This window comes from Haliotis cracherodii, unplaced genomic scaffold (genome assembly GCF_022045235.1).
Source record: "Haliotis cracherodii isolate W230 unplaced genomic scaffold, xgHalCrac1.p SCAF_4, whole genome shotgun sequence".
In the NCBI taxonomy this organism is placed as follows: domain Eukaryota; kingdom Metazoa; phylum Mollusca; class Gastropoda; order Lepetellida; family Haliotidae; genus Haliotis; species Haliotis cracherodii.
In genome coordinates, this window is record NW_027266297.1 from 42,082,669 (window position 1) to 42,226,847 (window position 144,179).

At 39.6% G+C, this 144,179-nt stretch overlaps 5 protein-coding genes across 6 annotated transcripts; 4 read left to right on the plus strand and 1 right to left on the minus strand.

Moving 5' to 3' along the window:
- Positions 1-5,952: 5,952 nt before the first annotated feature.
- Positions 5,953-25,647, plus strand: LOC139478779 (serine-rich adhesin for platelets-like). The gene is made up of 3 exons (XM_071261399.1): positions 5,953-6,035; positions 16,941-19,556; positions 20,316-25,647. Exons 2-3 carry the CDS (start codon positions 16,968-16,970, stop codon positions 20,334-20,336), a joined length of 2,610 nt encoding a protein of 869 aa, XP_071117500.1. The 5' UTR covers positions 5,953-6,035; positions 16,941-16,967; the 3' UTR covers positions 20,337-25,647.
- Positions 25,648-32,587: 6,940 nt separating this feature from the next.
- LOC139478657 (uncharacterized) lies at positions 32,588-35,110 on the minus strand. The gene has a single exon (XM_071261219.1). It carries the CDS (start codon positions 35,108-35,110, stop codon positions 32,588-32,590), a length of 2,523 nt encoding a protein of 840 aa, XP_071117320.1.
- Positions 35,111-42,551: 7,441 nt separating this feature from the next.
- On the plus strand, positions 42,552-52,606 carry LOC139478481 (uncharacterized). The gene is made up of 3 exons (XM_071260966.1): positions 42,552-42,657; positions 46,550-46,652; positions 47,067-52,606. Exons 2-3 carry the CDS (start codon positions 46,559-46,561, stop codon positions 50,948-50,950), a joined length of 3,978 nt encoding a protein of 1,325 aa, XP_071117067.1. The 5' UTR covers positions 42,552-42,657; positions 46,550-46,558; the 3' UTR covers positions 50,951-52,606.
- On the plus strand, positions 45,732-46,256 carry LOC139479426 (uncharacterized). The gene has a single exon (XM_071262279.1). The coding sequence runs from the start codon at positions 45,732-45,734 to the stop codon at positions 46,254-46,256; it is 525 nt and encodes a 174-aa protein (XP_071118380.1).
- Positions 52,607-68,705: 16,099 nt separating the features above from the next.
- Positions 68,706-90,554, plus strand: LOC139479000 (arginine-binding periplasmic protein-like). 2 transcript variants are annotated; one of them, XM_071261724.1, is made up of 9 exons: positions 68,706-68,887; positions 78,317-78,377; positions 81,230-81,282; positions 82,691-82,740; positions 83,796-83,888; positions 84,844-85,011; positions 88,100-88,218; positions 89,120-89,318; positions 89,676-90,554. In XM_071261724.1, exons 1-9 carry the CDS (start codon positions 68,706-68,708, stop codon positions 89,852-89,854), a joined length of 1,104 nt encoding a protein of 367 aa, XP_071117825.1. In that variant the 3' UTR covers positions 89,855-90,554. The 2 variants fall into 2 exon arrangements, with proteins under 2 accessions (XP_071117825.1, XP_071117826.1); XM_071261725.1 differs by lacking the exon at positions 68,706-68,887 and adding an exon at positions 74,005-74,111.
- The last annotated feature ends 53,625 nt before the right edge of the window (positions 90,555-144,179 follow it).

A 144,179-nucleotide genomic window follows, 5' to 3' on the forward strand; every position in this document is an offset into this window, starting at 1 on the left:
TGGGTAGTAATAAGGGCCTATGGTCACATTGATCAACAAAATGAAATACAGTTTTCGAGATAATAAGGAAATGTAGGTATCTTTGTGGGTAGCATTGGTAATGGTGAGGAAGTTGATGGATTTCGATTACATCAAATAAGCGACATAAAACATCGAATAGAGAAGGATAGGGAGTTGAGACTTGGATTGTATAAAAAGTATCGCAGAGCCGTGAATGCTCTGGACGGAGTTGACACTGCGCTTGTAGCAGCTGGCATGGGACTCGGTGTAGCTGGTGTCGGTTTACTATCAACTATAATCGCCGCGCCTATCGTGCTCAGCATGGAAATAGCCGCTGGAGTCTCGGGACTGGCAGGAATAGCGATAAAATTCATTTCTCGTAGGTTGCAAAAGAAAGCATTAAAACACGATAGTATTCGGATACTCGCCGAAGCAAAGTTGAACAGCATCGAGGATCATATTTCGACAGCAATGGTCGATTGTAAGATATCCGAGGATATTCGTTTAGTGCTATCGGAACTCACCAAGTACAATGAAATGAAGCAGGAGATTCGATCAAAATCTCGTAAGACCAGTGGTATTAGCGAAGACGAGAAAAAAAAGTTCACAGAACAGGGGAGGCAACAAGCGCGTCAATTATTCCGTGCCAAAACCAAAGAACTGGTTGGAGATTAAAAATAGATTGCTTACTATCGTTTGATCACATTTAGACAAATGCTTACATAAATAAATTTAATAATGGAGATCGAAAAAGCTATTAAATGGAGAGAATTACCACAAGGTTTTTATTATATCAGTGATGTCAAACCAACCAAATACAGTTATCAATTGTTTTCGGGCTAAAAAATGCCCATTTCAGCAAACAATTTCAGGCACAAAAAGAAATGAATCGGCGTTACATATTAAAATACGTAGATGACATCATAATATTTTCTAAAACGTTTTCAGAACATTTGAATCACCTCAAGGCAGTATTCCAAAAGATGAAAGAAGCGGGACTCACTCTAAAACCAAGCAAGTGTAAATTCACGACACGACTGATTGGCAGGGATCAAAATGAAAGTCAAGTTCACCAAATCTTTATATAGGACTTGGACCACTCATAGCAAACTTGATCACTAGTGTGTGATTGAGAGGTGGTGAGAATTTCTATGCGCTCAAGGACGCGAGAGTTCTTCCAAGACAAAATCAGTTACTAACGAAGGATTACGAATTTTAAGACCTCATGTTGAAGGTCAGTCAACACAAACATGATTTAGGTCTGTGGGTATGCTGTAGCGACTTTTCATTTGTAAATACCAAACGTCAACACCAGATGACAACCAGTCTTGATGGAAGAAACAGAATCCATAGGGCGTAAATTGCAAATTAGTAGTGAAAATAATATGAATGGACCTTTGGAAATCTGTGATGGCACCATGTTTTCAGAAAATTGGTAATCATGTCCTGTCCTACAGGTATAGGAATGGCCACTATAACAACGCGTGTGGGTCTGGCGTTGATTAATGAACAATTTGCATACTCGTATATGCAAGGGACCGACGTATGGTTCTCAGTAGGAAGTGACAACTTGGAGACGATGGCTTGTGGTATATACAGTTATACTTTATACATGTTGATATATACATACAAAAGACACTATGTGCCTGGTCAGCACATAGTGGTAGTGGTTGTTGTCTAGGTGCCCCGGAGCACCCAGCCTAACCCTAGTTAGGCTGAGGGTAAGGCCTTTCTTTTTTTTTCTCTCCTCTGGACCAAGGCTTATATAGCCAAGGTCACCTGACATTTAGTAAGTAATAAATATAAATATAAACAGTAATTCATCAGCAGGATGGCAGACAGTCGATGTACACAAAGATAGGGATTAACAATTAGGATTAGCATCTTATAAATAACAGCAATTGAGTGTTTCAAGGCATATAGATGTCATGGCTCCAGGGTAATGAGCCTTTGCAATCAAATGTTCTTCAGACAATGGGTGTCCTAAATCAGTCACCATGACAACTATATGCTTGTAATTGGAAGTTCTGGTACCCTATGACTGAGATTGAAGGTCAAGATCATAAGACCGGAAGTGCATGCAAATGTCCTATACAAGAAGCTAGATGCAAGGGAATGTCTGTTTTAAAATTGTAGTGCTTCTTGGTTTGTCTTTTCCGCAAGTGATGTTTTGTTGTTTCGTTAGGCATTGGATTATATTAAACCCTACTGCCTCTTTTATTCACAAACCAGAAGAGACATCTCTTGTTCGAAAGAGCATAAAACCATTATAGCTGTGAAGTAGTACCGCATTAGTAAACATAATGGATTAAAGATGAACATAGACAAGTGCTGATGAGGTCAGCTGTCACCTGATTTAGTGAATGGTTCAGGATACTTGTTTCTGGGGTGATGTTTTGGGAAACTGCGGAAGAGGTGGGAATAGGACTGCTCCTGTTTTTCATGTAACGCAAACACCTATCTATTTGTGTTGTCAATTGACATTTTATAAACTGACCTGTGCAGCCATACCTGTTTATGAACTTGTGAATATGACTGCATACTAATGAGACATAACATATGGATTCCTCGCCAAACAAGTTATATTTTTTATGGTATAAATCCACTGCCACTTTTGCCTATAGCCTTAGAGGCATCTTGCTATCTCATTATAACCTTGTGAGAGGTATTACTTTCAAGTGAGACCTGCTGAGAAGTATTACATTTGAATTGAAATTCCTGCTTGGAGTTTTTTTTATGGAATTCTACTGAAAAATATATAATTATCCCAGAAAATGTTAGAAAAAATAATTATGCTTCAAACTTAGAAATAGAACTTGACTGCTACAAAATTTACAAGAAATATCTGTCTTGAACTCAGTAAATTGCTCCCAGTTGGCAAGCAATTGCCAGCATCCTCGATGGGTCAAGAATAACCATATTACATCTCCGCCTCAGCTACCAGGGTACTGGAGTAAGAAACGAGTGTGATAACTACTCCAGCAGTAAATTAAAACTCTTGTAGAGAGAGTTATCTCCCTTGTTCAGTTACTTGGTGGTCAACTGTATGGCACATCTTAAAACTGCCACATTACTAAAAAACTTAAATGCACAATTTGATCAATTCAACTCTCTTTTAATGGTGGCACAAACTCTACAATGAGGAACCATCTGAAACTGAAAAATTCAAAACTCCTGCACTGCCTGTATCCTCAAGTGTTGGCACCAAGACTCAAGTTGAAAATGTTTTAGTTTAAAAGGTTTCATCTTGTATCAGCTTTGAGGCATCAATATATTAAAGGGGCACTGATCTAACGCAATTTCCCGGGACTGGTTGTTGCCTTTGTTATTGTTTTTTCCCAGTGAGTACCTGGATGTATAGCAGAAATCTAGACTAGTTTGCGACCACTGCTGCGCCATTCGTAAGCGCATTAGTCACTTTTATGGGTAGTAATAAGGGCCTATGGTCACATTGATCAACAAAATGAAATACAGTTTTCGAGATAATAAGGAAATGTAGGTATCTTTGTGGGTAGCATTGGTAATGGTGAGGAAGTTTTCATAAGTCACTTGCTTGGTAATTTTGCGATTTTCGTTTACGCTATTTTGACTTGCAACACAAAGTAAATATTTCACCTGAGCATTGCTTTTTTTATAGTGTGTATATTTTTTTACTGTCAAAATGTGTAACATTTTCAAATTCATTAAACGTCTAAATATTCAGTTATTTTACAAAGTGACTGAAAAACATTTCCATCTGTATTATTATAATAAGGAACTCCAAACATTTTGATGTTTAATGTCATCACCAAGAGACTGAAAATGTTACGTTGAACAGTACATTTCTATGTTGTTTGGCTTCTAATCCTACATACTAATCTGTTGTGATGTTTGTAGGCCCTTTTGGTCGTCTTAATCAATCTGGACAGATTTTTTCAGTCAATATGACTGAAATATTTACACATTTTATAAATTGCCTGAGAGAATCACATTTTACAAATCACATTTTATAAATTGCCTGAGAGAATCACATTTTACAAATTGACGGTAATATATACACGCTTACAAAGGAAAAGACCTGTGAAAACAATCGCGCATTGAAGAATTTCCCAACCAAGACGTGGAGAAACAAGAACGAATCGGTTCAAACGAGGGAAAACAAAATGCAAATACCATAATTACAACCTACCAAATTTATGTGTATAAATTTTAGGCAGCTTCCTTGTTCGAGGAATGTATCCGTGAATATCCACACAAAGGAACAATATCCCACTCGTCTGCAGCTGTACAAAGAAACTTATTCGATGTCACGTGACTCTAACAATCAAATATTTTAAAAGATATATATCTTTTCGGGATATTATAACCTGTGTTCGTTTCTCAACTGATCACTTGGATTGTTTCAGGTGTTTCACATAGGTGTCAAGTCTCAAGGGTCGGCTGAGAAAGCCCATGTGACAACTATTTTCATAACGTCCACAGTTCCTAAAAAATGAGTGCATTCCCTTTGTTTTAGTAAACCTAGACATGTAAACACTCACTTTTGACATATCCACTGTGCAAGATAACAGTGATTAATCAATCAACGTATTTTCTGTTAATCCTTTGATGACTAGGAACGATCCGTTGATTTAGAAAAAAAAAAGTAAATCAACTGATCATTCACCTCTTGCTGGTCTGCCACGTGCATATTACATAACACACATTTCACCTCACTTCAAACCTGGATTTAGATTGAATAATTACCACAGACACAATAAATGCCAAATGGGAACCCTTGTCAGGTAATCTAAGTGGTGCTACCACTAATTGTACCAGTAATAAATTCATTAACTGAGCATCAAGTGAATGACGACAAATACACAAGTGTAGGGTTATACGAGAAAACGTGGATGACAACAAGTGAGTAGTAATCGTATTATCGATGCAATCCGAAATCCAAAAATGCTTTCACTGCATGGATACTTTTTTTAGTATTAAACTATAACCATCTTGGGTATTTCCAAATGACGACATTCCATGAGCTCCGCCGTTCTTTTTGTCTGTTTGTTTAAGCTGAAGAAATTAATTAACATGCGCCCTTTGTCGAAATCTTTATAGATCACAGTTACCCAATCAGTGTTTATGCAAAAATGCGTAAAACAAATATTGCCTCCAGTCTCCAAGTTTATTTAGCAGTCCTTGCAGACGGTAGCCCAGTCTCTGGTCACGCTCAGTTGCGTTGCGGATCACCCGGATACTCACAGGGAAAAAAACAATAACAAAGGCAACAACCAGTACGGGGAATTGCGTTAGATCAGTGCCCCTTTAAACACAAAATGAATACATGGTAATTTTCAAAGGACAAATATTATGGAAAATAGTTCTAAACAATGTGTATACTGTAAGAAACTAGTTTACTTTATACGCCAAAATTTTCAATACTCCACTTGAGGGCTCATTTGATCCTAAACATCGCTTGGTGATTTCAGTAACTGATTGAGCCCTAACCCTCATAACATCATGTCAAGAATTTGCGAAGTTGATCTGTGTACATCTTTGATCTATCTAATCAATTCAGAAGATAAACAAATTATATTTTTATATTTTTTTCATTTTGCAATTACAATTACTACATGCTAAACATAAACTGAAAACACTAAAACCGGCTGTGTCAGACAACTCTTGCCAAAGTCTTCACTGCTAGATCGAGACCATCAGGCAGGGCATCCGTCAAGGGAGATAACTCTGAATAGCCAAATATGAAAAAATATCACTGAATCAGTTGATTAGTATGTTCAACTGAGAAAATTATTCCAACAACAGAACTTATTCTGTATTTGAAAACCACTGATAGAAAAAACAAAAAAAACATTCGCGTTGGTTCATGGACCGCCATTATAAGTAAACATGAACCCGCCCTGTCCAGTCACATTCTCGGGCACACAGAAACGAATACATCCGTTGTTCAAGTTAGCTCCCTTTTTACAAACATGGCGAGGCAAGGACCGTATGATGAATTTTGTTCGCTGTTGTTGACTCGGTCAATCTATTGAACTTCATGTTGAAAATTCAAGGTGAGTAATATATATACGATTCCCCGATACGCTGGGAAAAACCTACCGTGGGCGAATGTTCAGGGCTCGTTTTTGAAATAAGATACAACTGCTATGGATCGTTATATTGTGATCGTGATCATGGTATTATCCGGAAGATCTATTTGCCTAGTGTAGCCTATATGTAAGCTTGACGTACGTCGATCTGGACCTATTAAAACAAGCAATAATTCGTGGTTCGTGCAGTTTCCGCTTATTACATGTCCTACACAGAATCGATTGGGTTCATGAAGCTGTATATAAATGGGTGATTTTGTCAACGGTCTGTGGAAATATTTACATCTGAAACACTGTCATAAGAAACCTGTTCCCATTCGATGATAATTTACAGTGTTGACATCGTACTTCGGGTTAGACTTGAACTGATTTCGTGTTGTCACTAGTCACCAAAGTGATCTGCAAAAGATTACATTTTATTTGTAAAAGTGATGGTCCTCAAAAAGCACTTGCTCAGGGAAATGTGTCATTTCAAAGACTGTACTTAGACGTTTGTCATCTATTCATAAAACCGTGCTTTTTATTTCAGTTAGAATAACTGTAATATTCATGGTTTTATTATTGTACTGATAAGATTTTGCATACAGATTTGATTAATGTTCAATTCTCATTAATGACCCTAGTTAATATGCCAATGTAATTTTCATTTGGGAAAGAAACCCATGAAGATCCGTGTTAGAATAGGTCTTCAGCAACCCATTCTTGCTGTAAATGGTCATTATGCCTGTCGTAGGAGGCAACTAACAGGATCGGGTGCTGACTTGGTTGATGCATGTCATAGTATTCCATTTGCGTGGATAGGTGGTCATGATATCAATCACTCGATTATTTATAGACCGCCGTCACATGGCTGGGATTTTGCTGAGTGTGGTGCTAAACAACAAACCAACATTTGTAGTCAAGATGTTGTATGATCTTTTTACCCATTGGTTAATTTAGAAGTAAACGACGAGTGGGAGTTGTTTATCATACAATGTATGATAGCTAAGCAATAAGTCGCAAAGAACAATGAAGAATGAATCATGGTTTTTGTTTCACAATAAAACATTGTTCTATCATGACATCATTTCTGGAGATACGAATATGCACTCGCAACCTGATGATGTCATTTATTGGACGATGTTAATTTTTAGAGGGAAGTGTCAAGTAAGTAGATGCAGCTGGGCTATATAGATAAACGCATCAAACAAGGGAAAGATATGACAATCTGTATTAGGGGAAAAGGTACATATGATTGACATGAGGATTTTGAGAATAGGCGGGAAATACCAAACTTAACCCACTGTTTGTAAAATGGACTTGTCCGATATTTCCAAGGTCGGATTCTATTCAGGGAGTCATCATTATATTAAATTTGGGTAAATATTTTTAAAGATTGTACATTTTATCAACATCCTTGACAAGGCTGTAGTTAATGTTCATATCTCATATAAAAAATAAATGACTTGTGGTCGTTGTGTTATTGTACGATAAAAAATAAACACAAGTCATTTATGTGTGTCATGTGTGTGTCATGTGTGTGTGTGTGTGTGTGTGTGTGTGAGAGAGAGAGAGAGAGAGAGAGAGAGAGAGAGAGAAGATTGGTACTTTCCAGATATTCTCTCAATTTTCATGTCGATTATCTGTACCTTCTCCCCAGTAACGATTGTCATATATGGGCAACACCTCACTAGACACTTCTGTCTCGAAAATAATGTCTTCCAGTTTTTGACATTAACAAGTTACAGGCACATGTTGGAATCCCCAGAATGACGTCATGATAGAACAATGTTTTATCGTGAAATAAACCATGCTTGATTCTTCATTGTTCTTTGTGCTTTATCGCATAGCTATCTTATATTATGGAATAAATTTTCACATTTTCAAATGTTTCCCCTAGATGCAAAGGTTGGTCATATATGTCCCCCCTCTTCAACCTCACTTTGAACAATTACGATTCTAATGATATAAGTTTTATTACAAAATTCAACACATGAAGTTTGCCGTTACCAGTTGAAATTACCCTACTGTTTTGCATGATTTTTTTTAGCATTTTCCCTTTTTAAGTCAAGGTTACTGTTAATTTTTTTCAAAATTACATTAATACAAACATAATGATGTATGTTACTATTTGTGTCTTTCTTCATGCAAGTTAATACTTTTTTTATAACAAAAAGGGGAAAAAATGTAAAAACAGGCCAAACTGAATTTCTACACAGAGTTATGGGAATTGAATTGGCGCGTAGGCAAGAGGCCACCCTGACTGATGAAGTTGAATGAAACTGGAAATACATCACATACACTTCAGTTTTGAGTATTGCAGGAAATGTTCTGTTCTCTGATATAACAGCAGATATAAATTGCGTACAAATATAGCAAACTGATTTCCGTGGCCCTTGGAGTTTGTTCCATCTTAAGTTTTACTGTATGAGGTTCGGGGTGGGTATTGTACTTTGATTGACTATAATGCCAATCTGTTGTTACCCCTGACCTTGTACATGCACTACTGTGTTTTCTGGATCAAAAAGGAAGGAAATATCAACAAGATATGAATTTCCTACTGCAGCATTCTCTAATATTGCATACAGCTGCATAGGACTATTATGTCTCACCACACACTGGAAACTTCCGATTCCTGTGAAATAAATTGACAATAACATTTCCTTCTTGAATACTATCAGTTGGCTTTGTGCAAAACCAATGCACCTCACATAACTTAAGGCCATAATGAAAACACTATGAAATTTGAAATAAAGTGGATTGTATAATCTTTTTGGGGGCAGATATGGTGTCAGAAGATTTTTGTGTGTTCATTTAGGTTTGTTTTTTTCTCAGCTCTCACAGGAATTATGATTAGCAAATTATTAAAGATAGGAATGTTCCACATACTCTTTGGGTTTAGCACAAAACCTCTGACTTGATTTACAGTTATGACATTACAATATTTAGGGAATGGCGCAATACAACTTATGTGTATTCAACATGTTCATAAACAAACGAAAAAAGGCCTAAATATTTAAAAAAAGAAACCGGATTTCAATAATTGTGATGAAGAAATTGAAATTGCGAACTAATGTAGTATCTGCAGTAGTAGAAACTAACAATTTTACTCCACTCATCCTTATAATAACATAAAGCAAAACCCTAAGAATGGCAAATTTCTACAAGTCTTAATGATTCCTTAACTACTGGGCGATATGGCAAGGACTATAGGACTAGTGTCATTTTCTACCACTGATCTGCAGCGTTAGAAACTAACAGTTTTCGTCCACTAGTTCTTATAATCAGAACATGTAGCAAAACCCTTAAAAAAGGCAATTTTCTACTAGTCCTTATGATACCTTTACCATTGGACAGCATGGCAAGGACTATAGGACTAGTGCCAATTTCTAACCCTGATCTGGGTACCCTCATTGATCACAAACATTTTACATTGAGTATCACTTTCAATTCCCACTGCTTGAATGGAAACCTACTAGTCCAAATTTACTACCCGGGTACCCAACCCCCTTATACCCTACCCTACCTGGGTACCTGCTATAGGTCTCAAAAATTAGGTGCAAAATTTCCGATTGGGAATTGTTTTACTAGAGCCTGGCAAAAACTATTTCGATACACATATAAAACAATCTTATTCTAACATCTTAAAGTCAGAAAGAAAGCTTGCATAGTCAGAAAGAAATGCGAACATAAGAGCATTTTAGTGTAACCATAGTGAATTTTTTGTCATTGTACAATATATCACGTGACTAACCATGGGTCATGTTAGTCGTGTGGGTACCCGGATCCAACTCAGTACTCACCCGACCTGAGTATGCGTGTTACCCATACCAGCCTTAAAACTTACGTAATCAAAACAAAGATAGAATATGTGTAGATATTGTTGTAACTAGTATTGGATCTAATCTCTGCAGCTATAATGAAAAAGTTCAAAAACAAAGGAAAAAAGATCATGTCAATACTTAACAAAAGTCAGATCTTAGTTTATCTTCTATCTTATCTTATCTTATCTTATCTTATACATCCATCTTATCAAAGCAACGTGTCTGCAATGTTCCCATGCCATATGTTTCTCAAGAATTATCTGTTCGGCAATGAAGTACAGCAAGATGATTTGTTTTGAATACAGCTTCAGGTTATTCTATATTTGAGAACAAGTATTTATGATGGGAGCTCACTGATAGGTTTTGTGTGAACAAGTGTCACAGCTGCAGGAACCCAAACGTGTGGGACACATGGATCAGAACACGATATCATGATGATCAGTGTTTTATCATGATGTCCTATAGCAGAGCAGTTTACAGTGTGTGAAATAGCTTCCCGGCTGTTAGAAATCTGTGTGTTGACAGTAACATTGCTTTGTTGTTGTTTTACACCAGTCAGTTATATTGCAGCCATAATGATGTAAAACCATGATCCTAAAGTTTATAATTACTTTGTAGTGTCTTTATGCACTACACAAAGAAGACTTTAAAGCGTAACACAAACCTCTAGGTCATACATGTTATAGTAATGTTTTGATTTTATTATTACTCATTTTAAAATATTACTATGAGCTGATAAGTCTAATTACTTTTTCCCTTTTTGTTTTCTTAGAAAGGTTGATGTTTATTGTAGTGTGTTAGCTCGATTTCATAACCACTCCAGCCTTTGTTCATAGTTGTACTACTGTAAATTGTGAAATTAATGCGAGTGTTCATGAATTATATGTAAAAAATGCAAGTGGTCTTTGTCTGTTTTAACTTCACATTTGTGTCTCCAATATGACTATCACCAATAAGATGGCCTCACTGCACACTTTGGATAGCGGAAATACCAACTTGAATATAAACACAAACCCAGTTTATTGAGCAGCAGTTGTAACAAGTATATTAATTGGATTAATTTAAGGTTTGATTAAGGTAAGGATATGTATCATTCCACTGGGGATGGGGTGGAGAGTCGCATTGATATTGAGTAACATTTTACGTTAGGGGTCATCAGTCGTATTAATTTGGTGATGCATTAATTTCTAGAGATTTACAGTATATCAATAGTAACACTGGTCCAAGGCTTTAAAGCCCTGCTACCTGAGAATATCCTGGTTTTGAATTGGTCTTCAGTAACCCATGATTGTCATAAGAGGTGACTAACAGGTTCAGGTGGTCAGACTCACTGACTTAGTGCATGTCATCGTATCCCAATTGCATAGATTGATGGTTATGATGTCAGTCTCTTGATTGTCTGGTCCGAAGTCAATTCCTTCCAGACCTCCATCTTAGCTGGAACACTAGTGCTGCATTAAATAAGAAACAAACAAACAATTCTGCATGTATAGTGACCTCTTCCTCTTAGGTAACTAACCTGAGGTCATGTAACACAGTTGCTGGGTTGTGTGCAGGGATGCGAATGCAATGTAAAAACAACAAACAAACGAATATAACCCAGCTGCATTCTCTGATTGGCATTGGACTTGTTGAATGTTTATCAGAATGGGTAGCATCAAACAGTGCAACTTTGGAATGAAAAATAACCAAATTTAGCATGCAAAATTATTTATGAGAACTTACATGTTAAAGTTAAACATTTTACCTAGCCTGCTATTAGGCCTGGCAGATAAATGTTTACTTTTCACACTGTGATATCTGATAATATCTTGGGACCACTGACAGATGTTCACAGGACAATCCCAGATGGACATAAGGCATGTTACTGGCCTAGACACTGGAGAATGTACATGATTAAAGATGCAAGCTCTGATTTCAGAAATATGTTAGTCAGGGTTTGAGCGTGCACATTTGTGTGTTCAGTATGCACAATTGTTGAGAAAAGACGCAGAAGAAGAATATACGCATAGGGACGCACAATAATATTCATTACACCTTTAGTGCATCGTGAGCACTTATGGGCGTCCACTGTCCATATGATCATGGATTCATTCCAGGCTCTAAAGTAATTATCTAAACATACAGTACACTACACCATTTCATACCTTTACATGACCCTCATATTGCTTCCAAGAACCCTTAAAATAAATTAATGGGGGAGTCATCTGGACCCTTTTGTAACCTAGGTAACACCCTGGTTAGTGTTTTTTAGCTCACCAAGAGTGAGCTTATGGCCTGCAGCATTCTCTTGTTTTCTTTGATGAAATGATAAGAGATGGTATTGAAACTATAGGTTTTCCTTTTTATTGGAAAAAAATCCTGAAATGTATGTTTCACGACCTTCAGAAACAAAAACATCCAAATGGCCGACATGTGGGATTTTCAGTAACAAATTCATTCGATGAAATCATAATAGGGTGTGTGAAACACAGTGTCTATTAACTATGTATTATTTTCAAAATAAAGCTTTAAATCAATTCTTAGCTCACCTGGACCTGACATCCCACTGATGTTACTGGTTGTTGAAATATGATTATCGTTTAACAAGTTTTGTAGCTCACCTGACTGAAAGTCAAATGAGCTTATGTTATGGCCTATTTGTCAGGCATCCATTGTGCGATGTATTTGTGATGTTGGCCATTACTCAGCCATTTCTTTTCAAAATTTAGTATAAGCTTAGACATAGCAAGGCTCCACACGTTCTGATTTCCTTATGTTTTATAAACTTTGATCTTTGATGACCTTTGTTCGTTACTCAAGAAAATACGGTACTCTCACTGAAAACATCATCTCCCCTGAGACCGTTGGACCAATGAAGCTGCAGCTTCCCATGCCTGTCCCCACCAATGATAACACCTAAATTTGTTCAAGTGGTTCCGATCCAATTTGTCATATCGCCAAAATGGTAGCCATAATGAAAACGTTTTTAAGACCATTATGCCGTCATCTTTATTAAACTTAAAGGAAATTTGATGCGCCTGTAGTTAGTAGTGGGAGTTCTTTTTGTCAGTTTTTAAAACTGAAATTGATTTGATGTTTGCACTTTGTCCATATTGAGAAATAAAACTTATTGGCCATTACTCAGCCCTCTCTTTTCAAAATAATTTTAATCTTTAATTGACCTTTTGCTCATGACCATGGTCTTAAATTCTCTCTCATTTTCCTCTCACTGTATACATCATCTGTTAAGGAACCACTGGATCAATGAAGCTGAAACTTCACATGCTTGTTCCCATCACTTGAATTCGTTGAAGAGGTTCGAATCCAATATTCAATATGGCCACCACTTGTGCCCCAGCCGTCTTAGGCGCTGCAATTGGCTATGCAGAGTTGCTATGCAGAGTTGCTTCCCTTTGTATTTTTACCACACTGAAAACTGAATATTCTTATAGACATTACTCAGCCAATTTTACTCAAAATGTAATAAACTTTGTTATGTGGACATTTAGTAGTGGGGCTCAACTCATTTTGTCTTCCATGATATTTCTTTTTGACTTTTATTTAACCTTTGCACTTCAACTCTGCTACTAAAGTCTCTCAAAATGCTTTTCCTCACAATTTAAACATCATCTCATCACAAACTGTTGAAACTTCACATGTCAGTTACCACCAGTGATGACTATTGAATTTGTTTGATTCCAATTTCCATTGTAGCCACAAAAGCAGACATATTGTAAAATATATTTAGAGCCATTAGTCTGACATTGTTGTTCAAAATTGAATTAGAATTGGTATTTGTTTAGTTAGTTGTGGGATTCCACATGTATGTTCCTTGTTTTTGCAAGACGAGCTTGTTTTGATGAAGCTCTTTCTTTCTCTCCAAAGGTATATTTGTCATCTTTTCCCCTGACTGACAGAGCTGAACTTTGGCATATATGTTACTCCTTATGATGATATACTATTTTTAGTTACATGTTTTGGTTTTTAGTCCTCAGTATTTGTGGAGAAAATATTTGAATATTTACTTTTGTCTGTCTCTGTATACATTTTAAATTGTTGACCACATATCAACGTGAGCTACAGTGCCATGGCACTATTTTTTAAAATGAATTGTCAATCTTGTGAAATTAAGAAATGAAATGAAAAAGTCTTTGTTTCCACTCATGGTATGACAAGTCAACTGGTTAATTCCATCTCATGAAAATCATTAGTTTTACTCTGATGAGTAGTTGTTTAAAGGGGGGCACAATGTCACAGAAATGTCAGCTCCTGGAACTGTTGCCATGTAGAACTTATGTTTCTATCAATAATGTCTTGAAACATAGAATTTTACATGGTTGTGTTGGGGTACGACCCCAAGTGACTTGGACTTGGCTCTAACCATGGAGGGGCGGACGGGTAGCCTAGTGGTTTAAGCGTTCGCTCGTCACGGCGAAGACCCGGGTTCGAATCCCGACATGGGAACAATGTGTGGAGCCCATTTCTGGTGTACCCCGCCATGATATTGCTGGAATATTGCTAAAAAGCGGCGTAAAACAATACTCACTCACTCACTCTAATAAAGGAAATACTACTACTATTAAAAATGGAAACAGATCTAGAAAAGTCTATATTTGCATCCTAGTAAATAACAAAATGACCTTTCATTTGTTTTGTCAACACTGCTCTCATGATGCATGTTGCATTATATGTGCATAGCCACACAACACAGTCTATAGTAAGAAATTTATAATTCTTTACACTTGAGAGAGACAGAGGGAAACCATTTATTAGTTTAGATTAATAAATTTTGTATAACCAAACTTCTCAAGCTCTGGGGCTTTTTTACCAACAAGTCTGGTATGAGAAATAAAACAAGAAGGTAGGGGTCATGTCAATACAAACCCAGGAAGCAAACAGATATTAGACAGCTTTAATACAGGGGTGATAAGGCATATAGTGTGCAAGCTTATAAGCAAAAGGTACCCCGGACTTGTAGTAGAATTCAGGAGGGAATTAAGACACAATTAATGTTTCCTGGACTACATTAATTATTGCTCTTCATGAGATGGGATTTTTATGCACAATGTGGCAATGACCTAGCAGTTTTCAGGTGAAAATATTCTATCCTGTCTATGAGGGTACATTATCTCCGCATCATGCATGACCATCACAGTCAGTACTTCAAGATCATTTAATAAGACTCCTTCTACTGAGTACACGTGTCTAATGTCAGATGGAAGAAAACACACCGATGGTACCATCAGGTAAAGGTAATCCTGTCATTGTTTTGTATGCCGGAGCCCATGATCTAGAGCTTGTTGATGGATGTGAGCTAGTATTCTAGACGGAAAAGATCATAAAGAAATAAATGGTGAGGTGTTCATAGACTGGTTGTAACATCAACTACTGCCCAATCTAATCAACCCCAGTGTTACTGTCATGGATAACGCCAGTTATCATAGCGTCCGGGAACCAGATAGTGTCATGCCAACCATCAGAAGTCTGAAAGCGACCCTATCTGACATCTTGCATATCTGTATCTATATCTATATCTAGATCTGACATGTCGACATCGGACCATCTGAAATGAAAGAATGAAGAAAATTCGCCAGAATAAGGAACCAGTAAAGTACAAGATATGTCCTGTGGCACAACACAGTCACATTGTCTGACGTACACCAGGCAGACATTGTCAACTCAAACCTATTTAGCTTATCGGGGCTTACTGTGAAGGGTTTGTGGCAAATCATAACAGAACATTCAAACTCAAACTAAAAAATGTCAAAGGATTATACCCAGCCATTTCTAGCATCCCACCAGATATATGGCAAAAAGCTGAAGATCACTTTCTTGAAATAGAACGTCAGTATCACCAATGTGATAGCATATATATCAGCCTTGTTATACCTTTGGGTGATAGTACAGATTCAGATATGTCATCAGCTGAGTCAGAATCTGGCTGAATCATTTGTAGAATAAACCCCCATCCTTCCAATACTCATCCTGGTTTATAGCTTTTAACTATTCCATGATATTTCCAAGCAAATATAATGCAGTTCATGTCTTAATCATTGCCCCCGTCAGCACATATCTCAATAAAGTAATATGACAGCAATATTTTGAGACCATCCCCTACTCAGGTGACATTTGCACCTGTGAGAATCCACGGTGAGGTCATCACCTTGGGACAAGTGTTAGGTAATTACCTCAGGCTATAGGTCATTTCAATAATGCATGACAACACATGAATATTAATATGAAGTTTTTCATCATTTTACCTGTAAAAGTACCTCTTTAACCAAACCATAGTGTCAGTTAGGATAGGCTAGATTAAGTGGATTTGCGTTATTTTGATATATGAATCCAGGTTGAATCCCGAAGCATATTTCATATCATATCTCAGTATAAACAGTGTTTAATGGTAAGATAACTGAGGAAGAGTTTCGGCTGATCCTTTTGGGGTTTGAAAAAGTTCAATTAAATGAAAGAGGGGATTAAAACAAAACAATTCTCAAACAAAACAAGGAAGTGAACCCATGCTCTTCCCAACACACACACACACACGGTCAGCGTGTGATGAATTTAGTCCCATTAGGGAGACTGGTTACAACCCAGGTTTATGCCGGACTAATCATTCTATGGTTTGGCCTAATTCTTTTTGTTCCTTTTGTTGCACCCCTTCATGGTACTACTTAACGGGGGAAATACAATGTGGAGGTCCCGAGGTGATTCGAGCAGGAAATATACGATGTGTATGAAGTGAATATACAACCCAGGTTGCGACAGTGTAGTTATCCGTGTATTACTTGTTTTTTATTACTTGTTTCATATTTGTTGACACTTCCGTCCTCCGTCATTATGCCGAAAATATTTGAAAAGCAATGCTGAAAGCAACTTTTTTTAAGTTTTAGATGTCTGTCTCTGTTGACATTTCAAATTGTTGACCACTTATCCACCTGACCTGCAGTGCCGTAGAACTATGTTGTAATACAGACATGATAAGCTTTTATAGACATTCAGTTGAATTATTTAAGGAGTTCATTACATAACTGTATTAATGTTTCTGTCCAAGTAATTATCAAACTTGTTTAATTATTTTCAGGATTTGTCCTCCCGAATTTCTGACATCATGGCGGACGAATTAGGAAAGATCGTTCGACCACAAAGTCCGACAAGGACATGCAGCATTAATCCGAGTGACAAGAGTCACATTGGACTCATTTTGAGCGAATCAAGAGTCACGGAAAAGTCATGTGAGAAACTCTTGAGTGTCAGAACAAATGAAATTGTGTGTGCACTGTCCTCCAAAACAATATACCTGTCGAACTCAGGACAGGTCATATCAAACATAGATCTGCCATACTACTGGTGTAACTTCTGTACCTTCAAGACGGAGGAAAAACACCAGCTGTTGACTCACCTGATGGATCATCGGTTCTCCTGCCAGTATTGTGTGTTTCAGACCTTCTCTCGTGTGGATGTTGTCCGACATACTGTGCAGGAGCACTCAGAGTTTGACGGCAGTGACCTCAAGGTCTGTGTTCTACTCCCCGATCTCTTGAAACATGGTCTCAACCAAAGCAATGACAACTCCAAAAAATCTCCTAAAGAAAAGTCAAAATTAAAGTCAGAATCTGAAGCTGAGGAGACTGAATCCCCAAATTCAAAAAGGAAGAGGACATTGTCTGTGAGTGAAGAAGACGCCAAAGTGTATAAAGGTGAAGGTCAAGCAAAGAGAGGTCGCACTAAAAGTAAACGTGGGAGACCGCGTAAAGCTGTTTCTGCACCAAAAAGTAAACTTGAATCTGAACGAACTGTTCGATCCAGCAGTGAAGATGAGAGCAAACCGACAGAGAGACTGACCAGGTCTTCACCAAAGTCGGTTAAAAAAGATCGAATGCCTGGTGTGTGTTTTGAATGTAGTGTTTGTAAATTTAGGACTTTTAAGAAGGCAATCTTAGGAAAACACACTGAACTTGACCATGATGCAGCACGACCAAAGTTTGCCTTAAAGATTGTTTCCCTGTCACAAGCTCAAGACATTGATGCAAGTGATGAGAAGAATAAATCTATTTTGAAGGACACAGTTCCTTCGTCCTCTAAAGAAAAGAAAAAAACTGAAAAGGAAAAGGAAAAAACTGCAAGTGTGCCAGACTCTGAATCTTGTAAAAAAGATACAGAGGATGAAGAAGAGGACGTTAATGACGCTGTAGTTGAAATGGATTATGCTGAGGAAGATGATGAAGATGAGGATGAGGATGCCGGTGTAGATGAAGAAACAAATAAAGGCCTTGTGCCTGACATGAAGTCTACAATTGAAACAAAACATCCTGTGCTTAGTGATCATATAAAGCCTGCAGTGATCGTCAATCCAAGCATCTATACATGTTTGTTGTGCTCAACAATTCATGACTCTACCTTCTCAGTTGTAAAGAACCATTACTTTGATAGTCATCCTGGAGGAACATTGGTGATGGGTGAGTCAACGTCTGTCAATAGTGTCGTACAGTGGATCTATTTCTGTGTCACCACAGATTGTTTTTTTCACACCACTAATCCAACATCATGGTTGGAACATTGTCTGATATGCCAGAAAGAAGCTTATGAAAATCCAAATCTATGTAACAGTCTAGATGCAAGTGTGAAAAACACAGTGAATGCTGTGAAGGAAAACATGCTGCTGATGAATCAAGCTCAGCCTGGTCCAGCGGATGCAGGGACATCTGTGAAAGGTTCTGCTCCTCTTGGTTATGTTCCTGCAGTGCATATTAAAACTGAACCACAGTTACCTCCTACTGTGTATGTTTACGAGTCAGAGGCTCCAACCTGTGGTAAGCAGAATGAAATGCTTCAAGACCAACAGCCACCCTCACAAACCCTTGTTCAAGGATCCTTAATTTCAGATTCTGTGTCCTCCTCATCTTCATCATCAGCTCAAGCTGTGTCATCGTCCGAAAAGATTGTGCCAGTTGTTCCTCCACTAAATATTAGTCAGTCCCAAAATGCATTAGTCAATATGATGATGATCAGGAAGATGAACAGTCATCTGGCTTCGTCTGCAGTTAGTTCAACCAGCACAGCCAACAGCAACAACAGCACCTCAGGAACCAAGGCCACCACCACAACCCCTGCCACGAGGAGCACCTTGGCAACCAGAACTAGTACTACTTCAGCAAACACAAATAGCAGCAACTCTGTGCCACACAACAACAGAAATCCAGCAACAAGTAACACCCTTGCTGCATCTCTGAGTAGATCTACACCACCAACTAATGCTGTGGCCACACCACCAACAACAAGGTCTCCCAATCCTTACAATCTTCCATCAGGCAAGACTTCATGGCCATCCTCCCCCCCAAATTCTCCAAATAAGTCTGTAGACTCTAATGTCCAGTTTGATGTTGAAAAGAAAGGAAATTACAAGTGTGCCCATTGTCGGTATCTGGCTGCAAAGGCTCTGGAGGTCCGGACACACATGATTGACAGACACAAAATGAACCCATTGTATGGTCTAGACATGCTGGCCGAGGAGTGCAAGGTGCCACGGTTTATGCTTTTCTGTCCTAAAGACAAATGCAAATTTTGTACAAAAGGGAAGGACTTGTTTCTGAAGCATTTGGATGAGTGTGCTAGTGTTGATAATGGCGGGAACTTCACTGAAGAGTACAAGAAGAGACTGGAGGTCACGCGAAATTTCGCTTTATCGACACTTAAGAAGGTTAATATATTTGTAATTCTTTTTTCATCCTAAAGTTTAGGTAATGCTGAGATTTTAGATAGTGTTTAATAAGTAATTAATTTTCTCTTAGTTTTTCTTTAACACGTTTAAAAGCGAATCCAATAACTTATTCAGATTCAGATTATTGTAGATTCGCTGCAGCTGAACAAAGATCTGAGGACATCCCATTATGGGTCACGTCAGAATGACTTTTCGCGATCTTTGACCAATCAATGAAATGACTTAACCAGAAGTGAAAAATATTTTGACTTAGTTCTCTATTCAAAATGTAGAAACTGAACAAAAGAAAATTCTGGAATGTCTAATAGATGCCCGAGATTGTATGGCAGTACTTCCCACAGGCTAGGGAAAGTCTCTTCTGTTTCAAATGTTTATCCAACTGAAGCGACAGAGAAACAATGATTTTGAGGGAATCAGTTGTACTGCCCATAACTGTCGTTTGGAATACCTTGTGTTAATGCTTTCGAGGTTGCTTGAGTAAAAAACACATTCTGACTGTCCCTTTCTCTGCTCTGATGATTGGTTGGATGATAGGTGGTTCTGATGTGACTTGAATGGGATTCCTCGGATCTTTGATTAGCGATAACAAAACCTAAGATCTGATTTTCATGAGAGTGAAATACTTAGAAAAAACATTGAGCAAATTCTAACAATCTTAAATTGTCAAATCAACTTTTTTGGTGTGTTGGTGTTTGATATGTTTGATATTGTTTTGACATTGTACCTTTTTCGTTTCAGCTCCAAATGCTGACTCAGTGATGGGCCAAGAGCATGTTGCAAATCTGTTCTGGTCTCGCTTATGTAAGTGGTCACCCATCGATGCCAATCAAGAAGGGACGTTGACCTGCAATACTGTTTGTAAAGTCAAAGCCTCAACTCAGGCTACTCTGTGCTGATGCATTCAGCCATTTTGACGGATCGAGATTTATATATATTTTTCATTGGTCACTATAAACATTGTTACCATGGTAACCGTTTCAATAATACATAATAAGGTCCACAAAACTCATAAACAAAATCAGCTGGAGAACTGTTAGTCTGTACCTGGAAATCCTCTTCTTCAAGCTTGTGGGATGGAGGTACTTCTGCATTACAGCCTCAATCTCAGAACATATCTTCTATGTGGATATCTTTCAGCATGTCTTGTTTGCACCTGACAAGATTTTATCCAGGCCTTTTTGTGGGGTCAGAAGGGAAAAGAATAGATTCTGACATGACCATCTTTGTACATTCGACAGTGTGTTTATCAGTAACTCACAAGCTCCTCTTATCATGAGGCCAGTATGTATGTGCTTTGTGTTCAATGCTGCACTGATTCTTTAAACATTTACCAGTTCTCTTTGTCATTATCATTGAATTTTTTCTGTGATGCTCATGTATCTATATTATAGTTTCAAAGTGGCAGCTGGACAAGAACAAATGTGAAGACAATACTCGAAACTGGGCTTAACTTTTGTTTCATCTCAAATACACCCAGAACATCTTGCAGCAAAAGAACTTCCTTCCCTGTTGTCAGCTAAACTTATTTGTGACAGTCTACTGATTTGTTTAAATAGGCTAAGGGGCTGCTTGGACAAGGCATTTTTGTTTTGGTTGATTTCATGGTTAGAATGGAGAGATATTCTGTGTTAAGTTACCTGAAAGAGAGCTGGAGATGGCAACAACACTTCCAAGACAAAGTTCTGCTGGTTCAGAATGATGATAGAACTGACATTTAGTTTTAATCGAAGATGAAGACACATCTTTTTCATTTTAGTCCAAGCTGTAAAACTGAAACAATGTAAGACCATTAAAATAAAAAGGAAGTGTTTGTTGTGGGAGCAGAAACAAAAAAATGAACATGTATCAATGAATTATGTTGGCCACTGTCTCAAAAGTAAAACCGATTAGTTGAGGAAGGTTGGCCAAAACAATGATTAATAGTCTAATAGGCTGCTCCCAATGTTTTTAGAAGTCTCTAAACTGATTGTGTGCTTAGAATGTTCATTTGTGGTACTCTCCAATGGGTCGTGGGTTGAATCACGCTTTGCCCACATTGTCAGCACCATACCCGTGCTCATGGGTTTCACCAAAGTGGTAAACATCTGAGACCTGCATCACTTCAGGCTTTTATCCCACAGTTAGCTGACACTCTGTGTTATTACTTAAATACTATTCAAAGCAGCCTTAAAACCAACTCGCTCACTCAGATCTTGAGAGGAAGTGAAATGAGTAAAAGATTTGATTTTAGTAAGATTAACAAATGAGAAATGTGAAGTGACTTGTTACTGGTCTGAAATGAACATAATGTCTGCCATACCTCCACCCTCAAGACAGACCCTGAATATGAGTTGCTTTTATCCCTAGTGCATTGATGCTGTCCCTATTATGATTCATTTTCAACTATTTGTAGTCAGTTATTACTGTGATAACAGTAGAATGTTATACTTAGTCATGTACAGTTACTTGATGTCCTGTATTATTTTCTATTTCAGTATATATTTTATTCACTTTATCTTTCAGGACCTCAGGCACTTAATACACTCCAAAGATGCTTTTCAGACCATTGTCATTTTTTGTGTTGAATAATTGAAAGGAATGTTTATTCTATACCACAATGACAGCCTGCATTCTGAATGGTCTGCAAACAGTACCAAATCTATGTTAGACCACAATTATGCTGATGACACCATCACCGTGAAAGAAAGTCCCTTCTTTCCTTTAGACAATTTCAATTACTGATTTTACATAATAAAAGACAGAGTTGTGGTACCTAGAATATTCTTAGCAAGTTTAGCCATCTGTTTAAACAGAACCTGATGAACAGTGACTAAAAAAGTGTTTTTTGAAATTCAGTAATATCAACACAGTTGGACATTTGGCACTTCTCTGTCACACACTGAGGTGTCATGTCTGCTGTAGGACAATGCTTGGACTTCCCTTCTGTAGAGTGAGTGAGTGAGTTTGGTTTTACGCCGATTTTAGCAATATTCCAGCAATATCACGGCAGGGGACACCAGAAATGGGCTTCACACATTGTACCCATGTCGGAATTCGAACCCGGATCTTCGGCGTGACGAGTGAACGCTTTAACCACTAGGCTACCTGACCACCTCCTCTTCTGTAGAACATACGTCACAATAGTTGTGTGTATGTCATATCAAGACCATTTGAATCAAACTTGCATGGCATCTCTACTGGGTGATTTTAGTGTCTCATCTTCAATTATCAATTAATTACCCTATTATCACAAAATTCTGGTTTGAGTATTAGAAAACAAAGATATCTTGTAAGAAGCGATCACTGCAGATCCCTGAATTTGATAATTCAACCTCTGTAAATATTTTAATCACCTTTTACTTGGCCATGTGTCATGTAAGAATGGAGATAAACCAACTGTGTTCAACCTTTCAGATCAATATCTTATCAGGGGTAGAATAGGTCTTCAGCAACCCATGCTTGCTGTAAAAGGCGCCTATGCTTGTCCTAAAATGCGACTAACAGGATCATGTGGTCAGACTTGCTCACTTGGTTGATGCATGTCATCGTTTCCCAATTGCGTGGTTCAATGCTCATGATGTCAATCATTGGATTGTCTGGTCCAGACTCGATTATTTAGAGACCGTCGTCATGTAGCTGGAATATTGCTGAGTGCAGCGTTAAACAACAAACAAATAAACAATATCTCATCATTCAGTGTACAATAATCTTGCATGTTATGTCTATATATCTACCATCTACACCTTCCTTAAAATGTGTATTGCAACTTCACCATAAGTTTAAAGTGAGATTTAGATCACTTAAGAATTGGCCATTTATTCATGCAACCAGGATTCATGTGAATAGAAAACAAAAACAGTGAAAAAGAAAGACGTATGCATGTTTATCATTAAATATATGAACTATTTCTTTGTAAGGCCAGACTTATGACTAGGAATACTTTATTTGATGAATGGTAGATCTTAATTTCTTTTAAAAATATATGATATTTTCTCCACAGAGTTTCGGATCATTTTTTTTAAAAATTTGGTACTCATAAGGGAGATTGTCCTATCACAAGTCAATAGAATCAAGAAAATGCCATTTGTATAAGATGTATAAATTTATGGAATTCATCCCTACTCCCTGCACAAATACTGTACAAACCTTTCCGTTGCAATGTGGACAAGAAATGTTGTAGGAACCAGGGTGCGACTGGATGTGTTTGCAAAGATAGTAAGTACACTGCAAAGCGGCTGTATGTATTCATGGTTGATGGACGAATGTAGTATGGACAGACTCAGGAATGCTTTCCTACTTGTTTAGATGTCATTAGTATGATAGTCTGTTGGATCAATGGTAGTGGACTATTCTGTTATAGATTTAGATACCTACTGGCTAGAGCTTGTGGAGATCTCTTGGTAATGTTTATGCTTTTAAACTGTAGTCTTATGCCAACATGAAATAATCTTCGACCCAAGAGCTAGAAGAAGGGCGCTTGTAAAATTGGCTCAGTATGCTTTGCAGTTGGGCACAGTTTTTGATGGCCTCTCGTGTCCTGTCTGATGTGACCAGGAGCAAAACTGAACAGCTTGTGACACCCCTTCATGCATTCTTAATTATCCAGGGTATTCTAATAAGATAATTAACATGAACTGATCGCTACCATAGTTTTGTTTAGCAGCTCTTACTTTAAACAGAATTTATCTTTCACACAAGTCTAATTTGGCTGGGTAGCTGTTATCAATATGACCCATAGCTATGGTAACAAATGGGTCAAAGATATTTATCATCAAAGAACAGATATGATACCCTGGATAATCCAATGGTGTCCTGTCTGATCATTCTGTGTCCAATTCAGGGACCCCCAGGCGAAAATAGGTCCCCAACACTCTGTCGCTTATTGTAAGAGGTGACTTAAGTTGAATCGGGTAGTCATGCTCAGTGACTCGGTTGATTTTGTGTCGTCGATCCATGACCACATGGTCAATGCTCACAACATCAGTCACTTCTTGGTCTGGTCCAGACACGTTTATTGTCTGGCCATCATGACGCAGCCGGAATATTGCCAGAGGTGACATAAAACATTAGACAAAACAATACAAAGGCTCTTTAAAAACATGTGCCACCAGAATATGATTGAAATACAACAAAATATATGTGTACTTGGACTTTCAGAGCATGTAAAAATTGTAGTATTATTTTGTCTAACTTTTTTGGCCAGATTAAGTCTGTGCATGGATCAGTGAGGATGACAGTCATGGGTGAATTATGGGGTTGTTCATTTATCAGTTGATTTGTCATAGGTAGAACTGAAATCAATGGAATTAAGTCAGTTCTCTCAAATCTGAGACAATTTTATTTCCAAAGATTAGTTACTTCTAGTTCATTCAGTTTTTGGGCCAGATCGCAAGCCACCTTTTATGAAGCTGATGTTGTCTTCCCCTAGGAATGACCTGGGCCGTGTTTCATCGCTAGGACTTTTGTAACTGCAACATTGAAGCATTGACTCTTGACAAAAAGGCTTTGTAAACCAAATCTTTGGTATTATAAAGAGTGAGGTGAAAGGAACTATCAGTTCCTGAAGAATCACCCTATGACCACCATGACCATCTCCATTGTGACACCAATTGTTACAAAAGCATATTCGTTTTACATGACCATAATTTTCTTCGTATCTTGAAATGTGACAATGTTTGTTTATGCATATAATAATGAATCCTATTGACAAGCGCATTATTAATTATGCAAGTTCTTATTAGAATATTGTAGCACAGCATTGATGGTAACTATCGATATAGTAATGTATTGACAATTATGATGCATCAGTAGATTGATCAATCATTACACTCAGGTGGTGAGCATGAACTGAACTTCATCTTTTTACATGTCAAAAAGTCAATGTTTTGTCATAGAGCTATGGACAAATACAAATGTCAATGGGCCAATCACTGCACCCATATTGCTCTGCTTTTGTGAATTCATGTGTGTGCTAGTAATCACTTATGTGATGGAACATCAGAATATTTCATGCTTCCATTTTATTTATTTCATAGTGGTAACTTTAGACACTTGCATCTTTGAATCTCTGGTCAACCACCGATATAGTGTACATGTCAATGTATTTAAAATGCATCATAAATTCTACTTGTACCTTTGTTTTTCGTGTTGTCATTGGAGACAGGTGATGGCTGCTTGTCATTAGGAATAAAATCTGGAATCTGGTGTGGACATGGGTTGCCGAGTCAAATAAGGCGCTGCATGCCAGAAGCTTACGATTGTGGGTCTGAATCCTGGTTCGCCCTGATTATGTCACTAGGTTTGTCAGCACCATACCTGTGGTCATCATGTTCCCAAGACAAGAGAGTTAACTGACTTTAAAAGTCCAGTTTCCACCCTTGCCAAACTAGGCTGGAATTCCTTGGCTCGATCGTAGCGCCACCAGTGGCTATTACGAGTTATGTCCTTTCTATGCCTCTCCTATTGACCAATCAGATTCAACCTCTCGTATCACTTGCATTTGCTTCAAACAAAACGGTGGTGCCCAGTCAAGACGATCTGATCGATTATCAAGATCTATTTTGTGATAAAACGAGTCTTACATCGCGAAGTGCATCAAATCACGTGAGCACCTTCATTAAAAACATGAAAAGATTTAGAAAATATCTGTTGACAACGAGTTAGAGGTGCACATGCTTTGCAAATCCTGCAGCCGACCGAAATCTGCATGACACTTTACTAACCGGATTTCGATTTCGGTGCGCGATTTTGATTGGACTATGCATAGACTCGTTAGTCCAGCCAAAATGTAACTCCATAATACCAGCCTAGTTCGGCAAGGGTGGAAACTGGACTTTTATAGTCAGTTAACTCTCTTGCCTCAGGAAGATGGTTGTCATGGGTTCACCAAAGTGGTAAACTTCTGAGACCTGCATCACTTCGGGCTTTCTTCATGCATTAAGCAGACATGCCATGATATAACTGGAATACTGTTCAAAGCAGCTTTGAACCCAACTCAATCAGTGGAATCTGGTCCACAAAATGACCTTGGTATTACGGATGTGGAACTACACTAACTAACATGGACTTGATGCCCATGGCATAGGACAAGCTTGTAGAAAAGTCAACTTTTCCTAAATTCCTCAGAGGTTTCATTATCCATATTAATTTACGATTCATCATATGTAGCAATAAGATGAACAAGTTAGTGAATGTTACTGCCAACCAAGACCACCTGACTCAACTGAACATTTCGCAACAAACGTGAGATACTGGGTGCCAATGCCAACCAAGACCACCGGACTCGACTGAATCATATCGCAACAAACGTGAGATACTGGGTACCAATGCGGACCAAGACCACCTGACTCAATTGAATCATTTCTCAACAAATGTGAGATACTGGGTACCAATGCCAACCAAGACCACCTGACTCAACTGAACATTTCGCAACAAACGTGAGATACTGGGTACCAATGCGGACCAAGACCACCTGACTCAACTGAATCATTTCGCAACAAACGTGAGATACTGGGTACCAATGCGGACCAAGACCACCTGACTCAACTGAATCATTTCGCAACAAACGTGAGATACTGGGTACCAATGCGGACCAAGACCACCTGACTCGACTGAGACAGCCTATGACAGATTCCAGGTATTTACCATGTATTGCTGTGTATTAGGTGAGTTTTTCGTGCCTCGAATTAGGGGACTTTCAAGGGGGTACTGACCCAGAATCCATATGGAATGCAAGAATATTAAAAAAATTATGCTTTCATCCTGGCAATTGGTCAAATGAGCTTTTCATGGCCTGTTGTGCATCGTTTGTCACCATGTGAATGTGTAAACAACTCCAAGGGGGTATGTATTTCTTCCAGTGACATTTTCTGCACAAGATTGGGATAAGATTTTCAGAATGTCATCTGACATTTTCCCGTTGTCACTCAAGGGGATTACAGGATTTGTACATCATGAGACAGAGGGCTGTTGGTGTACATGAACATTCACCCTCACAAGATCCTGTACCCCCTGGTATTGACACATGTAAGATAGTTATCACTACAATTTCAACTGACTCTTAGTATTGATACTCAAATTGAAATTCAGATGCAACATGACGTGCAAGTATCATTATCTAGTGCTCATGAATTATTTTGTAAATAGATTTGATTATGATTTCGTAATTGTCCATGATGTTACAGTGAGTGAGTTAAAATTTAACGTCGCATCGGCATTATTTCAGCCATAGAGCAAAAAGAACAAGTTGATATATCCACAAGTGAGTCAAAAATATAGAGTATGATGTTAGTCATATTACAAAAGTTAGAAAGTACACAAGCTTGGTCCAGACAATCCAGTGGTTGATAGTATGTGTATAAAACAGGTAAAGTCGGCCTGACTGTTCGTAAAGTAATATTTCTATAAGAATGTTTTTTTCTTTTCATGGGAAATAACCCTTCACATTTGATATGCTCATTATCCTAACCTAACCACCTGAAGCATCATAAAATCTCCTCCTTGCCTCTTTATATGAATAATGTTGTATAATAGACCTAATAGACTGGGATAAGTCTTTAATTTGGGTTCCAAAGACAGTAAGGTCACACATATTAATCATCAGATGCCAAGCTCTGATGACAAGTATGAGATACTTAAAACATTCCACCCTGGAATCCTCCCACAGGCAGAAGGTAATCATTTTACACATGAAACACTGCCCTGTCACATTCCATCAGTGTGTCTCCGTCTCTTGTACTGGAGGGGTTCCAGGTCATCGTGTTGTCTTAAGTGCCACAATTTACTGTGCAGAGTTGTCTCCCTTAGGCATACCAGAAACAACATCGCGGGTTCAAATCCCAGTTTCCTCTGATTATGTTTCTATGTTTATCAGAACAACACCCATGCTTGTGTGTTTCAACAAGGGGGTAAACGTCAAAGAACTGCATCACTTCAGGCATTTCAAAGCGATTTGAAACCTAACTCACTCATGTTGGGAAGACACCATTGGTCATATACAGCACTTCTTTTAGGACTATGTATGTGAAATAGCTTGAGTTTGGTAGAAAACAACTGGTCCTTATAGATTTTCACTGGTCTTGCGAAGCATACACATCAGTTCTTATGTTTATACCTCCATAAACACACAAAATATTGACACAAGGAATCTTCATTCATTGCCAACCTGTGTGGGCTAAGGTGGCACATGTTGCTGTGCAGGGTTGCCTCCCTTAGTGATCAGGACCTGCTGGTCATTGGTTTATAACATTGTCTCATATCCCAATTGCGTGGATCGATGCTCATTATGTCAATCACTGGATTGTCTGGTCCAGACTCAATTATTTACAGACCGCTGTCATATAGCTGGAATATTGCTGAGTGCGGCGTTAAACAACCAATAAACAAACAAAACATTACATTAATTGTACTATGCAATAGATTCAAATCTGCTCCTGTTATCAATAGATAATCCATATACAACATCTACCATTAAAAACCAACTCCTGAAAGCAAGGCATCTTGTGAAGAGTGTGACCCTAAAAGCTCACCATAGGCGGCAAAGATTGGGGTGGGCTTGGCAACACCAGAGATTGGCTGTGCGCCAATGGTCTTAATAGACGGATCAAGTATTGTTGATAGCATGCATAAGAATTGACAATTTCAATGTGTTTTGCTAATTTCAACACTGCCTGAGTGGAACTTCAGACTAGAGTTACTTCTGTTTGGTTTTTGACATGGTCGGCAATACCTTATTCATTTCTGTTATGTTGATTAATAGTAATTACCAAGTCTTAAAGTTGGTTTAATACTATAACAATACTATTGCAAGAGTTAACAACTATCACAACACTACTGAAGTAGTGCGGGCTACTATTGCAAGACAATCGCAATTATGAAAATAGCCCCAAGAGACACTCCAAGCTGTCATAGTTCACACCTGACGCGACCTCCTCTGCAGGTGTCATCAGATTTTCACACAAGCATCATAGTAGAGAAAGTAGAGAAGTATTGTATCCGAGATCTGACCTAAAGAGGTTGGACCAATATTTAGTGTCTGGACTTCAGAACATGAATTGTGACAGCAGCAATCCTACTGCAATCCATGATTGTAGAACCTGCTGCTTGTTGTTTCTACCCCACCTTGCTGACAATACTGTGACGCCAATTTCACTCACTCACTCTAACAGGTTGTTGGAAGCCTGTGTAGCATACAACTAACATGTCCTCATGTTCAACAGGTCATATGTTTGCAACATAAGAACGACAGATTTATACATAAAACATTTACTCAGTGAAAATTACAAAAATTCAACTGGAAGACCAATATAATCTAGTGATTATTATCAGGTTATCATGGTCATTAGAAGCTTTCACAATGCTGCTTCGTCTACAATGTTGTTAAAAGCAACAACATGATTCAGAATATGGTATATTGGTTAAGTATGGCAAAACATGGAGACCTAGTTGGAGTTTTTCTTTTTGTCTTGTGTTTGCTTCACAGATAAACTTCTGCACATACGAAAACGAAAAAATGCTGAGCTTGTTCCAATATATGCTACCCTGCTTGTTGGCAACTGTAACTTAACTTTTAAATCAGGACCTCTTGGAGAAAACATTTTCAAGCATTTTCTAAGTGATGATCTCAATTCTATGGCACTGATATAAAATTGACCTTTTTGCTTCATAAGTGAGCATCATTCCACCATGCCCAGTTGGTCAGCCTTCATACATCTTGACATACTGGAGATACAATTGTCTGCCCCAAAGTAGTACAAAACAGTGCTGTTGTGTTATCTATAAGTAACAACTGTCTTAGCAGAAAAAAATTCTTTCGATCCAATGTTTTTTAGTTCTAATATTATTTGGGGCGGTCAGGTAGCCTAGTGGTTAAAGCGTTCGCTCGTCACGCCGAAGACCTGGGTTCGATTCCCGACATGGGTACAATGTGTGAAGCCCATTTCTGGTGTCGCCCGCCTAGATATTGCTGGAATATTGCTAAAAGCGGCGTAAAACCATACTCACTCACTCACTCTAATATTATTTAATCAAATCCGAGGCAGATCTGGGGAAAATGTGTTTACAGCTACTGACATTTCTTGTTTATTTTATGAGATAATAACACTAAAATCTTAATCACTGCAAAAAAACACTGCCTAGCATAACAGGAAATACAACTGAAAAGTAAGTTATCATGTCTAGTGATGTTTTATTGCATTGACCAAGTTTGTTATCTCCTGTTCTTTAAGCTTAGGCGACATGATGTAGTTTTAGAATGCGAACAATGTATAAAATAGCAGTTTTTACTGAAAATTGTCCCCAAGAATGTGATATACAATTTATGCTCATGTGTGCATCATACACAAGAAAATATGGTACATGTATATGACCCAAGCTTGTAAAGACAATGATCACCTGATATAATGTATATACTATATATGTGGGAAACAAATGCAAACAGTGAAGGATTGAGGAACTCTTGTTAAACATGACAATTACTAATGAACATGCATTGTCATGATTATAAAAACAAAGTCTGAACCAAGTGGACAGTAACAAAAATAATCAACATACACTTGTGCTGATGTAAAACCAAGACAAACAATAACAAAAGTCTCCCTGCAGCATCATTAGTGTTTGTTTGGCAGGTGACCTGCTCTTATCACCACAATCTTGAGTAACAGGCACATCACTGGAATCTTTTTTAATTTTAAACATGACATTATTTAAACATAACAAAAACCCAATAATCAGATCCTTATCAAACTGCTGATCCTTGTCAATGCTTCATCAGTATGCATATGCATATCCATCATCCGTGAATATGTACATACATTTAATTAGTCAAAGTATTCACTTGTTTCCTTCTGGCTGGAACCAGGCTGTGGCTTGATTCTCAGGTCATAAGTAGCGCCTACACCACAAAGTGGCTGTATGTATGTAAGCGAGATGGAGGAGGGTCTACAGACCTATGAAGTACTCACCATGCCTGGAGATGTAAATACTTGTTTAAACAGAAAGAAAGATACAATTCACAAGTTGTTGGAATCTATTTTGTAAAAAGTGACCTTAAAATTTAATAGAGAAAAAGGTGTACCCCAAACAAGTCTGTAAATATCCTGTCAATACCTGCTGCATCATCCTGTCAGTACCTCCTGTCGATACCTGCTGAAACATCCTGTCAGTACCTCCAGTCGATACCTGCTGAAACATCCTGTCAATACCTCCTGAAAAATTCTGTCAGTACCTCCTGAATCATCCTGTTAATACTTCCTGAATCATCCTTTCAGTATCTCCTGAATCATCCTGTTGATACTTCTTGAATCATCCTGTCAGTACCACCTGAATCATCATGTCAGTACCTCTTGAATCATCCTGTCAATACCTGGACCTTCCTGTCAATACGTCCTGAATAATACTATCAATACCTCCTGAATCATCCTGTGAATAATTCTTGAATCATCCTGTCAATAATTGAATCATCCTGTCAGGTCACTCCGATTCATTCTTTTGCATTCAAGTTGCATTTATAAATTATCTAGAAACCAAACTTTCCGTTCAGACATACAGGGATATATCAATGATTCCAAATAAAGTGCCCATGGCAGGAAATCTGGGAAGAAATCATTATCTTGCTCAAATTAGTCACCTCTACAAAGCCATAACATGAGCAGAACACCTACAAAATACTGAATCCTATCCAACATGTATTGTGCTACTACTAATATCTAACAGGACACAACAACAGACTATCAGAGACATCCATTGAGTCCACTTTTCAAGAAACAGAATATTTTACATTAACTTTAACATGGAAACTTAAAATGACAGCTAAGAGAAACATCTTGTGCACATTCATTACCAAAATGGCATATGGTACCCAGAATTCTGTACTCTAGTCACTTTGTGAACATATAACATAAAGTGGGAAATTTGTAATGTCATGGGGATGTCTACTGATATTTAACATGACAACACCCCAGTCATATACACAAAGTATATCCTTCTGGGGGAGATTCTTAAAGGATACAGTAGTTCCTTTATCTAAAGTTCTCCTACTTCTTTTTCATTATCTTTCTTTTCTTTGAAATTGGGAGCACTTCCTTGCAATAAGATGCTGCCTTCTTGTCAGTCTCCCTACATCTCCTATGAAGTCTCTTGACAACCTCCCCTAGGCTTCTAGAATGCTGGCAGAATGTACTCCCAGTAGAAACCTGATCAAAACAGGCCATGCCCAATTGAACACTCCCTCTTGAGTTATTAATCAAAAGGTTTGTGTCTGTGCTAATGAGAGTTTTGGAATGACCAGTTGTTGGTACCCCAGTATCTTTGTGAGTTGCATGGGTACTTTCTGGGGTTAATTCAGGAAGATATCTGGGTCTAAGTAGAGTTGTCTTCATCTTGCTTTCGCTTTGCCCACACTGTGTCCGCAGGTGTGACATTATCTGGCCAGTTTCTAAATCCTCAGATTGTTTTGATGCTGTTGCAACAGAGTGTTCCTGATCCTCCAAAGCCTTGATTATCATTTCACTGGTCTGCTTTTTGATGAGACCCAAACTGACATCCTTCATCAACATCTTTTGAAACTGATGATCATTTGAAGACAATCTTGACCTTTTAGTCTCTGATTCTGATAGGGCTATTTCTTGAATTTGACCAGGTCCCTGAGGCATGTTTGCATCATATTGTTTTACAGATGGAGACTGAAATAGCTGTGCAATTATACCAGGAGAGTGATTAGGTTCAATACTTGTGGTATCATCAACTGTTGCCGCTTTCTTTGAACCCACAGAAGGTAAAGACTTTGCCTCATTACCTTCACTGCATTGACCAGCAGGAATGAGAGAGTCTTCCTCCAGTTTCTTAGGTTTATGCTCCAAATGACTATTATCTAAATCTAAGGACTGGGACGCTGCTGAAGAAATCCCACTTCTTGACGACCTTTCTATGGGGTCCTTATGACAGCGTTGTGTATTTCCTTTCAGATAATTGGTGAAAGACCCATTGTTATCTGCAACAGTTTTAGTAATTTTCATTTTGATGTTTGTAACACTACTCCCTGCCACAGCAAAGCTCCCTGTAGTTCTCACATCATCAGCATGATCATCTGGTGAAGGAATCTTCCTGCTTTCTGTTCCAAGATATGCCCTACCTGGTTGTGGTTCCTTCACTGAAACTCTGTCTATCAGTGGACACACTGTATCTCTCAAACATTTCATGGGTTGTGCTTCGGGGAATAAGGCAACAGACAGTCCTTCAGCCTGCTTGGTAATAGGGACTCCACCTTCATTAGTACACAGTAACTGTTCTGCTACATCTGGAAAGTTCAGCACAATATATGGTGAGTCTTTCACTGCTTCTGTATCAGGTAAAACTGGAGGACAGAAGTTTGAATCCACGTTTTCCTTCCCTTTGTTTCCACTTTTATGTAATTTTCCTACAGGTTTAATAATACAGGATGATTTTTCATTTGTATGACGAGAATCATGTTTGATGGCACTGATTGACACAGTCACACCCTTAAGCTCTGTTGGTGTCTCAGTGTCATCTTTAGTGAGAGGAAGTGAAATTTCTTTATTCCCAGTTACATTCAAGTTGTCCTTGAAATTCTGATCTTTTATCAAAGTTCTGCTGACTGGCTCCAAATGGTCAGCATTCATTGGGTCATAGATTCTACACTGCCTTTCAACTGAAATTTTAGGTTTTCTCATTCTTGCAAGATCAACAGTCTCATCATATGTCTTCATTTCAGCTGTAGTGTCATGTTTAGCATCATCACATCTAACCGACAATACCTTCATATCTTCACTGTCTGGCTTCAGCGTATTCTGACGGGATAATTCTCTGCCGATATGATCTTCCGGTTTCCCAACCCCAAAACTACTGACAAGAGATTTTGATGAGGATGAGGATGAGGTTTCAACAAAGACAGGATCAGTGTTATACATCTGAACCTGGTCAATGAAATCTTTAAGTTCCTGAGCAGATTTAACTGCTTTATCTGTCTCTTCAATATTGTCCAGTTCTTCAGCAGGTGTTGCCAGTAATAGTGCCTTTAGAAGTGTGGTATCCTGCACATCTCTAGGGATAAGAGCAGACGTCTGGCTGTCGGTGTTACCGTGGTTACTGGTGCTGGGCTGTCTCTGTATACATACGCTGCATCTATCCTCCACAAAGCTGCACAGCGCTGACATGTTCACTGCTGTCTTCATCTGGTGTTGATGTTTCTGAAGGGAATGGCGGAGAACAGATGCTCGACAGAAGGACTGGAAGCTGCACCACTTGCACCCAAACCGGTGCTGTTTGACCACATGGTCCACAATGGCATCTTTGCTGTCTCCAGAAAAGTGGCAAAAATTACACCAGTAAAACCTGGAGTCCAATGAGGAAAGGACTGTTGTATTGTTTGTCTTCAAGAATGTCTTTGAAGCCACAGCACTGAAGGTCTGGGTACAGTGGGAACAGGCACTAGCAAGGTCAGAGAGAGGAGTCTCCACAAACCCTAGGCTCACCAAAGGAGAGGGATGGGTTACACTTGTTGTTGGACTATTCAATCGACTGACAAACATGCTCTTCATAGTGGGTTCCCTCTGTCTGTAAACCAATCAGAAAAAGTGCAAACATTGTGGTGAGGTTTCTCTACACCCATAATATTAAAAACATTAACCAGATACCCTTTAACTGGAATCCATATCATCATGTTTCCTTTTTGACAAAGACATTATTTCTACATGTGCTATTCATGAAATAGGATAGTCTCACTAAAAAAGTACATGTTATTCTGAGTGAGTGAGTGAGTGAGTGAGTGAGTGAGTGAGTTGGGTTTAACGCCACTTTAAACAGTATTTCTGTTATATCATGGCTTGTCAGCTTAATGTGGGAGGAAAGCCCGAAGGGATGCAGGTCCCAGGCGTTTACGACTTCGGTGAAACCCACGAGCACGGGTATGGTGCTGACAAACCTAGAAACAGAATCGGGGCGAACTGGGATTCGATCCCACAATCATAGGTGTCTGGCGTGCCCAAGGGACGCAACTCTGTATAGCTAATCACGGCGCCGTAGACTACTGGGCCTACCATGCCCCCTATTTTGCTCTGATGTGATATACCCCTATGCATGAAGATCAAACAAGTTGAAACAACCCCTCCATAAAAGGTCGTGTCAGGTGTAACCTGAACAAACATTGACTGTCCAATCCATATGTAGGATGCATAGGTTCTTGAAATGTTAGTTTTCTAAAATGGTTAAGCTTCATTTCTTAACCACAGATTCACTATTTTTTATTTTACCAAAAGAAACACAAATGTTCCCATGAAAACATTTCACAGCCTCAAAATTCATTATAGCCCCAATCCGTGATCATGTAACTGTAGATAACGATAAATCATTTACAACGGGTCTGTGTTTCGTCTTCAGTTTGGCAAGATTTATCAGCAGCTTGTTGTAAAGACAAAACATTATGCTGGAGCCATGATCTATTTCATGCGAGCAGTGGACTGGTGGTTCAAGATTCAAGTCATCTTGGGCAAAGATGCAAATATTGATACAGTAAATAGAAACCTAGGGTTTGTCATAATAAAACTCAACTAATATCCATGGCTTCCGCCTTTGACTCAAGAGTTATCTTTTTGTTTTCTGTGATCTTGCCATCAATCGGCCAATTCAGACACACCCACCAGAGTCCATCCGTCCATATTACTCTCCCTTGATCTACCAGTTATCCAGTAAAAATTCCTTATGTAACAACTCAAAAGAAGGTTAACGCAATCACTGGAAGACAAAAAAACTGAAACTATAATTTACCAAGAATAAAATATTCTAACATCTTGTTGTTTCAGTTGCTGCTTTTACAATATGTATGTTCAAAATAGAGATAATCCTAAGCTTAGCATGTATGTTACTGTTAGTTTGAAAGAGTCTCTGTTTGAGATCAACCAACCTGGGACTGACATGAAACCCCCCACGGCTGTGCTGTTTTAATCCCAAAATATATGACTATGACCTACAAATGTCAAATAACAACAACTAACAACTCAGGCGTCAACAGCAGCGATCTGATCATGTTGCTGTTAATCACTTCACACATGAATTTGCTGAAATTAATGTACACAATATTTAATGACATTATGAATTTAATTAATGAACTGAATTAAATTCTCAAAACCAGAATTAGACAGAAGTTTACATTTTTCTTGTCTCCAGATATGATTTTGAAATACTTTCAAACCTCACTTTTCTATTATCTGCTTGTATTTTCTCAGCCATTGCTGGTCTCGATAGGAGCGTTAAATGTTGAAGATAACTCAATAACTTAATCTGAGTTATGAGACCCCGGGTTGGGTAATAGTGTTGCGAATACCTGGGTAGTAAATTGTAGCCTTGTTTCGCCTTATGTATTTCATTTTGTATTTGGATGTTTATTAAAGTTCATTTCGTGATAGAAAAATCAGATATGCTGCTCTGAATGAATGCTAACTTGTACCAAGAATTTGGAATGCTCAGCAGTAATTGGTGGATTAGAAAGTTCACTTCACATGGCCTATGGAGTGAGTGAGTGGGTATGGTTTTACGCCGCTTTTTTTATAGAAATATTCCAGCAATATGACATCAGGGGACACTAGAAATGGGCTTCACACATTGTACCAATGTCTGGAATCAAACCCGGGTCTTCTGCGTGACAAGCTAACGCTTTAACAACTAGGCTATTGCCTTTGGAAGGGTTGTCAGATCTTCATATTCATTTCATTATTACCAATGCAGACATGTTGAAAATGGGCCATATACTGTTAAAAGGGACAATACACCATTACATAAGACTGCACATTCTTTGGTCAGACAATTTCACCTTTCACACTTGTAGAAGTTCTTTCAAATTGCAAGTATAATTGGTACTTGTTGAATCCAATATATTTACGCCAAAACAATAAGATGCAACGCCAGTCATTTCCCATTGTTAATGCTGGCATGATTACGTCAATGAACAATCAGATGACATCACTAAGATTCGATTGATTAAAAGAAATGTGGGAATTCGAACTAAAGTTATTCTAATGAGGGCTATGTTGTGTAAGAATAACAGCGTCTTGTAATCTCAGTCACAAAATGCTTGGTCAAAGTTGCCACATTCATTGGATCCATGGAATAGATCTAGTGTCTCTAACTCACGAAAAGTATTTTCTTGACAAAATGTGATGAACGGGATAGATTTATTTAGCGTGTTATTTTGACAAGACCAATTAAATATCCAACATACTTAGACTAACATTCTTACATTATTTATGTCGTTCTTGCAACGATGTTAGTCTCAAACTCACGTCAGCGGATTCTTGAAAGTCTTCTATGACCTTCGGAAACAAGGGCAAGTAACTCCTAATCTGGTCCTCATTGAGTTCAAAGTACTTTTTTTTATAAATCAGTCAACTAGTACGTCTCTATCGAGCGTATTTAAATAATTATATTTCCTGTAGTTTACTTGACATTGTAATTATTAACACGTGGTAAACTAACGTCTCCGTATAATTGGGATTATCGTTCTCTGCCAGATTGAGGCGTTTTAAAGACGCAAATCAAACTTCCTTGGACTCATACATAACCCTCATCTAATCAGGCTAGGGCACTTAAAGGTTTCGATCGTTACTGTTTCCTTGTCAAACATAGCAAAGAGATTTGCGCGTTATACAGAGATAAATTTCGAACCAGTTCGAACTCTCTTGTTTATTTAATAAAGTTAACGTAATAAATAATGTTCTATGAATGTAAAACGTTTTAATGGGGATCAACCATTTGATTTTCAGGGGTGGGGCAGGATGTCTTCTAAAAAATATATATAAAGTCCCTGTTTTGTAGAAAAACATTCATTATGGGAAAACAAAAAAATTGCCCGTTTCTTGCAGACAAATGTCCAAGGAATACAGGTTTTTAAAAAATCTACATTAAAATACGGTTATAACGAACTCAAAATGACCCCTAATTTTATTTTGCAATAACCGTAGTTTGTTATAAACATATATTCAGCATATATACCACAAATGGCTGGGAATAAAAAATAAGTTCGTTATATCGGTCAGTTCGTTTAAAGCGTGTTCGTTATAAACGTAGTTTCCTGAAATTAAAAATAAGCACCTGTTTATCTTTGAACAATTGAACTCCTAAACATTGAAAAAAAAACTGATCTCAAACCAACCATTCCAACTACCCACCCAACCCCCAACCCCGAAAATGAAAAGGAATAATTGGAAAAATCAACACTGAAACCTAAGAATTCCTTCATCTATATTCCAAAGTAATGAATATTTACTGCAGTTTCTGTTACTATAAAGCCGGACAAACGAGCGAGTCGTCTTTGCATTATATATTTGCATCTACATACTTTCATCGAAAATTATTTAAGAGAAATTGTAGGTTTCCAACTGAACCTATGAAACCATGCTTGTCGTAAGAGGCGACTGTTTGTCGTAAGAGTGAGTTGGGTTTAACGCCGATTTTAACAGCATTCCAGTTATATCACGACGTATCAGCTTAAAGTGGGAGGAAAGACCGAGGGGATGCAGGTCTCAGACGTTTACGACTTCGGTGAAAGCCACGAGCAAGGGTATGGTGCTGACAAACCTAGAAACATAATCGGGGCGAACCAGTTCGAACCCACGATCATAGGTGTCTGGCGTGCCAAGGGACGCCACTCTGCACAGCGAATCGCAGCGCCTTATATTAGATGACTGGGCCACCCGTGCCCCCTTGTCGTAAGAGGCGACTAATCGGATCGGGTGGTCAGGCTCGCTGATTTGCTTCATACATGTCATCGTATCCCAGTTGCCTAGATCGATGCTCATGATGTCAACCATTGGATTGTCTGGCCTATGCTCGATTATTTACAGACCGACGTCATATCGCGGGAAAGTTGCTGAATGCGGCGTTAAACTGCAGACAAACAAAACCAGTGTAGTAATATGCTTATCATCCATAGTTCGTAATTAGGTGTAGTATTGTCAAAAAGTGTTTTTATCTTCTTTATGGGAATGCGTGGCGAGAAAATTGCAGAGTGAACAGTGATATATGCCCTCAGGCGTCATTTTCATTTTGACGCAATTGAACACTGTTAACAATAATGTGTTTATTACGTTAATAGAGATTATTGGCCGAGTCCGTTTCCGTATCGTAAATATCATATGTCAAGAATAAAAGGAAAATATTATGCGGTTCGCCTTTGGCGAGCATAATACATATTTTGTATTCCTGATATATGGTATTTACTATACGGATACACGAGCGTATTGATCTCTATATCATATAATGTCATTCTTTAAATAGCCGTTAAGGCGTAGTTTGACAATGCGTATGAATACAATGTTTGAGTGAACCGCCCCGTTCATCATATAGTGCCAAATGATTTACAGCCTTGTTTGTCAGCAGAAACACCACAGATCCCGCAGTGAAACCCCTGTCTAAACATTGGGGAACATCAGACAATAAACTGACCAAGAAGACATCGAATCGATGGATGGAGCTTGAAAGTAGTTCCCTCCTGGGTGACCTCGTTTGCACATGTATCGGTTTATCGATAATAACATCCATTATATGCTGAAAAATAATTATTAATCTTACCCATTGGGTCACGGATATAGGTGAATAATATTTACTGTAATATTCTCACAGATCATTATAGTTTTAACCTCCTGCTGGTTTGCTAGTGATCCATCGTTTTCATTGTTTGCGAAAAGAGGCAACGTGGCGTCATGTCAACGCATATAACTAGTTATGAGCTGAGCCCCATATGTTTCTGCTAACCTTATATTACACCGTTTACGGCAACTAAGGGAACAATAACGAATTTATCATGCCGAAACGTTTGTACTATGTGATATCCATATCGCACTACTCTTCTAAGCTTTGTACGCTGACGTTAAGGGTCAGAGGGAGACTACTCATTGTTGACAATGTTTAACTATAATCTTTATTATTAAAGTCACGATCGTGATTTAAAAAAAAGGATTAATGTCCTTGCATATCACAATTAATGATATAAAAACACAAAACAGTGTCGAATAAGGAATTTATGTTCCAGACTTTTCATGTGATGCATGTGTGGGTGTTGGAAAATGGCTGTCACTGACGGTAGACGCGGTCTCATATTAGGTCAGTAACAACCATCTTGGATTTTTACTTACGGCATACGGGCTCACGTGTGTGTATAGGGGGATGGGGTGGGGGTAGGGGGTGGGTCAGTTGTTCTGCTCTCTGATTGGTCAATCTCATTTTGAGGCATAATAAAGACCTCACAAAATTCAGAGTGACAGTTCACTCTCCACAAGACTGTTTGACAAAGAGGACGATTTCAACTTTCCAATAGTCAACTTTCCCTTTATATCGAGCAATATTCTCTGCAGCTCCGGCCCTTGGTGTCTACATCTCACAACTTTTCAGGTACATTGGAACTCGTCATATAAAACTCTTGTTCAGAAGTTGTGTGATGAAGGTTACAACATGCAAGGCCTCAGTAAATCTTTCAAAACGTTTTATGGGAGACGTCCGATGCAATTCTCTATTTTGACTTGTACCATATCTACCCGTGTTGTTAGGTGAACAATTGATTTGCCTTTGCATGCGTTTGTGACGGGTCCCACCCGTGGGGCAGGATACGCTCACCTTTTCTCGAACACCTTGTATTCTCACTATTTGATAGCGATTGATAAACACGTGCTCATGTAATATTGGGAATCGTACAATGGACTCTGCTTTTGGAAGTGCTTTCTTATGAAAATAGAAAGGGTTTTGTCGTTTTTATTATTTTGTAATGTTCTTCTGACAAATAGACTGATCGGGCTGGGCTGTTGTTTCCCTTGAGATCAGGAAAACATGTTTCAGTCAGAAAACATTCAGAAAAGAATATGAGTAAGCCTCTGGACAGATAAACCATATTTCCTAGTAGCACGTAGGTTATTGTCAAAGTATTTGTGAGTTAGTGAGTCTGGTTGCACGCCACTTTCGGCTATATTCCAGCAATATCACGACGGGAGAGACCAGAAATCGGCGTCACACATTGTACCCTTGTGAGGAATCGAACCTGGGTCTCCGGTGCCACGAGCGAACGAGCGATTAGTGATTAAAGCGTTCGCCCATGACGCCGAAGGCCCGGTTTCGAGAGGGTGGGTAGAATGTATGAAGCCAATTTCTGGTGTCCTTCGCAGTGATATTGCTGGACGCCGAAGACCCGGTTTCGAGAGGGTGGGTACAATGTATGAAGCCAATTTCTGGTGTCCTTCGCAGTGATATTGCTGGAATATGGCTAAAAGGATCGTAAATTAAACTCACTCACGCCATGTGGCGAAACGAAATAGGATCTTCAGAGTCACCAACGAACCTTTAACCACTCGGCGTCTCCTAATATAACATGATTAACTCATTATGTGTTGAAAATACAACGCAATGTCCATATCTAGTCTTATAGCCTCAGAAAATATATAAATTTTAATAGAAAAAAGCAACTACATTAAAATTGAAAAGGAGCCCCATTGACCAGTGAGGTGGGAGTTTCAGGACCTGTGGAAATTTCTAGACTTGCTTCATTTAGAGATATGGCACAACAATAAGGGCTGGGCGGAAGGAAAAATAGTTTATATGGTTCAGGGACTGTGAGACAGACCAAATCCGTATCATGTAGTTGTAAAGTTGGGGTGTGATCGTTCAACATATAAAATATGCAAATATAAATATGAAACCAAGAAGAACCAAAAGAGCTATCAATTTGGTATAAACTCTCACATTTAAATGTTATTGATAAAATATTTTTTTTCTTGAAAACTCATTATTCTTAATTTCATGCGAAATGGAGATAAAAAACCTATTGATAAAAATCATTTTGAAAATTACTAATAACAAACGTCAAACACTAGTTAGACAATAACTGATTCCCTAATTTCAAATTTCATGGCGGAAAGAAAATACTGGGTCAAGCGAACTCCACTATATCTGCAGGGGTTAGCTCCCTTCTGGTGACGTCATTCGTAGCGCGTCACGCACATACACAGAGGTGGAAGAAAGCGGGGAGAGCTTTCCGGGTGCCGTACATACTTTTAGTGACCTCGACAAGCATTATTGTGATTACTTGGCATAGGCGAAGCGGTAGTAGGTAAGCGTGGTTGTTATATAATATTTATATACCAAATATGTAATAATCTAAACGTAATGTAGGGTTTTTGAGCCCGTGCAGTGCAACCATGATATTGCTCCTATCGTGGGCTATGGCGCGCGGGTTCGTTGTCGGCGCGACGGGCACCTGCCGGTCTCGTTATACAGTATGATGCAACCGTAGTCTCATTGTTTGTAATAAGTGCACATATATACTGGTATGCGGATGTTTTGTCTACACGTGTTTGATCAATTTACCAACGTGTGACATGTAAACGTAATGCTACCGTGTCCGCATTGTAGCGTTATAAGGAGGCGGATTGGGACACGAGACTGGGAAGGCCACTTATATTTAGGTCACCGGTGTGGCGATTGTTTCAGGACCATTCCCCACTCCACTCTGTCCATGATATTATGGGAACACATTTTCTTTCATTAACGCCGGTCACTCCATTCATTTAGGTTCAGGTTGTGTAACATCACGTTTAAAATTAATGCTATAAGAGAATCGAGAAATTAACCTAATTCATTAATAGCATGTGGCCTATTGTAAGAAAATGTTGTAGCCCTCAAACAAGACAGAAAGGCCATACAGGTATATGACTTTTGGAAAACAGAACAAAAGATTTTTCATCATTGTCCATGAATTGTGATTCATATACAGAGAACACTGCGAAAACAACATTGAGGGGTGTGTTTTGAAATAGCCATGCCATTCTCTCTCGACCCACCATAGATGACCGCAGGACAGTTCCATTTTCCAATTTGGCATTCCTTCGACATTGTCAAGTACCATGTTAACTAGAAACTAACAAATATATTTCAAAACAGTTTATTTTGATGGAGTATTTTTTTACTCATGTTATCTAACTCTTGGTGTTATATTTTGCAACATGGACCTTTCAATCAAGTTGATTCTTTTCGAAACAGAGCATTTTCAAACCTATTTTATAAATTGGACAAGAATCCACTTATTCTTGACTGATGTGATGAAGTGCTTGTTTGTAAAAACAACATTGGATTAAAATGTTCCTGCATATTATATATATCTGCTGCCACTAACAGTGACTAAGTTGCTTATGCATGATGATTTTGTCCTTTGTTCCCAGTTCAGATCACAGTTTTGCCTTGATTAACTTTAGGCTTTCCTCCCACATAAAGCAGACACACATGATATAACTGAAATATATGATATAGTTGGCTTTAACCAAACTTCCTCACTCACCGAATATGTCCTCAGTACCCCCCATGCTTGTAAGAGCAGACTAACAAGAATCGGGTGATGTTTTTTCTTAGTTTGATGTTTGACGCCACATTCAGCATATGTATACAGCAGTGGTCTGTATATAATCAAGACTGAACCGGACAATCCAGTGATTGACATCATGGGCATTAAGCCATCGATTCACGCAATTGGGATACGATGACATGCATCAACCAAGTCAGTGAACCTGACCACCCGATCCCGTTAGTCGGCTCTTACGACAAGCATGGGTTTTTGAAGACCAATGCTAACCCTGAATCTTCACAGGCCGACCACAATGTCATACCTGGCTGCTTGTGAATCATGGTACCTCACAGTCACAGTGTCCGAAACAATTGCCTGTGTTCGTGCCTGGTAACCTTTCCATTGGGCTGCATGATATTTTCCTCTACATGCCTGACTGTCTGGCAAATAATTTTAAGACTACTTATGTATTCAGTTTTATGATAACTGAAATAATTATATTGACTTATTCAAGACATGATTTGTCTGTTATTCTTTTGGCGGTTTTTCAATATTTATTATGTCTGATTGCGGGCAGGAAACCTTGAAGAGGGGCAGGCAATACTTACGGGTCGCCTGCTTGCAGGCCCGGGGCATGTAGATCTTGTGTCTGGCCTTTAGTTTCAAATTTGTATGGGTCCTAATGGCCAGCTGTAAATGTATGTGTTGATTTATTTGTCAAAATAAGCTTCAGTGTTTTGAAAGAGGGCCTAAAGAGTTTATTCAGGGCCTGTAAGTTCTAAGTCTGAGGGTCCTGATGGCAGCCTGGAATAATTTTTTTTATTTCAAACACTGCTGGTTTCCCTGTCTGAGATTCTGGTACACATAAACTGCTGTGGTCATGGGTGGAATTTGATGGCTGTGGTGTAAGCAAGTCTGATAGGGAGAACATCAAAATACAATTGGCTTAATCAGACAAAGACCCAACAGTAATCATTTCAGTTCAGGGAATTCAAGTGTGTAGTTGACCGCCTTAACGTTATCATTATAGGACAGTGTGACAAACATACTTGCATGCTGCTTTTACTGTTATCATTTGGGCCACCTTGTTAACACTAAAAATATGCATAAAAACATATGTTACTATTTGTTACTAATGTAAGTAGATTCTTTACCCCAAACACGAGGGAATTGTCATTTGACCATGTGGATGAATTCATGGGATTAAACAAGAACAAGGGTTGTAAGACCAGACTTCTTTGTTACAGCCTGTTTTGTGTAAAAAATCCTTGATGTTAAGTGGGGAAAAACCAAGACAGTTTGTATTCGTGTGGGCAGTGTTAATTAAGCATGTCTTGTCATTCTTACAGTAAAATCAAGTGTTTGCCTAAGATTAGCACATATATTTGCAAGAGGTGGAATAAAAAGAATTTTATTGTGTTCCCAACTTCACACTTCATAGATCAGAGTAGAATTTGTAGTGCATGTTAAGATGACTGATTTTGACTGATTCTGGCATTAAAATGGCGATGGATACAGGGGTTTTCGATGGTGTTTGTTCTTATCTGGTTTAATCTGTGTACTTCAAGCATGATATATGCTACAGTTAATGATACATTTTATTATATTTTCTTTTCAAAAGTTGCTTCAGAGTCGTATAGACATGCTAATAAGGTGATGTGATAGTTTCAATGTGAGAACCAACAGTCGGTGTGAATGTATTTAAGGTTACAAATTCAGTTGTGGCTCATGCTGTCATCCCTGTCAGAGAGTTCATTATTACAGTCGTGGCTCATGCTGTCATCCCTGTCAGAGAGTTCATTATTACAGTCGTGGCTCATGCTGTCAGCCCTGTCACAGAGTGGATTATGACAGTCGTGGCTCATGCTGTCAGCCCTGTCACAGAGTGGATTATGACAGTCGTGGCTCATGCTGTCATCCCTGTCACAGAGTGGATTATGACAGTCGTGGCTCATGCTGTCATCCCTGTCACAGAGTGGATTATGATAGGCGTGGCTCATGTTGTCAGCCCTGTCACAGAGTGGATTATGACAGTCATGGCTCATGCTGTCAGCCCTGTCACAGAGTGGATTATGATAGGTGTGACTCATGCTGTCAGCCCTGTCACAGAGTGGATTATGACAGTCGTGGCTCATGCTGTCAGCCCTGTCACAGAGTTGATTATGACAGTCGTGGCTCATGCTGTCAGCCCTGTCACAGAGTGGATTATGACAGTCGTGGCTCATGCTGTCATCCCTGTCACAGAGTTGATTATGACAGTCGTGGCTCATGCTGTCACCCCTGTCACAGAGTTCATTATGACAGTCGTGGCTCATGCCGTCATCCCTGTCAGAGAGTTCATTATCAGAGCTCGCTTCAACAATGGCCCCTGAATGCTCCTTTCTTGGTTGGGCCACAAGTGGCCTAGTGGTTTAAGATGGCGTAATTTGTAATATACTGTATATACTGTATATGCTATATCTGCTATAATATGCCCTTTTAAACAGGGCAATGTTAAACTCATTCATCATGTTCATTAACAGTCTGGTTGAACTTTGTATTAACCTTTAGCATTTTATTTCTACATATTTTTTGTGTTTATGGCAAGCAGTATATCATGATGCAGTGAAACTGTACATCATCTTTGAACCTATAGAATTGTATAGTTATGATTGTGTTGTTGCAGGTGTGAGACATGAGCAGTGGGGACGGAGGGACCAACCCTCTGGGGGTCATAGAGGGCTACCAGGTGTTCTGTAACCCTGAGGATCAGGCCAGTAACACCACAGGTAAATGACATTACTATAGTAGATTCTGCTCCTTCTGGACGCATGAGTGATGCTGTCATCTCAGGCGACACAATTCACACAGTTGTGTCCATTCTCCTTCCAAAATCATCCTTCACAGGAATGAATTCTGTTGAATATTCAACAGATTATGATTCAGAAATGTTCACTAGAGTTGTTGTAATATGTAAGGGTATTTGAAGTAGATAGTAGACAATTATGCAGTAGAGGTAAAGTATCAGAAAGTAAAGGGAATCCAGGGGACCTTGACATTTCTGTCTATTGAATCAAGGGAAAAGGGCCACCTGTATATGGTTAAATCTATTAATTTCAACAGCATGGTTACAACAAGGACAACTGAGTTGCAGACACTGAAATAAGTTACTGGCTGACTAGTGTCCTATTTTTGTGTTCCAGTTGAGAACAGTAAGCAGCCTGAAGCCCAGAGTGACAGCTCCCCGGCACCACGGCGACGCAGCGACTCCTCTGACAGTGAGCCACCAGTCCACTTCCAGGTGAAAGCAGAACCTGTAGATCCTGGCTATGAACAGGCAACCAACTCTCCTGTCTCTTCTGACAACAACAGGAATGACACTCCACCACCAGCGTCTGCCCAGTCAGGGGACAAGCCTCCTGTTCAGATATCATCCAGTCTTTGGTCAGGGAGTAAGAAGCCTAAGGAGACCAAGAAAGCAGACGCCTCCGTGTCCAATGTTATAGAGCAGCTACTTCGTAAGAATGAGTATCTGCTGGCCCAGAACGATGCTGGTGGCTTCAAGCCCAATCCTAGGAAATCTCGGAATCCTAACGAAATGATGAAGAAACCGGACAATGCTTTAGATACTAATGGGACAACTTTCTTGGTCTCCCAGACATCTCAAGCACGAATATCAAAGGCTGAGAACCCACCCAGTAAAAACCTTGGTCCTGGACGGATTTTGAGACCAAGAAGTCCTACCCGCAAATGTAGCATTCCCGAGAAGGACAAATCCCATTTTAATCATGCAGTGATGGAATCTAAAGTGAATGACAAATCCAGTGAGAAGATATTCCGAGTGAACACTCATGAAATGGTTTGTGCTGTGTCGTGTAGAGCCATGTTTATGACACAGGGAGGATCTCTTGTTGCCAATTTTGACCTTCACTTTTACTGGTGCAACTTCTGCCCCTACCACACAACCACCAAAGCTCAGTTGCTGCAGCATGTGATGGAGCACCGATTCCACTGCAAGTTCTGCAGGTATCAGTCATTTTCCCGGGCAGATGTCATCCATCACACAGCAGAGGCTCATTCAGAGTTCTCCGAGGCTGCTGCCTCTCTCAAGTATTGTACATTGTTGTCAGATTATCTTCAGATATATTCTCAGGATACGGAAGAGGACAAGAAGAAACGAGCTGGAGGTGGGTCAGATGACGAACCCCCAGCCAAGATATCGAAAGTTGATGCAAAGAATCTGTCTGGTCTCTATGCAAACATTGACCCATCTGATCCAAAGAAGATGGACGTGTACAATGCTCTTCAGAAAGACTATGAGTACTTTGACATGGAAGTTGAGACTGTTGATGGAAACGTTGCAAGTGAAGATGTCCCTTCGGACAAGCAGGTCATGGGTGCCCAGTCTACTTATGATGTTTCAAAAATGATCACAAATGTCCAAAGCAGTGGCAATGCCATCCAGGTTCTGCTAGACAAGTCCCAAATCCAAGGGCAACCATCACAAGTTCAGCCGGTTTCATTGGTTGCCTCACAAAATATTCAGAGTGGGTCAAACACCCGGTTTCAGACACAAAACGCAGTGTACACTCCCGGGGGCCCAAGAAGAGTTTTGGGGATTCGGAACGTAACACCTCCCCTCAGAGCCCCTGCACCTGCCAAACCATTTGAGAATCGCCCACCTCCTCCACCACCACCACCTAATAAGATGCGATCGGGATCCTCAGTCTCATCCAATCTGTACTGGAGTTGTGGCTACTGCAACTTCACCAGTCATAGTCAAGGCGAAATCAAAGAACATTCTCAGAAAACCCACCGAGGCCGACCACATCGCTATGTTGCTTTAATTCGACCCCCAGAGAAGAAGCCTGATGAAGCTGATGCCAACAAGAACAATTCAGCTTCACCTACATCCACATCCACGGTCACCAGTAAGGATATAGAGATCGACCATGCTGATGACGGTGGCTCAGTAGACACGTCAGTAGAGAATTCCAAAAAGGTGGGAGAACCCCCCACATACAAATGCTTCCATTGCTTCTATGAGGTGAAGAAACCAGGACTACTGAAAGGACACATGTCCTACAAGCATAGAGGACTGAGTCTGGTTGGCTATGATGTTCACTGTGAGAGCCCAGACAAATACATGTACTTCTGTCCTCGGGACGATTGCCCATTCCGAGCAAAGAACCCCACAGCGTACCTGAATCACGTAGAGAGGTGCACACCGTGGCACAACAAGGATCTGAATGTGACTGTGGAGCCGTACCTGCTGAAGTGTCTGGACAACACAGTGCAGCTAGCTGAGAAGATGAAGGAACAGGTAAGGACAACAGAAGAGTACTCATGTATCTATTGCACTTTTACAGGTTGTTTCCTCGAGAATGTCTCTTATCACATTACCATGCTGCATGCTGACAGGAGTGTCATTGTGAAAGATTTGGTGTTACGTAGGTTGAAGAGGAAGTGTTTCATCTACCGCTGTAGGGTTTGTGATTGGGAGAACAGGGACAGGGAGGAGTGGATTGAGCATGGGGTCAAGGAGCACCAGCTCCCTGAGGAGGACTTCTGGAGAGATATCAAGGCGTGCTATGCTGGTCCAAGCGGAGAGAAGCCAGCATCTCGCAAATCCAAACTCAAGTCAAAGAAGAAGAAAAAGAGTTTGACACAGGATGAAACGGATTTCAACGATCCTCCAATTTTGTCACCAGAAATTTCAATGGAAACAGATTGTGTTGAAACTTTTATTCCTTTACACATAGCATCTGGCAATGATTCTAGCCCTCCCAGCCTCGTAGAGGTCCAGCCAGAGTTGTTGACAAGCATAAAAAATGAACAAAGTGTTCCCAAGATGGTGTCAATACTGCCTCCTGTTCTTCAGTGTAGCCATTGTGACTTCAGTTGTATTGGAATCGTCAACATCAAGGAGCATTTGCAGTTCACACATACAGGACAAGTGTTAGCTTTTTATGACATGCAGAAGAAAGCGCAGAAAATCCATAGCTACTTCTATTTGTGTCCTTTTGAAAAATGTATTTACTCGGGGGTCAATACTGAGAAAGTTTGTGAGCACAATAAGAAAGTTCATGCTTCATCCACAGTGAACAATGGCAGTGCAGAGGAGGCAGATAGTCCACCTGTCAAGTTACAGGTGCCTTCTGCTCCCCGTATCAGACGGCCCGAATTTATGTCAAAATCCAAGAAAGGTCGAGGGAGTTCTATTGGCCCAAGGTCGGTTAGCTTCGTACCAGCCATGCTGAGATGCCAGTACTGTGCTTTCTCTTGTATTGGAGTTCTCACAATGAAGGAGCATCTGATGAAAGTTCATGAAGGGGAGCCCATGACGTTTGTCAATTTGAGAAAGAGGAAACAGAAAGCTAGAAGTATCTTTCATATTTGTTCACATGGGATGTGTCCCTACACTCACTCTGATGTTTGGACTGTGGAACTTCATTATGGTAAAGAACATTCAGGCTTGGACGATAATCTCCTGTCTGACACTGATCCTGCCAATGAACTTGAGCTGCCTGATCCCGCCGACGGTGCCTTATTTTTCAGTGACAATAGTGAGACTAACACTGCCTTAGAAACCAGTGAACATCGTGAAAGGAACCTTTTCACTGACTGTGATATTAGTGCTATTTTCCCATCTACCTCAGCAACTGTTTCACCTTCAAAATATTGTTGCTTACTGTGCGAGTCAAACTTTTTCACAGAAACCAAACAGGGCATGAAGGACCACTACAAGGACAATCACCCAGATGAGGACATTGTCATGCGGGACCTGAATGCGCGGAAAAACAAACTGCCGTCCCGTTGGTACGTTTGTCGGGAGGCAACATGTCTCCATCACTTCCTGGATGCCCAAGCTCTCCTCCTCCACCAACTGGCCCACTCCCACAGCCCTGTATTTGAATGTTCCGAATGTCACTGGAGTCACCCCAAGCTGATGAAGGTCATGGACCACCTCAACGACTTCCACGATAACGATGATGCTGACATCTTGTACATCAACCTGGAGCTGGACGAAGACGGCAGAACTGTTAGGAAACTTTGTGATGGGCCTGCAAAGACAGCCAACATGTAGATTTAGATTCAGGTGTAGAACGTATTGTAACGTAACAGTGTGAGCAGGAACCATGTAGATGAGCCTAAGTATGAATGAGGCTGTGCCTCGTCTCTGTCATCATGATCATGATCCAAACATGTAGCATACTTAATTGATATTTAGTGAACATAATATATCAGGAATATTTTGGACATTTGACCATGTTGACGTATTTGATTGATTTGATATAATTATATTGGATGTTGAAAACTGAAGATGCTCACTTATCCCTGGCTAAATGAACTGAAAAATACTTAATTGGTTTCAAAAGCTAATTGTTTGGATTGAATATTGACATCCTTGTAAAACACAAATCACTCCAAATTAGATTTGAAAATATATTTGCACTTTATTTTTAACAATTTTATCAGTGATGGAGACAATATAAAATAACCCCAATTCTTGCTGATCAAGCAGTCTTCAATCAGACCTCAGGTCGGGGAAGCACACATGATGCTTACAGTGAGAAAAACTCCCAAGTACTGGTACTTAGATCAGGCTGCTATGTATGTTGGCTCTTTGACTATATCAAAAGGATCATTTTAGTTTAGATTTTTGTAAATGCTGCACTTAGGGTGTTTGGATACAAAATGGTATATAAATGGGGCAGTAAAACGCAGCCAATTTGTTTATATATAGTTGATTATTGCTGTGATAGATATGTAAGAAAACTGTATGTATTCATGGTATGGAGTAAGAGTTATTATTTTCCTGTTATGAGCTGTTATTGATATGAAAGAGATGTTTGCATAATTTAGTTGTGAGCCCACCGAGAAGAGGATCAAGTGGTGGCAATGACCAAGTCATTGTGTTACCTGGCTGGTAGTGTGGCATCATACCTGCTGCGTTTGTGTATTTGGTCCTAGCTGTGGTTACTGCTTCACCCTATCCATTCATCATTGAATATCTGACATCATTCAACAGTTTTTCTATATGCAGTGTACAAAATTCCCAAAAATTTCAGTCAGACAACGGCACTGGCAACGTGCAAAGTTACCAGACCAGCAGTCCAGAATACTAATGGTAAAAAGTAACAAAAGGGTAAACATAAGAATAGTATAGTTTAATGTTAGTTCGAAAATAATAAACTGGTGAATTGTCAACTTAGTAACTTTAACTCCCGACCATTGGCCTTGCAACTTTTTAAAACTGACAGTCTGCCAGCAAAATAGATTGTCTCGGACTGTCGGGCAAGCGGGTGTTTTAAAATACTGCTGTATGTTACCACTGGGGCCTACTATTCGTCTACGAACCTTGAATGTGCTACCAAAAAAAAATTTAAAAAAAATTATGTCACTCTCTCCCTTAATTACTTAAATTACCTCTAAATATGCATATCTTATATTATCAAAAGTGGAGGATTGAAAACTAAAACTGATACAGGTTTGGGGAAACAGGATGGAAGCCAACTTGAGAACAAGACCACTTCAGAATTTTTTATTGGACAATCCATAACACCCAGTGGTGACATACAGAATAACTGCTATGTGATGAATGTATGAGGGGATACGCTAAACACAGCTGATATCTTATACATGTATTTGGCTTGGGCCGGTAATTTTAGTCCCTGTAAAACGACAAAAAAGGTATTTTGTAAATCTTTGTTATTGAACAAAACATTGGCAATAATCATATAAGTAGGTGGTCGGGTAGCCTAGTGGTTAGTGTTCGCTTTTTGCGCCGAAGACCCGGGTTCGATTCCCGACATGGCTACAATGTGTGAAGCTAATTTCTGGTGTCCTCCCGCCTTGATATTGCTGGAATATTGCTAAAAGCGGCGTAAAACCAAACTCACTCACTCATTCACTCACTTATACAAGTATATTTTTCAAACGAAGTAAGCTTGTCTGTTACAATTAGGGATTCCCCTTGTCTATTTTTAGTGCAATGAAATAATATTTTGCTTTACTTCTATATCTATTTGTAGTGACTTAGTCTTGAATCAAAGTGAAATATTCAGGGAAAAAAAAGAAAAAATTGTGATTGAACATTGTGTGAATGATGTGTAGATCAAAATAAGTTACTACCTCCGTGGTCTAGTGGTAGAGCGCTCGCCCAGAGAGCGGAAGGTCCAGGGTTCGATCCCCGGCTGCGTCATACCAAAAGACGTTAAAAGATGGTGCTTGTTGTTACCCTGTCTGGCGCTCGGCATTAAGGGGCTAAAACAAGGCTCGGAGTCAGTATACTTTGTCTGAGTGGGGTATTCATGTTAAACTGCGGCATGGTATCTCAGTGTGCTAGCACTATAAATCGGCGTCAGTCCGGACTAGTACAAACAGCCACACACACACACGTGCATGCACGTCGCTATATAAGTGCAGTAATCTTGGACGCGACGTTAAACCCCATTTCACCTCACCTCAGAAATGCTGTCAATGAATTTGTCAGCCATGAAAGTATGCTGCATTGAAATTCATGTTGAAAGAATTATAACCAGGTAGTTTTCATACAATTTTTATTTGATCAAAGTTGGGACTGACAAAAATAGGGTGGGACTGGTAATGCTTAGAGTTGCCAGTCCACTGGGACTGGCAGTTTCAAACATCAGTGGTAACACTGTACTTGATTTATTGCAGCTGTATTTATCGCTGTCTGTATAGCTGTGTTGTTGATGTTGTGTAAAGCAACATTCTTTATTGTCATATGTATAATTTAAATTATTTTAGAGCCCTTTTAATATTTTTTGACTGTGATTTTAAACAGGTTTGTGTTTTTCCGATATGTGTGATTCTGCTTGATGCTGATGTTAGAATACCAAAGTAGCAGCATAGGCATGGTAGGTTTAGAGTGTTTTGTAGCTAATGGAGTGTTATTGCTTTGATAGCATTTGAATTACTGAAATGACAACTGATGCATTTAAATGCATATCAGTGTCCTGAATGAAATGGTATTAATCTTCATACCATCGAGGGTTTGTCTACACTACACTCCTCAACCACAGGTGATTCCATCGCCAAATTTTCTCATGCAATGTGTCATAGCCTTATGGCCATCTACGGACATGACGGAACTCCACACATTACTTACCTATCAAGCACTGGTAAGGTGCACACAAAACTCATGCAAGGTGCAACGCTCATTTGACTTCAGTGAGTTGTAAACAGCCTCATTTCATCAGCTGTATGTATTCATGGGTGATGGAGGAATGTGGTACATTCACACCCGTCAAGTATGGAGTCGGAAGATGGTAAGTATCCATGAACCAAACAGAATCTGCAATCCCTCAGGACCCCTGTGACTAAGAGGCCAAAATAAGTACATGCTTGTTTGTCCCCTAGGTGACTGACCCGCCAAGAAAGTACTTTTACAACCTTATTTCTGACCAACCTTGCTAACGGTTATTGACCCCTTTCATTGTTTATGATGCTTGTTAAGCATTGGATTTAAAAACCAAAAGACTATTTACATTTCTACGAACCAAACTCAGGCTAACTAATATATTTACTAGGGCAGGGACGATACACCAACTGTGAGATCCGATACGTATCATGATACTTGTATGTGCTCTTATCTGAGGTGCGTAAGCTATCTTTTTCATAGACAGGATTGTCGAATACCTGGCACACTGATGATTTAACTCACATTTTTAGTCCACTAGTCCTTACAATGATAGCATATAGCAAAACCCTTAAAATGGCAATTTTCTAATAGTCCTTGTGATACCTTAACTATTGCAAGGACAACAGGACTAGTGCCAAGTTCTAATGCTGAGTATGGTGCAATGGACGAAAATATTTACTTTTTCACGACTAATTAGTGTTTGGTGTAACCGCCATTAAAGTAAACATTTAAGGTATGAATCGAAATTTTTACTTAGTGTGCGACTGTGATCGATACTTGGATCGGGAAGTAAAAATCACAATGCATCGGTGTATCGTCCCACCAATAACATTTATAAGGATATCATATATTAGCAGGACTACGCTAACTGTATTGGGCTAATTATCTGCTCATGAACCTCTGCTATCATTCCAGATTTACACTGAAATTGTAAGAATTTCTAAAAGTTATTCTCACTACATTAAGTAAGGTCAACACTTGTCAATTTTGGCCGAATGGTTTCAGCCCATTGCGAGTGTCTTTGTACTTATACTGAAACACTTCTGTGCGTAGGACTGGATAGGATACCCAAAATTGCGATGAGATGCGTATCATGACACAAGCTTGTGATGACAATGCAACATACAGATAACTGGAGAAAATGAGTCTTGGTTGTATTTGATGCTTAGGGTACTGTCGCAGCACATTTCAATGTTAGAATTTGCTCAAACTAGTCGAACCTAGTCAAACCCCATTGTCTTGAACTCGCATGTGTTACCATGATAGTAGAAATGAAATGTTTTGGAGAAACAGGACAAGATAGAATTTGTATAAAGCATATTGTCCTACAGATGCATAAATCTAGACATGTCAAATGCTTCTGTTTTTATTTATTACATAAATATTATTTACTTGTCATGCGCATTGTGGTATATTTGGATACTTTCTAATTAGGTCAGGTGATAATGAGGTGGAGTCGGATGCATCGAACCCCTGATAAGTCAAACTATTTCTATAGTTGCCAGAAGCTCTGAGAGAATGGGATATATTTCAATGTATATGATTTTCTAGACAGTTATTATTAGTCTCAAAGTGTCACTTCCCTTTCCGAATCTATCTTCCTATGAGATTTGTTTAGACTGAATTGTGTTGCATGCTTGGTGAAAATATCTAATGAGAATTCTACCATTAATTTTGGAAATACTTGATTCTGATTGGTCAGTGAGAGATATCAAATCACAGTAACCGCCTCTGATTGAAACAATCGATTTGATGACTGAATCACAGCGAAAGTACTTCTTTGTCAGTCATTGACAGAAGGCATTTGTAAATAATTATGTAGAGTTATAGGTTATTAAATGCAGATTTGCGGTAACTATAATATAATATATGTGTGGCTGTGCATTGTTTCAAATTTTCAACTTTTATTTTATTTCTTATTTCCATAAGTTTGGATCCTTGTATATGTAAAACCTACCATTTCATAAGAAAGATTGATTATCAAGGTTTTAATTAATGGGAGAAGTTCGTGTTCACCTTTGTGTCTGTGTCTCTGTGTGTTTTTTTATATATTTAAAGTAAACTATGCAAGGTTTCTTCCAGATTTGATTGTTGCTTGATTGGCCAACTGTTGATTGTTAATGGCCTCTGACCGTCCACTGAGTCACTCATTCACTACATTGTACTGACCAGTCAGTGGACACGTTATTAATCACACAGAAATGTATCCTAGTTGTACATGTAGTCAAGATGAGTGATTATTGTATTTGTTGACTGAGAATAAGTTTATGGTGTGAGTTAGTTTTTTGGTATCATGTTGTTAAATTTGTCTGATACCACCATGAGTTTTTTCATATTGTTTGTCCTGTTCTACATTGTCTGAGAACACCACACTGCGCAACTCTTCACTCCAGTTGAAAATAGTTGTTTCACAAGCATGAGATGTGATAAATAGCAATTGATCATCTATCGATTCATTGTGAATGTCTATGGGCCAATGGTGATGCATCAGTGAAGTTGAAATGTTGATAGTTGACATCGATACCCTGCTTGATTATTGATAATTTCAATAGATGTAAAACGATGGAAAACAGGGTTAATGACCACCTCTAGTTAATACTGTAGTGTACTGTTGAATTTAGTCACGACATAATTGAAAGTTGACATCTACACCAGAGCTACCTCACTTAAACATCCAACATGATGTCAAGCAATCTGCTGATTCTGGGAGATGGTTGGTTTGATACCAGCGGTGCCACTGCAACTGTGGTGTAACTATTACAGTGGATCACAACACTATTATAATAGTAACCCAGTAGTTTCCAACATGATGTCAAGCAATGTGCTGATTCTGGGAGATGGTTGGTTTGATACCAGCGGTGCCACTGCAACTGTGGTGTAACTATTACAGTGGATCACAACACTATTATAATAGTAACCCAGTAGCTTCCAACATGATGTCAAGCAATGTGCTGATTCTGGGAGATGGTTGGTTTGATACCAGAGGTGCCACTGCAACTGTGGTGTAACTATTACAGTGGATCACAACATTATTATTGTAGTAACCCAGTAGTCTCCCAATGTTATGGGTCAGTCCATCTATTTCTGTGTAGTTTAGTTTCAGATGCATAGCTCCAAATCTAACTGTTCTATATTTCTTCATTACAATTGCAGACCTTACACTCTGCTAAGTGCTGGCTCTTGCAATTTAGGGAACCAACCTTATGGTATCAAGTTGGATTCATACTTTACGTATTTCAAGATTAGTTATGAAGTGGAACTAAAAAAGACAGAAAATGTCTTCACAAAAATTTGGTCATTGTGGTCATGGTAGTGAGATGGTGAAGTTGCTAATTCGGTTAGTCGCCATTGTGACCTCCTTTACATGTACTATGCAAGTGTAACGTATATCATTGTGTAGCAAGTATTGTATTGCAAATATAGCACTTGAGAAATACCTGTATAATTCACACATCAATATCTGTTTACTATCAGACAAAACAGATTTCACCCTGGCTTGGAAAAGCCTTAAATGTTACTTGTTAAAAACTTCAAAGAAACAGGTTATATACAATCAACAATAGAGTTATCTCCCTTCTAATGATCAGACGCTTCAGTGTGAGTTGAATATGATTCCATAACAAATTGAATGTAAGGGCATGAAATTTACTATTCCATATGCATATGATGGGATGGTGTTTGCTAGGTCATTTGGATATGGTTTTACTGAATTTTAGCCACTTGACATTAAAAGCACTTAATTTCCATGGCCTTTGAAAGACCATGCATTTTGTGACCGAAACTGTTTGAGCCTACTGAAGTGTTTTGTTTATTAGTCAGTAACTTTGTCAGTTGGTTGTCCTATACCTAGCAAATATTAACAGTTTGATTTAAATTTTAAATTTTAAGATGTCTAGTAGTTACTGCTTAAAGCGCCAATGTACCTGTTTCACATCCAGCACACATTACAATCAGACCTGTAGAGACGTGGACAACAGACCATGGAGCATGGCTGCTCTTTCACTCACATGATTTGACATGATCCTATTGGGATATCAAGTTTAGAATTAATGTTTTTTCATTGTGATTCCTTTGCATTTATAATTTTGATCTATGAAAACGGTGGCTGCCATGGTGACCATGTTAAAAATGTAATTCTTTGTCCCACTTTAATATGCATGCTGTGACTCAGTGTTTGGATACCTGTTGTGTATTAATTGTGTTTTCTTTGTTGGTGTACTTCTATTATTGTAATATCAACCCCTCTGTGACCTGATGTATGACATTTTGGAGAATTTCATTTATTTTGTGAGCTACAGAGCCTATTGGCTACATTTCCTCCCGCTTTAGAGAGCATTTTTAAGTTGCAAGATCAGATTTGAAAGTGTTTCTGACATTTTCTTTCAGAGTTAATGTTTTAAAGTACAATACTTTTGATTGTATTCAAATGCTTTAGTCGACACTGACTGATGTTGACCAGATGCATCACCCTTATCTTGATGTAATGATTTGATAACTTCATTCAAGCAGTATGTAATACACCAAGGAAATAGGCCGTGAAAAGTATCATTCCCTTTTACCAGTGTATTCTGATCTTGCATTTTAAATCGAGACAAATTATTGTTGTTAGTTTCATTTTGAAATAATGTTCATGGCTGTGATCAGATTATATTATTCTCATAAATGTTTTTAAATGTGATTGTTTAGACACAAGTGGTGGCTGTTATTTTTGGTTCAAATTTGGAGTTTCATGTATATATGTTATTGATTCAGATTTTTATGTTTTACAATCAAATGGAATGAAGAAACAATATTTTAGCATGCCTGTATATATAAAAATCTTTATTCTGAGAAAATTATCCACCTTAATTATCTTGCGAATTCGTTTCGCAATCTTACTTCCGTGAAATCGACCTACAAGTTTGCTTATCATTCATTTGTAGCAGAACTAATCTGCAAGTTTCACTCACATTTTAAAACATCCACCTTCATTGAATTTTAAGCCAAAAATAGTGTAAACCAAATGAAATGTAAAAGTCTTTGGATTAGATATGAAGTTTAAGAATGTTGTAAGTTGACTTTTTTCATGTTTTTTGAATGACTTCTTTGTGTTCAAATTCAAGGAAAACCCATTATTTTTTGGAAAATATTGATATTTTAGGGAGAGAGAAAATTATCACAAAACTATGATCAATACTAAACTTTAAAACAATTTATTCTTGCTGTGTAATAACTTACGGTTCAGCAATCAATTATACTTGTATGCATTCAGCTTCGAGGATATTTTATGCAGAGGCTGCTTCAGTATCTATTTCCTAGTATTTGCTATGAAAGAAGAATATTATTTCTCCTTAGGCCATTATTTTTTCCTTTCTTGGATCACGTATCAGCGGACCATGTGTTTATCTGATTACATTCAAAATGTGCACCTATTCCCGACTTGCATGTAACACAAAAACATTTTAGACTACTCGGTGATTTATAAAATGACAAATAAACCAATACATGTGTGATGCTCATTTGATGTTCATACTCTGGCAAATCAGTTGTACCGAGTTAGTGGTTTACACATGAATTATCTCCATTAATCTTCCAAGAAAAGCTGACATCTCCCACACTTACAGGGTTAACATATCACCAGATCTAGGTTGAGGTTGTATCCTTCATTCCCTCCAGATTCTTTGATCCGACAAATTGAAAACATTATGGCCTTTTAACAGTTGTCCTCTAGCAGAGATGGCAATCATGCCTTTTGGGGAATCATTACAATATTTTGAACCAAATTCTGCCAATGCTATTACCTGGTAAGTGAAATATATTGCAAATTTTGTACAAAAACTATTGTGGACCCATCTACCATGTCTACACTGCAGACATTGCTACATATGCAACCAAGTAATAATTGCTTGTTTTAGCTGCTGTTGAAGGTTTTTAGATTTTGAGGAGCTTAGGCAATAATATTTAATACAATGATTTATTTTACTCAAACCATTTAGTCAGAATATGTCTAATTTGAGACGCAGTTCCCAGATATTCCTAATTGGCTCAATTTTGGGTTGGTATCTCTGCCGCTAGCCATTGATATTTTCCACAAATTGAAAGGTCTTCTCAAATCAACCATTTTTTGGTGTGTACTTATATTTTGCCACTATTAAGGGTAGATTTCATTTATTAATTCCTTTCCCAGATTTTGGGTCCAAATCATGCAGTTGATATTCAGGAAATTGTGGAGAATGTTTGCTCAAATGTTTATATTCCTGTTTCGTGCTATATTTTACACAAAGCCTGTATATGCAAGAAAGACTGTAATGTAAGGGTGTCTGCTGACTGGGTATTTGTATTGTTCACATGAGAAAGATTTATCAGGTTATTGTGTTGGAAACGTGTGATCATTTGTGATTGAATAAAACTTTGAAAACTATGTGTCCTGTTTATACTTACTGTGACATATTCATTGTGGTGTTAGTCTGACAACAGGTTTTTGCAGGGTCTGTGAAAATGACAGATGGTAATTTTTGTTACCTTTGTTTACAAGGATATCTTAGTGTTTAGACCATTTGGCCTGAGAAACATGCCCTTGGCATTCAGCCTTTGGATGCGAGTCTTTTTAGAAGTGGCCAAAATAACAAGCCATTTGGTCACATAGTTGGTATTTTTCAAGAACAGGACACCTTAGTTTTTATTGAATATAGAAAGAACAATTGGCATATTTATTTTGTTAAGATTTGATTTGTATAATCTAAAATAAATTGAGGATAAAGTGTTATGTTTTAATATGGGAAGTATCAACTCTGTCGTTATTTCCCATGCATGATTAACTGGGACATGGTTAGAATTAAAAAACAACACTTGTGATGAATCCTAGATTTATCATATAAGTGACAACTTATCTATAAGATATATGCTTGTCATGGATAAATAATACAATCAGATGATAAAACCAGATTAATTTGATCCTTTATTCTTTTTTCTTTTCATATTCTTTTTGTTAAGATCACTGTCATATCCTAGGAATATCCCAAAGACCATGATTGCATGAATGCAACTTATTCTGGAACATAATTGTGTGAGAATTGACATGTAAGAGTGTTTGTGTTACAAAAATATCTCGTTGATCTGGCAAATTTCAAAGAGGGCATTTTTGAGTTCACATGCAGGTAGCAATGCATATGTTTGCTGTTGGATAATATCTGAAGTAATCGTAATGAAACTTTTGAAAAGAATTGATTTGTAAGACGAAAAGCCTGTTCATATTTTTTTAATAATTTTTCAGAAATATCCCATATCAGTTTAAAAAATGTTGTTTGCATTCCACCTTATTTGTAAACTAGAACATAAAAATTAATGTTTGAAACACGTTTCTTTGGTGCCATCTTGATTGTTTTGTTTGATCCTGATTTGCTTAATTATGGATATGAATTGTCTTGAGTTCTCACAGTCCCTCAAATACATCAAGGCTCTTCGATAACACAACATGTTATGTTCTTCGTTTTTTTATTTACACAAATAAAATTTAGTATGTTCAGAATATTTAACATGTGTGTTTGCTAAATGTTGATAAGTTCAAAATACCTGAAAATGAAAACAAATTGTCTTTGCCATGACAAAACTATATTCTAATGGTCTCTTTCTATACTTGTGTGTTGCTAGGCTTGATGAAGGAGAAGACTTGTACCAGCCCTGGAAGATTGCCGGAGTTGTCCCATTCCTTGTTGACAGTAAGAAGGCCGAATACCAACAGAGTTTGCTCATCTGGTCCCAAGAACCATGGATGTATATCCATGGAGTTGGCTGACCTGGTCCCAAGAGCCTGGTTGTGTACTCAGGCAGTGTTAGCTCACCTGGTCCCAAGAGCCTGGTTGTGTACTCAGGCAGTGTTAGCTCACCTGGTCCCAAGAGCCTGGTTGTGTACTCAGGCAGAGTGCTACCTGACCTGGTCTAAAGAGCCTTGGCTTTGTGCCCTGAGAGTTAGCTGATCTGATTCTAAAGAGCATGGGTTAGAAAATGTGTCACAACATTTTCTGTCATCCTTCAGAACATTTTCTGAATTTCCCTTTCTTGTGAAGACCAAATAGGTTCAGACTGAGGTGAAAATTGGTGTGCATGAAGTTTTGTTCAGATATTTTTAAGGCTCAAATATGATTTTCAATATGGCTGTTTGTAAGCCATCTTTGATTTTCTAGAAATCTCCTTTGCAAACACAGTCTTTGTGTATCAGTATTGATGATGCTGAGCCAGTATGAGGTTTGGCATTTTGTTACCAAACAGTTTGTCATGGGTGATGCTACATATGCATTAGCAAGACGAACAAGGGAGCATCATTCAAGTATGAGACTCTTTAGTACCAAGTATGCTATCTTGGAAGTAAACTTTGATTTCATTTGACATGCTGTACAAAACCAAACGGTGTGAATTCTGCCACTTGATGAGATGTATGCATATGTAATTGTAAATATGTCTTGTAAAAAAGGAAAACCTTTGAGAAATGTTCAAACTATTTATAACATTTTGGAAAAGTTTGAACTTTTGTGTGCTTTTTTATGCCAACCTTTTCTGCACACTTGATTTAGTTCATATACTTTTTCAATAAGGGAGAGTTTGTACGCATTTTGTTTGGCTGTCATGAATGAAAATGAGTTTGGACATGTTTCTTATCAAAATAGTGGTTTTAGAATAGTTTCAATGGAAGTCAGGATTTAGTATATGTCATTTTCATGATGTGAAATACAATTGTCTTTGTCATTGGCGATTTCTTATTATCTGAGATGTATTTTTTTGCAATTTGAACAGAAGCTACAGTTTTTACATAAACATAAAATCCATGATATTTTCAGTATAAAACATTACTTGTGAAATTTGAGTGTATTATCCTAGATTCCCTACTTAGTCTGTATTACATTATTAACAATGGAATTGGTACACATGTGTGTGTGCTGTGACTACTCACATGTCAAAACCATGCAGTCAAGGGGAGGCAACTCTTGGTGACTTCTATCCAGGGCATAGTTGAGCCTTGTTCCAACATGGTGACTAAAGAATTAGCATTTACAAAGTAACTAATCATATCTCATGCTGTAAATTTGTCATTTCACCATTCATCATGTATGTTTTTGATACATGTAACGTTGATTTTTCAACAGTCAGTTTTCACTGTGAATTGAATTAACAGATACTGTATCACTTGTTGTTTTGAGTCATTGCTTTTTGCCTGTGAAAGTTTGTCAAATTCCAATCAAATCATGTGTTTTGTAGAGTAGACATGAAGGTACTGATGCATTTTGTTCATATTGCTAGGCACACGGCTTTTAGGCTGAATTTCTCTTTAACTTATGTAGAAGCTTGGGTCCTTTTAACTCTGTCTTGAGGTGTGAACAAAAATGTAACTATTAGAAGTGACATCAGGCCGAACAATAGACTTACATCACAATTCAGTATGTACAAGATGTATTGCAATATAGTGTTCAAGATATGTTGTGAATACATTTTTGTCTATATAACAAAGGCAAAAAGAAGCTGATTTTACATCACGTTTTTTATATCAAATGTCAAGGTTATTTTAACAACACCAGTAATGTGACCAAAAACTCATTGCAAGTAAAAATGGATAAAGTTCATTGAACAGTGTTGAAAGAGCCTTGAATTTTTAGAAGCAATCACCACCGGAATAATATTTTCCGGAAATTAATTTCTTTTCATAGTCGGAGGGAAAACTTTTGATATCTGTTCAAAGAAAACTATGTATACAATCTATTTTAGTTGTCTCCCTTTTATTGATTTCCTGCAACTGTTAGAATCTTGAATTTTGGGGAGGGAGTCTTGAAAAGGACTTTGAGTTTTGTGACTGTTTTATTGTTGATGGTTTGGATGACTGTTAATCAGTCTGAAAACTCTCTGTGCATTACAAAATGGTGACAACTCTTTTCTTTTCCCGTTGTGACAGACAGACTGACTGGGGATTTCTTTTCAGGTAGCATGATCTTCCACTTCAAGAGCTACATTGCAACAAAGTAGTCTTGGGGATATGGTTGTCAAAGCTTTTGATAAACTGAATGTCACATCACTGTTAGATTGACATTTGTGGTGATTCAATTGTATTGTAGGTAGGAAGTTTCAAAGGTAAATGTTGGTACATCAAGATGAACATCAGCAAATTCAGGAGGTTCTGATCATGACTGAAGAACTGAACCAAGTTCCATCAATCTATCTTAGCAGTAGGACTGTCGTTATGTTATCATATTGACTTACAGCAGAGGCAGTGTTTAAGGCACTCTGTGGAAGAAGTCCACTTACGATAGCTGTAGCAATACAGAGGTGGATCCAGGAGTTGGAAAAAGAGGTGCACACTATACCAGGTCTCAGTGAACAAAAACATATGTTGACATGTAAGGAGTTTTGAAGAGGGGGAGGCTGGCTGGTTGCACCCCCTGCTAAAAATAGTTTACATGAAAATTGCCATATTTATATTGTCCCTAATGTTCAAGTGAAAGGAAAGTGCTGGATTGGCTGCTACACTTCCTTCCATCATATTTTCGGGGGCACGGGTTGCCTAGTCGTCGCGATTAGCTGTGCAGAGATGCGTCCCTTGTGCACACCAGAAACCTATTATGTGGGTTCGAATCCCGGTTAGCCCCGATTATGTTTCTAGGTTTGTCAGCACCATACCTGTGCTTGTGGGTTTCACCGAAGTGGTAAACGTCTGAGACCTGCGTCACTTCGGGCTTTCCTCCCACATTAAGCTGACACGCCGCGATATAACTGGAATACTGTTAAAAGAGGCGTAAACCAAACTCACTCACTCACTCACTTCATCATATTTTCTATACGACTCTCAATTAGAATTAATCTTTTCCTGGGTGATAATTATTGACCGATTTATTGTTGGCTGTATGGACAAATTATCAATTTGTTATGGTGCAAAGGAAAATATGTTTTTTTTTCAAGATAAGTTTCAAATGGTTAACACACAATCAAGTGTGTGTGTGTGTGTTACTGTATTGTGCCGGTACTACCTCGAGGGACTTGGTGTCATGATAGTCCTTTTGGTGGGGACTGGAAACAACCATTTTAAGTTCCAAAATATCTTAATGACAGTTATTGAACAGGATCTGGCTGACATGCAGTCTTTCTTCTTTCTATCCATTGCAAAATAACTTATGACTTGATCCAGTACTTAAGTATTTTTATAATGAGCAGAGAGCTGATTTTCCTAACTCCTGGTAAATCTGTAACTATGTGTAACTTGTGATCCAAGATTATGTTAAGATTTGTTTGTAATAACCTGTCTCTAAGAAATTCAATTTGGACCTGTAACTTGGGCATGTGTAATATCCTTTTGATACATTTTGTATTAAGTAATAAGCCAAAGATTAGCAAGTGTTGAAAAAAACACTCCTCATTCATAGGTGTATGTATGGTTGATAACTTTCCTAACAATTTCAACACTTCAAACAAAAAATGTGTTTTACTTGCATCATATGAATTTTTCTTGGATTATGTAGATTGAATACCGGGTGGGCAGAGAAGGGTCCATATCATGACTTCTCTTTTGTAATAAGGTGATAGATACAAAGCTCCCAAGAGGGTTTGATCCAGACAACAAACTTGATGCCAGAGTTGGGAAATAAGATTGAAGCTGCCCTGCTCCCATGCAATGACTTACCTACATTGTCAGTTGTTGTCCAGGTGATCAGATGTACATTTTGGAGATATAAAAGGTCACCAGTCTTGTTTCAATTTGTATATGGCCATTTTCTTCTTGTCATACTTTAGTTAGATACACAATGTAAATTTGAGTTCTTGAACTATATTTCAGTTTGATGTTACGATTCTGTTTAGTGTTGTGTCGTGTTGTGCATATACTGTTGAATGATAAGGTTTCAGAGGAGTATCCAGGATCTTGAGGGGCAGTGGTGTGGCCTAGTTGTTAAAGCATTTGCTCGCCACACTGAAGGTTCGGGTTCTATTCCCCACATGGGTACAATTTCTGGTGTCCCCCCGCCGTGATATTGCTGGAATATTACTAAAAGCGGCGTAAAACCAAACTCACTCCATGATTTTGAAAGAAGGGGGTGCAAACATTACCCAAGTTATGAAGTGAACAAAAACAATTGATAGTTAGGCATGATAGGTGTCTGAGAAAAGGAGTGGTGTGCACCCCTGCAGCTTCCTCTAGATCCACCAATGAACTTTGTGTGTGTGTCTGTGAACCACGGACTACTGTTACATTAGTAACAGTTTGGAGGGACGCGCTGGAATAATGTTGTACATACTGATATGTCAAGGATCTTTGTTTAGACTAAGTCATGTAAACACAGACTTGTCGAATGGATGTCGACCTACACCATACATTTATAGCTGTCACTGTTGGGAAAATACCTGCAATAAAGTGATTTTCAGTAATATCGTTCTTTGTCTTGTCAGTTTCTGTTTCTCATTGAACGTGTGAATGATATGTGCCACTGTTGGCAATATTTCGCTTTATCATGGCAGCATGGAAATATTAAAATCTGGACCAAGCAGACCAGTAAGCGAAGGTGTGAACAGCAATCCTTGCTATTAAAGTGCCTGGCTTCGGTGATTGTTTTGTGTTATATCCTGGGTGTTTGCATCCTGGGTGTTTGCAATGTGTGGCTTAGGTGATTGTGTGGTGTTATATCCTGGGTGTTTGCAATGTGTGGCTTAGGTGATTGTTTGGTGTTATATCCTGGGTGTTTGCAATGTGTGGCTTAAGTGATTGTGTGGTGTTATATCCTGGGTGTTTGCAATGTGTGGCTTAGGTGATTGTGTGGTGTTATATCCTGGGTGTTTGCAATGTGTGGCTTAGGTGATTGTTTGGTGTTATATCCTGGGTGTTTGCAATGTGTGGCCTAAGTGATTGTGTGGTGTTATATCCTGGGTGTTTGCAATGTGTGGCTTAAGTGATTGTGTGCTGTTATGTCCTGGGTGTTTGCAATGTGTGGCTTAGGTGATTGTGTGGTGTTATATCCTGGGTGTTTGCAATGTGTGGCTTAGGTGATTGTGTGGTGTTATATCCTGGGTGTTTGCAATGTGTGGCTTAGGTGATTGTGTGGTGTTATATCCTGGGTGTTTGCAATGTGTGGCTTAAGTGATTGTGTGCTGTTATGTCCTGGGTGTTTGCAATGTGTGGCTTAGGTGATTGTGTGGTGTTATATCCTGGGTGTTTGCAATGTGTGGCTTAGGTGATTGTGTGGTGTTATATCCTGGGTGTTTGCAATGTGTGGCTTAGGTGATTGTGTAGTGTTCTATCCTGATGACATCAACTCTCCAATCTGCCAATCATAGAGCTGGCTCCTTGATATGTTTCAGTTGGCTGTCATGAGAAACAGGCTTCTGAGGTCCAATACTGTCCCAGAATTCCCACAAACATAGGTTTCATAGGACTTATTCTACCCCGGAATTAGCATAAACATAAGTTTCAAAGGACCAATTCTAGTCCATAATTCCCACAAACATCTTTCTGAGGGCCAATCAAGCTCCAGAATTCATACAAACATTGGTTTCTTAGGACCAGGTCTACCAAGGAATTCCCCAAAACAGATTTCTGAGGACCTATTCTACCCAGGAATTCCCTACAGGGCTTCCCTGGATCCACAAATTCCAGATGGATCAATGATCAAATGCCATCCACCACTGCTTGATTATTTACGGGCTTCCATGCATCATCATTGATTTCTATTTTTCTGACTGCATGCATGCATTTCTGAGTCCGAAATGAGGGTTTTGAACAATTGTAAAATTGATTACCAGTGCAGTGAACAGTTACACACAAGTTAGTATGCAAGGGCATGACATGATTTATACCAGTAGTGGGTGTATAAAAGACAAGTTTTGGGTTCATACTGACCTGACAAGATTCAAAAGCCACACTTAGAAAACAAAAGAAATACATGTAGTCAAAATATATTTATTATTTGCCTGACTGCTCTATATTTGATGGATTATAAAACTAAAAAAAAAGAAAGAATCTTTCTAAATAATAACTGATATATGCATTGTGGATAGTCTCTGAACACTACAAACCTAAAAAGGGAACAAAATCTCAGAAGTAAATATATAGATATTTTCATGGAAAATTACAACAAATACTGCAGTATAAATAGATGTAATGTTTATTATTTTTTTAAAAGCTTACCTACTGACTTAAGCAACTTCGTTCCTGATAAAACTGGTTGGTAGAGAGAGGGGTGGGGGTGGGGGTGGGGATTATTTGTTCTCAGATTGTGCCCCCCCCCCCCCCCCCCCCCCCCAAATTAATTGCTCGTTGGGCATGTTCTATGCCCTGAACACGTGTGGATTAGAGATAAACACAAACACGCACACATTATTATGTGTTTATAAATGGTTTATTGGATGAATACCGTATACAAGAAAGGTGGGATTTTCAAAGAATCGACTGGTTTAGCCAACCGTGTCGCATAAATAATACGTCAAATACTACAGTCATTGTAGGGATTACTATTTTCAGCACACGACTCCAATTATACATCCATAACACGCAGGCTGTAATAATTTAATATTTTCACGGTAGCTAAATACCGCAATTATCCAACATTAAATTCATTTTTACAATCACAATTTTTCTATCAGCAAAATCATGCGTATCTTTAATAGCCTCAACTATATACGGACCATTTAATAGAGCCATTCCATACACGGACCTCAACACTTTATCTGCATGTCTGAAAGTTTATGTCCACGTGTCGGAGTCGAGTTTTCAATGACCGTCTCCTTTTATCTCCCAGCTGAGAACATAAACATTCACAAATTCTTGCACGATGGCAAGTCACGTGACCATGGCGTGAGGAATTTCAAGCAACGGCAGTTTACTTCCCGGCGACGAGTGGTCCGCGTGCGAAGGTCAGTGGAACATGTTTTAATTGAGATGATAAATACTCTTGGTGGTTGCAACCTAACCCTGTGTATTTAAAGTAATACTTATTTTGATAAGACGTATTAATGTCATTTGAAAATATAAGTCTATTAAACGTGTCTACATTCTCAACATAGTCTCCATCAGAAGTGTTTTGCTTGTGTTGGGTCCGACTTGGCCCGGGCGGTCAAAATCAACTTTAAACACACAGACGTATCTTCAAATGTGTTTACATCTATAGATGAGTGTTATATCTACCTATATACCACTTTATAATGTCACGGTACATCGTATTTAAAGAAAACAAGGGGCTCAAAGTGAAGCCCTTTTCCCTTTACATTCTCAACATAGTCTCTATCAGAAGTGTTTGGCTTGTGTTGGGTCCGACTTGGCCCGGGCTGTCAAAATCAACTTTAAACACACAGACGTATCTTCAAATGTATTTACATCTATAGATTAGTGTTATATCTACCTATATACCACTTTATAATGTCACGGTACATCGTATTTAAAGAAAATAAGGTGCTCAAAGTGTAGCATTTCTACTGTATTTTCTTAAGAAAATCTATGTCAGAAGTGTTCGGTCCGACTTGGCCCGGGCTGTCAAAATCAACTTTAAACACACAGATGTATGTTCAAATGTGTTTACACCTTTGGTTTAGTGTTATATCTACCTATATACCACTTTATAATGTTACAGTTTATCGCATTTAAAGAAAACAAGGTGCTCAAAGTGAAGCAATTTTACTGTATTTTCTTAAGAAAATCTATGTCAGAAGTGTTCGGTCCGACTTGGCCCGGGCTGTCAAAATCAACTTTAAACACACAGATCTATCTTCAAATGTGTTTACATCTATAGATTAATGTTATATCTACCTATTAGTGGGGCGGTTAAGGCTAAAATTGTGCACTTTTGGTTCAAAGCACCAAACTTGGTACACTTATACAGTGAACCATTCCAAACATTTTTGGATATGGATCCACCTCAGCAGAGCCCCCTGGTGGTAGAAAATCCAAGATGGCCACCAACATGGCTGAACTCTCTAATGATATCAATATATACTCAATATATCATACTTATCTGATCCATTTATACACATATCCATACTAATGCATGCGGAATGAATTGCAGCAGAGCTGTATATAATTCAAATATAGTTTGCAGCGCCCCCTGGTGGTAGAAAATCCTAGATGGACGCCAGCATGGCTGAAATCTCTAATGATATCAATCTGTACTCAACACATCATAGTTATCTGGCCAATTCTTACAAATTATCATTGTAATGTATTTAGGAGTAATCACAATAATCCTGTATATAATTCAAATCTTGTATGCAGCGCCCCCTGGTGATGACGAAAATCCAAGATGGCCTCCAATATGTTTTAGTTTTCAGAAATTGTCTATTTCTACGGCAGATATAGATGTCATTTGATATCTTTGGACTAAGGATAAGTTGATAAGTTTTGATATGATGAAACATTTTAAATGACATTGTATTAATTAATGTGTATTGTCTATGATCTATTCTCGGCATATTAATTTATAAATGGTCTACTGAGAAAGGGGGCGGTCGGGTAGCCTGGGCCTAGTGGTTAAAGCGTTCGCTCGTCACGCCGAAGACCCGGGTTCGATTCCCGACATGGGTACAATGTGTGTAGCCCATTTCTCGGTGTCCCCCGGCGTGATATTGCTGGAATGTTGTTAAAAGCCGCGTAAAACCATACTCACTCACTCACTGAGAAAGGCTCCACCCAGTTTATATTAGATCACCCCAAAATCATTCATCTGGGAATGGATTCATATCTTAAAAACAAGAAGGTATTATTGACATTATTGCCATGAACCTATAACATTAACTTACATCCTACTTAAGTAGGACCAGAAATATCGGTTCAATGTATGTGTTTACGGTTCTATAATTCACTTACAGTGAACTCTTTCCTTCAAAGTATCACATAGCACTGTACAGGCAGGCAGTGTAAAGTTTACAAAGGTTTGCAAGACTTTTTTGCAGGTGTAGTGTTAGTTTATAACACTTCTTTGTGCCTGACCAAGTGTTGTCCACTTGGGTATCTATATATTACTGCATGTCCTCTCCCAACCCCAGGCTACAAGATTCTGTCGTGTGGGACGTTTGTCAAGCACCTATCCCCAAATATGCATTGGTGCTGTCTCTGGGCTGCCTCTTTGGGTTGAAATGTCAATTGTCTGAGATCTTCATGAACAGAGATTTTGCCTTTCATTGACCTTCCAAATAAACCAGTGAGAACGACAAACCGCTAAAGAATCTGTATTGTGTTGTCAGAGATATCTGCTGATGATGGGAAAGCATTGGTGACTTCAGGAAATACTTGACTCGTATCCCAAGCTTATGAACCGGTGAAGGCATGAAATAGTACAATGTCTCTGTCTTTTCCTCTAGAAGAAAACTCGGCTGTTTCAGTCAACCCAATTGCACCTCCATCACCTTTCATACGGCTATTGAATTGTTCATGTGTCTGACCTTGTGCCACACAAGAGAATGTCCGTTTAGTCTTTAGTTTAGTGTGTCACGAATCCATCGGAACAATATTCGAGGTACAGCGGTGCTCGTGCTCTACTGTAAGAGGGACATATCTGTGAAACGCGAGCCATTAATATGACAAGTGATGCTGCAAACTTTGGGAAATCTGCTTTTTGAATTGCACCCACCAGGCACAATATACAAAGTTCTTGTTCAAGAACAAGGGGCCAGTAGTGAAATGGGCTGAGCAGCTTACTTCGGTGTATACCAGTTTCTGAAAAGATCGTCGGTGTTCGCTTCTGTTTCCTTATATCGCACATATGACTGATGTTGTAGAAAGATGGATACACATGATGAAGGAATCAGGAAATCTGAATGAGGCAATTACAGCAGCACAGATTGCAGTTTTCCATCTACTTCCTTCGGGATAGTTCTGAGAATCCTGAAAGCAACAATTTATATATGCAAATCTACCAAACATGATAAGGAAGTTTATCACATAATTCAGGACAGTTCCACTGGATTGTTTCAGCAATTGTGTATAGTGGTTCATCCAAGGCAAGCACATGCATCTGACCAGGATACAAATGCTCAATACCCTTTTTACCACATTAATTGAATGCTGTATCATAGCAACGGAATGTGCACATTCTAGAACATTGGCATATGGGCAATTGTTTTTGGAGGCTATGTTTGTCTTATTTTAGCAATACTTCCTTCATGTGATATGACCAGTTTTACTCATGGTCAGGCATTGTGTTAACACTATCTACCTCTTCAGCTTTTGAACGCTGCTGCAATAGTGAAATGTTGGTACCATGAAGTGGATATGTTGCTGTTGTAGAGCAGGGATTATGATAGGTGTTATCTTTTGAGAATGTTGGTGGGTATACCACACCTTCGTCTTCATAAACACCACAAACTGTGCTATATCTGTTCAAATACACCATATTTTGAAATGTATCAACAAGATCACGTTTTCTTGTTTAATACCAAGTAAACTGGGACTTGTATTTCTCGGTCTCAGTGGTGTCATTGTGTTGATGAGCTGGTGCACCGAGATTTCACGCTTTGAAGACAAGATGTTCTGTGATAGAGTAACTTATGTTTATAATGAACACGCTTATAACGAACTGGCGGAACTGGTTTTTTGGTCAAAGCCATTTGCTGTATATATGATGTATATATATTTATAACGAACTACGGTTACAACGAACTCAAATTAGTGGTCCCTTTGAGTTCGTTATAACCGTAGTTTACCGTAGTTTTTTTCATACTTGGTCCTACAAATTTCATACTGACTAGAGCTTTCAAAGAGGCAGGTACACACTGTTTATGGCAGTCAGAAGGAAATGTTCCTCTGAAAGTTTGTTTTAACCTTAAATCACGTCTGTGGATAAGTGTTGCTCGTTTAGTTAGCCTTAATGATTCAGAATCAAAAAGGCATGTTTCAGTGCTGGTTCAATATTTTTTATCACATTCCGAGTTCAGTTACCGATTTTTAACCAAGTTCATGCAGTCCAATATATTCCCCAGATCTGCCTTACAGAATACATATCTTGCTTCAAATGAATGAATTTTAGTACCAAAAACTTATACATTCAGTAAAGCATTACTTGGAATTGTTTTAAAGCCACATTTGATTGAAATGATTGCAATGAACAAATGATACTGATATTGTGGACAAACATTTGACATTTTTTGAAGATTAAGTCATTTTGGCGGCCATCTTGGATTTTCTTCGCCACCAGTGGGCGCTGCATATAAGATTTGAATTATATACAACATTGACTCAATTAATTTTATATAAATGACTAAAATTGACAAAATAATGATGATATATTGAATATAATTTGACGTCATAAGAGATTTTAACCATTTTGGCGGCCATCTTGGATTTTCTACCACCAGGTGGCGCTGCTGAGGTGGATCCATATCCAGAAATGTTAGGAATGTTTCAATGTATAAGTGTGCAAAGTTTGGTGCTTTTAACCCAAAGTACACAATTATGACTAAAATCCAGCCTTAAACGCCCCACTATATGTACCACTTTATAATGTCACAGTTTATCGCATTGAAAGAAAACCATGAGTTCAAAGTGAAGCCCTTTTTCCTCTACATTCTCAACATGACTAGTATTATATATATCTACCTATATAACACTTAATAATGTCGCACGATAACTCAAAGAAAACTGGTCTGTTAAATTCGAGCACTTTCACTGTATCTTCTCAAGAAAGTTTCACCAAATGTGTTGGAGTAAAGTATACTCTTTAAAGTGAAGCCCTTTTTTCATGGTATGTGTCTGGTCGGAAAATCCCTTGCTTTAACCTAATCCGTCGTGTGTTTTTTCAAGGATCATACTCACAGGGTAACACTTGGAGATTTGAAACATTGAAACATTGAAACGGCTGAAGAAATGCATATGTAGCCTAGTTTAGACTATGCACTTGTTTTGTGTACAGATACGACGGCGAGGTTGGGGCAACCTGACACACATGAGCATTAATAGCGTGTACCATGTGAGCCATGGTTGAAGTCATTCATGTGTGAAAAATGTTGTCGAGGCATTTATAAACGGCTAAAGAAATGCAAACGTAGCCTAGTTTAGACTATGCACTTGCTTTGTGTACAGAGGTGACGGCGATGCGTTCATCACAGTTTGTGACGGATTACGGATACGAACGAACTAGCACTTGTTTGGCAGGTAGGTTTCGTTAAGATTTGTTACCTTGTTCTCTCTCTACCCACTACTTCCTTAATCACAATTTAAATCCTAAATAGACTTTCGGACCTAACACTGTGGCAATTTTAGACCCTGTGTTTCTGTATTTACTTGAGCTCATTTCCCCTAAGGTTTACACATCTCATAAGACTAAGTCATCAATGGTGTCAAAGCTGTCTGACGTTTCTTATGAACAGTTTATGAAGCTAAACAATGTCCAAGTGACTTAAGCACAAAAATACGCGAACACTTCTGACATAGATTTTCTTAAGAAAATACAGTAAAAATGCTTCACTTTCAGCCCCTTGTTTTCTTTAAATACGATGTACCGTGACATTATAAAGTGGTATTTAGGTAGATATAACACTAATCTAAAGATGTGAATCCATTTGATGATACATCTGTGAGGTTTAAGTTGATTTTGACAGCCCGGGCCAAGTCGGACCCAACACAAGACAAACACTTCTGATAGAGACTATGTTGAGAATGTAAAGGGAAAAGGGCTTCACTTTGAGCCCCTTGTTTTCTTTAATTACAGCGATCTGAGACACTATAAAAGTGGTATTTAGGTAGATATAACACTAGTCTATAGATGTAAACACATTTAAAGATAGATCTGTGAGGTTTAAGTTGATTTTGACAGCCCGGGCCAAGTCGGACCCAACACAAGCCAAACACTTCTGATAGAGACTATGTTGAGAAAGTAGGGGGAAAAGGGCTTCACTTTGAGCCCCTTGTTTTCTTTAAATACGATGTACCGTGACATTATAAAGTGGTATATAGGTAGATATAACACTAATCTATAGATGTAAACACATTTGAAGATACGTCTGTGTGTTTAAAGTTGATTTTGACCGCCCGGGCCAAGTCGGACCCAACACAAGCCAAACACTTCTGATAGAGACTATGTTGAGAAAGTAGGGGGGAAAGGGCTTCACTTTGAGCCCCTTGTTTTATTTTACAGCGATCTGAGACACTATAAAGTGGTATATAGGCAGATATAATACTAACCTAAAGATCTGAATCCATTTGATGATACATCTGTGAGGTTTAAGTTGATTTTGACAGCCCGGGCCAAGTCGGACCCAACACTTCTGACATAGATTTTCTAAAGAAAATACAGTAAAAATGCTTCACTTTGAGCACCTTGTTTTCTTTAAGTACAGTGATCTGAGACACTATAAAGTGGTATTTAGGTAGATATTATACTAGTTTATAGATGTGAATCCATTTGATGATACATATGTGAGTTTAAAGTTGATTTTGACAGCCCGGGCCAAGTCGGACCGAACACCTGTGTGACTGTTGAGAGTATAGGGAGAAGAGGTCTCCTTTAACCAACGTGTCTGCTTTAAATACGACGATCAGTGACATTAAAAAGTGGTATTTACTTATATATAGAACGTTCCTACAAATATAAACACTATGCTCACAGATGGAAATTTGTATCACGATAGCTAGAAGTATTTGATACGTTTCACATCTTACTTCGTTTAACGATTGCTCTTTTACATGTTACCAAGATCAGCGACGCTTACACACTGCTCCACTTTCTGGTTTTCAAGCGATTTATTCCGAATTACTTATTTATGGTGCACTTTTTTGTTTGTTGATTGTTCATTAATGTCATTGTGTGTATGTTGCATCAATTATATGTAGGTATGATCGCCGATAATGAAGTAATTAGCCAGTAACACTTTGGCCCGTCTTGGCCCGGCCCGGCCCGACTTTTAGGCAATGCCAAAAAATAACACGCCCCAAACTATACGTAGCACGTACTGTAAACGATTTTAGGAAATCAGATTATCTGTATATCTATACAGTCATGATCATACAATAGTAGATAGTGCGTCCGTCTGGAGAGCGGAAAATCAGCGGTTTGATCCCCGGTCGCGTCATACCAAAAGAACTTAATACATAATACTTGTTTCTCTGCCTGGCGATCGGGATTAAGGGGATAAAAGCAAGGAATGGTCAACTCGGAGTCAGTATACTATGTCTAAGCGGGGTATCCATGTTAAAATTCGGCATGGCATCTCAGTGGGCTAGCACCATAACATCTCGGCATAAGGACTATCGGCAGCACAAGTGCACGTACATCTGAGCTAGGATATTCAGCATAGAGAATTGTATGTGCCGCATGCAACTATGTATTTAACCGACAAACAGTGAAAAAGAACAAAATCACCTGCACTTCTTGTGTTTTTTATTTTAACTCTGCTTTGCCAATGACAATGCTACCGACTCGACGTCCCCCATCGTCGCTAAATATAGCAGCGTTTAATAAGTGGTAACGCGGAACTAAAACGGAATACAATTATTTCTTTTATTCATATCGCTTATGAATAAGTGCAAATTCGTATGAAGAATGTCGTATTGCTTATTTTCTGTAATTACTGCCCATTGCCATGTTTAATTTCCAACCATGATATCACTCCCAAATGTATTATTTGATTGTCTATCATATCATAACCTAAAATATCATGTCTAGTTCGTGAGGTGGTGACATGTTCAACAATACAGTCTTCTCTTAAACAGCTATCTTGGCCAATCCTGGCAAAACTGTGCATTAGCATGTATTCTGATCAATCTGCATGATCCTTTGAAATGTTGTACGATGGTTGTCAGTCATGGCTTATTTTGAACGATGAAAGCAAAAAATATTTTCGAAACCAAGTTTTTTTTAGTTTGTCTGGATCTCTCTCAAAGACAGATGCCCCAAAATGCAAGGAACATCGAATGGCCTTTCACTCTGAATATTGTGTATCACAAGTCCGATATACCCACTTCGTCGCCTTTCACTCTGAATAATTTGCATCACAAGTCTGATATACACACTTCCTCGCCTTTCACTCTGAATAATGTATATAACATGTCCGACATACACACTTCCCTGCCTTTCATTCTGAGTGATGTATATAACATGTCCGATATACCCACTTCCTCGCCTTTCACTCAGAATAATGTGTATCACAAGTCTGATATACACACTTCTTCGCCTTTCACTTTGAATAATGTGTATCACAAGTCCCATAGATCGGGGTCGAAGTGCTTCATAATGATATTGTTAAATGACAACATAAAACGGGATATTGTTTACAGTTACAAACAAAACAAAAACTAAATGAATTGAATATTGTGAGTCAAACCACGGACCTATATAACCTTATACAAGTCCGTGGTCAAACCTTATTCATTCCACGGCCACAATCAGAAATATTTCAGAAACCTCTCAAATTACTGCTTTTACTATTGTAGTATGCACGATCCTATTACTAATGTGACCACAATGTGATGTAGATACAAATCCTTTATTTCAGAATTTCCCTTGAAAAACATTGTATTACAATTATTACAATTCGTATACATCTAATTTTAACATAATTTATGAAAAGAAATATCGTTCAGACACAGTGGCATTTGTACTTGAATGTAAATTGCCGCATTTAAAGGCGTGTGGATATTTGACATGCAAAAAATAACAAAACACTCATCATAATGTTTCATATTTATAGTGAAGAATTTAATGTGGGTTATGATGAATAACCCACATTAAATTCTAATATATATACATATATACTGAATATGATCATATTCAGTATAGTTTCCCCCAAATATGGGGGCACTGGTGGCCCGGTCGTCTAAGGCGCCGCGATTCGCTGGGCACGCCAGAAACCTATGATTGTGGGTTCGAATCCCGGTTCGCCACGATTATGTTTCTAGGTGTGTCAGCACCATACCCGTGCTCGTGAGTTTCCCCGAAGTGGTAAACGTCTGAAACCTGCGTAACTTCTGGCTTTCCTCCCACATTAAGCTGACATGCCGTGATATAACTGGAATACTGTTAAAAGCGGCGTTAAACCCAACTCACTCACACTTCCCCTCATTTTATAAAATCATATTCCGCATATATATCGCCATACGTTTTAGAGTTAACCGAAAGCATTACCGCAGTAAATGGTGTTTACGGAATTGTGGACTGTTTATCCCAGTTCTGGTCGCTGCACACGTCGCTTTTTAAGTAAAATAATCTTGAACGCGACGTTTAATTAAATTTTACCTTATCTCATATAGTTACGGTGACCTTTTCTTACATAAGTGTACCAGTTTGTTTACAAGTGATAAGGGTCAGTGGGACATTATTTTAGAAACATGTGTGACCTATTTGTGTAATATTTCTTTGGCAGAATGTTTCGGCTTGGTTTGCTGTTAATGTCATGGACATGGGCACTTTCTGCTGTGAGCGAGGTGAGGTATAAAACAAATGTGGCGTCTGCTCCCAACATATGTCTCACACTAGTATGTGTGGGTGTTTGAATGTGTAGCGAACACTATGCGGCAAGGGTGTCCCAGTCGCGTCTTATGCGCCGCAGTTCGCTGTCAAACATATTTTATTGATCGTCAGTAGAATCGTTAAAAACTTTGAAAGCTGTACATAATTATATTCTGTGCACTGAATTATTTAATTAATTCAAGTTTTGTCTCAGTTGTTATTATTGAAAATAATACTGCTGATTGCAGGTGACGACATACTGACAAGTCTGTTCTTTTGAAAAGAAATGGATTAAGTACCTAAGCTCCTGGTATTGATTGCCAATAAAATATGTTTGATTAAAGTTTGAAAAGTGGCGTTCTTGTACTAAATAAAATTGAAATATATCTCTCCTGCCATTTATTTATGTATTTTAGAGTTAATTTCCTTCGCGTACCCAAATGTTATCTCCCTTTGACCGATCCATAGTTGGTTTATTGTTTGTTTGTTTACATTTAGAGAGAAATTCAGAAAGTGTTCATAGTATAAAGCAATGGGTCAGTTGGTCAAATGGAATGATGATTTACACAGTTATATATAAAACAACAATACGGGCTGGGATAATAATGACCAACATCATGAACTTAAAACAGAGCCCGTCAACTCAAGCCTGTTCTGCCACACATCTATAACCAATGCCTGGGAGCTAGAAGACCCTCCTCACAAGGAGTGATTGACTATGGTGTGCGATACTATTGCTTGGTCTGTTCCGCTAATGAAGTATTTAAACGTTAGTTTTCAGGTGCATGAGTAATTGAGTATAACAAATCCATGCATGTATACCACCGGCTGCAGTTCCATTACTCAACGCACAACACGACGGTGTAATTATACGCAGATTTATCATATCAATATTTTATAATTTCACGCATTTTTGATAAAGCGAGGGGCGAATGAATGATGCGTTAAAACCGTTTTCGCGGGTAGTATTTCAGTTGTATCACTTCGTGTTCAGCTTATTATGAGATGAAGGCTCAAAGATTGTTGATCATTATCATGAAACCATGCAATCGGCGGATCATGACACGCCCAAGGGACCTAACTCTTTACAACGACGTCTGGGCCACCCGTTCCCCCGATATAAGGCGATGAGGCAAGGCTCGGGATTGATAAACTCTCACCGTTACTATCGGCCATACACCGATCGATGGCAACCGTTGTATGCTCGCCAGATGGTAATGAGTTTATTGGCGATAGAGACCCAGACCACAGTCTGACTATCAGCGAAGAGTTCACTCGTGATAACTCGTGTCATTCCGGAAAAATTCGTTGAAAGTTACGGAAAGGGACGAGCGGAGACGAATAGTTCTGTCACGACGGGGAAAAAATGGCCTTCACACTTTGTACCCATGTTGGGAATCGAACCGGGGTCTTCGGCGCGAACGCTTTCACCACTAGGCTCCCCGACCGCCCCTCTTGAGAATAGAGGTTGTTGGATGACACGTAGCAAGGATTCCTTCTGACGCAATTATTTGAACATAAGACGTAGGCTGCTTGACAGCTGGCATATTTTAATGACGAGACATATTGCTGGATACCGTACGATCTAAGCAACAAGTGGATTGCCCAGCACGCGGTTGACCGTATGTTGTGAGTCTGAAATCCAGACGGGTTGATGAAACATTTTACATGGCTTATTTATGTCACAGTCAATGTGTAATATGACTGAAGTTTTCACTTTGGCAATTTACGAAACACCAAAATAGTGTAGTCAATTTTCAATAATGTTCCCGTCAGATTGACTAAACGTTATTAAGATGTTCAAAAAGGCTTATAACATCACAATCTACTCCGTCCGTCCGCTTCTAAAAGGGGACAAATTTTCTAAAAAACTATGTAAGTCAGAGAAATGAAATTTTACACACTGATGTTACTGGTCATCATCTCAAATGTGTTTGAATATTGGTGTCGTAAATTCATTTTTACAGAGTTATGCCCCTTGCTCCATGCATACTGCTTGAAATTGGGAAAGCTATCTCAGAAACTACTGATGTTACATGAATGAAAGTTTGCAGAAATACTTGTCAAGACTGAGTTAGAAATATGCTCCCGTCAAATATATTTTTACAGCGTTACGGCCCTTGATCCATATTATTTTGTTTGGTGCATATTGTGCGCAATAGAGACAAGTTTTCTCAAACACTACTGAAGGCAGATTATGTAAGAGCTCATCAAGACAGTTATTTTTGCCAGAGTATAAATGTGTGTATTAATTTAACATTTAATATTTTTCTGATGACATAAAGCGGACCAAGTCTTCTTAAAGCGTTATATGACTCTTTTTAATACTTTATGTTCACTATCACATGGACAAACACAATTCTAATGTTCCTCATGGTGGGGGATTGTTATGCTTGGACTAGGAGCCAAACAAATAAACAGAATATCTTTTTTTCTGTTTGTCGTATCAATTTTAGTCACTGGGTGATGAAATAGATCATACAAATGTTTGGAGTTCATAATATCACAAGCGGAAAAATATTTGCTAAATGACTGAAATAATTTGGCATTATGTAAATTGTCAAAGTGATAATTTCAGACTTATTTTACATATTGACTGTTTGACTATAACATATATACATAGACTCTTCCACACTCACCACCACCATAAAACATACACACGCACGCACGTACACACGCACACGCACACGCACGCACGCACGCACACACACCACCCGTGTAACCACATACCCGACATATGCTTGTGTACTATGATTATGATAGATTGATAGATGCAATTTATTTATTTATTTTTCTTTGCCTTTACATCACATGTATTTTCTTAAAGGGCAAACTGTGGATATTCTCCGTCAGTGGGAACCGCCGACCTTACAACTATGCGTAAGTGTTGATGTTAAGACCTGTTGATTGAGTGTGTCGTCACCGACGTGTATTCTAGCTGTCAGCAACCGATCTGCCTCTTTAAGGCATCCCCCCATCAACTTATGCTTGTCGTATGGACGATTTAGTGTATCGGGCTGCCAGGCTCGGCGATTTGGTGGATTGCGTGTCGTCTTCCCGACGATACATGGCGTTCCTTATTATATCACTAGTTGTCTGGGACAGACTTGATTATTTATAGGGCACCGTCATTAAGCTGGAACGCTGTCACTGTTACTTTACTTTGTTTGTTCGTTTAACGTCGCACTCAGCAATACCCCAGCTGTATGGCGCCGGTCTTTAAATAATCGAGTCTGGACCAGAGAAGTCATTGGCATCATGAGCATCGATCTACGCAAAAGGGAAACGATGACATGTATCAACCAAATCATCGATTCTGACCACCCGATCCCGTTAGTCGCCTCTTACGACAAGCATTGTCGCCTTTTACGGCAAGCATGGGTTGCTGAAGACCTTTTGTAACCAGGATCTTCACGGGTCGCAACGATATGAACGGTATCAATAACGTTTGAATTGAATAACATATCTTATATTGGTTCCGATGATCATTGTGGGGACAGGTGTGCGTCATATACTTAAACTAATTACTGCACAAAGACACGAAGCTGTACATAAACATAGTACTCCATAGGATGGATGGAGATTTCAATATTGATTGAAGCGCCGTAAAATAGTTGAAGCTTCCCTTGTCCCAGACCTTGTCTTGACGATACAGAAGTTAACCTTGTCGCATTCAATCTATGAGATAAACATGATATTTGGCAGGTATTAAAATCACCTACTTATTTTACAATTGTATCACTAACTGGCTGAAAAGTAAGTGTGTTTTGAGTTTAACGCCGTTGTGCACAGTATTTCTATTTATATCAGGGCATGTCAGCTTGATGTGGGAGGAAATATCTTGGACGTTTACCACTTTGGTGAAATTCACGAACACGGGTACGATGTTGACAAAACTACAAACATAATTTGGGAGAATCAAAGAGTCGTACCCATGATAATAGGGTTCTGACACGTCTAGGGGACGTAACTCTGCACAGCGTATTGCGGCGCCTAAGTCATATCAACTTTGATACTGGAAATTGCTTTATTGATACTGGGAATTGTTTTATTGATATGGGGAATGAACTGCCGCACATAATATATCACGGACACACTTATCGAGATGCATCTTGATCTACTTAATCTCATTAATTGGAGATATAATCGTCCAGAGACAGCTACCATCGCATACGACCTAAAGAGTTTTCGGAGAGAGGTTTGGAATCTAAGGTTTGGAGTTTAAGATTTGATTTTTATTATATTTTCGACAGAACATCCTCCTAGTTTTTTATCGTTATAACTTCAGGGACGAGACTGGGAAACTTGTGGGATTTGAGTTGGACATCATAGACAAAGGTGAGTTTTTTCAATAGGAATGAAAAACATGTCCATGTACGCCTGCCTCAGGTATCGGTACAGACATTGAACGCTTCGCTTCGTAATAGGTGGTCAGGTAATGCTAGCCTGAATCAATATTAGATATTTGAAAATAGATATTGAAATTATGTATGAATCGATAAATAGGCATATCTTGTTTCGTAACAGTACCACTTTGTTAACTTTACTATGCATCGCTACACCGATGACACCCTCAAGAGTGAGTGAGTGAGTGAGTATAGTTTTACTGCGCTTTTAGCAATGTTATTCCAGCAATAATACGGTGGTGGACACCCGAATCACACATTGTACCAATGTGGGGAATCAATCCCGGATCTTCATCGTGACGAGCGAACGCTTTACCCACCACGATACCCTTACCGATACGATACCGCCACGACACCCTTAAGAAAGACATAAGTTTATAACAAACATCAACTCTCTTAAATAGTGTTATCCATAGTGCGATACAGATCGAAAACTGTCACTCGATCTTGAATCAAATAGTCAATTTGATAAAAGTTTAACATCTATATCATGACAGCGATCTGTTTGATGTGCATCCACTCTGAGCAGAAACTGCTCTCTCCATCCATCTTAAACAATGTATGAAGCCTTTGTCACGTGTTCCCTGTCGAGAAATGTCTGGGACATTGCCAAAGCGGCGTAAAACCTACTCACTCATCAAACCGTCGGTGGGACAATATGCATCACTCTTTTGAGAGTATTTGCAGTCTATGTCTAGACACCGTAATTAGAGCTGTGTGTGAAACCCTGATACCGTCTCAGTTGGGTAATTATTTACAGCTACGATAAACATATAAATAAAATGTTCGTTATCAGACATTTGAACTACTTCAATCCACTTTGCTGGGACTGTCTATTGACCCAAGTCTAGCATCTTACCTAACAATCATATCGACACATTAAAATTATGTACGTGAAACAGATTCAATATTCTTATGAAAAGTATTTGTGCTACAATGAAGAAGAATCAAGGTTATTTCGGCGCATCCCACATTTCTTGTTTATAGTGTGTTCCACGGCTGGCGTGAAGTGCGCACCGACGGTACAACCCTTCTCCGAGTGCACGCAGACAGTCGACGGCCGCTTCTTCCCAGGGAGAGGTGAGGTCGAGAACAGCTAAACACCACAGAATTTGTAGTCTAGGGGAGGGAATGGCGGATTCCAGTCTCTCTCCCTCTGTGTGTGTGTGTGTGTGTGTGTGTGTGTGTGTGTGGATGTGTGTGTGTGTGTGTGGATGTGTGTGGTGTGAAGAGCATGGGTTCACTCCCTTATTTTGTCAGCCGTTGCTCATCTGACGTTCTCTCCGTGACTTGGGTTGTGTGTGTGCTCGTGTGTGTGTGTGTGTGCTCGTGTGTGTGTGTGTGTGTGTGTAGTGGGAAGAGCATGGGTTCACTCCCTTGTTTTGTCAGCCGTTATTCATCTCACGTTGTTCTCTCAGTGACTTGGTTTGTGTGTGCCAGGAAACGGTCTTCCACATCCCAGATCCCCTCTCGAGGGCTGGGATAAAGTAAATTTCCTTCGCCCACACTTGAGCTGAGAAATAATATATGTAACAGTAAAACATCCCTCCACTCGATCTCAAGATGAAGCCAATGTCATATGTCTGGAATACTGCTTATTGCAAGAACAAACATAATCAAAGTGAACATTAAGAGGTTATCACTCGTATACTCAGAAAGATCTCCCATTACACGACGGCGTGTGTCGTCCCTCATCTACCACTGGTTGGTCTGACGCACAAGAATATTTGCATGCTGTTATAGCTGGAATATTTCTAAATGCGGTGTAAAAAAACACTAACAAACAAGGTCATGACGCAACGCTTGTTGGGCCCTGAGGTCAAAAGTGCTGCAATTTACCGTGCAGAGTTGTGTCCCTTTGTCGTGCAATGATCATCTTCGGAATTACCCTCCACTTTAAGCTGACATTACGGGTTGTAACTGGCACACTGTTCTAAACAGCGTTCAGTGGTTATGTCAGTTTTGATAACAGTTCATACAGGTCCATCAGAAGATCCATATTATTTAAAAGAAACTTGTTCTCCTTTGCCCGCAGGTTTAATGTCCGGCTGGTTTGACGCCTGTATGGGTTACACGATCACCCAAGAACGGGTCAACGCTGTCCAGTTCACGAGCCCCTACATCCAGACATACGCCAAGTTCACGGTCAAGCCGGGCAACCCCCGCGGGGTCAGCCTGAACACCCTGTCCCAAACCACAATCAGTAAGTACAGACATGACGTCACAGTGTATACTCATACGTATAGAAACGCAACGTTCCCTGTTTGTGTGTTGTTAAACGCCGCACTCACCAATTTCCAACTATATGACGGCGGGATGTAAATAATCGAGTCTGGACCTGACAGTCCAGTGATTGACATCATGAACATCGATTCACGCAACTGGGATACGATGACATGCATCAACCAAGTCAGCAAGCCTGACCAGCCGATCCCGCTAGTCGAATCTTACAAGCAAACGCGTAATTTTGAACGTGAATTGAGTATGCAGTGTCTCATGAGATCCATATTATTTTGTCGTGGTACAATAACTAGTATGAGAATTACATTTATTACCAAACCCTCTAAATCTCCTGAGGCAGTAACTACAATAGAACATGGATATAACGAACTACAAGGGACCAGAGAAATCAGTTCGTAATATCAGTTGTTCGTTATATACGTTTTCGCTCGGAAACGTGCGCCATCTTGGATGAAACAAAAGACAATACACGTTTTAGCAGTGATCACTTCATAGCATTCAATTGATAACATTTTGTCAGTGACACTTGACACTGAGTGAGATTTCTTAGTTCGCTTAGTAGTGGTAGATGGCCTCGTCGAAGATCAGATATCAGTTCGCTGTATCCGTTAGTTCGCTGTAGAGAGTTCGTTATATACGTAAATTTTATATAATATTATATTGGAGATAAATATGGGATTTTTTAACAGTTCGTTGTACCCGTTTGTTCGCTCTATCCGTGTTCGTTATATCCGTGTTCTTCTGTACTGTCAAACCCTCACCGGCGAGTGAGCGTACCCCCTCATTCGTTCACCACGTCTCTCTCTTCCGGATTAACGAGGTTTTACTGGCCAGAACTGGATGAAACGGGCTGAGCAGTGATATTAGTACTGTGTGTAGATCATCATGTTGAGACGAACAAACTGATTTTTTAAACACGAGATGAGATGGTGTATGGGGCTGCTTTTAAGACATGCCATATTTCAACGGTAGTTTGTTCCGTAGAGAGTAGGTTCAAACCATTATCGATTGATTGAATTATTGATCTTCCTCTGTCGCTCACTTTCTTCTCTATTTATCTACCGTCAATCGCTCGCTCTCGTCAATTCGCGAAAAATGATGTATCCATACAACAAAGGTGACACATTTCATATGTTCCGTGATATCGAGCATGACGCGTGGGTGAATGATTTCAGCCTGGGTAAATCTAGAAGATGAAACTAATGGACTAGTCATTTATTACAGGGGTCGAGTTGGAGTGGGGATGTTGTGGTGGTGTTGGGCTGGTTTAAGAGTTTTTTGATGTACCGATGTACAGAAAATATGATGACCGGTCACTTATAGAGTTCATTATTAAACTGGCAGCTTGCATGCCCGTCCTTATCGTCCCTATACATGGCATGTCACGAGCATCCTAGTGCTTAAAGCCTTTAGTTGTCACTCCGAAGCCTGGGTTCGATTCTGGACATCGGTACGGTGTGTGAAGCCTGTGTGTCCCCCGCCGTGATCGCCCTCGATTATCCAGATAGACACTACAGAAAATAGAAAGGAAGTATTGCACGATGTCACCTCGGGGATCAACTGTGATACGACTGGACTATTGTTAAAAGCGTTGTAATAAACATATGTACACGCTAACATATACTGCTCCACTTTGATAGGGATATGTTTTATCTTCATATTTGATTATCCCTATCAAAAGTGGAGTAATATACTTCAGAACTTGTGAGATGAGTGAAAACATGTTTTGTAGTCACCATATTTTCTCTAGTATGACTCCTTAATTAAATTCAGGTTATAAGAGGTCTGGCCTTTCTTCCTTTTGAATTTAACAGAATTTGCTCAAAATTAATTAAATGTTATACAACATGAAACTAATGCTCAGTCGAAATAACACTGACTAATTTTCGTAACTCTGCGAATACTAGCCATAGTTGAGTAGCTGACGGTGTTACCCCTAGAACCGCCCCTCATTAGAGCAACTCTTAATAGCGAAAATGCGGTATATAGGTATTGTAATCGGGTTTAAGAAATGAAGCATAATTATTGAGGATTAAAACACATTTAACATTTTTACTCATAATGATTAATCTTCATAATCTTTACTTCTAAGTACGGTCAGCTGTTAGGGATTTAAGGATTAAGCAGCTATTTCGGACCTGCAGGACCCGCTTCACAATGAGATCTTAGAGCAGGGACTACCGTTGTTTGTTGTAGTCTACGTTTAAGTGTAGTGTTGCTACACGCTTTACAGATCAGGGACGACTTGTATAGTAATAAGTTTTTTTAATCCAAATGAGGGACCGGGTATTATACTTTCAGAAGGGACCCGTGAAATTCCGGGGTAAAATAGGTTTTCAGCAACCCATGCTTGCCGAACAAGGCGACTGTGCTTGTTGTAAGAGGCGACTAACGGCATCGGGTGGTCTTGGCTGTGGCATGTCATCGTATCCCAATTGCATGGATCGATGCTCATGATGTCAATCACTGGATTGTCTGGTCCAGAATCGAATATTTACAGACCACCGTCATATAGCTGGAATATTGCTGAGTGCGGCGTTAATAACAAACAAACAAACTTTCAGAGGGACGCTTTCGATTCACTTTGGAGAAATTAATATATTGTTTCGTAATTTTTAGCTATCCTGAACTGAAGTTCAAGCTAGATAATATAGTCGTCGTTTTCTGCGGTAAACGTTTTATTTACGACCTTTGTCTGAAATCATAAGACGCTGTAAGGTCAACTGTCCAGTGTATTGTATGTCGACAAAAAAATGGACTCCTTCGTCAGTGCGGCCTGAAATGACATCATTGTCTTATCCTCTCTTAAGTCTACATTAGCACAAGATTCCTCTCGCTCATGTGAGTAATTTCATTGGACGGCTATTTTTAGCGTCGTGCCATTCGAATTTGGTTCAAATCCAATCAACCGTGGAGAATTGGTCCTTGGTATGTATCATATTAGAATGGACATACAATACACTTTCGCATGTATCATTATGACATATGATATGTCTTAGGTATGTGGGACGTCAGTACTTAGCGACGTTTCTACTGTGTATATCTTGTAGCTCACCTTAACGGCGCCTACACCAACCAGCAGTGTCTAAACCGGCTCAACTACTCCGTCGGCGGAGTGGTCGTCGCTGCGAACCTTCCTGTGGCAAAGGAACTGGTTTTAAACGGCACGGTACGTCACAGACTCATAGTCACTAATTGTATATTGTTCTTACTTAACAAATTAAAGTACTATTTAAAATTAGTGCATTGGAATAGGGATTAGTATTAGCTGCCATTACTCAATCCCTCTCCTTTCATCGATGATTTTCGTTGTTCAGTATGTCACGAAGTGTGAGTTCTCAATGCATTAGAATCAGATCTGTACCTCTCTGCGTTGAGACCTGAGGACACCTCCCTAGCAGGCCACGTCAGGTGAACCCTGAGCGAAGTTTGACCGCTCATTCTAAGAGAAGATTCCATGGGTCCTTGCCCAAATCAGCTTTCTAAAATTCGGCTTCATTTTGTAATCAGGATCCACGTCGCTTAGAAGCGATAGGGTGTATGACATATCCACAACAATACAACGACACCATTTAACTTTCTACTTTCGGAACGTGTTGATTTAGTTCCTTTTCGAGATATGCTGCATGGCTTGAATGCTTCGATCACTCGTGCCTAGAGAATTTAGAAACGTCGACGCTGATTGGCTGATTTGAAAGTTCACCTGACGCGTCCTTAGATCATCTCCCGTTTGGGTTCAATACGTCGAACGTGAACTTTGAATAACGATTCGAAATTGAAAACAAAATACGGTACCTGTTTCGCGGGTGCAGCCATCTTGTTTTCCCAAACCCGTACGGGTTTTTGTTTTCGATCTGGCATCCGTGAATCTGGAATTAATGTGGTTCATCCTGGTCAAGGGAAAGACTCCGTGGCTATAACGTATAGTTAGCCATAAGGCGCATTGGTCTTGTTCCACAATGCGGTCTTAGCACAATAATTTAACATACTTACGCTGGTCATTGAACTGAAATCGCTTTGTGTGACGAGACCCTAAAGCGAATTCATCCTTGCACTGTTATTTTCACCAGGTCGACGCTGCGTTTTCACCAAGGTCAAGAATACCTGACCTTGAGACGTTGAACATCACTCTTCATTGTGACCTTGGAGGCGTGGCTGTCATGGTAACAAAAGGAAGCACGCTCCCTGATTGGTGGAATCCAGCTTATGAAAAATTCGTTAAGTCCGGAGAATATCAGAAAATATGTGAAACATGGCGATCCAAGTCAAGTATGTGATGGTTGATGACCGTTTTAATACCCCCAATATTGCTAAAAAGCGGCGTAAAGCCCATATTCACCCATGCACTCAACATAAGCAGGTTTACTTGCATTGTATAATGGTTGTGAAATATGAGTATTATATTTTTTAATAAATATGGAATGGAACACAATATAGGAACACAAGAATGTTCTCCTAGTCAGCGGTTGGTCAGCAAAAACATTTGCGATCGGGTATCTTGAACGTGTTTTGTTTATGTGTTTTTTACGCCCCAGAGGTTTTGTAATCTGATAATTGATCAATTAATAGTTGTTTTTATATATTTCAACAAAATATATACAAATATTAAACTTTCTTCTGTTTCAGCATCTTCCATTAAATGCTTCGATGATGCCCACCATGCAGAGATAGCAGGGAGTGGCCAAACAACCGCAGTGGTCAGTTGGTGTTTGACCGCCACAATGCTGCTGGTCACTCTCTCGATCAGCGGTCCGGAGACCAGCTGGGTCCAGACTGTAGGACACTCGACCCACTGTGACTTGTAACCGGCGTTAAACAAGCAGCTTGTCAAGTCTTATATAAGTCACCGACCATCTTCCCGAGGCAAGGGAGTTAACTGACTATGAAAGTCCAGTGGAATCTCCCCGAGGCAATGGAGTTAACTGACTATAAAAGTCCAGTGGAATCTTCCCGAGGCAAGGGAGTTAACTGACTGTAAAAGTCCAATGGAATCTTCCCGAGGAAAGGGAGTTAACTGACTATACAAATCCAGTGGAAATTAGACTTTCAAAGTCAGTTAACTCCCTTGCCTCGGGAAGATGGTCACAGATTTGACAGGAATGTATCCCTTTGACTGTTGTATCCCTTTAATTCCATTTTATGCAGAGCAATAAATAACAAGCAGAATACAGTCAAAATCTGGATGAACCTAATTATTTTCGCCTATATATACACAAAGGACATTATTCTGTATCAATAACAAAACTGTCCTCATTGAGAACGGTACCGCCCGAAGATAGGGGGCTGCTCTGTGTAAAGGACTGACAACAATATCTGATTATGAAGGTTCTGCTATGGATATAACGAATTAATTTTGATATTTCGTTATAAATGAATTCAAGAACAGGTCACTACTCTGTCTTATCTTGTATTTACTACCTCAGCCATTGTTTACTTCTCATCCGTGAACACGATGCATTGTGTATTTTGTATATGTTTATATAAGTAAATAAACCATATAACGTTCAGTTCCTTATTGTGTGCTTTACAACACGGAGGAGGCCGCCTCCCCTATGAAGCCCTATGAACTGTATACAAAAGAGTTCAACACTTCCCCATCACCTGAGCACTACATACACCAGGGATTCAGAACACAACCTTCACTTGACTCACTATTATAGACAAGAGATTCAGAACACAACCTTCACTGGACTCACTATGATAGACAAGGGATTCAGAACCCAACCTTCACTTGACTCACTATTATAGACAAGAGATTCAGAACACAACCTTCACTGGACTCACTATTGTAGACAAGGGATTCGGAACTCAACCTTCACTGGACTCACTATGATAGACAAGGGATTCAGAACCCAACCTTCACTGGACTCACTATGATAGACAAGGGATTCAGAACCCAACCTTCACTGGACTAACTATGATAGACAAGGGATTCAGAACCCAACCTCACTGGACTCACTATGATAGACAAGGGATTCAGAACCCAACCTTCACTGGACTCACTATGATAGACAAGGGATTCAGAACACAACCTCACTGGACTCACTATGATAGACAAGGGATTCAGAACCCAACCTTCACTGGACTCACTATGATAGACAAGGGATTCAGAACACAACCTCACTGGACTCACTATGATAGACAAGGGATTCAGAACCCAACCTCACTGGACTCACTATGATAGACAAGGGATTCAGAACCCAACCTTCACTGGACTCACTATGATAGACAAGGGATTCAGAACACAACCTCACTGGACTCACTATGATAGACAAGGGATTCAGAACCCAACCTTCACTGGACTCACTATGATAGACAAGGGATTCAGAACACAACCTCACTGGACTCACTATGATAGACAAGGGATTCAGAACACAACCTCACTGGACTCACTATGATAGACAAGGGATTCAGAACACAACCTCACTGGACTCACTATGATAGACAAGAGATTAAGAACCCAACCTTCACTGGACTCACTATGATAGACAAGGGATTCAGAACACAACCTCACTGGACTCACTATTATAGACAAGAGATTCAGAACACAACCTCACTGGACTCACTATTGTAGACAAGGGATTCAGAACCCAACCTTCACTGGACTCACTATGATAGACAAGGGATTCAGAACCCAACCTTCACTGGACTCACTATGATAGACAAGGGATTCAGAACCCAACCTTCACTGGACTCACTATGATAGACAAGGGATTCAGAACACAACCTCACTGGACTCACTATCATAGACAAGGGGTTCAGAACCCAACCAGCACAGGAACCCTATTATAGACAAGAGATTCAGAACACAACCTCACTGGACTCACTATGATAGACAAGGGATTCAGAACACAACCTCACTGGACTCACTATGATAGACAAGGGATTCAGAACCCAACCTTCACTGGACTCACTATGATAGACAAGGGATTCAGAACACAACCTTCACTGGACTCACTATGATAGACAAGGGATTCAGAACACAACCTTCACTGGACTCACTATGATAGACAAGAGATTCAGAACACAACCTCACTGGACTCACTATTGTAGACAAGGGATTCAGAACCCAACCTTCACTGGACTCACTATGATAGACAAGAGATTCAGAACACAACCTCACTGGACTCACTATGATAGACAAGGGATTCAGAACCCAACCTTCACTGGACTCACTATAATAGACAAGGGATTCGGAACTCAACCTCACTGGACTCACTATGATAGACAAGGGATTCAGAACCCAACCTTCACTGGACTCACTATGATAGACAAGGGATTCAGAACACAACCTCACTGGACTCACTATTATAGACAAGGGATTCAGAACACAACCAGCACAGGAACACTATTATAGACTGGGGATTCAGAACCCAACCTTCACTGGACTCACTATGATAGACAAGGGATTCAGAACACAACCTCACTGGACTCACTATGATAGACAAGGGATTCAGAACCCAACCAGCACGGGAACACTATTATAGACAAGAGATTCAGAACCCAACCAGCACGGGAACACTATGATAGACAAGAGATTCAGAACCCAACCAGCACGGGAACACTATGATAGACAAGTGATTCAGTGCCCAACTAGCACGGGAACACTATGATAGACAAGAGATTCAGAACCCAACCAGCACGGGAACACTATTATAGACAAGGGATTCAGAACCCAACCAGCACGGGAACACTATTATAGACAAGAGATTCAGAACCCAACCAGCACGGGAACACTATGATAGACAAGAGATTCAGTGCCCAACTAGCACGGGAACACTATGATAGACAAGAGATTCAGTGCCCAACTAGCACGGGAACACTATGATAGACAAGAGATTCAGAACCCAACCAACACGGGAACACTATGATAGACAAGAGATTCAGTGCCCAACTAGCACGGGAACACTATGATAGACAAGAGATTCAGAACCCAACCAGCACGGGAACACTATTATAGACAAGAGATTCAGAACCCAACCAGCACGGGAACACTATTATAGACAAGAGATTCAGAACCCAACCAGCACGGGAACACTATTATAGACAAGAGATTCAGAACCCAACCAGCACGGGAACACTATGATAGACAAGAGATTCAGAACCCAACCAGCACGGGAACACTATTATAGACAAGAGATTCAGAACCCAACCAGCATAGGAACACTATTATAGACTGGGGATTCAGAACCCAACCAGCACGGGAACACTATGATAGACAAGAGATTCAGAACCCAACCAGCACGGGAACACTATGATAGACAAGAGATTCAGAACCCAACCAGCACGGGAACACTATGATAGACAAGGGATTCAGAACCCAACCAGCACGGGAACACTATGATAGACAAGGGATTCAGAACCCAACCAGCACGGGAACACTATTATAGACAGGGGATTCACAAACATGAGGCAGTAGGCCTTACATTTTATGTTTTAAACGAACTGGTCAAGACATGAACTACTGACGGACGTGATTCACGGGGATGCTGCATGTTTTGTAGAGATACGAAAAGGATGTGTTTCATGAAGTAAAGAAAGAATACGAAAACGTAGATATATTTTGGGGCTTTAAAATTATGTTTGGCAGTGAGACGGGCGAAAGTGGTATCTCGCATTTCTGACATAAATGTTGTAGCTTCAATACTCGCACAAGAAGGGAGAGCGCGGCCAAACAGTCGTGTAAAATGTCAGTCAGTGTCTGGAAGCGTTCATAAAATGCCCACGCTGTTCGTTTCGCTACATACAGGTTACGATTCTGTCCCTATATACACCCCCCTGCAAAACAGTGTGAAAAGTATCACGGAATACTCAGGACACATAGTCTACCAACACAGATTATCACCAGTAACGTAATCCACGTCAATAGCAAGATCAACAACAAAGACAACACAAATAACAATTACAATGAAACTGTGAACAATAAGAGTTATATATACAAAAACAGTTATGGAGACATGACTATTTTGGTGCCATTTGTTTGTAGTGAAGACTGAGCACACATTTACATTAAGATATCCTCAAGACTATTAATGATCCCTTACTTTTTGATCAGTATAGAAATAACATACCTAATTTGAAGAGCATGCATGTCTCTTATAGTCTCAGAAACATGGCTTCCAATGCCTATACCATCGTACAGGCGCAATAAACAGGGGCAGTATACATTCTCTCCCTGCGGGGCAAGGCCGCGAGAGTTAATAAATCTGAGAGACATTAAATGTTGAAGATTCTCATTTATGTCTAAAACAAAATAAACAGCAATTAATGACGCTATTTGCCATTTGCAACACTCTGCACGTTCTGGGCTTGTACAACACGGGACGGAACTCTCGGTGTGGCGTGCAGCCCGTATACCATGAGATACGAGGGCTGGTCAAAAAGTTCTAAGCCTAACAAACAAAACCAACAATTGTGAAGGTGTTTCGTTTTTTTCCACATATTCAATTTGCTTTTCAATACACTTCTCATATTGATAGTGAAGCTTTTCAATTCCAGTCAGGAAGTTTTCTGAAGCCACCCTGAAAAACCTATTCACGGCAGCTTTGAGGACACCATTGTCGTTATAGCCCTTTCCACGTAGGTGTCCTTTCAGTTTAGGAAAAAGGTGGAAATCACTTGGTGCCAGGTCTGGCGAGTATGTAAAAAACTTGATGACTGCTCGGTACTCCTTCTTTTCCATTTCCATGTCCGTTTTGACCCCTATGAGCTTCAACTTGCTGTCACTTATACACAAACGGCCTCAACAGACCAAATACACTTGCAATGAACTACTCAAACAACATTACTACATTCACTAGTTCAATTTGTAATGGCCCATAGTTGAAAGTTAGTCAGACTTAGAACCTTTTGACCAGCCCTCGTAGCTGCACGACTGCTGGAAAAAGTGCGCTTTTCAAGAAATATCCATTTTGCTATCTGCATGTATGTATAAACATCGTCTTTGTGTTTCTCATCATTTGGTTACAATCCGGGTAACAGTCGACAGTCAGTGACTGCGAGCGGTTATTAATCATCGCAATAGTTCGTAATTCTGTTTCAAGTGGCCAGGGCTATAGATTCTTACCAGGGACTCATGTATCGATTGAAAGTGATATAGAATGTAAAATTATAGGAAAATTAGTTGTAAATTATACTATTTCTGCCTTATGTACAAGTTGTCTCGAGCTCCTTGACGTTAATCAACTCGAATATACTTAATGCGTTTTTGTTTTGTTGTGGCCTAATCGAGTCAAAACAAACCGATGGTTGATAGCATGACAAACTACCTACGCATGTGTGATGAATGACCCACAATCAGACAAGTCAGATATTATCACCCCCTGATCTACATTTAAGCTGGCTGTTAGGACAAACTTGAATAACTGGGCTCTGACCCAGAATACCGAAGAACAGACTGTATATATTTGGATGACTGGCCTCAGTACAAGTTAGATTGAAACCATGTGCTATTCAGTGTAATCATCTCTGTACATACTCCAACTGACCTGGCTTAACTCAACAAATCAAACTTAGCGCTACGACTATCGTAAGGCCAGGTAGTTAGTCCATGCATGTGAGTTACGGTCATCGTAGCACTAAAATCACTTTGTGCAAGTGGACCCAGGAGAATATTCCATTTGTGGGGCACGGCGTTCCAGGTCAAATATAGTGAAATATAGTGAAATATAAAATCATTGTCTAACTCGTTCTGCAGTTGCGTTGCAATTTGACAGAAATCAATGATCCTGTGTATATTTCTTGTTTTGTCATCACCATTCGTAGGTTTCACCGAAGTGGTAGTATCTAAGACCTGCATCACATCGGGCTCCGGCGCTAACCTGACGGGCCGTGCTAGAACCATACTGTTCAAAGCGGCATTAAACCCAACTCAACCTTAGCCACACTGTACTCGCCTGGAAGTATTCATTATTTACACAAATATTCGTCTAGAATGACATTTAGTCCCAGAAATAAAGTTATCTTATCATAAATCAAAATCAGGTCCAAAAGGAGCCCAGAACAATCCTTAATTTCAGGCTAGAGCCGAGGCAGTCTAGACTTGCCAAATCATTCTAGACTTTAGTTGGACTTTTTTAATTTATTCTCTAGGGTCTGGGAGACGGATAGTATTTGTCGTGAAGTACTCGTCTTGTACGTTGCACCAGGTGTCGTCACGCAGGTGTCCTCTTGGGGTTGCCTTGTATCACTGTTGACTTATGCACAGCTTCCCCGGGGGTACGCAGACATTCACGGATTAGCAGGTCAGGAATCGCCATTCACAGATGCCTCCCGATTACAACTCTTTACATAATCAGAAACCGTTTTCAACAATAACTGTATTTAGAGTCACATAACGTGAGCCATATAAAAGAAATGTCAGGCAATGGTTTTACACGACTCAGAGAACCGTTTAATCCTTGGTACAATAAAGCCCACAATACATAAATTCGTTGTGCCTTCACTGTTTAATCTTTGTGAAAAAACAGCTAGGAAGATAACTTAATCTGGCACGACATATCCCAAATAAAAAGGATTTATTTCGCTCATTCTATAATTAAACGCTTATCCTGGTGTATGGAAAATGACATGTCTTTTGTACCACGCGTCCTCTACCGACAGTGGCCAGTCGTTGGGGTAAGAATACACCAAACTGATTTCCGATAACCTTTTTAACGTGGTTCAGGCTATTCGTTGATATCAGAAATCATATGAAATGAGTATGGGAAATGAGTACTAGATTTATCAATTTTATAATTCGCCCGTTCTTTTAGCTAAACTGCTTTTACATTACGCATGATGTTTGTGTGAAAATCCGCACAGTGAAACCCCGGTAATCTGTATTGTCCTGCTTCATGTGACATTGTCCGGATAACGAATCATTGGAATGTATAATCTCCCTTTCATTACATAATATATAGACGTTCACAGAAGGCGGTTTTTCGAGATTAACGGGACCGGCCTAACGAGATATTATTGCACTGTGAAACCTCGTTAATCCGGACGGTAGTGATTCGGCTGATATCGCCCGGATTAACCAATGTCCAGATTAACGAGTCATGGTGATGGAGTATTGTCACTTACATGTGTTCCCAGCAGTAATCGTCCGGGAGGTAAAGATTCCGTGTTAATAGGGTCCAAACTAACGAGGTTTCAATGTATATGAATAGAGCCCCCATATCACAATTCAAAGGATCTTTATTTCCAATACTGTGTTATACAGTCTCAGATAAGGTTACACGATGTCATATTGTATTTTGGCTTAAAGGAGACTAGGCTTGGGCTATTCGGCTGTCCAAGCACATTTTAATCAAATCCCTTAACATCCACCTTGTTTGCCCACCAGTTCAAATATTACGATGTATTATTTGTTTTTATCAATTTAACAGTTAAGTATTACACTAAGTACTCAGACAATGGATTAGTTTAGGACTTTCATTACAATATCTACAACTAGGCAATGGAGCATCGTGTCCTGGTGTCTCGTCAATCAGCACTATAGTAACTGAATAAGACCACTGAGTGACATGACGTTGCACTTTCTAAATTTAAATTAATATTTGATCTGTCAATCATTCGTTGATCTGATTGACAAGATCGTGACTTGAAAACCACATTAATTATCGCAGCCAGTCCTTGCTGTCAAAATGAGGAATCACTTCACTTCCGGTTCGAAACAGGAAGCAGATGGAGCCAGCTCGCGCTCTCGCGAGAATTAAACCTCACTACGTCATATGATTTAGGGGAAAGGAAATTATTAGTCGACCAAGCCTTAGGATATTCATCGTCTGCTCTGTTGAAATAGTAATATGGTACACTTGCTATATAAGTGGATTATTATTATCTACAAATTAAAATAATGAAATGTAGCAAAACGGGTTTGGTTAGGCTCATCATCAGCTCAGGGCCCTTGCCCTCACGCAGCCTAGACAGCGCTGCCAAGTGGAACCCACCAAGAACTTTTAGGAGAATGTGAAAACTTCCCAAAACTGCAGCCTTCTTCATTACCCAGATTGTCAGAAGGGCTAAATTCCTGGAAGAATAACCCGGGAACTCTCCCAATGTCAGTCAACAGATTGGGAGGTACCAAACCTAAGGCACCGAGAAAAATGGGGAGTTTGACAACTTGGTACTTGGGATGCAAGCGTGATATTTCGAAAGCGAGGTCCGCATATTTGCCATGTTTTTCCCCAATCTTGTCAATCACATTATAGTCAAAAGGGACAGAAAATTCAATGATATAAATGATTTCACTGGATTTATCAAAAAGGACAAGATCAGGCCTGCATATGTCTGAGTCTGTATACGAGCCTATTCAAAAGGATTTTGTATTTTCCATGACGCCCTCTACATATTCCGGGTCGTAACATGGATGGACCTCTGTGTCAAAACCACAAGCATGGCGAAGACGGTAATAAAATGATCTAGCCACCCCATCATGTCGCTTAAGATACTGTGTCTGTACCAAAGCTGGGCATCCACTTATTATTATTATTATTATTATTATTATTATTATTATTATTATTATTATTCAATGACGCGTCACAGTATTAGCGTGTATGACTACCCCCTGCCTATTAGACACGGATAATCTCTCAGGCGCACAGAAAGAAAACTCGCCATTCTTAGATCAGTTCTTGTCTGTTGGCTGGAGGATGTGGTTGCCGTCGAACACTACGATCCATGACATCCCAGAGGTGTTCTATGGGGTACATGTCTGGGCAGCGTGCAAGGACGTTTTGTACGATGCGGGCTGTATGGGTTCTGGCGTTGTCATTCTGATAAAGGACACCACGTGGCAGCTGTTGTAGAAACGGTAGGACAATCGGAGGAAGAATGTCATCCATGTAACGCTGAGCTGTCAAATTTCTGTTAACGATGACCAGTGGTGTTCTCTCCTGCCCACAAATTCCTCCCTACACCATAACATCCCCTCCACCATACGGTGCGACCTCCTGAAAGCAACATGCCGCCGTTCGTTGCCCCTTTCGGCGATAAACACGCTGTCCACCATCTACTCTGAAGAACCGGCTTACATCAGTGAAGACAACCCTCTGCCAGTCACATCGCTGCCAACGACGTAGGTTCCGGGCCCATACCAATCGCTGATTACGATGTTGCGCTGTCAAAATCTGATGACGTCACTTTCAGGAATAAATTCAGGAGATGCAAAGGACGCAAGTACATGTCTTCATTGGGCGTAGTTACCCTGGGTCTACCTGTTCTAAGCTTGTCTGTTGTCTGCCCGGTCTGTCTTTAACGTTGCAAGACGTCAGTTACAGCAACACGGGAGCAAACTAAAGTTATAGCAATGTAGGCATGGGTGACTCCCACCTGTATCCGACCCAGGGCCCGCTCCCGTTGTTCGGATGTCATCGTGGCATTTCCGTGGTGCTTTTTTTTATCAGTGTGAGTGTGTGACATGCCGTCCGTATCATTTACTTCTTTGTACACAGAGCATTGTTGTGTTTGGACGATGTGTTTTGCATTCATTTAGTTAGAACTTGTATTTTTAAGTTTTTGCATTTTCATTTTTAAAATGGTAAAGTTGCTTTTGGCTGTCAGTTTATTATTGTTCTTATTTTTATTGGTAAAATTCAAAAATAATATGACAAAAATGTTTTTTTATAGTTTCTGAAAAGATTATTTGTCGGCCGGCTAAAAAAAGAGAATTGAATAGGATTTTTTAAACAAGTCATGTAAAAACTGTATGTGTCTATTAATTTTTTCTTAGCATTGCTGAAAGAAAATCTGAACAACAACAACCTGAAAATATACAGTTTGAATGTCCATTATACAACGCGGATTTAAATTGTTCATTAAAACGCTAGATACTATTCATAACATTTATTTATAAGTGTCCTTGAGAACAAGTGTTCATTGTAAGCGTATAAAGCATCATGGCCTCTGTACCTTTTATCCATCAGCCGGCGTTTCAAGGTTTTAATGCACTACCCAAACTGTGACAAGGCTATAACTATCAGAGCATGAGTCATGACACTTTGCCGTCAATGTCTGATTGCTAAGTGTAAGAGTGGTATCTTTGTAGGGAGGACACGGAGCGTACAGTGTGTACGGGGCGTACGGAAGGAACGGAGGATATGGGACCTTCGGAAGATGCGAAGCGTACGAAGCATTAGTGGTCATGTGTACAGTGCACAGGTCACAAATCAGGTTAGGCAACGTTTGTAGCGGAGAGACCTTGGTCAGGTGACCGCAGCTTGACTCCTGAGAGTTTCCAGGGCTCCGGTCCTTCCCAACACAGAAGCACATGTAGCACGTTTGTTCTCCTTGGGCAACTATGCCTCTGTTCACCTAACAGGGTACCCGGTAGGATGAGATAGTAGTGTGACTGTTAACCTTCTAGCGCCTCACAGGCAGCTGGGTTGTATACTCCCCATGGAGCTGAGAATGAAAAACCGAGTGCACACTGATCCATTAACCGGGGTAACAATTATGCATCGCTTCAGCATACATTGGTAATGCCGGTACTTAGCATCCTAATTACTCAGAGACGAATACCAACCTCTTGACCACGACAAGACAAACAGTGCAGCGGATATGTAGATTTATTTATATATTTGCAGAGTTGTTCTGTTGTCTTGTTCCCACACAAAAGTCACGGATGGGTATATAGCCGGTTGTCAAAGCTATATATTCTCTGAACAGGAAAATCTTTCAGGAATCCGTATTAGACAGGTTCAATAGTGTTAGATAGAGAATATTTCATGTTTGTTATTATGGAATTGTCGGGAATAACTTTCATGCCTGTTCATAGACCGTGTAGGCTTACAGAGGTTAGGGTTTTGACGGAATGTACTGTAACGTGTGAGTGAGTTACCTTACTGTAACTACTGAAGCCAGGAACAGAAAAGATCAGTGGTCGATAATGTGAGCAACGATCCACACCATCGGCCAGAGAAAAACTTTTGCTTTCCCATGTGGCCGTCACTCTCAGCAGACATTGTGACCACCCAATCCCATCTAGTCGCGTCTAACGACAACCTCGGAATATTGGCAGCTTACTTTGTAAACAGAGACTACCCCAGTCTCATCTGACCCATGTTGTATGAAGATTAAAACCCATGTAAGTATTCTGAGAAAATGAAATCATTGCGCCACGGCTTTGCAAACACAGGCGTCATCTGTGTAAAGTTTAAAGTGAAGGTTACATTCACGGAACACTCTGCGAAAACGTATATCGGTTTGCTTATGACAATGAATATGGCTTGAGAGTAAACAAATATGTTTTGCAGCATTGAGTTAATTGAAACTGGCGTTTAAAAGTCACACGATCACAAGAAAGTGCTTGATGTGAATTGACAACACACATGTTTAACCCAGGAAATACGGAGTGAGAGTGAGGGGTGGTGGTGGAGAGACAGGGGGAGAGAGAGAGAGAGAGAGAGAGAGAGAGAGAGAGAGAGAGAGAGCGAGAGAGAGAGAGACAGAGAGAGAGAGCGAGAGAGAGACAGAGAGAGAGAGACAGAGGGAGAGAGACACAGAGAGAGAGACAGAGAGAGAGAGAGACAGAGGGAGAGAGACACACAGAGAGAGACAGAGAGACAGAGGGAGAGAGACAGAGAGAGGGACAGAGAGAGAGAGAGAGCGAGAGAGAGAGAGACAGAGAGAGAGCGAGAGAGAGACAGAGAGAGAGACAGAGGGAGAGAGACAGAGAGAGAGACAGAGAGAGAGACAGAGGGAGAGAGACAGAGAGAGGGACAGAGAGAGACAGAGAGAGAGACAGAGGGAGAGAGACAGAGAGAGAGAGACAGAGAGAGAGACAGAGGGAGAGAGACAGAGAGAGGGAGAGAGAGACAGAGAGAGAGACAGAGGGAGAGAGACAGAGAGAGAGAGAGAGACAGAGAGAGAGAGAGAGACACCGAGAGAGAAAGCGAGAGACAGAGGCAGATCGATAATTCAATCAATCGATAATTGGTTCAACCTACTTTCTACTGCACAAATTAACGTTGAAATACCGCATGTCTTTAAAGTATCCCCATCACACACTCCATCATATCTCGTTTTAAAAAAATCAGGTTGTTCGTCTCATCATGATAAGCTTCACACAGTACTAATATCACTACTCAGCCAGTTTCATCCGAAACAGCAAACCCACATCTCATAACGACGCTACTAACTTCAACATCAATGTACAATATCCATGCATCGCGACCACGAGGGGCTGCAAGAACCTTGCGACATGTTTCCCTATATCCTCTTACGGTGCTGTAACTTCAGCGATGTATACGTACGCCGGAGATACCTCTCAAGGAGCACATTGAGAACCACTATCAGGATGACGCTTGCCCTTGGGTGAGAGTGGACACTTCTCAAGCAGGCCTGGGACATGTTCGCAGCGAACACACATCTTCATTGCATCATTGGACAAAGTGGGCGGAACCATCATTAGCTTAAATTGGCATTTTCTACAACCCGCTACAGAAAGTGATTTAGGCTGCGGGCGCCACTTGTCTACGGGCTGGCGAAATTATAGGTTTACGCCTGTCCGATTTCGTGGCCATTTGGTGTCCAGGGTAAACTCTCAAAGCGCCAACCCATGACGGTATGGGAAGGAGCTGATGCTTGAATGCCCACAACAAGCTTAATCACTATCAACAGCGTTTGGGGGCGACAGACATAGGCCTAGACCTCGAACCCATTCATTTAATGTAGACGGTGTGACTGTGTTGGTGTAGTCTCACCTGGTATCAGAAACAACCAAGTGCTGCCTTGTTAAGTCTGTCTTCGTGTTGGTGGTTGGTGGTAGCGTGTTGACACACGCTCGGAAACATATTAAACATTTAAATACACATACCGAGCTGTCTTAACATGTTTATCATTATTGCCATTGCTATGTTCTTATCCATAAAGTTGTACGTTTATTTATCGTGAGGTATTATGATGAAGGTGATTGATGTGTTTTCATTTATCATTGAACTATGTAAATGCATCCTTGTTATCAGAATTTCATCATTTGCACTTAGCAATCAAAATAGTTTTAATTGAGATAACCGAAAACATGGCACACATGAGTCACCCCAAAAATCTACACGTTCACATTTTGTTGCTCTTAAATCTGCAGTGACCACCTATGTATCAGGGAACATTTTTCACAAGCATCATTCCCTAAGTCGACATAGTATCGACAAGAGAACAAACAACAAGAGTCTGCCGTATCAAGTTTTCTGTATAAACTTTCAAAAACAAATGGGCACACCAAGAAGTCCAATCCCACAAAATATCGTCTACCTCATGAAACTGCTTATATGTTTCTCAATGTATAATACACGTATATCCTTTAGCAACACTAAAATATGCTTTCCAGCATTCATATTCATCCTCTCCCAGCCCACCTGTCAGTCATCCTAAATTCAATTCTTCCAGATCACCTTCTCTCTGTGATCTATCAGAAACACATACATACACAAAAAAACCTATTGGTCAGCATTTAAATTCACCCTCCCCATCTCATAAACCTTTCAAGATGTCTACAATCCCAACTTAAATTTCTGCCATGTCAAATTGGTTCCCGACAGATCGCCATGGGCATTGTTGCCCCAAGAACTCGCCCCACCTCCGACTAACAATAGCTGAGATAATTCAATTAAGGTTCGATGAAGTAGTAGATACAAGCACCTGATCGTTTGTTGTGGCTTACGTAACTCTGTGTAACCGTATGCGGAGAAAGTCTAGGACTTGAGACGACATTTTTGTTTGGGTTATCATTGGCTTAGGCTTGCTTCTGGTCTGCTGCGTTGATGACTCCTGCCAGACCCGGTCTGACAGAGGAATGTCCGGCCCTTGATAACATCATCATCAATGGAATGTTTTTAGGCCTTAAAACTGTTTTATAACATCTTTATGTCCAATGTTTGCCTTTGTCGTCGAAGTGTTATATTGAAAGCTAAAACCAAACGCTACTGCACATGTAATTTCATATTAGTGGTTATAGAATGATAATGAAGAAAGTGTAGTATTGATGTATTTGATAGTTCGATTTTTTGTACGCATAGTTTTTATTAATGTGCTTGTAAAGTGTATTTGAATGTGCGTACGCATGGCGATTTTGATAATGTGAACACAAAGTGTATTTGAATGTGTGTGCACACTTTTTTGGTTTGACTTTGACCATGCATGAGTTAGTTTATTAATTTCACGCGTGGTATACAGTATTTGGATCTGCGTGTACGAATGGGTGCTTAGCTGTGGGCACAGGGACGTATTTGACTGGAGGGCACACGAAGCGTTTTGTGTATTTGACTGTAAACATAGAGTGCATTTAGCTGTACCAACAGTTTATGTGTGTATTTGACTGTAGGCAAACGATGTGAATTTGGCTAGGAGGCAGTGTTTTTGTGTATGTGACTGTAGGCACACGAAGTGTTTTTGTGTATGTGACTGGGCACACGAAGCGTTTTTATGTATGTGAGTACGGGACACCTGAAGGGTAGTTGACTGGGGCGCAAACGTAGTGTTTCTGTGTATGTGACTGTGGGCACAAGAAGAATTGTTGTGTATGTGACTGTAGGCCGTAAAGTACTTTTATGTATGTGACTGTGGGCACACGAAGTGTTTTTGTGTACGTGACTGTAGGCAATGTTTTTCTGTATGTGACTATGGGCAGACGAAGTGTCTGTGTGTATATGACTGTAGGCACACGAAGTGTTTTTGTGTATGTGACTTGGCACACGAAGTGTTTTTATGTATGTGACTGTGGGCACATGCAGAGTTTTTGTGCATGTGACTGTAGGCACACGGAGTGTTTTTGTGTATTTGGCTGTAGGCACACGAAGTGTTTTTGTGTATTTGACTGTAGGCACACAAAGTGTTTTTGTGTATTTGGCTGTAGGCACACAAAGTGTTTTTGTGTATTTGGCTGTAGGCACATGCAGATTTTTTTTGCATGTGACTGTGGGCACACAAAGTTTTTTTATGTATGTGACTGTGGGCGCTCGAAGTGTTTTTGTGTATGTGACTGTGGGCACACGAAGTGTTTAATGTATGTGACTGTGGGCACACAAAGTGTTTTTGTGCATGAGACTGTGGGCACACGAAGTGTTTTTGTGTATTTGACTGTGGGCACACGAAGTGTTTTTGTGTATGTGACTGTAGGCAATGTTTTTGTGTATTTGGCTGTAGGCACACGAACTGTTTTATGTGTATGTGACTGTGGGCACACGAAGTGTTTTTGTGTATGTGACTGTAGGCACACGAAGTGTTTTTGTGTATTTGACTGTGGGCACACGAAGTGTTTTTGTGTATATGACTGTAGGCCTTGAAGTGCTTTTATGTATGTGACTGTGGGCAGACGAAGTGTTTTTGTGTTTGTGACTGTAGGCAGTGTTTTTGTGTTTGTGACTATGGGCAGACGAAGTGTCTGTGTGTATATGACTGTAGGCACACGAAGTGTTTTTGTGTATGTGACTGGGAACACGAAGTGTTTTTATGTATGTGACTGTGGGCACATGCAGAGTTTTTGTGTATTTGGCTGTAGGCACACGAAGTGTTTTTGTGTATGTGACTGGGCACACGAAGTGTTTTTATGTATGTGACTGTAGGCACACGGAGTGTTTTTGTGTATTTGGCTGTAGGCACACGAAGTGTTTTTGTGTATTTGGCTGTAGGCACACAAAGTGTTTTTGTGTATTTGGCTGTAGGCACATGCAGATTTTTTGTGTATTTGGCTGTAGGCACACGAAGTGTTTTTGTGTATTTGGCTGTAGGCACACGAGGTGTTTTTGTGTATGTGAATATGGGCGCCTCAAATGTTTTCGTGTATATGACTATAGGCACATGAAGTGTTTTATGTATTTGACTGTAGGCACACAAATTGTTTTTATGTATGTGACTGTAGGCACACGAAGTGTTTTGTGTATGTGACTGTGGGCACATGCAGAGTTTTTGTGTATTTGGCTGTAGGCACACAAAGTGTTTTTGTGTATTTGGCTGTAGGCCCATGAATGATTTTTATGTATGTGACTGTAGGCACAGGAAGTGTTTTGGGTATGTGACTGTTGGCAGAAGAAGTGTTTTTTATGCAGATGACTGTAGGCACACGTAGTATTTTTATGTATTTCACTGTAGGGCACACGAATTGTTTTTAGGTATTTGACTGTGGGTACAGCAAATCTCTTTGACTGTAGGCACACACAGTGTATATGAGTATTTGACTGGTGGCAGACGACGTGTATTTCACTTGAGGAAGACATTTTCTCCTTCACTGTGAGCAGTCGCGAAAGATGTAACGACACGCACCGGCTGCTGGTTCCGTGCACGCTACGTTGGTCGAAACGGAATTTTTTTTTGCATGTTCACGCCTAATAACTTGAAAGTTCATCTCTAAATTGTTCGGTAAAATGTGATTATGGTACATCAAACAAGATTAGCCGACAGCTGATGCAGTTGAAGGACCTGGTGTGGATGAATGCAGCAACTTAACTGATCAGTCGATCTTTTCCACTCAGCGATATCAATATATTTCAGTCATCATTTGGCAGATCATAAACGCATCCTATTGTACTTCTGAACGTGTCAATACTAGTAGTTAATCATAGCTGGATGGTTTTGTATTTTACATTTATGAGTATATATTTCAGTCATCATTTGGCAGATCATAAACGCATCCTATTGTACTTCTGAAAGTGTCAGTACTAGTAGTTAATCATAGCTGGATGGTTTTGTATTTTACATTTATGAGTTCACGGCTTTCTAGCATCGACATTTCGCTGACCCAGGTGAACAAAGTCTAGAATAATTTGGCAAGTCTAGATTGCCTCAGCTCTTGGTATTGTTCTGGGCTCCATTTGAATTTTACTTTCAATTTTGTTGATAAATATGTTTATAAAAGATAACGTTATTTCTGGAATTAAATGTCAGTCTAGTACATTGCCTGAATGGAAAACTTTTTTTCTGAAATGTTCATTCCCTTGTGTGACTCGCATTCTCACATCTCATTCTCACCCCTTCAATTTATGCATTTGGTCATTCATATATATTATAGAAATGATGGTTTATACGAGGTTGTGCATATGAGTTTTATCATTCCATTTTCATCATAATTGTTGGTAATTCGTCATTATGCGAATAAAGGGGTAGTTAGACTTTTAACTTATTCATCGTGTAAGGAAGAAGATGTAAGTACTTAATATCCAATATTCAAACGAATTGTAGGGCGTCGTGCTCAGATATATCACATCAACGATTTCTCAATCAGCATGAGAAAATGTCCCAACCTAAACCGAACATACTTCACAACACATCAAGACAATGATGATTAAGGTAAAAGTGAATCCTAAATCTGTGTACGGAGTTCACCAAATGACGTCATCCCATAGCTTGCTCTTTGATGGATTGCATGCCTTCGTTCACTTCACAAGGATTAAAGCAAATAATCCATATACAGACACTCCCTTATAATTGATGAGATTGAGTGGATTGGCCATAGTTTCCACTACCTTCTAATAGGGGCGGTGGGTTAGCTTAGTGGTTAAAGCGTTCGCTCGTCACGCAGAATGACCGGCTTCGATTCCCCACATGGATACTACGTGAAATAAGATTATTTCTCCCCCAGAAAGGTTAGTATCCTGTATCTACGACGTCACGAACACGTCATCCTCCCAAATCATTCCACTCCAGGATTTCCGTCCCCATCTGTACCGGGTAGTCCCATTGGTTGATTTCTTCCCCGCTTGTGTAGCCCATTAATACGGCTTACGTGGACTGTTAGTGAGTTGGGTTTAACGCCGCTTTGAACAGCATTCCAGTTCTATCACGGCGTGTCAGCTTGGTTTGGGAGGAAAGCCCGAAGTGATGCATATCAACTGTCACACCTCTATCTACATACTGGTAAATGTCAAGAATCAACACTCTTGATTAATTAATGTTTAGTTATAAAAGCCGGAAAGGAAATTCGTTTGTGACTCCATATACAATAGGCTACAGACTTTTCAATCTTAGATGATGACAACAATAAAAACAAATTTAAAGCATGGGAAAGTGATGTAACCTTTGGTTTTAAAAAACCCATTTTGAGAAAAAACGTTAACCAAGTAATAAAACATATTTCTCTCATATCTCTGAGACATGTTAGGCCATCTTTATATGAAGAGACCTCCGCGGATTGTTTACCTATTACAAAACCCACCTGTATCGTGGGGACAAGTCATTCATCATTTGCGAAACATTATAATCACACCCAGGATCAATATTAACAAAACCCTGTCGCAAATGAACATGTATTGTGCTCTACAAAACACACGGAGGAAAAAGCGTAATTCAGCGTAGTGGATGTTTGTGCGCCTCTTTCAAAGTTTCCACACAGTGAAATGAGGTAACATGAATTGATGTTAATTTTACCAACACGCGTATCGATGCTTAAAATAAAATCTAATGAAATCTAGGCAGCTAAACGACAAAGCATAATTCTTTCAAATTATCCTTTTCACAACAAAGCTACGGAGTTCCTTGATGTGAGATGGCGAAATGCACGACCCTTGTTCGTGGAAAGTGCAAAGCCATCCTCCGCCGTTTGACATCAATATTTAGCAGATTTGAGATGAAAACTCTCCATTTTATTGCTTTAAAGCAAAGCACCACGCAACAATGATCATAGTCGGTGGAGTAGGTACGGGAGATTTCATGATAACTAGCCTCAGCCGAACGAAGCTACCTGGCGTCTAATAGCGAAAATGACACAGGGTCCCCCTGACCTCGTTAATTCACGTCGAGCACGAGACACATATTTCCGTGAAAATGACGTCATCAGGACATGTGCTCAAAACTTTATGACCAACCAATCAGAAAAAGGGTTCCGTACGATCTCACGTTCGACTAAATCCGGAAACCTAAGTTTGGACCTCTCGTGTATTAAGTTCACATCCTCCCACCGGGATGTGTTCTTGCGCGAGGGCGTGTAACCGTATGGCGTCAAAATTAATCCACATTATGAATCCACATTATTGTTTCGTAATACAAGATTAATTAACATAATTCAAAAATATGTAATTGGTTTAACATCTCATTTGAAATCGGAATTTTAGTTCTATGAATCATAGAAGCACGTTGATGACGCCGTTGTGGAAGTTGTCTGTTGCCAGAAGATATTTTTGCACATGCGTGTTGAGGGGAAGGTGTGAGCGGTGACAATCACTTGCCGTGAAAAAGTGCCGCGTGTGGCAGATCGAGTTTAGTGCAGTAGTGTCAAAACTCATACCTGCGTCAAGGTTTGACGATTCTTGTCGTTTATGACCAGTTCTTTGAATAGCGACCACGCGACTCCTGGAAATCCCCGGATGTAATATCAACGCAAGATCTCGCGATATCTGAACGAGATCTCACCATGACTTAAGCTCAAAGCATAATTTATGAGGCACATCACTGCATATTGAAAGCTCTGTCTCAAAGTGGCACCACACACATACCATTAAATTAATCGCGATGCTCCGGGCATATAGGGAACAACATGTCACATCAAACGATGCATAATGAATTGCATATTTGGTTACAGCTGCTGCCGTTCAATGGTGAAGGATCAATTGAGACAATTATTGAACAAATCACTGAGATCAGACACATTTCCATAAAGAACTGGAGAACTATATTACATATATTGCGGTAAACGGTAAAACTTCCGTTATTGCAGTTATTACATTTTGAAAAAAGCATTGAGAAATATCAGGCTTAAATGCATCTCGCATTTATCAGCATGGTCGATCGCTCGCATAACCTAAGAAACCGTTTTAGCAGAGAAGCGATTAGAGTCAAGGGGAGGGTGTGGTAGCCCCTGTTTAAAGTGTTATCTCGTCACGCCGTAGGCCCGGGTTCAATTCCGCATATGACCCGTGAAGATCCGGGTTAGAATAGGTCTTCAGCAACCCATGCTTGCCGTAAAAGGCGACTATGCTTCTCGTAAGATGAGTTAAATCCATATAAGTTAATACCAGGCATATAACTTTGGTATCATAATTATTTATTTCAATATTAATTCCCCTTGGCCCTGTGTTTTATGGTTATAATGTCTGTGCATTTATGTTTATTGCTAACTAAAACGATGCTCCTTTTTTAATTATCGTTTTCATTAGTAAAACTCTAGTTCATGTGGTACAAAAAGTTTATGCACGTAATACGAAAGTCACGAAGGCGCAGTTTACATGTTTGTTTGTTTATTGTTTAATGCTGCACTCAGCACTATTCCTGCTATATGACGGCGGTCTGTAAATAATCGAATCTGGACCAGGCGATCCAGTGATTGACATCAAAAGCATCGATCTACGCGATTGGGATACGATGACATTTATCAATCAAGTCAGCGAGCCTGACCACCCGATCCCGTTAGTCGCCCCTCACGACAAGTATAGTCGCTTTTTTCGGCAAGCATGGGTTACTGAAGACAGTTTACATGTAAGGTATCTGAAAAAGGGATGGACATCATAAAGTGTATTGAAAGAGATCAAGATGAGAAGATACATCACAACAGAATCAGTAACTAACTATCCCTAGGCATAGGGAAGCCCAATGGCTAAAGCTGTCGCCAGTCACAGCCTTGTTTCATCCTCCGCATGCATGTGATAAGCCGATCGCTTTGTTGCTACTGGAACAAGTATCCAAATGGCGGCGTTAAACCCGATTCACTCACTCACTAATAGCCTCATAAAATGTCATAAAAACGGTGCAACCTTCGATTTTTGTTGTTTAACGCCGCACTCAGCAATATTCCAGCTATATGACGGTGGCCTGTTAATAACGGTGGCCTGTCTGGACGAGACAATCCAGTGATTATATTACGAGCAACGATCCATTCCGTCGGTGTACGTAGACACGCAGTCAACCCAATCCATTCGGTCGCGTCCCACGACCATCATAGTGAGTGAGTGAGTGAGTTTGTTGTTTAACGCCGCATTCAACAATATTCCAGCTATATGACAGCGGTCAGTAAATAATCGAATCTGGACCAGACAATGGCATCGATGACCTGCTTCAACCAAGTCAGCGAGCCTGACCATCCGATCCCGTAAGTCGCCTCTTACGACAAGCACAGTCGCCTTTTACGGCAAGCATGGGTTGCTGAAGACCTATTCTACCCCGGATCGTCACGGGTCTCGACCAGCATAGGTTGCTGGGGATCCGGGATCCACATGAGGCCATGCAACCAAAGGACGGAATATAATTTGACCATGAAGAATTTATTGCCTTCCTCAAAATGGAACTGTCTATTAACACAAGCACAAATTTGAGAATTATCGAAAACAAAAGAATGATGACGTCATGAAACTGAATGATGAAAATAAGACGATGATGGTTGTTGTCACGTTTACAGTGGAATCCCGTCAGCTCAGATATTTCGAAGAAACGCTCTTTACATAAACACATGTATTTGTTGAACTAAATAGCTAGGTCTCACTGGCATCTAACTATACTAAAGATGTTTTAATGCATTGATATCGAAGTGCATTTTCATTTCACTTAATTGACACTGAATATGGGAATTTCGCCATAAGGCAGAACTCAATTCTCCAAAGATACTTGATGACGGCAGATGAGAAGACAATGTCAATTGCTGAAAAGCTTTGTCGAAATCTTGACCTGGCACTTTAATTGTTTAACGCCGCAGTCGGCTTCAGCTATGACACGACAGTTGGAAATAATTAAATATGGACAGGTAAACCCAAGCATGGGGCACAACAACAGTCGTTCATTCGAGGCATATTCATTCGCGCACAGACGGTCATTAACTGCACGTGCAAATCATGCTGATACGCCTCCCAGTTCATGGAACATATCCAACGTGTAACAAATGTAATATTTGGGATTACACTTTCGTAGCAAAGTATAAATTCTAGTATTTGGTTGTCCCATCCACGATTTGAACCCACACTCTCAGAGTGAGGCACCTAATCGCCAGGACACAAAGTCAGCGATCCAAACCACTTAGTCACCGAGGCTTCCACAACGTGTCGTTGTTCCCTTAGGAATTAATTTTGTACATCTCCTTTTTGGTTATAATCCAAATGGATGATAATCAGTCTTACACACACAATATCTCAGCCTGCTGCTAGGGGCGCGTGTGTCCCAAGCCGGTCAGCTAGCCTAGTGGTTAAAGCGTTCGCTCGTCACGGGTTCGAATCCCGACATGGGTACAATGTTTAAAGCCCTTTTGTGGTGTCCCTTGCCCTGATATTGCTGGAATATTGCTAAAACCATACTCACTCACTCACTCACTCATGTGTGTGCCAGCCATCTAAACTGCTGTGAAGAGTTGCGTCCCTCACGCCTTCCGTCGTCCTGTAGCCATAGGATCAAATCGCCCAGATTATGTTCTTGTTCCAGTTCGCACCATATATGTGCTTGAGGGGTTCACAACGTACACCCGTGAAGATTCGGGTTAGAACTGGTCTTCAGTAACCCATGCTTATCTTAGGAGGCGACCAACGGGATCGGGTGGTCAGACTCGCTGAGTTGGTTGATGTTTATCATCGTATCCCATTTGAGTAGGACCGCCTACATGGTCTTGTGACAGAGCGTTCGCCCGAAGAGCGGAAGGTCGGGGTTCTATCCCCGGTTGCGTCCTGCCAGAAGACGTTAAAAGATGGTACTTGTTGTAACTCTGTCTGGCGCTCGGCATTAAGGGGCTTAACAAGGACTGGTTGGCTCAGAGTCAGTATATTGTGTCTGAGTTGGGTATGGTATCTAACACTATAAATACGACTAGTACAAGCAGCCACACACACGTGCATGCACGTCGGTATATAAGTGCAATAATCTTCCATTAACTTCATTTCACAACTATCCGCTGTATGACGAGAGAGAGATGACTTCAACTTTGCAACAGTCAACTTTCTCTTTTGGTCAAGCAATATTCCAGCAGAACCAGCCCTTGTTGTCGCAATTTCACAAATTATGAGGTACAGTCAAGCATGCTCTTTCCATGAAGATTACAAAGAGCGTCATACTCCAAAGTTGTTTGATCAGGTATACAACATTCAAGGCCTCAGCTGTGAATTTTTTTTAAGTGGACAGGTGGATGACATGTCCAAATGTAACTCATCAGCGACAAAATGATGTCCGATGCAAAATGACTTGTACCATATGTTCTCGTACTGGATCAGGTGGACACCTGACGTCCGGTGTAATTCCTTTTTAGGACACTTGACTTGCCTTTACATGTGTTTGTAACGGATGCCACCAGTTGGCCAGGATAAGCACACATTTTCGCGAACACATGATATCATCACTATTTCATAGTGATTCATAAACACATGCTTACTATATTGTCGAAATCGTACAAAGGACTAAGCTTTTAGCAGAGATTTCTCCTGGTTAAGAAAATAGTTTTGCGGCTTTTATAAAGGAAATGGTTAAAAAACTGAAATCATTGGCCCTTTTCCGCCATGCAACTGCGAACGTATGAACACGAAGCCTACGTACATATTGCTATAATCTATACAGTAAATGACCCTAAAGAAGCCTATTTCATGACCACAGTTCGCCCGCAAATGACCATGGGTCAAAGCACTGGACGGTCACTTCAAGTTGTTGGTAGTTACTGATATATATGTGGAGATTGTGCGGCGCAGCTAATTGAATCCACACAACGGAATGTTCTTATCAAAGTTTTCAGGACTGTCACAGTCCCATTGATGACCGTAACGTGGGTTGGGGTATACATCGGGCACGTTACTGCTGGGAGTGACCGAGTGGGCTGATGTCACCACGGGTGGGTGCTTCTGGAATGTCCCCACCTTCGTGCTCGACGCTGATGCTAGGCACGGGGGGCAGGTGACTTGGCTCGACAAGGTCGTACCATCGCTGACATCTCCGAAGTAATCTTGGTGATCTGTTTGGATCGCTGATTCAATTACCTCCCTGACCACGATCTCGACTAATCGAGCTTTTGCCTGCCATCTACTGCATGACCAAGGTAGGTTGGGACATGGTCGGGGCGTTGTTATCGGTGAATAAGTGATTAGAATTTGATGACGATGTGAGCCATCTTGCAGCTTTATCACGGTAGCGTACAATGAGACTAATCAGATGTTGATAAACCTGCACCAGCAGCGTGAACATCAATCAACGACTTGAGAAATGATGAAGACCAAGGAAGCCATTACCGGATGGAGAGAAGATGCAGGGGATCAGTTCTCCCTTTGGATATCCACAGGATTATTTTCCTAGAGTGGGGAGATAAATTTAACGTCGTATTCAGTGATATTACTACTGTACCATATCGGCATGTAAGTGATCGTGATTGGACCCCACATAATCGGGTTTACGGGTGGTCGTTTCAGGCACCCCTGTTTGCCATGCAGAGATGCGTCCCTTCGTGCCTACATCTGATGAACGTTAGTTTGGATCCCAGATGTGCCCTGATTAGGATTCTTGGTTTGCCAGCTCCACACCTCTCGTGGGCATCACCGAAGTGATAAACGTCTGACCTGCATCACATTTGTCTTTCCTCCCACATGAAGCTGACACGCCATGATATGAATGAAATTCTGTTACAAACGGCGTTAAACCCAGCTCACTGATCCTTCACAGAGGATGCCAAACACGCACTCCCCTAAATCTCAAACACCATTGCTCACCCCTGAATGCCGGATACAACTAAATATAAATCTCAAATGCTTTGAGAAAAGGGTTCGATTTAAATTACTCAACAAATAAAACGTATGAAGTATTTTTTACGTACTCCATTATTGTATTTTTAATGTTGAATACCAAATACGATTTTACTTGCGTCCCGAATACCTACTAAATAGACTCCCAAATCTCCAAAGGGGGGTGGCAGCCTCTACAAATCCAGTGGTCCACAGTAGTGTTTGGTTGGGAGTATTGTTTAAGACAGGATATATTTGTAGTCTCAGGAAAGAGAAGCAAATAATATTTTCTGCTCAAAACACATTTATTCGGGACATCCAGTATGGCAAGTAGACAGACTTTTGAGACAAAATTATTATTGTTTTCAGAATGTTTCTGATTAGTGTTTTTAAAACGAATTCCAGCCACGCCCACCCGAATATCAAACCGTTGGCCCATATGTTCATAATACTAACGGTACAGAATATGCAAACCTGTTTTTGCGATGTTGGCTTTTCAAGAATTTCTACAACCAATATCCATATGAATGTCGCCATGCGCAAGGTTGATGGTGACCACGGTGATGGTCTACAAAGGACCAATACAGGTGAGAGTTATAATTCAAAATCGCATCGACAATATATCAACAATATAGCGACAAGCATTTGAAATACACTGAATGCAGTTTTCTTTCCTAGGCACAGATGCCCAAAATAATAACGTACTCCTTTTTCTGAAAGGTAATCACACAACAATCCAACAAGCACAAACTGGTTCGCAAATACATTCCTTTCATGCCTTCTTAACCAAACAGCTAAGATGAACAGGATCGTCATGTCTTTCCAGCTGCACAAGTGACAGGAACTGGATCGCCTTGTTTTCCCAACCAAACAACCAAGATGAACTGGAACGCCATGCCTTTCTTACAGAGCAACAAGCACAAGCTTGATCACAATGTCTACCCAACCAAACAACCAATACGAAGTGGATCGCCATGTCTTTTAAGCCAAAACAACAACACGAGCTGAATGGCCTAGTCTTCCAAACCAAACAACCAGCACGAGCTGGATATTGTCATGCCTTCCCAACCAAACAACAAACAAGGAGTGGATCGCCATGACTTCCCAACCAAAACAATCATCATGGAGTCGATCCTCATATCTTCCAAACTAAACAAACAACACAGAGTGGGTCGAAATTTCTTCCAAACCAAACCACCAACATTGATTGGATCGCCATGTCTTTCCGAAACCAAACATCCAAATTGGAGTGGGTCATCATGCCTTGCAAACCAAACAACCAACACGGAGTGGATCGTCATGTCTTCCTGGCAAACAACCAACACGGAGTGGATCGCCATATCTTACAAACCAAACAACCAACACGGAGTGGATCACCGCTGCTTCCAAACCAAACAACCAACCCGGAGTGGGTCGCCATTGCTTCCAAACTAAACAACCAGCACGGAGTGGATCATCATATCGTACAAATCAAACAACCAGCCCGGAGTGGATCGCCATTGCTTCCAAACTAAACAACCAACACGTAGTGGATCGCCATGCTTTAACCTCCGCCATCTTAGCTACCGTCTCCTGTGTTCATGAAAGGCCATACACGTAAGATGGTGTTCCTAGATGGACTGTTCTATTAACACTGAGAAAAGCTAAAGTGGATGCTGGATCTGATGTCGTGGAACGGGAACACCAATATCTATTGCCCGGACAAAGGGCAATGTGTATGAGGAACCCTTGGTTCCAATTAGGTTGGAAGCTATAACACGTGTTTATATGAATGTGAATCGGACTTTTGTTTCCCGTTTGAACACTTTCATGTTTTTGACTCCAGATGCCGAAACAAGGTTACATGTGTCAACGGTCAAGGTCACTGTCCAGTAAAAAGAAAAGCGTGGGAGTCCGGACCTTGCCTGGTCACCTCAGTACTCGGACGATGCAGTTGGGTGCAATTTAAATTATTTGCATCATGATAAACCAAAATCCATTTCAACCCATGACACATCGTCCATAAAGCTAAATACGGCATAAAACACTATTTACTCGCGCACTCTATGTATGAAACATATATGTCATAATGTATTAATGGGTCTTCGCCATTCTCCACCTCACATACAGGATACACACTTTACATAATTAAGATTTTCAGATTCAAGATATGAATCGATACTTTGGTAGGTGTATTGTCAGACGTAAACTGCATTGACACATCGTTGAATTGGGACACCCTTAATATTCATAGCACATTGTACAATACTTTACACTTGACATGCCTTTGCATGTGTTTGTAACGGGTGCCAAGATTGGACATATTAAGCTCACCTTGAAGCGAACACCTGGTATCATGACTTTTTCATAATGATTTATAAACAAATGCTCATGATATAGTCGGAAACGTATAATGGACTCTGCGTTTTGCAGATATTTCTTATGATTATGGAAAGAATTTTATCACACATTGTACATGTAATATATCACGGTGAATGTCTGTAATGTGACAGCACTGATATGTAGAGTTTATATGCTATTCAATATTAATCCCAATCACCAATTACCAACACAAAGGTTTTATACTGACAATAAATTCGGGGGAAAATAATTTTACAGAAAGTGTCGGAGACACAGTCCTGTCATTCGACAGACGTCTTGACTGCATGACAACTTACGGGAGACTTACTTTACTTTTATGATGGAGTGAGTGAGTGAGTATGGCTTTACGCCGGTTTTGGTTTCGTTACAGCCATATCACGGCGGTGGACAACAGAAAAGGGCTTCACATTGTACATCAGCGTGACGATCGAAGGCTATAACCACTGGGCCACCTCCCCGCCTCTTTTTGATGGAAATCAAGCGCGGATAATATCTTTGAAAAAAAAGGGAACTGCATTTAGTAAACACAAGTTAACATACACGTGCTAGAGGAATGATAACAATCAACAATGTGCCTTTGATAGTTGGGGTACATCCCCAAAAAGTTAATGATTGCCACAATTGGACAGAGACACTTTAAAACGTCTAGAGTGGAAATTGACAAAAGGCAGTTGCTGTCTGGTCTCACTCTTACGTACGAAGGAACTAGTCTCTAGTGTCCTTATGTTGTTACTCATGGCAGTTGCTGTCTAATCTCATTCTAACGTTCGAGGGAACTAGTCTCTAGTGTTCTTATGTTGTTACATATGGCAGTTGCTGTCCAGTCTCACTCTAACGACGGAGGAACTAGTCTCTAGTGTCCTCATGCTGTTACAAATAGCAGTTGCTGTCTAATCTCATTCTAACGTTCGACGGAACTAGTCTCTAGTGTCCTTATGCTGTTACATATGGCAGTTGCTGTCTAATCTCATTCTAATGTTCGACGGAACTAGTCTCTAGTGTCCTTATGTTGTTACTCATGGAAGTTGCTGTCTAATCTCATTCTAACGTTCGACGGAACTAGTCTCTAGTGTCCTTATGCTGTTACTCATGGCAGTTGCTGTCTAATCTCATTCTAACGTTCGAGGGAACTAGTCTCTAGTGTCCTTATGCTGTTACAAATAGCAGTTGCTGTCTAATCTCATTCTAACGTTCGACGGAACTAGTCTCTAGTGTCCTTATGTTGTTACATATGGCAGTTGCTGTCTAATTTCATTCTAATGTTCGACGGAACTAGTCTCTAGTGTCCTTATGTTGTTACTCATGGAAGTTGCTGTCTAATCTCATTCTAACGTTCGACGGAACTAGTCTCTAGTGTCCTTATGTTGTTACTCATGGAAGTTGCTGTCTAATCTCATTCTAACGTTCGAGGGAACTAGTCTCTAGTGTTCTTATGTTGTTACATGTGGCAGTTGCTGTCTATTCTCATTCTTACGTACGAAGGAACTAGTCTCTAGTGTCCTTATGCTGTTACAAAAGGCAGTTGCTGTCCAGTCTCACTCTAACGTACGGAGGAACTAGTCTCTAGTGTCCTTATGTTGTTAAATATGGCAGTTGCTGTCTAATCTCATTCTAACGTTCGACGGAACTAGTCTCTAGTGTCCTTATGCTGTTACATATGGCAGTTGCTGTCTATTCTCATTCTTACGTACGAATGAACTAGTCTCTAGTGTCCTTATGTTGTTACATATGGCAGTTGCTGTCTGGTCTCACTCTAACGTACGGAGGAACTAGTCTCTAGTGTCCTTATGTTGTTACTCATGGCAGTTGCTGTCTAATCTCATTCTAACGTTCGACGGAACTAGTCTCTAGTGTCCTTATGTTGTTACTCATGGCAGTTGCTGTCTAATCTCATTCTAACGTTCGAGGGAACTAGTCTCTAGTGTTCTTATGTTGTTACATATGGCAGTTGCTGTCTGGTCTCACTCTAACGTACGGAGGAACTAGTCTCTAGTGTCCTTATGTTGTTACTCATGGAAGTTGCTGTCTAATCTCATTCTAACGTTCGACGGAACTAGTCTCTAGTGTCCTTATGCTGTTACATATGGCAGTTGCTGTCTAATCTCATTCTAATGTTCGACGGAACTAGTCTCTAGTGTCCTTATGTTGTTACTCATGGAAGTTGCTGTCTAATCTCATTCTAACGTTCGACGGAACTAGTCTCTAGTGTCCTTATGCTGTTACTCATGGCAGTTGCTGTCTAATCTCATTCTAACGTTCGAGGGAACTAGTCTCTAGTGTCCTCATGCTGTTACAAATAGCAGTTGCTGTCTAATCTCATTCTAACGTTCGACGGAACTAGTCTCTAGTGTCCTTATGTTGTTACATATGGCAGTTGCTGTCTAATTTCATTCTAACGTTCGACGGAACTAGTCTCTAGTGTCCTTATGCTGTTACTCATGGAAGTTGCTGTCTAATCTCATTCTAACGTTCGACGGAACTAGTCTCTAGTGTCCTTATGTTGTTACTCATGGAAGTTGCTGTCTAATCTCATTCTAACGTTCGAGGGAACTAGTCTCTAGTGTTCTTATGTTGTTACATATGGCAGTTGCTGTCTATTCTCATTCTTACGTACGAAGGAACTAGTCTCTAGTGTCCTTATGCTGTTACAAAAGGCAGTTGCTGTCCAGTCTCACTCTAACGTACGGAGGAACTAGTCTCTAGTGTCCTTATGTTGTTAAATATGGCAGTTGCTGTCTAATCTCATTCTAACGTTCGACGGAACTAGTCTCTAGTGTCCTTATGCTGTTACATATGGCAGTTGCTGTCTAATCTCATTCTAACGTTCGACGGAACTAGTCTCTAGTGTCCTTATGTTGTTACATATGGCAGTTGCTGTCTAATTTCATTCTAATGTTCGACGGAACTAGTCTCTAGTGTCCTTATGTTGTTACTCATGGAAGTTGCTGTCTAATCTCATTCTAACGTTCGAGGGAACTAGTCTCTAGTGTCCTTATGTTGTTACTCATGGAAGTTGCTGTCTAATCTCATTCTAACGTTCGAGGGAACTAGTCTCTAGTGTTCTTATGTTGTTACATGTGGCAGTTGCTGTCTATTCTCATTCTTACGTACGAAGGAACTAGTCTCTAGTGTCCTTATGCTGTTACAAAAGGCAGTTGCTGTCCAGTCTCACTCTAACGTACGGAGGAACTAGTCTCTAGTGTCCTTATGTTGTTAAATATGGCAGTTGCTGTCTAATCTCATTCTAACGTTCGACGGAACTAGTCTCTAGTGTCCTTATGCTGTTACATATGGCAGTTGCTGTCTATTCTCATTCTTACGTACGAATGAACTAGTCTCTAGTGTCCTTATGTTGTTACATATGGCAGTTGCTGTCCAGTCTCACTCTAACGTACGGAGGAACTAGTCTCTAGTGTCCTTATGCTGTTACAAAAGGCAGTTGCTGTCCAGTCTCATTCTAACGTTCGAGGGAACTAGTCTCTAGTGTTCTTATGTTGTTACATATGGCAGTTGCTGTCCAGTCTCACTCTAACGTACGGAGGAACTAGTCTCTAGTGTCCTCATGCTGTTACTCATGGAAGTTGCTGTCTAATCTCATTCTAACGTTCGACGGAACTAGTCTCTAGTGTCCTTATGCTGTTACATATGGCAGTTGCTGTCTAATCTCATTCTAATGTTCGACGGAACTAGTCTCTAGTGTCCTTATGTTGTTACTCATGGAAGTTGCTGTCTAATCTCATTCTAACGTTCGACGGAACTAGTCTCTAGTGTCCTTATGCTGTTACTCATGGCAGTTGCTGTCTAATCTCATTCTAACGTTCGAGGGAACTAGTCTCTAGTGTCCTCATGCTGTTACAAATAGCAGTTGCTGTCTAATCTCATTCTAACGTTCGACGGAACAAGTCTCTAGTGTCCTTATGTTGTTACATATGGCAGTTGCTGTCTAATTTCATTCTAACGTTCGACGGAACTAGTCTCTAGTGTCCTTATGCTGTTACTCATGGAAGTTGCTGTCTAATCTCATTCTAACGTTCGACGGAACTAGTCTCTAGTGTCCTTATGTTGTTACTCATGGAAGTTGCTGTCTAATCTCATTCTAACGTTCGAGGGAACTAGTCTCTAGTGTTCTTATGTTGTTACATATGGCAGTTGCTGTCTATTCTCATTCTTACGTACGAAGGAACTAGTCTCTAGTGTCCTTATGCTGTTACAAAAGGCAGTTGCTGTCCAGTCTCACTCTAACGTACGGAGGAACTAGTCTCTAGTGTCCTTATGTTGTTAAATATGGCAGTTGCTGTCTAATCTCATTCTAACGTTCGACGGAACTAGTCTCTAGTGTCCTTATGCTGTTACATATGGCAGTTGCTGTCTATTCTCATTCTTACGTACGAATGAACTAGTCTCTAGTGTCCTTATGTTGTTACATATGGCAGTTGCTGTCCAGTCTCACTCTAACGTACGGAGGAACTAGTCTCTAGTGTCCTTATGCTGTTACAAAAGGCAGTTGCTGTCCAGTCTCATTCTAACGTTCGAGGGAACTAGTCTCTAGTGTTCTTATGTTGTTACATATGGCAGTTGCTGTCTATTCTCATTCTTACGTACGAAGGAACTAGTCTCTAGTGTCCTTATGCTGTTACATAAGGCAGTTGCTGTCTAGTCTCACTCTAACGTACGAAGGAACTAGTCTCTAGTGGCCTTATGCTTTTGTCATAATACAACGCTAGCGATGTGATTGTACCAAAAAGGCGTTAATATGTGGTAGCTTCTATTTCGAAATTACATCCAGATGTTGACGACGTTCTGACGCCCTCAGCTGAACAGTCACACACTGAACGTGATCCAACACTCATATCAGTATGCAATAACTTCCAATTAGAATATCTACGCAAAGCACTTAATGTGACTCGACTTTTCATGAATAAAAGAGTTCCCGTAAATCCACCGTAACACTACATTTCTTAGTTTGCTCAAACGACTATGAGAGAGATTTTGGTGTCTGAGCTTGGAAGTATATAGCGTCATGATACAGCGGAGGATGTGATGCACCTATGGCAAATGAACATCCAATATGCAGAATGCAGAGAGATATCAACCAATCGAAGTTCTTCTGGTAAATATAAACGAAATAAAAGCAACGAAACCCTTCCATAATCATAAGAAATTTCTGCTGAAAGCAAAGTCTATTAAACGATTCCGACTATTTCAAACTATATAGTGCCTCTTTGTCTAACCATTCTCAAATATTTTTCCATGGACACCAGTAGCCAATGTTTCCACTGTACGATTCGTGTTAATGAATCGCTATGAAATAGTGGTGATACCAGGTGTCCACAAAACGATGAACACAATGATTTAACCAGGGGATCTAGTAGAAGGTCTCTATGATTGAACGAATGCGACATTAGCGTCGCCTTGCCAAATGCCACGTCTTGCCACGTGGTTTGAAATGTGGCTAGTGGCGATCGAGTCGCAGATAAATACGTCATGAAGAAGTGAATATGGTTGTTCTAAAGGGCAGATAATTTAATATTCCGAATTTTGTAAAAATTTGCCTGACTTATTACCAAAATGTGTTCACTTAATGAATTGTCTTCGGTCTGTTGAAAGCGGTGTTAAAACAAACCAATCCGAATACTTTTTTCCACACAATTTACAGTTGAGGTATTTGACGTGTTACCGTTTCGGAAAACACCAACGGTTCCCTATGTGGCACGAGCGTAGTGTGTGATATGAGTGAGTCAGTGAGCCTGGGTTAACGGCCGTTTGAGCTGTATTCCAGTTATATCACATCGGTTGGTGTGGGAGGAAAGCCCGAATTGATGCAGGTTTTATACGTTTACCGCTTTGGTGAAACCCACAAGCACTGTTATGGTGCTGACAAACCTAGAAACACAATCATTGCGAACCTTGATTTGAACCCACGACCATCGGCTTCTGGCTGGCTTGAGGGGTGTGATGTGAAACAGAAACGACAAAACTCTTTCCATAACCATGAGATCCATTGTACGATTCCGACAATATCAAAACTATTTCGAAACAAATGCTTCTTTGTCAAACCATCCTCGTATCATCTTCATCTGACTATAAAAGTCCAGGTTTTACCCTTGCCGAACAAGGCTGGAATTTCTGAGTTCTATTTTGTCTGTAGTCTATCTGTTTTCAATGTAGAAAAATGGAAATACAAAAATGTTGGCCACATATTCGATCTACCCCGGATATTCACGGGTCCTTTGCGAGGTAAGACAATATACATTTTGAATATTGATCAGAGCTTGAAACAAATGCAAGTGATATGATAGGTGGATTCTGATTGGACAATATGAGTGACATAGAAGGGACATAAATCGTAATAGCCACGTGTGACGTTACGATCAAGACATGAAATTCCAGCCTAGCTCGGCAGGGGTGGAAACTGGACTTTTATGGTCAGTTAACTCCCTTGCCTCGTATATTTTCCTGTGGGCACCGGTAGTCAATTTGGATTTTCTCTACTTTTCACGTGCAGTGTTTTATAATTCGGCATGAATACGGTCCTTGGTCATAAACATACCCATGCCTGTTGGTTTCATCAATGCTGTAGGTTGTGTTGATAAACCGACGTAATAATACTGTTCAACTCGGCGATATAAAAAAACAATTCACCCATATACTCTCAAAGTCCGAGGCATCGCAGATTCTGCAGTAAATATTGATCTGCCGTCGCATTCATCCATTATCCGCCTGGTCGAGCCGGCTTGGTGCTAACAAGTTTTTAGGCCCTTTTTGGCTTCATTGAGGAAGAAGGGTTTGGATGACTCAACGAATCCGTGTTTTTGGGATGAAATTTTCTGCGTGTTTGTCTGATAATTTTTGCTTTGATGTGCCGAAGGGTCATAATTCACTTGTTCACGTGGGTTTAACTTGCATATTCTATTTTTGGTTTTCATAATAAAACTTAATCGTTTATTACCCAAATTGTTTTTATTGGGTATAAAAAGAGTTGACCGCAAGTGTATTTCCATGCAGCGTGCCTCGTCTTCCGTAGCATAGGCGACTGAGTGTCACTGTGGAGACACCAGTGCCTGCGCTTTTACACTGATAGTAGGTGAGCCATTTGAGACAAAGAAATCACAATTTCTTTGGCACTTTTACGCAGTGGAAAAACGTACTCAGTTCAAGTAGAAACTGTACATCGATTTTTTAGAGCAACTACACAAGTATTTCTGACATGAATCAAAGGTAATTTTCCCACAGCTATACTTGTCTATTTAGAAAATCTATTAACCATTCAACATCGATAGGTATAGTTCCAATGATCATTAAAGAGAAACTGAATAGAGAGGTTGTGACTTTTGTATTTTGCAATTTAATTTTCTTGGGCACAGTTATTATGGTCACCTAATTAAGGTTTATACTGCTTTATATCCCGACTTATTTCGGGTAAGAGGCAAGTTACTTGAGTAAGATATAACACATTAAAATGAATGTTTTGTTTGTCAAAGCACACAATACTTATCCCACTAACCTAAAACTAAAACTATACACCCATGCTTGATAGTGGCTAAAATGAAACGAACAAGGTATGTTTGGTACGGGTGTCGTAGTTGTGTTTTGGACATTAAGTTTGCAGTGTTTCGGCGACTGTTTTCAGCCTAGTAACGTTTTGATAACGTTTGTAACTGTTTGTTCAATTCCAATTTTCAAGTGTTCATTTTGTAAATGGTTGGTATGGCAGCCATATTGGAATTAGAACAAGTTATATTTAACAACCGAGAGTTTATACACTTTGAGAAAGGTATTTTAGTAGATATGGGTGAACGTAATGACACGCAGTAGATTATACACACCCATGGTGGAGAGAAATGTTTCTTCACTACCACAGGCCTTTCGTCCAGAGTAGTATCAGAATAATACCCACGCTTTCTGTTTGTAGCAATAATTGTACAGTAAACTACGCTTATAACGAACTGACGGATATAACGATCTTATCTGTTGTCCCAAAAATTTGCTGTAGTAAAGCTGTATATGTGCTTACAACGAACTACGGTTATAACGAACTAAAATTAGTGGTCCCTTTGAGTTCGTTATAACCGTATAGTGTACTTTTTATCCAAATACGATACACTCTTGTATAGTTGAACTTCATTGATTTGTTAAATAAACGCAAGCTAATTAATTAATTTTACATTTAACGCCGCATTGGTATTATTTCAGCCACATAGCGACAGCTGATTTATAACACAAAATGTTTTGTTTGGTTATATGTTATGTTATGCTATATGTCGACGGTCTGCAATAATCGAGTTTGGACAGTACATTACAGGGAATGATATCATGAACATGGGTCCACCACAGAGAGATACGATGACATCCAATCAACCATGTCACAGACTCTGACCACCCAATCCATTTAATCGCCTTTACGACAAGCATAGATTGCTGGGGATCTACATTCCTAGCCAGAATCCCCACGAGTCGATATAAAGTAAATTTGATTATTGTATCAACTTTAGAAATATTAATCCTACAAAATAGAAGATCCTGTTGAACAAGGTTCCATTGATAATCTACATATCTGTGAATTGGGTTGGTCGCATAATAAGGTCCTAGAACTCATTTCACGCTGAATATGCTGGGCCATACATCTGTGTCATGTGTGGCGTGGGTCATGGTAGATTCGTTGAAGCATCTATGAATATTCATCCGCTAAAACAGCATATGAATTGAATGTTTCATTGCGTGCATTGTGCCTATCCTCGTTGTGTTTTCCCATTCCTCTAAACAAAAAACAGTGTGTAATCATGTGGACATGTTTCTGAGTGTAGTCATGTAAATCAACACGGTGAAATATCTGTATAAACCCCTTTACAATTTAACATATATTTATTTAATATAATTCTAATGTATGTGCATACGGTGGAAAGGAAAACATGAGAGTCTTTTACTAATTTTTATGCATATTAATTTTCGCAAACATCAATGTTGACTTTATGGGGATAATTATTGCTGTGAGGCGGTGCGTTTAACGTCGCTCTGAACAGCATTCCTTTTTACGCGAAAGATTCAGATGTGTTAGGTTAATGCAAGACATAGATAGATCCTGGCACGACAAAGGGACGCAACTCGTTGCGAATTGCCGTCCTCAGACCACAGGGCCATCTGTGTCCCTTAAAATCATTAAACGCATGCATCTTATGAAAAGGAATAATGAACAGAAAGCATTTTAAATTTGTACTGCAAGACTCCTTCTAATTAATGTAAAGAAACAGACATGTATGTACAGGTGACTTCAATTTATGAATAAATGGTATTTGGATAGACACGTAGCTACATTTACACTACACTTGACTGTGTGTGCCATTATTATTCTGATGTTGGCCGAAACTATTTAGAGAATAATTATCGAGCTGTTATCAAAGGATTACGGATTTCTTGTAGCGAGTAAACTAATTTCGTTGTCAGGCTTTGGCGGGGGTTTTTCTCTATTATATCTGGACAGACAGACCATAATTGAGAGTGGATTATTCTCTTTCATGAACACATAATCTTTTGTAGTGAGTACGGTTTTGCGAATTAACTTAAGTCTGAACTAATTCAAAATCTAAAAATAAATAAGTGTACAAAAAAGCATTTCAGAGAGACTCAAAAGACCCCCCCCCCAAAAAAAAAAAACAACAACAAAAAAACAACAACAAAAACATATATAAAAAAAAAAAATAAAAAAAAAAAATTAAATTCAATAAAAACCTTTAAAAAATCCAAGCAAATTGTAGTCACACAAATTCAGTTCTTTTTCGTTCTTTCATATTGTGGTAGATAAACTTGGAAATATTAAGTAGATCAAACAATTTCTCACTCTTAAAGATACTAACAAACTTATCTTACTATTGTTTTTTTGTTACAAATCTTGGTTAATAACGTCACTTCACTTCACTTCACTTTATTTCAGTACTTGGAGGCCAGGGGCCTTTTTGTACAGGCGAAATACCATTAAGGTGCAAACTGTATAAGATATAATTCAATTTCTTACTTTTTAACAAAAGTAGTTTTAACATAACTGCACATTATACATGTTGGAGTATTTGTGTTCTTACAGCATTGGCATAAAACAAGTACTTTGCTGTATTCATATTGATAATAGGGTCTTGCGATGACAGTAGTGTATTAAACTTAAGAATATTTGGAAAGATGTAAAATTTAGATTTTAATGTAATTTTGCCTAAGATGCTATATGCTGGACTAATTAACAAAAAGTGATATTCATTTTCGATATGGTTTAAGTTACAAACTTTACATTTTCTAAATTCACGAGGAATATTAAATTTGTCGTCCACGTTCAATTATTAAATTGTGAGAACTAAAAAGGCAAGCATAAGCCAATAATTTGTCATTCAATTGTCAACATTTTTCAAGTTAAAAAATGCCGAGACTTAACGCTGCCAATCGGAACATCGCCACAGGACGTATCCAAAGAGGGGAATCGCAGTCTTCTGTTTGCACGCCACTTAAACGTCCACCACAACATCATTTGCCGCGTTTGTGACCGATACACACAGTTCAACTCCACTGCAGATCGTCCGAGAACCGACCTACCAAGAGCTACCACCCATGCACAGGATTCTACATTTCTACATTCGTCTGTTCCACATTCGTCATCGCAATGCCACAGCTACGGAGACTGCATGACGCATCCCTGGTTTTAGGAGGATATCGGACCAGAGTGTCAGGAACCATCTTCGCGAGGCTGGAATCCGACCCAGAAGACCAGTTATCGTCCGTTTTGCAACAGATCCATGGACAGCGACGCTTGTGTTGGTGCCATACCTTACAGCCTTGGAATTTGAGAAAATGGAGACAAGTGTGGTTTAGCGATGAATTGCGATTACTTCTTCACCGGCGAGATGGAAGACAACGTGTTTATCGTCGTCGAAATGAGAGTTTTGTTGCCCCACATTGTGTACGTGAATTCGACAATTTCGGTGGCGCTAGTGTCATGGTGTGGGGGGCCATATCCCACACCATGACATTTGACAGCAAATCGCGACATTAATCAAATTCTTCAACCTCGCCTTCTTCCAATCATTGACCACACGAGGGAGTTGTTTCAACAGGACAACGCTCCACTGCACACGGCTCGTATCGCGGTGGACTACCTTCATAATGCCAACATCAACGGCTTGTCCTGGCCGTCGAGATCTCCAGGTCTCAACCCAATCGAACACCTCTGAGATGAACTCGGTCGACGTGTACGTCAACGTCAGAACACGTCGCAGACACCCCCACAACTGGCCAACGCGATACAAGCAGAATGGCACAGAATTCTGCAGGACAGAATTCGTACACTTATCCAGTTAGTGCCGAGGAGATTCAGAGCCGAGATTTCTGCCCGGGGCGGTCACACGAGATACTGAGTTCAGCGCAACCTTGTGGCTTATGTGACATGACAAGGAACAGTTTCCAATGCCTTTGTACAACGACAACATGTGACTATCGAGCTCCAAAATGTCATATTTGTATCTATGATATTAAATTAAATATATCGACTTTATTAGGTGCAATAAATTTACTAAAAATCTACCTGTGCGTTTCTTTTTTTTGAAGAGCGTATATGAACCCTCTATCAGCGGCTCTTGGTAAGGTAAAGGGGCGCAACTCCGAACTGAATTGCGGCGGCTCTGGATTTATTCAAATTATCTATGTGTTATTCCATCTTCCGCGTATCTCGGTAATGTTTTTGTTGTCTAAATAATGTCATCACAGAACAAGATAAACTTAAATGCATAAGATGTTAGTGAATTAAAAAAAACAATCCGAAACAAAATATCATATAACTCAATTATAACATGTGATGATGATTCAGAACAACTGAGTTTCAGAGCATTATAAAAAAGCTTCCCATCGAAGTTTATATAATAAATGCGTTTGAGAAGACTGGGCGACTGTATTCTCTAAAATTCTGTTTTCCCGCAGACGAAGAAGGAAAGAAAGTATTTGCAAGTGTTTCTTGCTTTCTTTTCATCATGACATTGTGTACGTTTTAACCATATAAGAACAGTATGTCAATAAATAAACACTCCCTTAATGTCCCTTAAAAACGAAACGTGACTCTCCAGTCACGTAATAGAAATAATTGTCACTGTTAAGTGTCACACGTGATAAGGAAAGGTCAAAGGTACGGAACTGTTCCTTAAAGAAAATACTGTCAGTTTTTGTCATCGGAAACCATCCATGGTTAATTAATTATTGAAATGAAATAATTTCCTCCGCAGACGTAGGGTGACATGTTCAAACAATTTCACGCCTTGCTCCTTACGGATCCTCCCGCATGTCTGGCTAACATGACAGTAATTCCCCCTTGTTTTACGCCCTTCCATTCTCCCCCCTCCTTCCCTCATCATTCTTCTATCTCCCTCCCCTATTTGCGCCTCCTTACTGTAACAAGATGCCCGAGGGGGAGGTCTATGATCCTATAGCAGTCAAGGGACTCTCATTAATAAGACAATTAAACCAATAAGCTCACAGGTCGAAGAGGCATTCGTGTCCAATGTAATTACGCGAACAGGTAAACTGACCTTCTAATCCATTATGCCGACTTTGACTACACCTTTCTTTTAGCAAATGTTACCCCTTGTGTTAGCGGTGTCTTGAACGTCGCTCCCCCGGGATATGAAATTGGCTTTTGACAGTTTGATGACTTTACAGAAGAATAATAAACCGGCATCTGTTATTTCTCGATAATCTCAACCCTACGGCTACAAATCAGCAGATATAGATTGGAGGAGATTTGAGACGAGTTCACCACAATGTCCCTATAATGGAGTTTATCTACGTCGCCCCGTTTCACCAGTGTCCTTCCAGTTCCTCTTCGATCGACATCATGGCTTATTCATGCTATTCCGGACTGCTTGTTGGTTTTGAATTTCTAGTTTCTAGAAAAAGAGGGTTTGTTAAAAGTTGAAAAAGAAAGAAAGTTATGGTTATTTTTCTTAGGTTTTGAAATGAATTTATTTGCATATTTTCCGATCCTCAAATCTAATGAAAACTTTCTTGGATAGCAACATATTTTTGCAGCTCGTTGATGTTATTTACGTTTAACAGGAACGGGTGTGTGTAGAACGTCGTTATAATGAAGTGCATGAGAAATACAGTATGATTTTGATTTTACGCCAGTTTGAAAAGTATTTCCGTTATATCATGGCTTGTCAGTTTACCGTATGAACTTAATCATAACACAACCCGTGGAGGTCAGGGTTAGAACTGGCCGTCACCAACCCATTCTGGTCGTCGTAAGAGCGCGACTAACGGGATCGGGTGGTCAGGTTCGCTGATTTGGTTGATGCATGTCATCGTAACCCTATTGCGTATATCGATGCTCATGATGTCAATCATTGGATTGTCTGGTCCAGACACGATTATTTACAGACCGCCGTCATATAGCTGGTGTATTGCTGAGTGTGCGGCGTTAAACAAACAAACAAACAAACAAACAAACAAACAAACAGATACTCATGACACATGCCCCTTTCCTTGGAAGCAGGAAAATATACTCATGCACAATGCAGAGTCAAAATAATTATCGTTTCACTACAGGTGAAGTTGTAAATGACACAGGTCATGGTCGTTAACTACTTTAGCGAAACCCAGAGGCGCAGTGATAGAGTTCCATGGTATATATGTATATGGTTACAATGCTACGTTACGGTAACGCTGTAGTATAAACACATGCAATACACAGAATAATCAGTCTGGATTATCTGCTGAAACAGATTCCATTGAAAAATTTAAAAAAGTGATAACATTTATGTGAATAAATCATAGATGGATCCCTGAAAGTCAGTAAAGAAGTGTTCGCGAAAAGGGTAAGAATGTCATAGAGAATCTCATCCAGTGTCTTTTGATATCAGGGGCGGTCGGGTAGCCTAGTGGTTAAAGCGTTCGCTCGTCACGCCGAACACCCGGGTTCGATTCCCGACATGGGTACAATGTGTGAAGCCCATTTCTGGTGTCCCCCGCCGTGATATTGCTGGAATATTGCTAAAAGCGGCGTAAAACCTCACTCACTCACTCACTCACTTTGATATCAAATATAACAACACGAGTTGATAAACGAGTGTTGATATATTCGATATCAAAAGAAACGAGTGTGAGATTTTATTTATCATCCAACATCATTCTTCCAACTTTTTCAGTTTGTAGACAGTAATAAGCAGTGTCTTAAAGCCCCACCCTGACTATAAATAGCCCGCAAGGTGGCGGTGTTTCAGTTTCGAACAATGACTGACAATGTAAACACAACCGAGTGTCGGGAGAGGTTTTTTGAAAATCATACGGGAACAAGACCACCATTGACCGTCAAACTTCGTATCAACTTGAATGACAAACCATGGATACAATAAATGGCTCCATATTAAGATATAAGTCAATAAATTTTCTGTAGTTTTATCATAAAAAATCGAATCGATCGTGTTTGGCGTCTGCATCGATCACAGTGGGCGGAGCTTATTTACGTTAGCGCTATAAATAGCAAAGCACATGGTCAGATGTACATGTGACACATTCAATGCATTTGTGGTCAAAGGGAATTGTGTTGCATATTTTTACGGCAGAACAGCAGCAGAACATCAATTTCGGTTAATGTAACCGTAACGATACTTAAATACGAAATTGACGACGCGATTCTTTCAGTTCAATCCGAAAATTACATATATTTGTTTAGTTTTGGTCATTTGCATTCAACAGTTAGATTTGTGCCACACAATAATCAGTTTATATTCATAAAACTTAAATTATTACACAGATTTTCAACTAGTGTTTAAGAAGGGGCCTAATTTGAAGCACCAGAAGTTCCGCCAATATTTCTCAGCTTGACTACAATAGATGAATATGTCACGTGTATCAACATAACAATGCACATAAGCAACTGGTAAATAAGTAACGAAATATACTTGATTTTTTTACCTACAGAAGGCGTATCCAGATAATATTGTACTTACGATAAACGAAAACTCCAATACATAATTATATTCCAAGACAACTTTAATTATGAATTTCCTTTTCTTTCACAGAATTTTCACACACAAAACTGAGTTTGATCATTAGATCCACACTTGTCCCATGTATATGTTTGTTCGGGGTATTTGGATACATTTCGCGCACAAGTTATGAAATACAATCTGGGATCCCTTTCCCGTTTTGTCCACACAAATCCTTCATCTGCTGCAACGTTTAATTACGTTTCTTCAAGTCCAAGTATCTACGATGTCTCCAAACACTTCGTTTATTTAGCTCAGTCCAGAAGCAATGTGTTCAAATCCACGAATTTCTGCAACATGGTGGCCGCACCATTCACCAACTGCGATTGCCTGTGCCGTGTCACGCATGGTTGACAAAAGAAGTGTGAGCATACATATTCGGCTTCATCTGGTTCCACAATGAAATCTAGCTGTCACATTGATTCACTAATCCCAAGAATCGGCACTGAATTTATCAAAGTTTCTGTTGCACTTGCAAGGGCGGGAAGAGAGGCGCCATCTTGTCGATTCGAGTTGTGAATCGGAATGATGTCATCTTGAATTGGAACTTTCTCCACGATAAAGTCACCAATGTCATAATCGAAATGACCAAAGGCTCCCTGAATATCTCGAACAAATCTTCGTCAAATTAGGCTTCACATGAAAATGTTTTGTTGCTCATATTGAAGACAAGCTAAATTGCAAAGTTCTTGACAGTTGTAAGCAGCAACTCGATGCGCTCATGGGGCGTGGTTGCTAGGAGATCGCGTGGTCAGAAAGGGGAAAACAATTTTTTTTAGAAAGTAATAAAAGAAATACGCAGTGCAATCCAAAAGTACCATGTACAGGATAGTTTTTAATAATAATATTCACGAAAAAAAATCTTTTCTAAAAATGCAAATTAATTTATTAATTTATCCAAAGGTCGTAACCCTGAACACGTGGTGGGTATTTGGAAGGAATTTTTGCGATGACGCCGTGAATGAGGCCGTGTGTATTACATTGTTGAATTCAACTGCCCAGGAAGATTGTTGAGGCATTGAAATTTTGACAGATGTTCGTCATGAATGGAGAGAAAAATGTATCTGAGAGAAACATTGTTGCTTTGAGCTTCGAGACAATACATGTGTTAATGCCGAAGTAGCCAGCGACCTGAATGTAAGCTTGATGAAAATAATGTTAAAACCCATTTTCACATGACAGAATTAATGTGAACTAATATTTATCTGAACATCGTTTCGAAGTCTGTGAGGCTGTCCGTATTTTATTATTTATATCTCCATCCCGACGTGAAATAATATGTCTTCGTGTCTCAATTTTGCTGACGCTGTGGAAAATTGCGCACCGATCTAATAAAAGAAATACTACTAGATTTACCATTGCACCGTCATAAAAGAACCAGGTCAACTTTATCTTTGTTCCGTTGTTTATTAAAAATTCGTTTCCGAAGCAAAGGGAATCGATCTACATCATAACTTAATTCATAGACTAGATTCTAGTACCAAGTGTTAAACACTTTTTTTAAATGTCATAAAATAACTTACACAATTATTGAAAGAGATTTTTTTATAAGTAATATATTTTATTTCGTCCGCCCGCTCTCTGGTTAGTTTAGGCTTGAGGAGAGAAACACATACAAACAATATGGATGGCCTTATGCAAATGACACTTGGCATGCCAATCAACAGGGATGTGGGTCACTGGGACCCGCCAAGTTTCACGGATCGAGTTACTTCAGCATAAGGGCTTCATCGGACAAGTGTGACTTTGCCAAAATACATTGCTAGATCTACTTGGCAATGAAAGAATGTCACGGAAACGACAAAAAACTACTTTTATCACTTGAAAATATGTTTTCTACACGATCGTTGTCATCCAGATTCCAGATGAGGCAAGATGAACACAACGAAGAAAAACATTGTTGAAATCACCGATTGCCGTATATATTGTGAGAAATGCTATTTATAAACTGCAGATATACCGTACATCACAGGATAACGATTGGTGCCCCAACACATATTATGTTTCTTGTTCATTTACACTGCTCATATGCATCACGACAAACGTATTTCGTTCTCGTCCAGAGATCTATAGAAATATAATTTGTGTTGGACTGTGTTGGATAAATCGTGGATATTCCACTGTATCATTTTATGAAGATGTGAAGACGACATGGCAGGTAGGTTTTGAAACCAAAGACGTACGCGTGTGTTGAAAAGTCTTGGAATCGTTTGGTAGATATTTATATTACCATTAAAACTTACGTCCTTGTTGTCAAACGACCCACGTGGGTGGGTGTTTACATGACGTCACCCGTTTACGCATTAACCAATGAAATGTATGTGTTATCATGACGTCATATTGACCTGTCAGATCACTTGTATAAGCTCCGCCCACTAGAGTGCGGTAGTTACTACCGCAGATGGGGCTTTAAGTGTAATAAGTACTGCTAACAGCTTCATCAGCAGAGCCATTGGTGATGTCACTTGATTGTGACGACATGATAACCAATGCCGTCACAATGGTAAGCAAAGCATTGTGGTGCAATTTCATTGCAGCGATATCTACAATGTAGATATCGCTGGATCGCACCCAAGCGATATCTCATGTGGGAGCCAGTTTTGGATGATATATGGTATTCATGTGAAGTCACTACGTATATACGCCTGGGAGAGCTATAGTGAATAGTCAGAGGAGTAGTAAACTGTTTGTTTGAGAGAGCAACAATGTAAGTACGCGAAAGAGAATATACGGCCGCTGTGATATATGGGCCCGCAAGTGGGTGGGTGAGTGAGTATGGTTTCACGCCACTGTTAGCAATACTTCAGCAATATCACGACGGGGGACACCAGAAATAGGCTTCACACATTGTTCTCGTGTAGGAATCAAACCCGGGCCTTCAGCATGACGTACGAACGTATAGTAACCACGTGAATTCGCTATGGATATATGTACATCAAATAGTATGTAGCAAATATATCTAGAGCATACACAGCACACAGTCATAGGCTAGGTGTTGTAGTTTGTGCCTTGTGGCAGACATTGATTCTTTGCAATTGGTATAGTAATTAAAAGAAAGTATAGAATATGAGACGGCAAACCCAGAAAGTGATGTTTGAACGACTTGAATCCAACTTGCCAGAACTCCCATTTACCATGGTTAGTAATCTGTTCAACATGCACTTAAAGATTAATGGTTGGACACTCTAGATCGCTAGGGTAAGCACTCACATTAACATTTGAGTGCATGCATACGAGAACACAATTGAATAAACAAAGAAGACGAAGTACTAAATAGACATGATGGATTTGCCACGGTAGAACTCTATTAAATATATACACGGTCCTAAGCATACCCAAGACAGCGCTTAAAGATAGTCATCAAGCGTTCATTCCAAGCGCTGCTTAATCCCAGCACGAGGCAAACATTATTGTTTACTATTTATGGGTTATCTACGCAAACGTCCATGCTTTGTGGGATACGTTTCATCAAGACATTGTAATAACACTGGGAGCTCCGCATTAATCGTATTATTTCCTAGTGCCTTTGTGTTAAGGAACAGCACAATTAGTACATATATTACCAAAAGAATTTGAATTAATATGTTCTGCAAGTTACTAAGGTACTTTTGTGTTGTACCATTGCTGTGAACGTTTTTGGGGGGGGAAGGAATGGCACAAGTTATCGCAACTTAGATTGCCGCTCCCAAAGATTTACAAGTGTGATATTTACCAGTTAAGTTACCATTGTTCACTCAAACCTTATTTCGCTTTTTGTACCCCTGAATAGTGTTTTCGTTATATGATCAGGGTATGCTGAACTATGGGCTGGAATCAAGTTAATATCTACATAAGTTGTATCGTTCAAATTCACAATAGAATCAATTCACTTCGATGCTGTTGGTTCTTGTGTTAAGTTAGGGTGATTTACGAATGATTCGAAAAAAAATGCAATCAAAAACATGATTTCGTCTGGATAAATATTTGTGAAAAGAGGTTCAAAATAATGTCACCTTCCGTGCCTCTGATGATTTTAATTTCCCTTCCCAGCTGATGGCGTCAACATTTCTCAATTGCTTAGTACTTCAGAGCATGTACAAATATCACAGAAAGACCACGTTATCCTCAGCCAAGGCTTCATTCAGGGATTCATCATCAAAGGCATTGTTAAGATATACCTGAGTTATTACGGTAGTTTTTCTGAGGAATTTAATAAACATGGCGCGTCGCTTGTCAACATGATGCACGATGCTGTCGAATTCCGTGTCCTTCACACGGAGTGGTCGTACCTTCTTACTCGCTGGAAATGAATGTGTCAGAGTTGAGCAGGACATGCCTACCCTTTTTTGCGAACACTCGGTGTCATCACTGATTTTCGGTGACCTATTCATATAATTGTCATCTTTAATTAGCCTTCTACGCACTATGGAATCTGTTTCGGTAGAGATTCGATTATTCTCGAGGCGTTGAATCCCTAAGGTGCGCATTGTAAACAAAACAATTTAAGTCTTAAAGAAAACAATATTGGAGTAGGGATTTTAGTATAGTTTTTACCAATACTATACTATTTGGTATAGCCTTAACGTGTTGTAATTAACTGCCGGGTAAAAGAACGCCAGGGTAAAAGAAAATATACACTTGAAAATTGGATTTGACCGAAAGATTACACACGTTACTAAAACTCTGCAAACTTATGGTCCAAAACAAAACTATGACACCCGTATCAAATACATCACCATCGATTGACCATTTCTTTTTTCTGGAACACCATCAAACATCATGGGTGTATGATTTCTTTGGCTTAATATAATTTGTTTGTATTGTTTTGGACATACATACAGTCGATTATTATGATTGTTTGTTTGTTTGTGAACGCCGCACTCAGAATATTCCAGTATAAGACTGCGGTCTGTAAATAACAGGACCAGACAATCTAGTGATTGACATCATGTGCATTGATCTACGCAGTTGGGATACGATGACATGCATCAACCAAGTCAGCGAGCCTGACCACCCACCCACTCTCGTTAGTAGCCTCTTAAGACAAGCATGGCTTGATGAAGGTCATTTCTGACCTGGGTATTCCCGGGTAGTCAGTAAAATGAACATCAACATAATCCAGGATATACAGACAATGGAGCTACTGGAAAACCCCGTTAACTGCCCGGTAACGCTCTCATACAAAATCTAAGCGGAAGGTCGGTGGTCCGATTCCCAAAATCGTCATACCAAAATCTCCCGATTAATACATTGCTGGGTTAGGTAACCAGGGGTGGGGAGCTATGTAAACGTTCCCTTCAGTGCAGGTGGGGTTTCCGTCTTAACATTGTCCAAGCCAACAGAGTTTCACTGCTGTTATCTGCTAAATGAATTAGGCAGCGTAATGGTTAACCATGGAATGCTCGGGTTCGATTCCGCATGGTTACAATGTGCCAACTCCATTCTTGTTGTCCCACGCCGTAACATGGGGCTTATGTTTCTGAAAGCCCCTCGTTCGCCTACTAGTAATTGTTTTCGCCAATGTTTTATTCAATCTTGATTTCTTCTTTTCGGCTTACTGATTTGGATTATTCTATACTGACATGTAATAAATCATTGTATAAAGTGCCATTTCGTCCACCAAGAGAATGCTCATGTCGCATAAATGTGACCATTTACATTACAGAACCACGAATCAAGACCTCCAATCTACCCCTCCCAAAATCTGTAAATCATCAAACTACCCCAGCTTTTAGTAGTGACAAGCGTAAAGACCCCTGTACACTAGCGATCCCTGGCCAGGGTACCCAATACCCTCGTTAAAGCCTTAGGGGTGAGACTGACCAGGGTACCCGATACCCTTGTTAAAGCCTCGGGGATGAGTTATGTCCCTTAGTTGATCAGATGACCTCGGGTTGGCCTGCCAGTGGTGACTAATCACGTCAATTACGTGGGTGATTCCTCCCAGAGTTGGTGAGTATCTTGAATCAATTTGTCATGGTATGTGAGCAATTCAGAAGGACATGTAGACGCCTTGTTGGCATTCACCGTCTGAGTAATGTGTTTCCAAGACCGTTTAGCCCTAATGCTAACAATGGCAACAATAGGTCCAGGTTTTAATAAACAGGATTTGTCTTCTTACGTTGGTGTGGAGTTTTAATAGTGCTTGAAGTTGTAATGAGGCCTCTCGTTGACGTGGCAGTAGTTTAACAACTGTTTAGTTTACAAAGAAGTGATAATTCATCAGAAAGAGGTACGCGGAGACTAGGTGAAGGGTCAGCACAAACGTGACTAGGGTAAAAATATATACATTAGAAAAAGTCGAGGAAAATATATTCTCGTGTCATCATGCCTCAGAATTAAAGGACTGAAACACGAGTTATGAAGCATGTGATGTCTCCTAAGGCTTCTAAGCTTCCTTCGAAATGTGTCTCTGTTTACACAGCTGCAAATGGGTACCCGGTAGGATGAACTGGTAATGTGAAGGCAAAACCGTCCAACAGATGAGGTTGTACACACACGTTGAACAGAGAATGCAATTGGAATGTACACTTGCGCTTTAAATAATAATAATGATGATGATGATGATGATGATGATGATGATGATGATAATAATAATAATAATAATAATAATAACAGCAACCACCACCACCACCACCACAACAACAGCAACAACAACAGTAATTATAATAATGTCAGATGAATGACAGTTAGATGAATCTTCCTCATACCATTTGAGCAAACAAACTAACAAAGAGTTGTATTGCATTTTTAATCATACGAGCTGGCCCTCCAAGTTCCCCGGACATGCTTCCCCTTTAAGGGTCCCTTTTACGATTTAATGAAATAATCATTGTATATTTTCATCGCTATCATTTCAAACGAAATACAAAACTATATGCAGGTTTTTCAAAATATTTTACGGTTGAACTAAATTAACAAATTACACTTTTCTGTAAAATAGAAACCCTTTTCATGACCCCTTTCTCTATTGACATGACGTTAAATCAGCCTATACCCTGCAAAGAGCAGTGTCAAATTGAACTTCAAAGAAGTCAACATCCTGGCCAAGTATAATGCCTGACACCTCGCACCTTTTAAAAGTTCGCCCTGTTTCCTCGCCATCCATTTAGCACTGGACGAAGACGCAAAACATCGTGCCTCCGCGTTTCATCCAATCAATTGAAAACTGATGGGTCAAATGTGTTGAGATGTTATGCAAACCCGACTATTACTCGGAATGAATGCCCCCAATAAAGCCGAAATGGGAGTGGAATTGTTCACGAGTCGTGGCTTTTTTCACGGAATTAAACGAGTTTGTGTCCCCGTGTGTGCAGAAGGGATGTAGCAAGGCAAATCCTCGCTCGTCAGAGTGTTACGACGTTTGCTAACATAACACAGGCTTTATTTGACTCCTCTGGTCACAAACCCAGCTCAATATCCGGATGTCGAGCTGAGACGTCGTGAAAGGGAGAAGTAGCGACTAGTGATTACGCTTGTTATTACTTCTGCTTCAGTTATGTCCTGCTTCAGCTGATCTACTGCATCCTGCTACAGCTGCTTCTACTACATCCTGCTACAGCTGATCTACTACATCCTGCTACTTCTGCTTCAACTACATCCCGATACAGCTGCCTCAACTGCATCCTGCTACAGCTGCTTCTACTACATCATGCTACAGCTGTTACCGTTACTTTTACTACATCCTGCCACTTCTGCTTCAACTACATCCTACTACAGCTGTTTCAGCTACATATCCTGCCACAGCTGCTTCTGCTACATCCTGCTACAGCTGATCTACATCCTGCTACTTCTGCTTCAACTACATCCTGCTACGGCTGCTTCTACTGCATCCTGCTACAGCTGTTACCGTGGCTTCTACTACATCCTGTACAGCTGCTTCAACTACATCCTGCTACAGCTGCTTCAGCTACATATCCTGCCACAGCTGCTTCTGCTACATCCTGCTACAGCTGATCTACATCCTGCTACTTCTGCTTCAACTACATCCTGCTACAGCTGCTTCTACTACGTCCTGCTACAGCTGTAACTGTTTCTTCTACTACATCCTGCTACAGCTTCTTCTAATAATCTGCTACAGCTGTTACTATTGTTCTTACTACATCCTGTCACAGTTGCTACAGATGTTACTCATGCTTCTACTAAATCAGCTACTGCTGAAACTAGTACAGCTACTTCTGCTGTTTTTATTACACCCTGCCACAATTGCTACAGTTGGCACTGGTGCTTCCCCCTACATCTTGCTACCGCTGTTATTGCTGCTTCTCCTACAGCTGCTACTACTGCTATAGTTGTACTAGCTGCTAACGACATCTGTTACTGCAGTTTCTACTACATCCTGTTGTTACATCTACGTCTGTTGTTAATTGCTGCCATATGTTTTGCAGCTGTTGTAATAGAGTTTACTGATGATAACGTCAATGTCACTATTAACGCTACTTGAACTGCTTATTTTACTACGATGAGGCTGCAACGCATGTTACCACCGATGACGCTGCTGCTTATGTTACTACCGATGACGCTGCTGCTTATGCTACTATCAATGCTTATGTTACTACCGATGACACTGCTGCTTATGTTACTATCGATGACGCTGCTGCTTATGTTATTACTGATGACGCTGCTGCTAATGTTACTAGCGATGTTTCTGTTACTACCGATGACGCTGCTACTTATGTTACTACCGATGCTTATGTTACTACCGACGACTCTACTGTTTTTGTTACTACGATGATGTTTCTTTTACTAACGACGACGCTAATGTTCATGTTACAACCGATGACGACGCTAATGTTTATGTTACAACCGATGATTATACCGACGACGCTAATGTTCATGTTACAACCGATGATTATACCGACGACGCTAATGTTCATGTTACAACCGATGAATATACCGACGACGCTAATGTTCATGTTACAACCGATGACGACGCTAATGTTTATGTTACAACCGATGATTATACCGACGACGCTCATATTCATGTTTACAACGACGACGCTCATGTTCATGTTACAACCGATGAATATACCGACGACGCTAATGTTTATGTTACAACCGATGATTATACCGACGACGCTAATGTTCATGTTACAACCGATGAATCTACCGACGACGCACATGTTTATGTTACAACCGATGATTATACCGACGACGCTCATGTTCATGTTACAACCGATGATTATACCGACGACGCTAATATCATGTTACAACCGATGAATCGACCGACGACGCACATGTTTATGTTACAACCGATGATTATACCGACGAGGCTCATGTTTATGTTACTGCTTCTACTGTTACTTCTGCTGCTTTTGCTACATGTCTTGCGGTTTTCACTACATGTCACTCTCACTAACACTTCCATAAAACAGTGAGACTGCATATATGAGTCATATGCATATATAGCAACACTCCTGATATGTCATGTCATTTTCTAATTAAACCAAAAATAAAACCTAGTTTCAAACGTCAACCAATCGAATTCAGTCCAGGATCTAAATGGCTTCAATGAACAAAGAGAATAGGTAATGGATGTTCAACACTCCAACTGACGTCTGTTGCTTTAATGTGGACGCTGATATCCTGCTTGTGGACAAACCTGTCGATTCTAGCCCAATTTCAATAACAGCTGTTAACCAGCGTATGACATATACATATCCTACTTGCATCTATACCTGATTCAGAGGCAGGTGTCGGCCGTGCATTTACCCTCCATTTGTACCTGGAGGGAACATGACACGTATTCAACAAAAATGGTGTTCAATAAAACGCCTTTTTATCAAAGCTATCTTCTATTCAGAAAATACAAATAATAGATCAAATGACATGCATTTAGCGTTATACATTTTTTAGACTCCTTATTTACTAGAATGAGTACAGGAAATGCATACGTGGCGAATGTGATGTAATTATTATTAATTGAACATTCGTCATACAAGTATGTTTTACACTCTGTGGCCCTTCATAGTATCATATTGTGTAATGGAATAATTGACGTAAGAGCCAAATTTTATTTTTATTTCTTTAATTTGTTAATATGTCATTTCAATGATTTTGGAAAACTGAAATCCCCCCTGGTGGAGTGTGTTTTATGGCCCTCGACAAGAAACCGAATATGGAAACCATATGCATTCCACAAATTTAAATGATTTCTATTTATTCCAAATATATGTGGTCACTATATTAGGAACACACTATTCGAGTATGTGTATCCTAATTGTTTATATGTACAGTATAAAGTACATTGCATAATTCAATTTGAAAAGATTGTAATGTTTCGATTAGATTGCATTTTACTTCAAGCTTACTATAATTAATGATGTATTTTAAGGAACAGGAACATATAAAAGATGTAAAATAGTTGATCTTGTTTTTCACCCATGATGATAAGTTATGCTTCATACAATAATTAAACCAGACCTTCATTAAATTAGTGCACATGAAATTATTATCTAGTATTATAGTTGCATGTCTGAAAATATATTCTCTTACATTTTTTAAAATATTTTTAGAACACATTGTATTCTTAAGGCATGCATATCTTTTAATATATCAAATAACAATTGTACCTAGCTTGATTTACATTGAAACCTGCATAATTCATACCCTAATTGTGTTGTTATAATAGTAATATATACAACATTTTTGCTTCAGTAAACGACACTCCTCTTTTGAATCGGAGGACTGATGAGAGCTGCCATTATAAATTCAATGTTGAAAAAAAGGACAAAAAGCAATTCCGACAAAAAAATATTAATAGTTTTGAGGTAACGTTTCATCTCAAAAGTTGTGATATTTTCATTTCAAAATTACCCTTTAAATGATTCAGAGAACCTTCCCCATAATTTGAGCTCATTTGCTTTTCAAAGTTTCTGTCATCCTTATCAATACATGTTTCACGGGATTTAATAACTTTGACAAGCGAGGACACAATGACCAAGACATTGTTTGTAGAGTCAAAGCAAAGAAAATCCCGAATTTGGCTATTGAGATATTCCCTTAGCGTTAATGATATGTTGCTTGGCCTATGACGGAGTAATGATAACCCACGAGACCCTCAACACACCGATGTTATCCTATTCGATATTGTGACAACATAATAACTAGTTCTCCCAGAAATCTCCGACACGAATCAAAGAGAAAATTTGGCAAGGCGAAAAAATGTCATTCTGAAATACAAACCATGGAATATCTAAGTGTGGAATTAATTCAACGGAGAATTCCACCATAACAAATATTTTGCTTCGTGTTTGGCGATTTTTGTGTGAACCATGATTTCTTCTCTCCCGGTTTATCCTTCATGTTGGCTGACGAATGAAATCAAAAATAAACATTTTGATTGCGGAGGATTAAATCTCTCTCTGTCGCGTAGTGATTATCGTGAGTATTCGGACCACTGTTTTCCTAGCAATTTGCGGCAACTACAAGAAGAAAGGCAACCGGAGGTTCTTTCTATCTGGTAAATGGTTACTAACGAGACACTAGCCGATCTTTAACAGTCGTAGAAATTAGAGAGCAAGATAGTGCAGACCAGAAGACTTGAGAACACAATGGAGCTGCGATGATTGGCTTCATCTGAAAGCTTTCAGGGGAGCAGGGGAGCTATACTAAAGAGAAAGGGGTGGGGAAATGGGTGGATTAGGGAGAAAGGTGAGGGTAAAGGATGACTGACCTGGGTGAAGGAGACACTTTGATGTTAGAAAATAAGTTGCTCAGTATTTATAACAGAAAGTTTAATAAGCATTTTATTTATCTTCGAGTGAAGAAAGATGTTTGCATGTTTGAGCAAATCAATCTCACATTGTTGATCAACCATTGAATGAAGTTTTGCCTTGAAATCTATAACAAAGAAAAACTTCAATTAGGGATACAAAAGAAAATATTGATTAAAGAAATAAATAGTTGCATCTTTGCTTGAGGTCGTAGATGTGTTTGACCAATACTTTATTACGATTAATAAATGCTCTTTGTTGTATCACATATTTATGGTTTGAAACTAATAGAGAAATGGCATTTATGTTCTTATAAAACATAGTATTGTCTTCTCAAAAGCAATTGTTCTTGTAGTGTATGTTTTATGTATTTTGTTTCCATTTAATATAGGTCGGCCAAACACTGCTAACAGTTTTTTTAAAGGTAAATGCATTGATATAACCTGTAATATTATATGTTTATAAAAGAACATGACATTTTAAAGCAATTCC

Bases quoted from the DNA above. Each gene is read 5' to 3' on its own strand.
- LOC139478779 (XM_071261399.1), top strand. From the start codon at position 16,968: ATGGCGGACGAATTAGGAAAGATCGTTCGACCACAAAGTCCGACAAGG. The intron at 19,557-20,315 runs GTTAATATATTT...TTTTCGTTTCAG, and splicing joins CTTTATCGACACTTAAGAAG to CTCCAAATGCTGACTCAGTG.
- LOC139478657 (XM_071261219.1), bottom strand. From the start codon at position 35,110: ATGAAGAGCATGTTTGTCAGTCGATTGAATAGTCCAACAACAAGTGTA.
- LOC139479426 (XM_071262279.1), top strand. From the start codon at position 45,732: ATGACAGTCGTGGCTCATGCTGTCAGCCCTGTCACAGAGTGGATTATG.
- LOC139478481 (XM_071260966.1), top strand. From the start codon at position 46,559: ATGAGCAGTGGGGACGGAGGGACCAACCCTCTGGGGGTCATAGAGGGC. The intron at 46,653-47,066 runs GTAAATGACATT...TTTGTGTTCCAG, and splicing joins TCAGGCCAGTAACACCACAG to TTGAGAACAGTAAGCAGCCT.
- LOC139479000 (XM_071261724.1), top strand. From the start codon at position 68,706: ATGTCTGAAAGTTTATGTCCACGTGTCGGAGTCGAGTTTTCAATGACC. The intron at 78,378-81,229 runs GTGAGGTATAAA...ATTTTCTTAAAG, and splicing joins CACTTTCTGCTGTGAGCGAG to GGCAAACTGTGGATATTCTC. The intron at 85,012-88,099 runs GTAAGTACAGAC...TATATCTTGTAG, and splicing joins CCTGTCCCAAACCACAATCA to CTCACCTTAACGGCGCCTAC.